This window comes from Miniopterus schreibersii (assembly GCF_964146895.1).
Source record: "Miniopterus schreibersii genome assembly, chromosome: X".
Classification (NCBI taxonomy): domain Eukaryota; kingdom Metazoa; phylum Chordata; class Mammalia; order Chiroptera; family Miniopteridae; genus Miniopterus; species Miniopterus schreibersii.
In genome coordinates this window covers 41,123,692-41,267,870 of record NC_138104.1, presented here as the reverse complement: position 1 = coordinate 41,267,870, position 144,179 = coordinate 41,123,692, and the positions used below count along the sequence as shown (strand labels likewise).

The 144,179-nt window shown below is 35.3% G+C and overlaps 1 protein-coding gene and 1 pseudogene across 2 annotated transcripts; one reads left to right on the top strand and one right to left on the bottom strand.

Moving 5' to 3' along the window:
• The first annotated feature begins 24,436 nt into the window (after positions 1–24,436).
• KLHL4 (kelch like family member 4) lies at positions 24,437–97,081 on the top strand. Its single transcript, XM_081125887.1, has 11 exons — positions 24,437–25,047; positions 54,785–54,952; positions 55,339–55,475; positions 65,467–65,663; positions 72,471–72,683; positions 75,543–75,729; positions 82,875–83,099; positions 84,568–84,730; positions 86,533–86,745; positions 93,985–94,156; positions 95,641–97,081. Exons 1-11 carry the CDS (start codon positions 24,626–24,628, stop codon positions 95,698–95,700), a joined length of 2,157 nt encoding a protein of 718 aa, XP_080982013.1. The 5' UTR covers positions 24,437–24,625; the 3' UTR covers positions 95,701–97,081.
• Positions 97,082–106,860: 9,779 nt separating this feature from the next.
• LOC308550937 (mitochondrial fission regulator 1 pseudogene) lies at positions 106,861–110,064 on the bottom strand (annotated as a pseudogene). The gene is made up of 3 exons: positions 109,909–110,064; positions 107,483–107,539; positions 106,861–107,378 (listed from the first exon to the last, which is right to left on the bottom strand). The product of its transcript is annotated as a mitochondrial fission regulator 1 pseudogene (transcript).
• Positions 110,065–144,179: the final 34,115 nt, after the last annotated feature.

Below are 144,179 nucleotides of genomic sequence, written 5' to 3'. Positions count from 1 at the left end.
GATTTTCCAACCGGTTTGGATCAGTGATTAGAGCTTCAGCCTGTGGACTGAAGGGACTCAGGTTCGATTCTGGCCAAAGGCATGTATATCGGTTGCAGGATCCATGGTCAGGACACATGCAACCAATCAATGTGTCTTTTTCACTTTGATGTTTCTCTCTCCCTTCCACTCTCTCTGAAAATCAACAAAAAATATATCCTTTGGTGAGGATTTAAAAAAAAAAAAAAAATGTTGCCGGGCTGGACATGGCTCAGTGATTGAGCATCAACCTATGGTCCAGGAGATCCTGGTTCGATTCCGGTCAGGGCACATGCTTTGGTTGCAGGCTCAATCCCCAGTGTGGGGCGTGCAAGAGGCAGCCAATCAACGACTCTCTCATCATTGATGTTTCTCTCTCTTTCCCTCTCCGTTCCTCTCTCTGAAATCAATAAAGATATATTAAAAGACAACAACACACAAATAAGTAGGATTTGAATAATCAGAGAGAAAAAAGTGGTCATTCTTAGCAGAAAGAACAATATGAACAAAGGCAAAGAGGTAATAACGAATAAACTTTTATTTCAACAAATTGGTTAGAAATACAGGGTTTCAGTTGGTAAGTTGTAAAAAATATGGATGGATAATTAAAGTTAGAGTATAGATGGCCTTATACACCAGGGGAGTGAGGTGACCAAAATGACTTCTACCTCTATTCATATAGGGTCTGCTCAAGTACTTCCCACACCAATTTTACTAGCACTATTTCTTCCCTCATTGATCAGTGTCATTTTGAAAGTACAGCTAGTGTCATAAACTTTAGGAACTGGAGAAGAACAATTTCAACTGGGTGCTGTTTTCATTTTTATTACAAATGAAGTTTCTTGACCACATTTTCAACTTAATTTAGGTTTAGCTTTTTAAGAGTAGGACCTGAGGCATTATGCTTCTGCCCATACTGTGCTACAAAAGACATGTGCAATAATAGACATGATATTCACATAAATTACACTTTCAGAAGCACAGCAAATTGCCCACAGCTTTTACTCATATCAGAATTTCTCTCTTGATTTACTCTATTTTGAATTGGTACTGGTGATTCACATTTTAGGGCGTTTGCAAATGTTGTCTGGGAGAAGTGAGAGCTATAAATAGACTAAGTCACTATAACATCTAGAAATTATAGTCATACCTATTACACTGCATCAAAAAATTATAGCAGAACTTGATCACAATTTTCTATGTGAATGGAGAGAAAAGGCACGGAGAAAACATAAAATAGATAATTTCTGAAATCACTATCGTTTTGTTTTGGGCTATGGTTAGATACAGATGCACATCTTCATGAATTCTCTCTCACCCTCTGCCACCAAACACACATGATGGGGGTGAGAGGATTTGATGACTTAGATGAGTTAGTCTATGAGTCACTTCTACTGCTCTTGAGGAATGCCCTTCCTTCCTTTGATTGCCTCCCTCTCAGCCTCAGATTTTCAGAGCATAAAGACCACATCACAGTACCCATTCTCCCTAAATCTCTAACTCTACCACAGACCACATAATTCCATCTGCCTACAGGACACCACATGTGTACCTTACAGATACCCCAAACTCAACTCATTTCTTCATCAAGTCCTCTCTTCCTCATGTGACCCCAAGTTGGTTGCTGAAAGCAGCCAAGTTAGCCAAGACAAGATCCTCTGTCAGGTTTAGGATCTCCTCTCCTTCATCTTTCATATAAATTAAAAGTCTTTCTGATGCGATCTCAGAGATGCACACACTGGTACACATATGTCCTCACTTTCCTTTTTGTACTCCCAAAATCTTAGTTCAGGTCCATGTCATTTCTTCTTAACATGGCTAATCTGTTTTCGGCCATTTTCGTCAGGTAAAAACCTTGTCATTTCTTAAGGCCTAATTCAAATCCTCTATTTTCCAAGATTGCTCTGTTTCTATTTTTATTTTCCTTGAAAGACTACAAAATTTTGTACTTATCATATTCTGTCTTATATTCTAGCTTGTGTACTTCTCTTTGCTTAAGCTACATCTAGATTATAGGATCCCCAAGGAGACAAGGAAAAAATCTTAAATATATGTTTGGGAAAATAAATTGAATTTTACTTATTTTTACACATATAAGTTTACAGTCTTGTACTATAGTGATTTCTACATGTGACTTGTCTTCCCAACTGCACTATAAATTATACAAGGTGATGAAAAGAGACTAGATTTCAGGTAGTGAGCACATAATAGAGTATACAGATGTTGTATTATGGAGTTGTGCACCTGAAATTTTCATAATGTCATTAACCAATGTCACATCAATAAATTTAATTTAAAAAATTATTCAAATAAGGTTGAAAAATACATCATGAACATTATGTAAGAAGTATGGACAGTAATGAAAAAGGTTGTGGACATTTATCACAGGTTTTGGAGGAGGACAATTGCATAATTTATTCTGTATTTTAGGAAGGTAGGTCTGATGGGAGGTTTAAGTGTGGAATGTAATAGTGAAAACTGGAAAATGAAAATTATTTGAAAGTCTGATATAGTAGTCAAGGTTAGAGGTGCAGTATAGATAGAGAAAAGAGATCACAATGCTATGATTTTTTTTTTTATTTGGGAAGAATTGGTAACCTTTTATATTAAAGAAAATTATTTTTAAGTTACATTCAATTTGTGTCCATGTGTTATGAAACCACATGCCATGTCCTTTAGATTAGTTGATTAGAAGAATAATTGGTAAGAAACACATTCATGTTTCCAATGGGCAATGAAGATAAATAAATGATACTAAATTCTAGCATGAGGGCTTAAATTAAGCTAAAATTACTACCTATTAATAGTATTAAATTCTAGATTATGTCAGCCTTTGAATTTTTTAAATAATACTGGAATGTTCTTTAAAGATAAATTTCTTCTATATTGCGATGGGTTAGTTATAAGAGTAACCTTCCTTGTTAGAATATCTATCTGTGTGAAATTTTAATGGTGCCTTGAAGGCCCTCCTCACATATGCACATGCACATACATATACATCTTCCCAAATGACCCTCGTTTAATCATTAATTTTATTTCAATATTCATCTTTTATCCAGATGCAAATACTCTTGGGAGTAGTAACACTTACCTGAGGACAAATTAATACAGAAAGTGAAGAAAAAAAAGTAAGTTCTGAGTATAGTGCATAGTGTATGTTAAGGCAAGCTTTTTTGTTAATGACAGTGAATATACATTCATATGTCAACTAGTCTTCACAATTCAGAATTTATGGATCACTTCCTAATATCTGATAACATATGTATTAGTTTTTCTTTCTCTTAATCTTTTAATGTGCTGACCAATAGTATTTTCAACTCTATTTTTCTGTTGTTTGCTTACATCTGTATTATTGGTATTTTCAATATGCCTTTTTTTTTTTTTTTTTTTGCAGAAAAACATACACGGGCACACAGAGACAGTTTACATTATTCACAATTATTATATTCCACAAAGTCACATTGAATACTAAGTTAGCAAATACTGAAACATGGCCTCTTTGTAAAATTTAGGGCTAGGCTCTGTTGAGTCTCTGGCAAACTTTTTATCAACTTATCAATATATAATCTTGTTTTATGTGTGTTTCTGCTTAAAGACACCTATTATTGATTCATGAGTACTCGTGCCTTAAATAAGTTTATCCAATATGCTCATATTTTTCTTAATGCACACCACAGCTTTCTTTTGCTTGTCAAAACCAGACAACAATTCAGCTGTTGCTTAAGGGCCATTTTAAACAGTGAAATCACCAATAAAAAGCAGAGAAATGCAAGAAACATGGCACTAAATAGACTGCAAAAGGGAGACTCATTTGCAGTATGATAGCCAAAACAAGAAGTCAGAATTTGCCTCTGTGACCTCAGCTGGAAATATGCATGAACACCAAGTGACTCAAATCTTTGCTGCTCTGTACATGTTTGCAAAAAAACACAAAGACATTGTGAGTATTGATTTGGGGGTTATAAATACATTTTACCAAGTAGGTTAATACAGAATTCATAAAAAAAGACCAACAGTATATATATAAAATTATATATTGAGATAGTGATACTTATTATATACATACATATATATAAAGCTATATATAATTTTATATATTCTGTAATTTGCATACATACATATATGCATATACACACAACCCTATATATATAATATCTATACAATGCTATATATATATTGCATTTTATATTATTTTATGTGTTTATGAACATATTTTCATCACACAAGGTAATGACATGCTGTAATAATGTTACAGAAATATCATATAAAAGTGCCTAGATACTGTCAATGTTTTCTGGTCTTATTTGTATAAAATGCAAAAAATTTTTAAAAATCAATTTCTGGTATGAAACAAATTCATTTTCTCAAAAGCATCTTTTTCCCTGTTGAATATGTAGCTCAATTTCTAATATGTTTACTCTTTCTCTTAATTTAAATTAAATTATTTTTATTAATATTTAATATTCCTTCTGTATATTAGTCTGTTTGAAAAAGCCACTGAAGTCCAAGAATCTTTCTGTAAATAAAGGGGCTCTATTGTACTTTTCACACATACAAGCATTCCAGCTCTACACAGTCTTTATGACACTGAGAATCAATTTACATTTGCAGTGTCAGATATGAAGGTGAAAATTCTGTGTTACTACAGTCTCTGGGGAGGAAGAAGCAGAGGGAAAATGATGGATAGAAAGGTAGAAAAAGACTTTGTTAACTTGTTAACTTGTGAAAATCTGGGAGAAAGTAGCATGTTAGCATGTGGATGCATTCGGAAGAGACGCTATAATTATAAGAATTCTGAAGAGAGGATAAGTGGACCTAAGCTTAAGAGACTATAGTTAAAATCTACCAAGGAAACACAGGATAGCTCAAAGGGCTGAGGTGGAGAGCACATAAGTTGACTTAGTGTGAGAGAAAGATGGATCACAACAACCCAGTTCAGATCACAATTCTAAAACTGCAATTTCTCCAAGAGTAAAAGAATCCACAAAGGCTGGAAATGTTTGATATTTAGGTGTTTCCCACAGTTGAATTTTTACTTCACCTGCAATTGTTTTTGACTGTCATAATTTTGGTTTGGTTTTAGAAAAACATTTTAATATTGTGATTATGAAGAAGTAGGCTTTGAAAAGAACAAAAAACAGCAACAAAAAGCTCTGATGTGACTTTTAGTTTTAACAAACTTATCACCAAGAACTGCAAGTGACTTTTGCCATAATTAAATTAATCTTAATGAAATTTAATTGAAAGTAGGCTTTCTTTCTGGTGTTCGGAAATTTAAATGAATATACAAAGTTTACAAGTTGCTTAGATTAATAATGTTTAAATTTTTGTATCCAACAACCAGAAGGTGATGATTCACTTGAATATATATTTTTATATATTTTTCTTATTAGCATTTATAATTTTAGAAGTTTATATATGCCTCATTTAATCAATTATTCAATCAATTTCCACATGTCAAGTCCCATAATGCTTTTACATGTTTATTTAGTCCCTTTAAATTTTATTTTTTTTGAGAAGTTTAATTTTAATTTAATTTAATTTAATTTTTTAAAGTATATCTTTATTGATTTCAGAGGGATAAAGGGAGACAGAGAGATAGAAACATCAATGATGAGAGAGCCATTGATCGGCTGTCTCCTGCACATCCTCCACTGGGGACCGAACCCTCAACCTGGGCATGTGCCCTGACCAGGAATTGAACTGCCATCTCCAGGATCATAGGTCAATGCTCAACCACTGAGACATGCTGGCTGGGCAACAAATTTTTTTAAATTACAGTTTAATTTTGATATTATTTTGAATTGTTCTCAGATGTGCAACATCGTGGTTAGACAATCATATACTTTACATTGTGTTCCCCCCCCCCCAATATTTCTAGTACCCAACTGGAACCTTATTTATTACAATATTATTGACTATATTTCCTAAACTTACTGTGACAATTTTGTAACTACCAATTTGTGCTTCTTTGTACTGTCACCTCTCTCACCCAGTCCCCCAACCCTCTTCGCCTCTGGTAACCACTAGTTTTCTCTCTGTGCCTCTGAGTCTTTCAATTTTGCTTGTTCAATTATCTTGTTCCTTAGATTCCACATATAAGCGAAAACATCTGGTATTTGTCTTCAGTCAAATTTGATTTTAAAGAATTCCCTAGCAGCAGATAAGTGTAAGGGAAAGCACAGACTTTGGAGCCAGATATACCTGGTACTTTGTATCTCAGTTCCACCATTTAACTAAGTGAACTTTGAACGATTTAGTTAAGTATTGGTAATTGGGTTCCTCAATTATGAGAATGAACATAAGTATATGCCATTGAAAGATTATACTGAATATTCAATAATATATATAAATTACCTTGTACAGGTGATGTAGTCAGAAAGATCTAGTGCTCCCTTCTTTGTATGTCTTTTCCAATTTTTCCATCCCTGATTTTCACTTGAAGGGATATGGGGAACACCCACTGCCATTCTAGATTTTTTTAATATATGTATATCTTTATTGATTTCAGAGAGAGGAAAGGAGAAGGAGAGAGAGAGAGAGAGAGAGAGAGAGAGAGAGAGAGAGAGAGAGAGAGAGAGAGAGAGAGAGAAACATCAATGATGAGAGAGTCATTGATCGAGCCCGCAACCGGGCATGTGCCCTGACAGGGAATCGAACCCCGATCGCCTGGATCCCAGGTCGACACTCAACCGCTGAGCCACACCCGGCTGGGCCAATTCTGGATTTTTAAAGAAGTTACACAGACAGTGTACGCATGTCCGCCAGTCTGAAATAGTAGAACCCAAGCTACCAACAACAATTTTAGGAAATCTCAAGTAATTATATTAGTGATATTTCTTTGTTACCCTCCCCCAAAACATTGATCTCTTTTGAGCTTCCTAATTGTAGATAAAAGCCATTGTTTATTACCTTTTAGCTGATAATGTATTACAGAAATTTACAGAAAAGTAAATTAGTTAGATTTGGAATTTGCAACGAAAAAGTAACCTTGAGCACAAAACCTACTTTTGTCAAGTCTCTAACATACCTCATGAATCTCTGCAGATCAATTTGGACATTATGTAATCTTAACTGTATGACATCTCCTGATTCCCAAGTATGGGAGGTTTTCCCATTTATTTAGATCTTTAATTTCTTTCAACATTTTGTTGTACTTTTCAGAGTATAAACCACATACTTCATTTGTGATATTTATTCCTAAGTATTTTGCTATTTTAGGTGCAGTTGTAAATGGAATTGTTCTCTTTTTTCTTTCTTTTTAATCCTCACTCAAGGATATCTTTCCCATTGCTTTTCGGAGAGAGTGCAAGAGAGAGACCGAGAGAGAAATATTGATGTGAGAGAGATACATTGATTGGTTGCCTCCCACAGGGGCCCCAAACCTGGGCCTGGGATTAAGCCTGAAACCCAGGTATATAGGTGCCCTTGACCAGAATCAAACCTGAGACCCTTCAGTCGGTGGGCCAACACTTTAACCACTGAGCCAAACCAGCTATGTCTGGAATTGTTTTCTTAATTACATTTTTGGAATTCCCTTGTTTGTATACCATATAGAAATACAGTTGATATTTGTATACTTATTTTCTATTTTGTAATACTGAGTATTAATAGTTTTTTACTGTATTCTTTAGAATTTTCATATATGAATAGTGATAGTCTCTTTCTTACCTTTCTAATTTGTGTGCCTTATGTTTTTTCTCCTTCCTAATATTGGCTAGAAACCTGCCAGACATTCTAGGTCCTGGAAGAGTGATTTGTCAAATGTTATTTCTGACTCTATTGAGATAATCATGGGGATTCATTTTTTATTCCATTGATGTGGTGTATTAGTTTATCTTCAGATGTTATAACAAACTTGCATTGCTGAAATAAATTCAACTTGTTCATGATGCATAATACCTTTTAGATGTGCTGGATTAGATTTGCTACTATTTTGTAGAGGATTTTTACCCATATTCATAGGAAATATTTGTCAGTAGTTTTCTTTCCTTGAGATGATTTAATCAGGCTTAAGTATTGGGGAATACTGGCTTTTTAGAATGAGTGGCAAAGTGTTTTTTACTCTTTGGAAGAGATTATGAATAATTGGTATTAATTTTTCCTTGAATATCTTGAGAATTCGGTATTGCATTGCTGAAACCATCTTGTTTTGGGCTTTTCTTTGTGAGTAGTTTATTATTATTATTAACAATTTAGTCTCTGTACATGTTACAGGTATATTCACTTTATTTCTTTTGTCAGTTTCAGTAGTTACTGTCTTTCTAGGAGTTTGTCCATTTCATCTACATTATCTAATTGATTGGTATACAATTATTCATAGCATTCCTTTATAATACTTTTAAAAAAAATTTCTGTAAGGTCAGTAGTAATCTCCCCTACTTCATTTCTGATTTTGCAACTTGAGTCTTCCCTCTTTTTCTTTGTTAGTCTAGCTAAAGGATTTTTAAATGTGTTGGTAATTTCAAAGACCAACTTGTAGTTTTACTGATTTTCTGTTATTTTTCTATTCCCCTTTCATTAAATTATGCTCTAATTTGTTATTTTATCCTACTCTTGGCTTTTTTATTTAACTTTTTGACCCCTTAGACTTTATTTTTTATAACAATTTTAGGTTCACGGCAAAATTAGCAGAAGGTACAGAGATTTCCGATATACCTCTTGCTCCCACACAGTCATAGCCTCCCCATTATCAATATCTCCAGCCAGAGTGATACATTTGTTACAATGGATGAACCTACATTGACACATCATAATCATCCAAAGTCCATAGTGTACATTAGGACATTAGGGTTCACTCTTGGTGTTTCACACTCTACTGCTTTGGACAAATGTATAATGACATGTATCTAATATTATGGTGTCATACAGGTTACCTTTACTACCCTAAAAATCCTCTGAGTTCTATTTATTCCTCTCTCCAGCCTATCCCCTGGCAACCACTGATCTTTTTACTGTCTCCATAGTTTTGCTTTTCCAGTATAAAATATTTTATTTTTTTTTACTTTATTTATTTCTCCATCACCATTTATCGCCTCTATGCCCTCTTCCACCTCCACCCACCACCCTTCCCGACTGACCACAATAACCACACTGTTGTTCATGTCCATGAGTTCTCTATTTTTTTTTCCTATTTTGTTCATTTCCTCTGCACACCCCCCCCAACATCCCTCACCCAGAGATGTCTGCCTGCTCTTTTTCTATGAGTCTGTCTCTATTTTGCTTGGTAGTTTTTTGGATATTGTTTTTTCTTCTTTTTCCAGTGTATTTAGGTAGAAGTTTGGGTTATTGCATGAAGTCTGTTCTCCTTCTGAATATAAGCATTTACAGCTATAAATTGCCATTTATGCATTGCTTTAACTGCATTTCAAGTTTTTGTATGTTGTGTCCTTTTTTTCATTTATATCAATGTATTTTTAAATTCCTTTTTAGGATTTCTCTTGGTTAATTATTCATGTATTATTTCAACATATTTGGGAGTGACTCTTCTCCAGGCCTTCACCCCACTATTGTCTATCCATGGGCTATGCATATATGCATATAAGTTCATCTAATTGTATTTCATTTCATTGTCTTTGAAGGACATATTTACTATTATTTAAATTATTTTATTTTAATTATTATGTTTAATTAAATTTATTAGGTTGACATTGGTTAATAAGGTCATCTATGTTTCAAGTGTACATTTCTAAGATACATCTTCTGTATATTGCATTGTATGCCCACCACCCAAAGTCAAATCTTCTTCCATCGTCATACATATAACCCCTTTACCCTCTATTACCCTCCAACCTCCCTTGCCTCAAGTAACCACCATACTGTGGTCTGTGTCTATGAATTTTTGTTTGTCTTGTTTGTTTACTTGTTGCTATTTTAAATTTATTGAGGTTTTTATGACCTAATATATGTTTTAGCTGGAGAATATTCCACATATTGTTGAGAAGAATGTATATTGGTTTTTGAGTAGAATTTTCTGCAGATTTATCTTAGGTCTAGTTTGTTTACAGCGTTTTTTAATCCTCTTAGTTTCCATTGATCTTCTGCATAGGTGAACTGTCTCTTGAAAGTAGGTATTGCCCGGCCGGGCATGGCTCAGCAGTTGAGCATTGACCTAGGATCCAGGCGATTGGGGTTCGATTCCCGGTCAGAGCACATGCCCGGTTGCGGGCTTGATCAATGACTCTCTCATCATTGATGTTTCTGTCTCTCTCTCTCCCTCTCCTTTCCTCTCTCTGAAATCAATAAAGATATATTAAAAAAAAAAAAAGTAGGTATTGAAATCTCCAGTTATTAGCATCAAAATTGTCAGTTTCTCCCTTCATTTCTGTCATTTTTCACTTTTTGTATTTGGTGCCCTGTTATTAGGTGTACATATGCTTATATTTGTTATAACTTCCTGATGTATTGGCCCTTTATCATTATTAAATGTCTGTCTTTATCTCGAGTAAAACTTTTGTTTTATAGTTTCTTTTGTCCCATTTTGATATAGTCATACCAGTTTTCTTGTAGTTCTTGTTTGCATGGTATATATTTTCCATTCTTTTACTTTCCATCTATTTTTGCGTTTGAGTCTAAGATGTTCCAACAGCATATAATTGGATCTTGCTTTCTTTCTTTTTTTTAAAAAAATATATCTTTATTGATTTCAGAGAGGAAAGGAGACGGAGAGAGAGAGAGATAGAAACATCAATGATGAGAGAGAGTCATTGATCAAGGCCTCAACCCGGGCATGTGCCCTGACCGGGAATCGAATCCCGATCACCTGGATCCTAGGTCAATGTTTAACCACTGAGCCACGCCCGGCCAGGCTGGATCTTGCTTTCTTAATCTATCTGATAATCTCTACATTTTGATTTTATTATTTAATCCATTCAGATGTAATGTTTTATTGATATATTTGGATTTATTTTCTGCCATCATACATTTTGCTTCCTATTTGTCTCATGTCAATTTCTCAATTTCTCCTTTACTTTTTTGTGTTAGGTGAATATTTTCTACTATAGCACTTAAATTTCTTTAATAATTTTTTACTATATTTTTTAGTAATTTTTTCAGTGTTTAGTCTAAGGCTTACCATGTACATTAAACTCATCAGAATTAGCCTCTATATATACTAACTTTATTCCAATGAGCTGTAGAAACATTACTCCCATATAGTTCTATTTTTTAACATTTTTGGTACAATTGTCGTACATATAGTATCTATAAAAGTTATAAACCCAACAATACATACTTATAATTATTACTTTATGTAATATATGTCTTTGGAAAAATCTGAGCTATGAAAAAAAGCAAGTGTATATTTATAGTTTTTGTTATATTAACCTTCTTATTTCTTTTTCTTTTTTTAATATATCTTTATTGATTTCAGAGAGAGGAAAGGAGAGGGAGAGAGAGATAGATAGAAACATCAATGATGAGAGAGTCATTGATCGATCCCACAATTCCTGGGCATGTGCCCAGACCCGGAATCGAACCCCAATCGCCTGTATCCCAGGTCGACGCTCAACTGCTGAGCCACGCCCAGCCGGGCACCTTCTTATTTCTTGTTCTTTGCATTTGTTCTTATGGATTTTAGTTGATATTTAGATTCCTTTTTTTAGCCCAATACATCTTTGTTTCCAATGTCCTCTTTGTGTTGTTATTGGCAAATATTCCTATATTTTACAGGCTTGAGATGCATTGTGTATATATAGATATTATTATACGTATATATTTTAAATAAGTTTAGAGAACAACGGAGAATATATACATTTACACTATTTTTATAATTACATAATTAGTTTCATAATTATAATTTGTAAATGAAATGATGCCTTTTAATTTTCATGTGGATTAGAATCAGTCTTTGATACATTGTTCTCATAAAATGCTACCTATCTCTCCATAAGCACAAACAAGCAGGCACAAACACACACACACATGCACACACACACACAAACACACAAAGTTTCCTGTATAGGAAATTGGCACATTTTTAAACTGGTTTATAAGTTTACAAAAATATATTAAGTTTAGCCAAAAAAAAAAAGACAGGGGGGCAATGGGAGCAATGTATGTGACTAGACCATAAAAAAAGAAAAGAAATACAGACTGTCCAATAAAAATGCAAACAAGCCCTAGCTTGTTTGGCTCAGTGGTTAGAGTGATTGAAGGGTCCCGGGTTCCATTTCAGCTACGGGCATGTACCTCAGTTGCAGGCTCGGTCCCTGGTACTGGTCAATGTGCTTGGGGAAGGCAATCAATCAACGTGTCTCTCTCACAGTGATCTCTCTCTCTCTCTCTCTCTCTCTTTCTCTCTCTCTCTCTCTTTCACTCTCTCTGAAGAGCAATGGAAAAAATATCTTCAGGTGAGGATTAAAAAATATATACATAAAAAAATTAAAATGAAAAAAAATACACAGAATCATGAGTGCTCATAAAAATACTAATAAAAACAAATTAAAATAATAATTTATATCCATCAAATTAGCACAAATTAAAAGATATTAACATATCAAAAATTGGATAGGATGTGAGGTTATGTAACAGGAGTTACATTTAAATACTTAGTAAAATCATTTTGTCAACATTTAATAAAGTTGAAGATGCACATACCCAATACCCCAGGGGTTCCACTTCCAAACATGTGACCAACTGAAACTGTCACGCATGTCCATGAGAAGACATGTTCCAAAATATTCCTTACAAAGTTGTTTGCAATATAACAAAATTAGAACAAAACCAAATTTTTATTGATGCAACAGAAAAATATGTTTTATATAGTTATGCAATAAAATAGTACTCAAAAAGAAAGCTAAACAAAGTGATAAAAAATAAATATAGAGATAAATTTAAAATTATAATACAAGTAGAATAATGTGCTTATTCATAATAAAGTGTGTACAGATTTAAGCATTGGGAAGAATTTGCCTTTATGACAGTACAATGTCTGTGGTACAGAAGGAATTTTGAGAGTCAGAGAGAAAGAACAAGGTTGTACAGTAAGATGTGAAATTAAAATTTATTAAGACTTACTACACAGCTGTATAAAGCAGGAAAGATTTATACAGGTTTAGTGAAATTCTCATCAACTCTAGAGAAGATTTTTGTTAACATAAATATATTTCTTCTAAAATTTATAAGGAAAGTCACATCCCCTATAATAGCTACTATGAACTGAATGTTTATGTCTCCCTGAAATCATGTATTGACTCCCTAACCCCCCATGTGATTATATTGAGAGGTGAGTTATTTGGAAAGTAATTAAATTTAGGTCTGGTCATGAGGAATTAGTACCCTAGAAGAGGAAGAAGTACCAGTGCACTTTTTTTTTTTTAATTTTATTTTTGTTTAAAATATTACAGATGTCCCTTTTTCTCCCCAATGACCCGTTCCACCCCGTCCCTTCCCCCTCCCCAGTCCCTTTCCCCACCACTGTCCATGTCCTTGGGTTGTGCATAGATGCATATAAATTCTTTGGTTACTCTCCCCCCCCCAACCCACCTGCCCTCCTCCATCCCTCCGACATTCGTCAGTCAGTGCACTCTCTTTCTCCACAATGGGAAGAGACAGTGAGGAGATGTTTTGCACGCCAGGAAAAGTGCTGATACCAAAACCTGACCATGATGGCAACCTGATCTTGGAATCCTGGACCTCCTAAACGCTGAGAAATAAATGTCTGTTATTTAAAACACTAAGTTTGGGGTATTTTGTTATAGCAGCCGACACAGATTAACAGTCAAATAGTCTTGAAGAAGAATCACACTACACAATACCCAACAGTAGAAACTTTCTATATAGCTATAGCAATCAAGATTTTGTGTCATTGGCAGAGAAAGCCACACACAAATCACTGAAACAAAATAGATTACATAGATGTAGACACACTAAACCATGCCCAGCTGATTTTTCACTAAGTTGAACAAGCAAATAAATGAGGAAAAGATAATCTTTTCTTTCTCTTAGTGTATTTTTTATTTTTCTATTATAAATGTAAGGCATTCACCTTTTTTAAAAATTTATCTTTACTGGTGAAAGTATTACAGATGTTCTCCTTTTCCCCCTATTGATCCCCACCACCCTGCATCCACCCCACCCCCAGGCCTTCCCCACACCAATGCCTGTGTCCATAGGTTATGCATAGCATATAAGCATATAACTTCTTTGATTAATCTCAGCCCACTCACTGCCCACCTCAGCCTTCCCTCTGAGATCTCACAGTCTGTTCCATGCTTCTATGTATCTGAATCTATTTTGTTCATCATATTTTACATATGAGTGAGATCATGTGGTACTTGTATTTCTCTGACTGGCTTATTTTCCTTAGCATAATACTCTCCAGTTTCATCCATGCTGTTCCAAAGGGAAAGAGATCCTTCTTTTGTATAGCTGCATAGTATTCCATGGTGTAAATGTAATTTGTTGATGGTAGCCATTCTGACAGGTCTGAAGTGATACTTCATTGTGTTTTTAGTTTGCATCTCTCTGATGTTTAGTGACTTTAAGCATTTTTTCATATGTCTCTTATCCATCTGTATGCCCTCTTTGGAGAAGTGTCTATTTAAGTCTTTTGCCCATTTTTTTAATTGAATTTTTTTTGTCTTCCTTTTGTTAAGTTGTTTGAGTTCCTTAAATATTTTGGATATTAACCCTTTATCAGATGTGTCATTGGCAAATATGTTCTCCCATACAGTGGGTTCCCTTTTTGTTTTGTTGATGGGTGTGGTTTTTTTGCTGTGCAGAAGCTTTTTATTTTGATGTAGTCCCATTTGTTTATTTTCTCCTTTGTTTCTCTTATCTAAGGAGACATATTGGCAAACATATTGCTCCTAAAGATATCTGAGATTTTGCTACCTACTTTTTCTTCTAGGATTTTTATGGTTTCACATCTTACATTTAAGTCTTTCAACCATTTTGAGTTTATTTTTGTATGTGGTGTAAATTGGGGATCTAGTTTCATTTTTTTTGCATGCACCGGTCCAATTTTCCCAACACCATTTGTTGAAGAGACTGTCTTTACTCCATTTTATGTTCTTGCCTCCTTTGTCAAATAGTAATAGACCATAATGGCATGGGTAGATTTCTGGGTTCTCTGTTCTGTTCCACTGAACTATATGTCCTTTCTTGTGCCAGTACAAGGCTGTTTTTGATAACAGTGGCTTTGTAGTATAACTTGATATCGGGTATTGTGATCCCCCCAACTTTGTTCTTCTTTCACAATATTGCTATGGCTATTTGAGGAATTTATTGATTCCATTTAAATTTTTGAAGTGTTTGTTCTAGTTCCGTGAAATATGCTGTTGGTATTGTAATAGGTATTGCATTAAATTTATACATTAATTTGAGCAGTATGGACATTTTAATGATGTTAATTATTCCAACCCATGAACATGGTATATTCTTTGTCTTGCTTATATCTTCCTCTAACTCTTTTTTCAGCATCCTGTAGTTTTCAGAGTACAGGTCATTTTCCCGCTTGGTTAACTTTATTCTTTAGTATCTTAATTTTTTTGTTGAAATGGTAAATGGAATTGTTTTTAGTTTCTCTTTCTGAGAGTACAATATTGGTGTATAAAAATGCCTTTGAGCCCAGCTGGGCTTGGCTCAGCTGTTGAGCATCGACCTAGGATCCAGGAGATTGGGGTTCAATTCTCAGTCAGGGCACATGCCCGGATTGCTGGCTAGGCAGCCGATCAATGACTCTCTCATCATTGATGTTTTTCTTTCTCCCCCCACCCTTTCCTTTCTCTGAAATCAACAAAGATACGTTTAAAAAAAAAAAAAGAAAAAAACTCCATTGATTTCTGGGTGTTAAATTTGTATCTTGCTACATTACCGAATTCATTTATTATATCTAACAGTTTTTTGGTTGAGTCTTAAATATGAAAATAATGACACTTTTACTTCCTCCTTTCCAATTTGGATGCCTTTTATGTTTTCTTCTTGTCTGATGGCTGTGGCTAGGACTTCCAGTACTATGTTGAATAAGAGTGGTGAAAGTGGACACCCATGTCTTGTTCCTCTTCTTAGGGGAAAAGGTTTTAGTTTTGCCCATTGAGTATGATGTTGGCTGTAGGCTTGTCATATATGGCCTTTATTGTGTTGAGGCACGATCCCTCTATTCCCACTTTGCTGAGAGTTTTTATCAAAAATGGGTGTTGGATTTTATTGAATGCTTTTTCAGCATGTATTGATATGATCATATGATTTTTGTCTTTCAATTTGTTTATGTGATGTATCACATTTATTGATTTGTGAATATTGTACCAGACTTGCATCCCTAGAATAAATCCCACTTGGTCATGGTGTATGATGTTTTTAATATATTGCTGGATCCAATTTGCTGATTTGTTGAGAATCTTAGCATCTATGTTCATCAGGGATATTGGCCTCCAATTCTGTTTGTTTTTAGTGTCTTTATCTGGTTTTTGAGTTAGGATAATACTGGTCTCATAAAAAAAGCATGGAAGTGTTCCTTCCTCTTAGATATTTTAGACTAGTTTGAGGAGGATAGATGATAGTTCTTTGACTGGTGAAACTCCCCATGTGAAGCCAACTGGACCAGGGCTTTTTTGTGCTGTGAGTTTTTTAATTACTGCTTGAACTTCATCAGCACTTATTGGCCTATTCAGGTTTTCTGTATGTTCCTGATTGAGTTTTGGCAGGTTGTATTTTTCTAGGAATTTGTCCATTTCATCCAAGTTGTCCATCTTGGTAGAATATAGTTAGTTGTTCATAGTATTTTCCTAAATTCCTTTGTATTTCTGTTGGGTCAGTTGTTATTTCACCTCTTTCATTTCTGATTTTATTTATATGAGTCCTCTTTCTTTGTTTCTTTATGAGTCTGGCTAAAGGTTCATCAATGTTGTTTATCTTTTCAAAGAACCGACTCTTGGTTTCATTGATATTTTGTATTGATTTTTTTTAAAACTCTATGTCATTTATTTCTGCTCTGATCATTACTATTTCCTTCCTTCTACTTACTCTGGGCTTTTCTTGTTGTTCTCTTTCTTAGTCTTTAATTTGTTGGGTTAGAGAATCTATTGGAAATTTTTCTTGTTTTTTTGAGGTAGGCCTGTAGTGTTATGAACTTCCCCTCTCAAGACTGCTTTCATTGTGTCCCATAGATTTGGGGTTGTTGTGAGTTCATTTTCATTTATCTACAGGAGATATTTGATATCTTTCTTGATCTCTTTGGTAACCATTCATTGTTTAAGAGCATGCTATTTAGCATCCATGTTTTTGGATGTTTTTTAGTGTTTTTATTGTAGTTGATTTCTAATTTCATGCCATTGTTGTCTTAGAAGATGCTTGATATGATTTCAATCTTCTTGAACTTGTAGAGACTTGTTTTGTGTCCTAACATGTGGTTTATCTTTGAGAATGTCCCGTGTGCACTTGAGAAGGATGTATATTCTCCTTTGGGGTGGAATGTTTTGTAAATGTCAATTAAATGCATCTGATCTAGTGTGTCATTAAGGGTCACTGTTTCCTTGTTGATTTTTTGTCTGGAAGACCTATCCAGTGAAGTCAGTGGAGTGTTAATATCCTTTAGTATGACTGTATTGCTGTCAATCTCTCCCTTAAAGTCCTCTAGAAGTTTTTTTATAAACTTAGTTGTTCCTATATTAGGTCCATATATGTTTATCAGTATTATATCCTCTTGTTGGATCCGTCTCTGTGGTATTATGCAGTAAACTTTCTTGTCTCTCTTTATGTACTTCGCTTTGAAGTCTGTTTTGTCAGACATGAGTATTTCTACCCCAGCTTTTTTTTTTTTTTTTTAAATTTCCATTTGCATGGTTAAATTTTTGCGATCCCTTCACTCTTACCCTTTGTGAGTCTTTTATTCTGAGGTGGGTATCTTGTAGACATCACATATATGGGTCATGTTTCCTTATTCATTCAACAGCCCTATGTCTTTTTATTGGAGTGTTTAATCTATTTACATTTAAGGTTACTATTGATAGATACTTATCTATTGTCATTTTAATTCTTTATGCTTATATTTCTCTCTCTCTCTATTTCTACTTTTCTACTTCTAATTACAGCAGTTCTTTAACATTTTCTCCAGTGCTGGTTTTGTTGTGATAAACTCCTTTACCTGTTTCTTTTGTTGTTGTTGTTGTTGTTTGGGTTTTTTGGTCTGGGAAGTTCTTTATTTCTCCATCTATTTTGAATGATAGTCTTGCTGAATAGAGTAGTGTTGGTTTCAAATACTTGTATTGCATTACCTTGAATACTTCATGCCATTTCCTTCTGGCCTGTAGAGTTTTTGATGAGAAGTCAGCAAACAACTTTATGAGAGCTTCTTTGTATGTAGCAGATTGCTTTTCTCTTGCTTCCTTTAACAGTCTCTCTTTGACTTGAATTTTCAGCATTTTAATTATGATGTGTCTGGGCATGGGTTTCTTTGGGTCCCTCTTGCTTGGGACTCTCTGTGCCTCCTGAACTTCTGTGACATTTTCCTTCACCAGGTTAGGGAAGTTTCTGCCATTATTCTTTCAAACAGGTTTTCTAACACTTGCTTACTTTCAACCTCTTCTGGCACTCTTATGATGCACATATTCTTACACTTCATGTTGTGCCACAGTTCCCTTAGACTGTCCTCCTGTTTTTCAATTGGTTTTTCTTTTTGGATATGCAATTGAGTGATATTTTCTACCCTGTGTTCTAATTCTCTGATCCAATCCTCAGCTTCCTCTAATCTGCTGTTTATTCCTTCCAATGTATTCTTTATTTCTGCTATGCCATTCCTCATTTCTGACTGGTCATTTTTCATAGTTTCCATATCTGTTTTCATCCTGTTGAGCATTGTTACAATCAGTATTCTGAACTCTATTTCTGATAGATTGCTTATCTTCATTTCCTTTAGCTCTTTTTCTGGAGACTTCTTTTGTTCTTTCACTTGGGGGTTGTTTTTTTGTCTCCCCACTTTGGCTTCCTATTTGGGTTTGTTTCTATGTATTAAGTAGATATCCTAGGACTCTCAGTCTCTTTGGAGTGTCTCTGGTGCAAACCAATGTCAGACATTGTTTGTGACTGGCCTTGAGTACCTTGTTTGGAGCTATCAACAACCCATGGTTTAAGGTCCTCTCTTTTGGTGCTAGGTGCATTTGGACAGGACCAAGATGCACACCAAGGTCTTCTTTTCCAAGGCTCGAGTCCAGAAACAAATCAATACAAAGATAATCTTTTCAACAAATAATGCCAGAGCAACTGGACATCCATAGATTAGAAAAATAAACCTGGATTTAAATCTCACATCTTATACACAAAATAATATAAATCATGGATTTAAATATATAATGTGGAACTATAGAAGTTTTAAGGGGGAAAAATGGAAGAAATCTCACGATCTCTTGTTAGATAAAGAGTTTGTAGATTTGACTCCAAAAGTTTGATTCATAAAAGGAAATTTTGATGAACTAGACTTGGTAAAAATTACAAACTTTTGTTGTGAAAGAAACTTTTAAGAAGATAAAAGGACAAGTTACAGAGAAAATATTTAAAATCACATATCTGACAACAGGTTAGAACCTAGGATAAATAAAATACTCAACGATATAAGAACAAAAATCAGTTAAAAGTGGACAAAAACAACAACATACATTTCAGAAGTCAGAAAACTTACCAGGCAAAATAGAGACAGACTCATAGACGGCGGGTAGAGTGCTCTGGGCAGGGGGAATGGGGTTGAGGTGGGGTGGGGGTTTGGAGGAGTGGAAAGATTGAACAAAATAGAAAGAAAAAGAGAGAACTTATGGACATGAACAACAGTTTTGTGATTGAGGGGGCTATGGGATGAGGTAGGGAGTGGGGGGAGGTGGAGGGGAGCATAGAGGGGATAATTGGAGATGGAAAAATAATAATAAAATAAAGAAAACTTAGTGGAGTTATAAGTCAATGTGAATGTTTTTCAATATTCTTTTTGTTGTCGTGATTTGGGGTGCAGTTACTTAGGATAAGGGTTGGTTTAACGTCTTCTGTTTAGTTGTCAAAAATCTCTAAATAGGACACGGGCATACCTGGTTGTATTTTGCTTTGCTTTATTGGCTTCACAGATATTGTGGATTTCAGAAATTGAAGGTTTGTGGCAACCCTGCATTGAGCAAGTCTGCTTGCAGCAATTTTCCAACAGCTTTTGCTCACTTTGTGCCTCTATGTCACATTTTGGTAATTCTCCCAACTTTTGAACTTTTTGATTATTATTATACTTATGGTGATCTGTGATCAGTGATCTTTGATGTTACTATTGCATTTGTTTCTGGCACCAAGAACAATGCTCATATAACAGTGGACTTAACTAGTAAATGCTATGTGTTCCGACTATTCCACTGAGGGCCCATTCCCCCATCTTTCTCTCTCTCCTGGGCCATTAGTCAAGTTGATAACCCTACAATGACCTCTAAATATTCAATTGAAAGGAAGAGTAGCATGTCTCTGAATTTAAATCAAAAGCTAGAAATGATTTAGTGAAGAAGGCATGTCAAAAATTGATAGGCCAAAAGCTAGGTTTCTTGTGCCAGTTAGCCAAGTTGTGAATGCAAAAGAAAGTTTTTGAAGGAAATGAAAAGTGCTACACCAGTGAACACACAAATGATAAGAAAGTGAAACAGACATTGCTGATATGGAGAAAGGTTTAGTGGCCTGGATAGATCAAACTCGCCACAACATTACCATAAACCAATGCATAATCCAGAGCCAACCTTAAATCTCTTCAGTTCTGTGAAGGCTGAGAACCGTAAGGAAGCTGCAGAAGAAAAGTCTGAAGCTAGCAGAGGTTGGTTTATAAGGTTTTAGGAAAGAATCCATCTTTATAACATAATAAAAGTGCAACGTGAAGCACCAAGTGCTGTTATAGAGGCTGCAGCAAGTTATTGAGACTAACCAAATCTACGATCTCTCTGAGGTATGTCTGTATAGCTTTTTTTTAAAAAAAATCATTTTAGTTCTGTCCATGTGGCTTGTGCCAAGTGAACAGTTCCACCACAGCACTATAATAAGTTGTTGATGTGCAGCTTTTAATACATAGATGTTTATGACTGTGCTATTTTTCTTTAAGTCATGTAATCAGATAATTATAGGGAAAAAAGTATTCCTAGTACATTTGAATAATGTTAAATTCTGAGGTGTCCAAGTAGCTAATTAATTCAATTTTCTGGTCAGCATTTTACTCAGAATACATCAATAGAACATCCAGCTGTTAAGTTACCAGGATATTTCAACTGTTTTACAGGTTTGTTTCCCAACTGTATAATCATTAGTTATTTAGAAGGGTATTTTAGCCCATAACCATTTTGTAGTTTCGTTTTAAAACAGAAAAAGACTCATAGATACAGAGAACAAACTAATGGTTACCAAAGTATAAGGGGATGGTAAGATAGGTGTAAAAGGTAAAGGAGAATAAGAGGTACAAACTTTCAGTTATAAAATAACAGGATGCAATGTAAAGCATATGAAAAATAGTCAATAATATCATAATAACTTTGTATGGTGACAGATGGTTGGTTACTAGACTTACTGTGGTTATAATAAAGTAAGTTATATAAATGTCAAATTATTATGCCATAAACTTGAAAGTAATATAATTTCATATGTCCACTATACTTTAATAAAAAAATAAATGTAAAAAAATTCTAGCACATATTAAGACAACAAATGTATATGACAATAAATTCATTTAGAATTTTTTATTCATTAATTCTACATATATTAGCTACTTGATTTCAAGTAGATAATAAGGTAATGGGAAAGAAAAAATAAATAAGATATTGTTCCTATCCTCACAGACGTCTTCTTTATTTCTGTTTGAATATGTTTGAATATTTCTTTTATAGACAGAAATTTACAGAAAAATCATCATGCTTCATAAAATACTATTCTCTTCAATAATTTTCTAGATCTATATACTTTCTTAGTCATTCTACAATTCTGTGTCCAAGATACAGAAAAATGTCCATGATCTGCATACTTTTAAAAAGTACTTTTAAAAAGTACATTCTCTGTAGAATGATACAGATTATTGTTCTATCAATGTTTAGATTTTGACAAATATCAGTTACCATTCATCTTACTGTAAAAGGCACACAGGGAAATACACAGTTATATCTGAATAATTATAAGCTCAGGGAAATGTATTAGAAAAATAATGGAGACCCTTGGTGGCCCAGAAGGTATTATTTTGAGCTACTTAGATGGCCCATTTAGTTATTCTTCTTGTGCCTAGGAAATATTATTTGCACCTCTATTATAACTTTGTATTTATTCTGACTGCTATCTACAGTTTGCTTACTCAATGTCCAACATTGTTGTGTTTTGGGAACAGTGTGGAACACAAAGGTCTAAAACACAGATAGTGACTTCAAGGAGTTTACTTGGAATGTTCCCTACCCAGATAATAGAAAGGCAATCGATGTTTTGTTACTAGTACTCACTGATATGCCTGGGGCTCATCGGAAGAACTATTTGAGATCCTCCCTAATTATTTAAGTGCTAAATACTAGGAATGAAAAACACACTCCTCAAGAAGAGATGATAATAGATGCTAACACTGAGACTTAAGAAACATGTTGGGAAATAGGTTGAAAAGTTGGATATGGAAGTAAATTGTTTGCAACTTGTATAAAAATAACTATATATTTATCAGTATGTATTTATTAAACTTTTAGTACTAGGAAAAAACCTACTGTATCAGCCAGGGTTCTCCAGAGGAACAGAAACAATAGGATGTGTGTGTAGTGTTGAGAGAGAGAGAGAGAGAGAGAGAAGAGAGAGACTGTTTTATTATAAAGAATTGGATCACATAATTATGGAGTCTGACAAGTCTCAAGATCTGCTGTCAGCAAGATGGAGACCTAGATGAGCTGATAAGTATAGTTCCAGTCCAAAGGCCAGCAGGATTGAGACCCATGAAGAGCCAATATTTTAATTTGAGTATGAGGTCAGGGAAAAGAAAAAAAAAAGATGATGTCCCCGATTGAAGGCAGTCAGGCAGGAGGACTTCCCTCTAATTTAGAGAAGGGTCAACCTTCTGTTTATTTAGGCTTTCAATTGCTTGGATAAGGCTTACCCACACTAGGGAGGACTATCTACTTTACTCAGTCTACTTATTGAAATGTTAAACTCATCTAAAAACACTATCACAGAATCACCCAAAATAACGTTTGACCAACTATCTGGGCATCCCATAGCCCAGTTATGTTGGTGGTCACATTAATTTTCCATTACACCTACAAAACAAGAGGGGTATAAGAAAAAGGTATAATTAAATTTATAGAAACCTGCACGTAAAACACTTGCCAAAACAGAAAAAGATATTAATTTCATTCTTTATTTCCAAGTTTTTAAAATGCATTGCAGTTGAAACTCTGGAAATCTGTGTCAGGAAGGAACTGTGATGCCAAGAAGTAAGTCACCCATTTAAGGTCATACATCTCATTAACTCTAAAGCCAGAATTAAAACCAAAACCTTACAGTTTCAATATTCTTTGAAGGATACACTGATATAATTGTCCCCTTATCACCTGCCTACATGACAATGGAATCTGGATAAAATTCAAACTAAATTTCAAGATGGCATTGGTAGATTCATTCCTGAAATATGACTGTTATAGGACCAACTAGTTGCCTCCTTGCTACTAGTGATTCTGATTCAGATCTCAAAGTACCTTGTGCACAGCTATTATTGAGGTATGTGTCCATTTGGAGTTCATTCAAAACATGTAGTTTCCATTCTCTCATAAGAACTTTAAAAAAAATAGACGTTTAACACTTCCTGTGAAAATGAAGAGCATGATAAGGAGATGTTTATACAGGCATGGAACCAAAATGGACTATTCCTTTTCAAGCTTTGGTCACTGAGAGAAGACATCTCTTCTGAGCTAATGAGATTAGAAAACACTTTCTTATATTTCTAAAACTGTTCAGTTTTTCAAACAAATATTTATATAAAGACATTCGCATTTTCAGATGTTTTGTAAAAAATAACTCAAACTTGAATGAGGGGACTGATGGCAAGATGTTTTTCCTTAATAAATCACCTTCAAAATTTCCTTAAGATCCCCAAAATAGATCATAATGAATTCGATGTTACAAATTCTCCCAGGACAAAGTGGCACAGTTTTAGATGTGAGCTACTGGGAAAAGAATCTGGCAGGGGGTGGGGTGAGTGAAAGGAGTCTAGAAGGAAGTGAGTTTAAACACTTTGCTTTTCCTTGCATGCCTGGTTTTAAGCCTCAGGCACTGGACCTGGGGAAAGAAGAAGCCGGGTTAGATATTTTCAAGTCCAGGAGGGAAGGCTGCGAGCACGCACATCTAGCAGCTGGAGCGTGTTGTGGTAGCTGCTTTCCTTTGCTAAGCTGATTTACTTGTTTAAGGTCTGACCTCATCATCCTGTCAGTGTGGGTTCCCACCTACACTGTTAGCTGCAGCGTTTGCAGCTAGAAAGCCAGAAGCTTTCACTGTGTAGCACAGGCAGCAGGCGGCGGGGGAGGGGGCAAACAAGAAAGGCTGCTCTAGGCACTTGTGCTTTTGTTAGTTCAACAGAAGAGGCAGAGAAACAAGAGATAACAAAGGCTCCGTTTCCTTTCTGTGAGAGAAGGCTTTTGTCTTTCCTCCTGCAACAATGTCAATGTCTGGCAAGAAAGAGTTTGATGTGAAACAGATCCTACGGCTACGCTGGAGGTGGTTTAGTCATCCTTCTCAAGGTTCTCCCAACACTGGAAACTGCCTTCAGCAGGAAGGATATGAGCATAGAGGGACCCCGGTTCAGGGCAGGTTGAAGAACCACTCTCGGGAGAGAAACGGACTGAAGAAAAGCAACAGTCCTGGCCACCACAACATTTTGCCACCAGTGCCAGGACCGGCCCCTGCCCATCAAAGAGCGCTTCAGAATTGGCACCCACAAAATCTGCTAGAACATCTTCGAGCAAATGAAGATACTCCTAAAGCAGTTGAAGAGGAGAATTTGTTTAAAAGAGCTTGTGAAAAACAGTCACAAGATTTGGAGATGATGGCTGATGACAGTACAGGAGACTCTACAGCGAGGTAGGAGGTTTCCTTCGAATAACTGAATGTCCTAGCCTAGGTGAACTTATCCTCTAAAACTTTCATTTAGTGTTTCAATAAAAGTGATGTAATAATTTCTGAATTTGTATGTTGTCGGTTAGGAGCTCCAAGAAACGCCTTCCTCCAAGTCTAGAAGGAAAACAGTAATAACACGTTATCATAATTAATGGGGAATATGTTTTAGGGCTGTTATTTTAATTCTCCTACTTCATCTGATTCCATTAAGAATTCTGTTTCAGTTCTAAGAGATGTTTATTATAAATACTATTTTTTGAAAATATCCTCTGTAGCTTGGATGTTCAAATAGTTGTGACTTTTTACAAAAGTGTGATGAGTCACATAGAACTCATTTTACTTTGTGAGTTAACCCAACTCTGACAAAATAAAAGCTCTGAGTGCTCAGCACATTCTTATCGGCTTCTTAGTACATAGTTGCTATATTGACGATTTATAAATGTTATCTATGTGAGAACACAGAACAGCTTCCTTTGACATTTGAGATTTATCTCAAGTTGTATTAGTTTCTTAGCTAGTTTGTAATCATAAAAAAACATTTTACATAAAGCAGGTAATAAAATGCTGCTTACAGCAGAGAGATCTTAAAGTAGGAAATAGAATGTGTCAGCTATTCCAGGACACTGAATGGAACAAGAAATCATTTTTAAAAGTATGATTTCAGGATAGTTTACAAAATATTTGACTTTGCCTTTATTGTTCGAGTGGGATAGATTTATGTTCCCTCCTCTAATGTTGTCCAATATAACTTAACCTAGTATATCTTTATTTTTTAATTTTTTTATTGTAACATTTTATTTCCTCAGCATGTTATAGACCCAATTGATGATCTTGGCAACATAATGAAATTGTAAAAGAGCTTTGGAAAAATAAGTATTTTTGGTATGTTTTAAAATGTATAACAGTTTGGCATGAAGCTCTATTTATTTGGAAATCTGGATATTTGATAACTGTGTCTCTACATAAGTATAAAGGAGAAGGACTGGCATATTTGCTTCTAGATATAAAATTTTCCAATATATCTGCTTAACAGTTCCTTTTTTCCATAAATTCAAAACATAATACCAATTTTAAAAAAGCAACATTACAACATTCTGGCAAATGTAAAATCAACAGTGCAAAATGATGCCTTTATAGGAACTCAGTCTTGTTGAAATGTAAACATGCAAAAGACTGAAATGACAATGTGTGTGAATAAATTTTTCTAAATATTTTTGTGATTACTCCTAGAAATGCTATGTAATTGTCGGGATTCCAGGTTGTATTTAGTACAACTCTCAAAGTAATATATAATCCACATGTTTAGATTTAACAGGTTTTCAAATTATCTCTCCTCACTATGAACATCAATTTTAAAAACTGCTGAATTTGGAGGCTAATATTAAACACATTTTACTCTTTTGCAGAGAAATTTAAGTTACCCACTCTGACCTCGTACCAAAACTTTTTGAGTATCCCTGATTTCATTTTCCAGCATGAGAATATATTTATAATAAATTAGTGACTAAAATTATATGCTGGGCAAAATGTCAAATAATATTTTAAAAGTTATTTCTCTTTTTATGTTATTTTTGATGGGTTTTCATGCTCTTAAGAAATGTCCTGTTAATTATCCTATGGTTAAAGTGGAAAGTTAATATTTTCTTAAAATAAACAGGAAGTGGTTTCACAGATGTGCCAAGGATATTTTAAGCAGAAGAGAAGGGGTGGATTGAGGATCTTATTAATTAAAATATGATGGCTTATTAATTTATCATTGGCCGTTCCGAATTATGTCTTGGTTATGGAGAGTTTGCGAAGGAGCTTTATGTCCAGCTTCTCTAATGCCTTTCTTCTTTAACTAGATACAGGAGCGGGGGGCGGGGGGGCGGGGGGAAGGATCCTGATAAATTGGCAGCAGCCTTTCATTCCCTCAATAGAACTCTTGTAGTTAAAAACAAACAAAAATGGCAGTCAGCGTGAATTACCACGCTGGTACAAGATGGGCTCTGACACTCAAGGCAAAGTTGGCGATCTTTAAGACATCCTGCTTTCTACAAATATTGCATGGAATAAATAGAGAATGGACTAAATTACCAGCATGCAGTATAACTGAGTAATCTGCGGTTATTACTAAACAGATATTAAAGTCAAGTTATTACAATTATGTTAATATACTAGTTTGGGGATTTAAAAACCCAAATACATTCTTATGTAATTGAATTAAAAGTCTATGTACTTCATTTAAGATCATCTCTGTATCCCATGAACATCATGATCCCATACTTTGAGTCTTCATGTATCAGTATGCCTGTCATCAGACACTTGGGCTCAATTGTCATTTTTTGTGTGTCTTTTTCATCTACTAACTGCATTTTTGCTTCCCCTAAACTATCTTGCTCAGTGTCTTTTCTTCTTTTCTTTTCTTTTCTTTTCTTTTCTTTTCTTTTCTTTTCTTTTCTTTTCTTTTCTTTTCTTTTCTTTTCTTTTCTTTTCTTTTCTTTTCTTTTCTCTTTTCTTTTCTTTTCTTTTCTTTTCTTTTTTTTCTTTTCTTTTCTTTTATCCTTTCTTTTCTCATATGCATGCTTTATTAATGTACTTAACTCAGCACTTTTTTTTGTATTGTTGACAGTATTACAGATGTCTCCCATTTTCTCCCTTTTTGCCCCCCTCCACAGAACCTCTGCCCCACCCCATGCTTTCTCGACCTTATTGTCTATGTCCATGGGTAATCCATATATGTATATATGTTCATTGGCTAATCGCTTCCTGTTCCTTCCCACTCCCATCCCCACTGAAATCTGTTACTCTGTTCCATGTATCTATACCATGGTCTTATTTAACTCAATACTTTTTAAAGACCATCCCTTATTAATTATGTGTGTGTGTGTGTGTGTGTGTGTGTGTGTACATTTTATTTTTAGCATTCCAAATAAGTCCCTCAATTTTCCATCCATTAATTTTGTTTATAAAAGAGAAAGTCTAAATTTTATAAAGTAAAATTCAACAATTCTCACTTTAATTTTATTTTTTGCAAAAATATCAATTTTATACAGTTAATGGTACAGAAGCTGCACTATGCATAACAGTAGAACATACTGTGCTGCCCTCCCTTAACCTGGATATGCCCATTTCAGTCCTCCAAAGGATGGAATAAACAGGACCCCTGTCTGGCAAGACCCGACTTATTGACAGGCCCTTCCCTGGGTGGGGCCAAGCCCTTAGAAGTCAAGACCAGGAGTGAAGGGCACCAATGCTTTCAGGGACCTACTCTTACTACAACTAAGTATGTGTGTATGGAGAATGGGGGAAAAACCCACTATAGATAATTTCTAAATAAGACTCTAGAGCCTGTAATTTGGGAATTTAGTTTAAGAAATAATTCCTCACTAGTACATCAGAAAGATACCTTGCTATATTATATGCTACTAATTTTTAGTATTGTCTTTTTCATTCAGGACTTTATTCTCTTGTGAATAAACCTTTGTTTTTTTCATTTAAAAATGGTTTAGATATTTGTAATTATTTATTATACCACTTAATATAAAAATAAGTTTATTAATTTTCTCCAAAAATCCACCTGAAATTTCATTAGAAATTTACTGAATTTATAGAATAATTTAAACATACATGTTTTTATAATAATAACTCCTCCCATAAACTCCAATTAATCAAAAATACTTTTGTAATTTTAATAGTTTCTAGGATTTCTCTGTAGGAATTATTGTATATTCTTTCTTTTGCTAATGTTTAGCTATTTTATAGATTTTGTTGCCATTATAAATGGTGTCATTTTATTTTATTTATTTGTTTCTTATATGAAAAATAATTGGCTCAGTTGGTTGGGCTTTGTCCTGTACATCAAAAGGTTGTTGGTTTGATTCCCAGTCAGGGCACATGCAGGGTTTCTGGCTCTATCCCCTGTGTGAGGTGTGCAGGAGGCAGTCAATTGATGTTCCACTGTCACAACGATGTCTCTCTCTCTCTCTCCCTCTCCTTCCCATGGTTGAAAGCAGTATGGAGTTACCTCAAAAAATTAAAAATGGCCCTGGCCAGATAGCTCAGTTGGTTAAAACATCATCTTCATACACCAAGATTGTGGGTTCGATCCCCATTCAGAGCACATATAAGGACCAACCAATGAATGCATAAATGAGTAGGATGACAAATAGATGTCTCTCTCTCTCTTTCCTTCTTCTTTCTCTCTAAAAATCAATAAATAAAAACATTTTAAAAAGAAATGTTACTTAAAAACATCAAAACTGGAGCTGCCTTATGACCTAGCAATTCCACTTCTGGGAATATATCCGAAGAAAACCGAAACACTAATTCAGTAGAATATATACACCCTTATATTTATTGCAGCATTATTTACAGTAGCCAAGATTTGGAAGCAGCCCAAGTGTGCATCAGTAAATGAGTGGATAAAAAATCTGTGGTACATTTACACAGTGAATACTACTCTGCTGTAAAAAGGGAGGAAATCTTATCCTTTGCAATAGCATGGATGCACCTAGAGAGCATTATTGCTAAGTGAAATAAGCCAGTCAGAGAAAGGCAAGTACCATATGATTTCTCTCATATATGGAATCTAATGAACAAAATAAACTAACACAAAATAGAAACAGACTCATAGATAAAGAGAACAGACAAGTTCTCACAGGGAAGGGTGTTTGGGGCACTGGTGAAAATGGTGAAGGGATTAAGAGAAAAAAAACCTCATAGACACAGAAAACAGTATAATGATTACCAAAGGGAAAAGGGGTGAAAGGAGTTAGAAAAGGCTATAGGGGTATAAATGGTGATAGAAGGAGACTTGACTTGGAGTGGTGAACACTCAATACAGTATACAAATGATGTGCTGTAGAATTGTACGACTGAAAGCTATATAATTTTATTAACCAATGCCACCCCAATAAATTCAATAAAAAATAAAAAAAAGTACATACATCTAAAAGTGTAACCCAAAACTAAAAAAATAGTTTATTGGCATTTTTAAGCAAGATAAGAAGTGAGATGAAGAGTTACACATCTCTCTATAAATTATGAATCTGATTATGATATTTAAATAATTACTTTTCAGGATAATTCTGCTGATCGTAATAAGTTGGTTTGCTTAATGAAACAAGTTTGATAGCAATTAACATATATCTCGCAACTGATCAAGATGATTTTTATTTCTCTATAAGACATTGTACATACTCTTGAACTTGTAACAGGTGATTAGAGCAATACTTATATGCTATAATTATTTTTGTATGTGCTATATACTTGAAGAAAAAAGAAATTTTAGCTCAGAATTTTTTTCATTCTTTTTACTTTGAACTGTGTCTTAAGATTTTAGTTAGAAATTACTTTTAAATAACTGCACAGGTGTGGAATGTGAAGCTTAAAACATAGAATGACCACAGCTAATTAGTGTGAAAACTGGAAGTATGAATCAAATTTTCTAACTCCTATACTTTCAACACACTAACCTCCCAACGGCATATTCAACTCCTTCCTTCTGATAAAATTGATTGTCCAATCATCATTGCAGCTGATGTTAAAAGGGCTTAGATTAAGCTGACTACAAATTAAATATTTGAAATAATCTTGAAATATTAAGTTGGTTAAATGCCATGTCAGAGATATAAATTAGGGCATTTCATAAACTGTTGAGACATAGAAATAGTTAAGTCATATTGTTCATTCCACTCTTTTCAGAAAATATCTAAAACATTCAGTCAATTCAGGAGTAGATGTTATTCTGTGTAAATTGTCTAACACCACACTGGGGCTTCTGCATACACTCAGGAGTTTAAGAACAAGGCAAAAGGGATGCCTGGTCAAGGAATTATTTATACTTTTGGCCTTCACCCATTAGTAGTATGTACAACCAGCAACTGAATGAATTCATGTTTTTGTTGTTATACTTGAGTAGATCAAGTTTACAACTTTATTCAAGAAATGAGGAGGTAATGCAGATACAATTGACGGTTTATCTGAAAGCTAACCAAAAGACACACTAAAATAATTTAGGCACTATTTTCTTCTCAGCAATATAAAACTGATGATAAATATATCTATGTAAAACTTTATAGTTTTAAAGTTATCCTGCAATTTTCTCTTTTTTAAGCTTAATTTCTAAAATTGACATAAGAATTTAACCCTTTTGATAATTTAGTTTTCTGTTGACAGCTAGTAAGGGCCTATCACAGATTTTTTTACATTTGTGTTGAAAGTGACTTGCAAAAATAAATTAATAAAAATTTCTGGTTTTTCCCTGGCCAGTGTGGCTCAGTTGGTTGAAACGTTTTCTCATGCACCAAAGGGTCATGGGTTAGATTCCTGGTCAAGGCACCAACCCAGGTTGTGGGTTGAGTCCCCTGTCGGGGAGCATACAGGAGGCAACTAATCGATGTTTCTCTCTCACATCAATGTTTCTCTGTCTGTCCGTCTCCTTTCTTCTCTCTCTAATACCAATTTAAAAAAACACACAAACCACCATATCCTAGTGTGAGGATCAAAAAAATTGCTGGTTTTACTCAGAGTTCTATGCCATTAAAATGAGAAGAAAATACTGTCAAAAACATAAAAATTCATGAAACATCTGGTACTGCTTCCACTCAAGGTCAAATAATGGACATTTCCTCTTGCATAAAATTATTTATTTCTATCTTTTCAGCATAACAAAAGTTTTTACAAGTGCATGAGAATTTTATTCATTATTTAGCTAAAACCAAAAATGAAAATGGCCCAGGTGGGTGACATACTTTACAAAATTTATACATAGCATTGCATTGTCTTTTCATTTTGAATGAACAAAATATAATACGTCTTCCTAAGGGCATATTAAGACAATATTGTATTGATAGTTGATTAATTCATTCTTAAATAGCTTGGCCATCAAATACTTTGTTTTTATATTCATCTTTAGTTCTTTAATATTGGAGATGAAAATATTTTATTCCCTTTTTTAAATTAAATTATTGGGGTCGCACTGGTTAATAAGATCATAGAAGTTTCAAGTATACAATTCTATGATAATACATGATCTGTATATTGCATTGTGTGCTCACCACTCAAAATCAAATCATCTTCCATCATGGTATATTTGGCATCCTATACCCATTACTATCCCCGACCCCCTTCCCTCTGGTAACCACCATACTGTTGTCTGTGTCTGTTAATTTTAAAACATAATATATGGGTGTTTGTAGAAGTTAGAATTTAAACATGTACGTCTACTTTTTTAAACATTACACTAAATCAAAATATTAATTAGTAAATAAAAAGATTAGAATTGCTGTTGTTTGTTGAATGATAACTGCTTAATTCTGAAAGTGTATCTAAGAAACATTTGTAAACTAATGGACTGTTAGGTATTTTAATGATTAAACCATTTTCATTGCTAGTATTTTTAAAGCTTTCCTTATTTTTTTGTGATGCATGCAGTACTATTAATGAAATACTGCATTCTGTTGGCTCTAAAGCACAGAATACATAAAATGGTTTATTAATAGCAGCGAGAATGAATAAATTATAACACCTGGACACACTCTATTTGTTTAATTAAAACCTGTTATTTAATTTATTTGATCTGTAAAATATATTTATGTTAAAAACCATCTTAAACACTCATGTTGTTACCACTATATTATAGTGTTATTTCCTAGGAAGCATGCTTTGACACTTGTGTGTGATCGAAAAAACCAAAACAATATAATCAAGTGAACATATGGGTAAAAGAATAAACTGAAGGAAGATACCTAGATATTTTCCCAACCTTTCTGCTTTAGTTGATATGTGAGTACCAAGAAATCATTGACTTAAAACAAATTGTTCTTTAAAAAACTTCTCTATTTGACTATATCAAGGATATATAAGACACAAGCTGATTTTTGCTTATAATATTATTTTGGATTCCAAATAATTTTTTATTCAAATAATTTTATTTTTATATTTTACATGATTTTTTTAGCTTTTCAATTAAAATGGAAATTAGAGTTATGACTCTATGACTTTCATTTTAAAGGTCCCATAATGCTATATAGCTGCAAACACACACACACACACACACACCCTCCTTAGAAAAGGTTAAGCTTTCAAAAATCATGTCCTTTAAACTAAATATGATTTGTTATACTGATGAATAACTTAAAGAAAACTAAACTAACTTGAATATCATCATGCCCTTCAGATTTCACTTATTTTTTTAAATTGTTCAATATTTATTTAATTATTTTTGTCAGTAACTATAATACCTTGTCATTTAAGGAAAACTAATAGCACATCCCAAAAAAAGGGTCATTGGGGAACCCTCATACTGATTTGGTTATGGTAATTAATGTCAGGTATTCTAATAATTGAATAGGAGACTACCCCACATCAGTTATTTGATATTTCATTAAGAAATGTTTATTGAGGAACACACTTAACTGCAGGTGAGTCTGATGTGCTGGAAAGTCACACTCCTATACTTAACACTAAATAATAATGTAAGAAATAAAAGGTTCAGAGTCCCCCTACAGTTCTCCATTCTATGTCAGGTATAGACAACATCTCAATTCCTGTGATTTTCTAATGTCTGAGTTTTTCTTCCTTTTCTGTTTTTTTTTTTTTTCCTTTCATTACTATTTTGATCCTCTCCCTAAGAGAGGATGAACAGGAGAGAAATAGATGTAGGGAGAGGAATATTTGCTGTATTTTGTTTCAAAGAAGTGACTCCAAGTGTTACAAAAGGCAGCATGAATTCAAATAACATTTTAATATCAGCCCAAAACATGTTCTGGTTGACTATAAGGTCAAATTTGCATCAGGAACCAACTATGTCATAAAGATCATGCCTACATAACTGGATATGAACTATGAGAACCGCTAGTATTTATTTCTGGAAATACTATATTTATCACACTAACTTTGCTGTGGTGATTTAATTAGAAAAATCTTAAGCTAAGATGACAGTTGGCCTTGACAAAAATGGCAACTGCACAGTAGATACAAGAATTTGTTATTTTAATGATATTAACATATTAAAAAACAAAAATATACAGAACTATATAGACATTAAAATATACAGAATATATATGTGTAAAATATACAGAATATATACTATATATGTATATTAGATACATATATTTATATATATTCTTAATAATAGTAATAGTTTGAGTTATTTTAGTCATTTTTAATTTACACTGTTTTTGTACTGGTTTCTGTCAAATCTACTCCTGAGGGCTTCCCATCATTGTCCAGTATCTGCCACATTTAATGGAGTATAGTAAGGAGGACATAAAAATTCAAACTTTTTGTCATTTTTCAAAAAATGTAAATGTGCATTTTTCCCCCTAGAGCCTCCAGTTCTTTTTTTGTCTCCTATCTAGAAAGTAGCTTGATATCTTCTGTTAAAATGTTATATTCATGGCAATTTCTTTATCTTTGTCTTGATGGATGTATATGATTTTTACACTCATTTTTTGAGCTTCAGTAATATTCTAGATGCTCTGATTTTAGCAGTTTTTCATAATTGAGCATTTCTGTATAAAACATCTAAAACAACATGACATTATGAAAATATTCTTAGTTGATGTTTAGAGTAAGCTGTGACCGAAACGCAGCAAAGGAAGTTTGACAATATTAATTTCCCGAGTCAATATTTATGAATTTTAAACACGTATCACTGAAAAGTCAGACCCGAGCTTGTACATAACAGTACTCTCGTGCTGCTCTACCAAATGCAAACCGGTTTTCCTCCAGTCCCTTGATCTACTCTATGCTGCTGGCTGCAAACATAGAGAATGATTTATAATTGTTATGGACAGCAAACAAAGCGTGAGTGTAGTTTGTCTTTTTTTCCCTAGAAAATCATTATTTTCAGTCTTCCTCAGTTTGTATTCAGTTTTCTTAAAATATCAGGCATCGTGTGTTTTATAAAACTATTGTGAATGAAAAAGTGCCTTGACAAATGGCTAATAATGCTTAAGAAAAAATAATTCATGAATATGAGCAGTATAATTTATCTTCCAGTCATGCTAACCAACCTAAAATGCCCAGTATGTTTGGGACAGGGGAGGGAGGGGCAGAGCTACTTATGGCTCCTCAGCCAACTCAAGTAAAGTGTGTTTGTGTCCTGGGCATTTTTCTACCACAGCCTATATAAAAAGACACAAGAAGGTGCACTCTGGAGTCAGATGATCAGAATTAAAGGCCAGTTATACCACTTATTTGTGTTACGACCTCAAGTGGGTTATTTCACCTCCCTGGCCTTACTTCCTTTTTAGTTAAATAATTAACTTTTGGTTAAGGTGACATTGGTTAATAATATTTTATGAATTTCTGGTGTAGAACATTGTAATTCAATGTCTGTATACTCTATTATATTTTCCCACCAAAAGTCTAATTTCCATGTATTACCATATATGTGACTCCCTGTACCCATTTCACCTTCCTGCCACACCCCTTCCCCTGTGGTCACCACCATTCTGTTGTCTGTATCTGAGTTGGTTTTTGTTGTTTCATCATTTTTTTGTTTGTTTTATATTCCACATATGAGTGAAATCAGTTTTTTTCCTTTTTCATCTTATTTCACTCAGCATAATAGCCTCAATATGCATACATGTTGTTGCAAATGGTAGTATTTCATCTTTTATATGGCTGAGTAGTATTCCATTGTGTGTGTGTGTGTGTGTGTGTGCGTGTGTGTGTGTACACACCACATATTCTTTGTCCATTTATCAATTAATGGGCACTTAAATTATTTCCATATTTCCACGTATTCGTGAGTTTTTTCCAACCTTCTTTTTGTAGTTGATTTCTAGTTTCATACTATTGTGATAGGAAAAACTGCTTGATGAAATTTCAATCTTGTTAAAATTTTTGAGATGTGTTTTGTGTCCCAACACATGGCCTATCCTTGAGAATGCTCCATGTGCACTTGACAATGATGTGTATTCTGTCTCTTTTGGATGACAGTCTCTACAAATATCTATTAAGTTCATCTGGTCTAATGTGTCACTTGAGGCCAATGTTTTCTTTCTGATTTTCTATCTGGATGTTCTACCCATTTATTTAAGTGGGGTGCTAAAGTCTCTTACCATTACTGTTTTATTTTCTATTTCTACCTTTAAGTTTGTTAATTGCTTTGCATATTTTGGTGCTCTTAAATTGGGTGCATATATATTCATCAATGTTATGTCTTCTTGATGGATGATCTCCTTTATAATCATAAAATGTCCTCCTTTGTCTTTTGTTGCCTTTTTTGTCTTGAAGTCTAATTTGTTTGATATAAATATGGCTACACACACTTTTATCTGTATACATTTGCTTGTATCATCTTCCATTCCTTCACACTGTCTTTGGAGCTGAGATGAATCTCCTGAAGTCAATGTATACTAGGTCTTGTTTTTTAATCCATCCAGCAACACTGTGCTTTTTGTTTGGGGAATTAAGTTCATTTACATACAGAATAATTATAATTTAGTACTTTGCTACTGCCATTTTCTCTTTTGTTTTCTGATTGCTCTGTATCTCCAATGTTTATTTTCATTTGTTTTTCTGTATGATATTTTAATGTAGTGTAGAATATGTCTCATGGACAAAATAGTCTTTTTTACTTCTGATAGCATCATTTACTATACAAATGCTATCTTTTTCTTCCTTCCCTTTTATGATTTTTGTCATGTTATTTCTTTTTATGTTGTGCATTCATTACAAAATTGAAGTTGCAGTAGTTATTTTAATGCTTATTTCCCTTTAATCTTTATGCTATAATACTATTCAGAAATAGTTTCATTTTCTGATTCTCTCTGTCTGTTTGTCATCTTACTCAGAGTTTTGCATACTTTTTTCTTTTTGTTTCAGGTAGAAGAGTTCCTTTAATTATTTTTTGTGATAGGGGTCTTGTGATGATAAACTCCCTCAGATTTTATTTGTCTGGGAAAACACTTATTTCTCCTTAACATCTGAAAGGATGGCTTTTCTAGATACATTATTCTTGGTTGGTAGTTTCAGTCTTTCTATATATTAAATACATATCATTACAGTCTCTCCTGGCTAGTAGAGACTCTATAAGAAATCTGATGATAACCTGATGGAGTTTTCTTTGTAAGTTACTATTTTTTTTTCCATCTGCCTTGTGAATTCTTTATTTTTATTGGGGTGACATTGTATAACAAAACCATACAAGTTTCAAGTGTACAACTAGACAAAACATCATCTGCATACTGCATCATGTGCCCATCACCCAAAGTAAAGTCTTTTTTCATCCTCTGCCCTCTTCCACTCCCCCCCACCCTCCTTCTGCCTCTGGCTATCACCATACTGTTCACTTTTGACAGTGCTAATATAATGTGTCTTTTAGTGTTGAGATAATTACATGTTCTCATAGCTTCTTCTACTTGAATGTCTAGTTCCTTCCCTAAGTTTGGAAAGTTCTCATCAATTATTTATTTGAATAATCTCTCCGTTCCTTTTTCCCTTCTTCTCTTTCTAGGATACCCACTATCCTTATATAGCTCTTTCTAATTGAGTCAGATGATAGTTCTCATCGTGTTCTTTTATTTATTTTTTTAATATTTTTTTCTGTTCTTTCACCTGAATCATTTCTAGATTTCTATTTCCAAGCTCATTAATTCTCTCTTCCATGTGGTCTGGTCTATATGCAATGGTTTCTAATGCATTTATCATCTCATTTATTGAGTTCTTCAGCTCCAAAATGTCTGTGTTGTGTGTTTTTTTTAGTATAATTTCAATATCTTAGGTAAAGTACTCTTTCTGTTCATTAGTTTTATTCTTGAGTTTATTGAACTGCCTTTCAGAGTTTTCTTGAATCTCATTGAATTTATTCATAATTTCTACTTTGCATTCTCTATCACTTAGATCACAATATTCTTTGAGTTTGATTTTAAAAGAATTGATATTTTCTTATGAGTTTCCATGTTACCTTGGTCGTTCATGATGCTGGACTGGTTATTTCTCTTCTGGCGATTGGAAGTACACCTTTTTTATTATGGTATCATTTTCATTTAACATTTCAGCAGGTTGATAAATAGGGAGATTTATTTTGTTTTCTGTTATATGGTGCTTAGCACAAGTTTTTGTTTTCCCTTACCTTCAACACTTGTCTCCAGGATCATGGGGGGCATCACTATGGTTGTTCAAGGTGTCACCTGGATGACTGGGATGATGAGTGCTCCATCTTTGTCTGAGTCACCTGGGTTGGGGCATAGCCACCATGGTGAGGGGATGTGATAGTTGGGGAAGAGATATGTTTGCAAGCCTGCAGAACTGACTGCTACCTGGTTTTCTGTGGCTTCCCTGGGAAGCCATAGTTATGTCTCTGTTGTTGATATCAGGCTTCACAGCAATTGGAGGAGAAAGTCAGATTTTGGGGTGCCAATACTGCTTCTGTCCCTGTTATCCTTCACCTGCCATTATGTGGGGGCTGCACTCTAAGTCCTCCATTGTTAATGCATTTTTGGGGCCGCAGGTTCAGCCACAGTGGCTGAGGAACTATGTCTGGGTGCACTGTCTCTGTTCTTCACCTTATCATGCCTTCTCTATGTGTTTTAACATACTCACCTTCATTGATGAGCATTGATGTTTGGATCTCCCAGGACCCTACGGTGTTGAGCTGAGAAATCTTTTTGGGTTATAGATATCCAATTAGTTGTAGATCCATGAGGCGATACAAAGGAACCATTTCCCTCTACCTTTATGGTCAGTAGGTCTTTTCCTCTGGTTTTTAAAATGAGGAAAGTATGTGCATCTATCACATATGGCTTTGTGGAAGATTAACTGAAGCAATAAATATAAAGTCACTTGGACAGTGTTTCACATGTAAGTGTTCAGTAAATATTAACATTTATGAACAATTTTTTGTCATAACTTATTCATCATATGGAATAAGTATACTAGAGTTTCTTATAAGTAGATGATAAAAAGTGCCTTCTAATTAGCCATTGCTTAATCATTCAGTTAATTATTTTATAATAAGTATAAGTCATTGTTATTTTTACCAATTCATTTATTTAATTTCTCATTTGAGGATATTTCCACATATATTCATAATCTAGTCAGTTACAAAAATCCTTCTTACATTTGCTAAAGTGGATATCTAAAATGATAATGTTTAGTAGATAACATTTTCTAGTAACCCAAGCAGGGAATTGAATATGAGGAATTTAAGGACCCATTTTAATATATCATTGTGTTATTTGGATTATGATGAAATCAAACTAATAAAATATATCATCTAATATAATACAAAATTTTAAGTCCTTGTTGGATGTTCTACAAGCACATTGTGGGATATGAATGCAATGAATGTTTTAAAATGAATAGGTTTATTTTTTCTTTACAGGAACAGAGAGTAAATATTTGAGGCTTTTCAGGCCATACAGTTTCTGTAGCAACTACTCTGATTTCAGTGTAAAAACAGCCATATATAATATATAAATGAATGAGTGTTACATTTTCCAATAAGACCATATTTATGGACATTGATTTTTAGAATTTCAGATAATTTTAATTTCTCTTTTTTTTATTTTGTTAGCCATTTAAAAATTTAAAGTCCATTTTTAGCTCACAAACCATACAAAACAGATGACTGGCTGGATTTGGCCCATGGACCATAGTTTGTCAAACCTTGTCCTAGAAGCACTTTGTGAAACATAAAAGGAATATTTTCTCCAACAGACAACCATAAAAATTCTGTCATGTTGACAGCTTTAGCTGATATACTTTGAGCTCTCGGCCTTCCCAATAGCTGAGGAGTCTTGCTCATTTTTCAGAGGTGCTTTGATTTGACATTCTATTTAAAATCAATTTTGCATGTCAAAGTGCTCTCAATACTTTTAAAGAAACTAAAATAATTCTGACTGCATGTGTTTTACACTGATACAAAATAGTAAATGAAAGTTAAGAAAATGTATTACTGTAGATTTTTCTCATGCCTGGAAAACAAAAATCACACGAAACCCCTCCCACCGAAAAAAACCCCTTCTACTTTATTCATATGTTGAAAAAATATTTAGAATGCATAATATACCCATAGTAGCTTTACAGAGAGAATGATGTATAAAACAACTGCTTTCCAGTTGCTTACATTGTAGTATAGGAAGTAAAATATGTATGTAAGTAACTATAATGCAAGATGGAATGTAATAAGTGGTATAATAGTAGTATATTGAATAAACTGTAATGCCATTAATATTTTGTGAATTAGAGAAAAAAAATTGTTGAACTTCTGGTAAAGATGGTGGCGTAAGTTAACGTGATACCTGCTTCCTTACACTACCACGTCTAAATTACAACTAAACATCCCTGACCGGTTTGGCTCAGTGGTTAGAGAGTCATCTTGTGGGCTGAAGGTTCTCCGGTTCGATTCCAGCCAAGGGCACATACTTTGGTTTCAGGCTTGATCCCTGGCCCCAGGCAGGGTGCATTTGGGAGGCAGCCAAGCAATGTGTCTCTTTCACATCTATATTTCTCTCTCTCTCTCTGTCTCTCCCTTCCACTCTCTCTGAAAAACAATGGAAAAAATATGCTCAGTGAGGATTAAAAAAAAAATTACAACTAAGCTTCAGAACAACCATCATTCAAAACAGCTTGAAATAGAACTGAATGGAAGTCCTACAACTAAGTAATGAAAGAAGCAGCCACATCAAGACTTGTGGGAGGGCTGATCCCATACTCACATGTGTTGGATAAAAATCATGAAGGACATATAGGCTGTGGAAGTCTTCCCTGAGGCACGAGGGTTCCCAGTCCCACACCAGCACCCCCACTCAGGGTCCCAGTGCCAGGAAAAGTCTCCATAGCTTCTGGCTGTAAAAACCAGTGTGGATTGAGGCTGAGGGAAGCTGAGGCTGCTGGAATTCCAGACATTTCTTTTTAAAGGGCCCAGGCACGGACTTACTTGGACTCACTCCCTCTGAGCTCTAGCACAGAAGCAGCAGCTTGAAAGGCATGAGTGATATATGGGGAGAAATTGAATTGTTTGGCATCAGGGAGAGAGTTGGGGGTCAGCTTTCTCCCAGAAAGCAGTTCTGGCAGAAGCCGTTGTTCTTTGATGAGCCCTTCCTCCACAGAGTCAGCATTAAGGCACCATATCTGAGACTCCATCAACCTGGATCACACTGTTTGCCCTACCCCGGTGATTCCAAGACCCTGCCCCACCTAACTTTCAGGCCCACCTAAGCTGTTTCCAGTGACTTTACCATAAGAATGGCCTGTCTTGGCTCATGCTTCAGATTTTCCTATAATCCCTCAAATAAGCAGCATCTGGCCTCAGCTAGCCCCATACCTCTAGCTAAGCAGCTCCAGACCCAACACTAACAACAGACAGGCTTGGTTCACAGCTTGGCCTCGCCTGAGCACCTCCAAACCCAGCACAAGAAGCAGCCATCCTCAGATCGCTTTGTAACTTATGCCTGGTGGCCCCAGACAGAACACAAACAGTGGCTGACTTTGGCCTGCACCTTCCAGGAGGCCCCAGAGCCAGCTCACCCAATGGATAGCTTCAGACCACATTGAAGTACCACCACCCAACCACCTCCACAAGTGACACACTCAAGGGGTGAATTCAGTGGATAACAGAGCACTGCTGAAGTAAGTCTTGTTCTGTGTGGTGAGGCCCTGCACAGCTGATCCTCCAAGTTGGTTGGAGGTTAGTGGTCAGTGGTCACAGTCAGTCCTTTAAGTTGATCAGTTTGAATAAATCCCTCCCATTGATATGCCAGCAACAATCAAGACTCAACTACAACAGAAGGATATACAGCTCACATGGGGTGCACACTTTGAGTGCCCAGTTGGGGCGATCAGGGAGGCTGTGTGACTGGACCCTACAGGACACCTACTACATTGGGCCATGCTACCAAGCCTAGGAGATGTAGCAGCTCTACCTAATACATAGAAACTAACACAGGAATGTAGCCAAAATGAGGAGACAAAGAAAGGTGGCCCAAATGAAAGAACAGAACAAAACTCCAGAAAAAGAACAAAACAAAATGGAGACAAGCAATCAAGTAGATGCAGAGTTCAAAACACTGGTTATAAGGATGCTCAAGGAACTTAGTGAGGACCTCAACATCATAAAAAAGAACCAGTCAGAAATGAAGGATACACTAACTGAAATAAAGAATAATTTACAGGGAACCAACAGTAGAGTAGGTGAAGCCAAGAATCAAATCATTGATAGGGAATATAAGGAAGAAAAATCACCCAATCAGAAGAGCAAAAAGAAAGACGAATCCAAAAAAAATGAGGATAGTGTAAAGAGCCTCTGGGAGAGCTTAAAGTGTACCAATATTTACATCAAGGGGGAGCAGGAATTGGAAGCCTATTTGAAAACAATGAATTACAGAAAACTTTCCTAACTTGGTGAAGGAAGCAGATATAGAAGTCCAGGAAGCACAGAGTCCCAAACAAGAGGAACCCAAAGAGGTACACACCAGGACACATTATAATTAAAATACAAAAGCTTACAAACAGAGAATGTTAAAAGCAGCAAGAGAAAAGCAATTAGTCACCCACAAGGGAGCTCCCATAAGACTGTCTATTGATTTCTCAAAAGAAACTTTGCAGGCTAGAGGGAGTAGCAAGAAATATTCAAAGTGATGAAAAGCAAGGGCCTACAACCAAGATTACTCTACCCAGCAAAGATCATTTAGAATCCAGGAACATATAAAGAGCTTACCAGACCAAAAAAAAAAAACCCAAAAAACCCCAAAAAACTAGAGTTCATCACCACCAAACCAGTATTATATGACATGTTAAAGGGCCTTCTATAAGAAGATCAAAATATGAACAATAAAATGGCAGTAGATCCATATCTTATAAACAATGGAATCTACAAACAAAATAAACAAGCAGAACAGAGAGAACATTTTGTTGGTTGCCAGATTTGGGGGAGGGTTGAAGGAATGGGTGAAAAAGGTGAAAGGATTAAGATGTACAAATTGGTTGTTACAGAATAGTCATGGGGATGTAAAGACCAGCATAGGGAATATAGTCAATAATATTCTAATAACTAGGCATGGTGCTGGATGGGTGTGGGATTTATTGGGGGTGATCATTTATTAAGTCATGTGATGTTTGGTCACTGAGGTGTACACCTGAAACTAATATAATGATGTATGTCAAATGGAATTGAAAATTTTAAAATTATTAAAAAATAAAAATAAAAAGAATGTTTACAAAAATTGTCCCCTTAGTATTAAAAAAAACACCAGTACTCTTTGTCCCAGTATGTCTACTACTGATATATGTATTTGTGTGAGTGAGACATGTTTATTCCTTTGGGTAATAATTGTGTGCCTCCTGCTTTCATAAAAAGCTAGCTATTTCTCTATGCCAGGGCATTATTTATGTTAAGGTAAGGTCCAGATACCTAAAGGGAGTGTTGCTGATCAGCATTTGCTTTTAGAGCCCAGTGACAATATTCTTTCATTCTTGTTTCTGGACTTCTCATAGTAGCCCTTAAGGTAAAAAAAAGTGTAATTTGAAGAATACTAAAAATCACCTCATGGCCCAAATATTTTAGCCTTATCCATCTAGCTAATTTTCACATTTATATTTGGAAATTGCTTCATTGCCCTCTGTTAAATTGTAAGTAGCCTTAGATTCTAGATTATTGGTTTTAGTTAGGATGTTTATTTGCAGGTCTCTGATTCTGTTTTGTATATGTTGTTATGTTAATTTTACCATAATGCAAATAAGATTATGATGTTTCAGAATAGATTCTTAAATTTATCACATTCCATCTACTGCTTAAATTACTAGAATATGCTTTCAAATTTATTTAGTTGTAATTTATGGACAATCAAATTACACAGATGATACATATATTCATAGAATTATTCTAACAGGAAGTTTTTCATAGTCACATCATCAAAGTAAGACCAATTGGGTTTTTGATCAAAGCCCATGTAAATTTTATATAATACTACTGTTAATGTAGTGTTCATTTGTTCAAAAGGAAGCCTTTATTTATATTGAAAAGTACAGGGCAAAAATCACCATGTGAAAAGACAACCTAAGTAATGGGAAAATGTTTGCAAACCATATATCTAATGAGCAGTTAATATAAAAAATATATAAATTGCCCAGCCAGGTGTGGTTCAGTGGTTGAGCGTCGACCTAGGATCCAGGCAATCGGGGCTCTATTCCTGGTCAGGGCACATGCCCAGGTTGTGGGCTCAATCAATGACTTTCTCATCATTGATGTTTCTATCTCTCTCCCTCTTCTTTTCTCTCTCTGAAATCAATAAAGATATAAAAATATAAAGATATAAATAATACAACACAATAGCAAAGTAATAATAATCTGAATAAAAACTGGGTAGAAGATTTAGACATTTTTCTAAAGAAGACATGCAAATGGCCAACAGATACATGAAAAGATGCTCAACATCACTAATCAGGGAAATGAAAACAACATCGTGATGAGATATGACCTCACACTTATTAGAATGGCTATTATACAAAATACAAGAGCTATCTAGTGTTGACAAGGGTGTTGAGAAATGGGAACCCTTCTGCACTGCTGGTGGGAATGTAAAATTGTTCAACTGCTATGGAGTTCATAATAGATGTGCTCAATAAAATATTATATTTTATTTTTAATTTTAAAATTTTATTTTTGTTTAAAATATTACAGATGTCTCTTCTCCCCAATGACCCGTTCCACCCCACCCCATCCCCCTCCCCAGTTTCTCTCCCCACCATTGTCCGTGTCCTTGGTTGTGCATATGTGCATATAAATTCTTTGGTTACTCTCTCCCTCTTCACCCACCTGCCCTCCATCCCTATTGTTTCCCTTAGTGGCTGTACTAGTTTATATTCCCACCAGTAATGAATGAAAGGTTCCTTTTTCTCCACAACCTCTCCAACACTTATTATTAATTGTTTTGTTGATAATAGCCATTGTAAAAGGTGTGAGGTGGCATCTCATTGTAGTTTTGATTAGAATTTCCCTAATAGCAAGTGAACTTGAGTATCTTTTCATATATCTTTTAGACATTTGTATGTCATTTTGGGAGAAGTGTTTGTTCAGGTCCTTGCCTATTTTTTAACTGGATTCTTTGTTTGATGTTGAGTTGTATGAGTTTTTTATACATTTTGGATATTAACCCCTTGTCAGAGCTGTTGTCTGCAAATATTTTTTTCCCTTAGACAGTTTCTTTTGTTGTGCTTACTTTGATATAGTACCATTCATTTATTTTTACCTTCACTTCCCTTATATTTGGGGTCAAATTCATAAGATCTTCTTTAATACCAAGGTCTAAAAGATTAGTACCTATGTTTTATTCTACGTAATTTATGGTTTCAGCTCTTAATATTTAGGTCTTTGATCTATTTTGAATTAATTTTGTCCATGAGGACAAGCTATAGTCCAGTTTCATTTCTTTTTTAAGTTCACACTTCTGCTTCTCTGTTTATGTTTATTTATTTTATTTTTCCATCACTATTTGTACCCTCTATGACCTCTTCCACCTCCACCCACCTCCTTCCATCATATGACTTTTCAAATTTTCCCAACACCATTTATTGAAGAAGCTTTCTTTTCTTCATTGCAAATTTTAGGCTTCTTTTTCAAAAATTAGTTGCCTATATATATGTGGATTATTTTCTGGGCTCTCAATTCTTTTGCATTGCTCTTTGTGTCTGTTTTTATGCCAATATCATGCTTTTTGGTTTTTGTTGCTCTGTAGTATAATTTGAAGTCAGGTAGTGTGATATCTCACAGCTTTGTTTCTCTGTCTCGAACACTGATTGCCAGACAACCATGGCCACAACTCTGTGCTTTGTCCCTGCCCAGGTCACTGGACTCAGCTGCAGCTTGTACTTGCCACTCCTGCCGGAATGTTTACTAAATCTCTTTGCTTTTCCTGGCTGAAGATAGTCCCGGCCATAGCCCCATTTCTCCACTTTTTGGGCTGAGCTCTACATTGAGCTCTGGGTTGCAGGGCTGAGTTCATGGTTCCTTTGAGCTCTTCTCTCTTCTCACCTCCCCAGTTTTCATTCCAACTTGCCCAAGTTTAGATGTTTCACTGTGCAGATCTCTCAGACATGTTTGTGCATTGAACAGGGAATCCTTTGTTGAATTATAGCTGTTCAAATTGTTGAAACATCAAGAGGAGAGCACAAGAGGATATTATTCTAAATATTAATAGCAGTTATACTTTCATAGATGTTAATATGCTTTGGACTTAATGAAAACATTGTATGCTCTTGCTTTATATTATTCATATATATTTCCTTTCAAGTAACTATTTTGGTTTTTTAAATAGCATAACATCTAAAAATTGAATCACATGTGATATATTATAATACTTATTTCACACAATGGGCTGCATCATTTCTTTAGAGTAAATTGTCCATTTATTATAGGTTTAGAATAATGGCTTAATTTGTGTCACTCAGAATCATAATAATATCTGTATGAATACAAATTTTTAAATATGTAATACAGCTATCATAGAAAAAGAAAACTTTAAGCTTATGATTTGTTTTTGAGATTTATTTCATATTTCCAAGATTCCAAATGTAATAAAGATTAAACTGTAATAATATTAAATTATGTGCATAAATTAATACATTCATCAGACATTTACTGAATGCCTCTATTTGCCAGGAAAAGCATATGGATCAAGCTTAAACAGCTCTCCAAAAGAGAGTCAAGTATAAAAATTTTATTTAAGCAATAAAGTTGTCCCCTAGATTTCAGAAAGCAAATTTTATACAGTCAAGCAAAAATATATAGAAATTAATTTTTTTGTGCAGCTTTACATTCCCTCAATAATAATACTGTATAATCTTTTCTATAATGAGTTTTGGGAACTTAAGCAGCACCATTAAAAGAATCTAAGGTTTTTATTTAATCTTTCATGGCTCACTTGAAAAATGGAATAGATGTCTGACAAAAAAAAAAAACCCAAAAATATTATGAAGTTACTTGAGAACAGAAATGCCTGAATAGTGATTTATGCACACCTGGTTCTGGGCCTTTACAACATTTGAACTTTGGGCAAAGGCACACCCTGTAATATAACTGTATTCAGATTTTCAACTTCAAATTTGGAGACATTTTTGAGGATCCGCAAGAATATGTTTACAGAGTATGTATATTTAAATTTATATTGCCAAATAACCTTTTAAAAAGTCTGTTAGAATTAACAATCTCACCAATTTATTAAGATAATGCCTTCTATTCTTTCACAAAGTAAAATTGTTACAGAATAGTTTTGTAGCAAAAGCAATCACAAAGCTTTCTTTTTCTGATGTCTATTTTACTGCTACTCAGAAAAACACAAGAATCTCAAATATTTTCTTTAAAATTAAATAAATTCAGACAGCAGTATTTTCTGTGATGTCAGCACAGGGGTGGGTTAAGAAGCTCCAGACCCTCATTCTTCCATGGAAACATCAAGTAAACAACTACATACTGATTAAAATAGCGTTGTGGGAGCTCTGGAAACAAGCCACAGATATACAACAACCAAGCAAATGCCCAACCAAGAAAAAGACACATTCAAATCTGTAAGAAATTTCATAATATTTGTTTGCTCTTGTACCATCCCCTTCCCAGGGTAGCATGGCATATTTGTAGAAAAGCAACTTATCTTTTTTATTTTCTCTTCAAGACACAAGGGAAAAGGCATAACTTGTTTGAAATATTTTCTGGTCTCATTGTGGGTTAGTCAAGAAACTGATTTCAGTACAGTAGCCCTCCTTATCAGTAGTTTTGCTTTCTATGGTTTCAGTCACCTGCAGTCAACTGCAGTCCAAAAATACTAAATGGAAAAATTCCCAAAATTAAATAGTTTTAAATTGCACACTATTTTGAGTAGTGTTTTGAAATACCATGTCATTCCACTCCAGAACATGAATTGTCCCTTTGTCTTGTGAATCCACACTGTATATACTGCCTGCCCATTAGTCACTTAGTAGCCATTTCAGTTATCAGGTTGACTTTGTGGTATTGCAGTGCTTGTGACCAAGATACCCTTATTTTACTTAATAATGGCCTCAAAGCAAGAGTAATGTTGTTGGTAATTCAGATATGCCAAAGAGAAACCACATAGTGCTTTCTTTAAGTAAGAATGTGAAAATTCTCAACTTAATGAGGAAAGAACAAATGGTATGATAAGGTTGCTAAGATCTATGATAAGAACAAATCTTCTATCAATGAAGTTGTTTAAAAAGAATAAGGTCCTGTTAGTTTGCTATTGCATCTCAAACAGCAAAAGTTAAGGCCACAGACAGTACATGATAACTACTAAGTTAAGATGGAAAATGCATTAAATTTGTGGGTTGAAGACATGAACAGAAAATGTGTTCCTATCATGGCAGGAAGCATTGATGCTATACAAAGAATTCAGCAAAAGACCCCCTGAAACAAGTGATAACAAGCCATTTACTGTAAGTAAGGAATGGTTATGCAGATTGATGAATAAATTTGACATTTTATCATCTCACATAATCACAAGAAAAAGAAGAAGAATGAGTACAGTACAATAAGATATTTTGAGAGAGAGAGAGTCCACATTCACATAACTTTTATTGCAGTTTACTGTTATAATTTACTATTATATTTTGTTTATCTCTTACTATGCCATATTTATAAATTAAATTTATTATAGGCATGCCTGTATAGGAAAAATAGTATATATAGGTTTTGGTACTATTCACAGTTTCTGGCATCCACTGTGGGTATTGGAATGTATCCCCTGACAATAAGGAAGGGGTGCCATTGTTTTACCTAACTTAGAGCTCAGATGAGAAAGACAGTATAATTTGTATCTCAGGTTGGAAGCCACAGAATTCAGTAGAAGGCACAAAAGCACATGAAAATTGCAAAGGAAATGCAGACCTATGAACACCTGGAGGCAAGAGATTATGGGTAAAAGAATACAATAGACTGTCTATGGTCCACAGAAGAAGTAGAAGTGAGATTTAAAGAAATCAAGGCAGCCATGTATATGAGAGGGGGGGAAGCATACATGTAAGCCCACAGAAGATGCATTCTCAGAAAAGGCCCAAGAAGACCTCACATCTTTCTGCTGAGCTTTTTATTCAAAGACTTTCTCCACACAGAACCATTATGGAGAAATTTTAAAAGGTGACTGTTTTTGTAACTGCCCAATTTTAACAAAAGATCAAGAAGCATACAAAGAAACTTGGAAATATGACTCTTTCAAAAGAAACAAATATCCAGAAACTGACCATAATGAATCATAAGATTCAGATGTTCTAGACAAAAATTGAAACAATTTTCTTTAATATCCTCAAACAACTAAAGGAGAAGACAGTAAAAGAACTAAATGAAATCAGAAAAGCAATATACAAACAAAATAAAATATCAACAGAGATAAAAATCATTTAAAATATTCTAGAGATGAAAAATACAATATTTAATTGAAAAATTCACTAGAAGTCTTCATCAGCAGACTCTAACTGGGAGAAGAAGAAATTCTGTGAACCTGAAGATAAGTTATGTGAAATCATCAAATCTGGGAAAATGAAAGAAAAAATAATGAAAAACAACAAATGGAGACTCAGAAACTTATAGGACATCATCAAACTGACCATTACATGCATAACTGAAATCCCAGAAGGAGAAAAGAGAAAAGGGATAGAGAACTTCTTTGAAAAAATAATGGTAGATAGCTCCCCAAATTTGAGGAACAATATAGGTTTGATATACAAGTATCTAAGTTGATGCCAAGAACTATAAACTCAAAGAGACCCACAGAAGACATACTGTCATTAAACTGTAGAAAGTAAAAGAAAGAGTATCTTAAAAACAGCAAGAAAAAAGTGACATCACATACAAAATAAAATCAGTAAGATTATCAGTGAAATCTTGCAGAACAGAAAGCAGAGGGATGATATATTTAAAGTATTAAAAGAGAAAAAAAACAACAAAAACTATCCATTGAGAATTCTACATTTGGCAAAACTGTCTTTCAAAAAAGAGAAATAAATTAAGATATTCCCAGATAAACAAATACTGAGGTAGTTTATTGCCACTAAACCTGTTCAACAAGAAAAGTTAAAGGGAGCCCTTCAAGTTGAAATGAAAGGATGTTAGAGAGCAACTTTAAGCTAAACAAAAATATAAATTTCTCATATAAAAGAAGATGCAGAAAAAATATTAAAAACAGTATATTATAATATTGGTTCATAACTCTACAATTTATTATTTTACAGGATTTAAAATTCAGCACCACAAAAATGATTATAAATCTATGGACAATGTGTTTATAATACATAAAACCATAATTTGAGATCTCAGTAACAAAAAGGGAGTGACATAGCTGTAAAAGAATACAGATTTTCTCTGTGGTTATAGTTATGTTGGTATCAGATTACAATAGGTTATGTTTTAGGATGTTATATGTAATCTTCATGGTAACCACAAAGAAAATGTCTATAGAATGTTTACAAATAGAAATGATTGGGGGATCAAAACATAAATAAAACTATGAACAAACCAGGATGTAAGACAATAATTGAGTAAATGAGGGACAAACAAAAACCTATTATGAGTCATGCAGAAAACAAAGAACATAATGGCAAATTTAAGTCCATCCCTGTCCTTAATCGCTTTAAATATAAATGGGATAAACTCCCTAATCAAATGGCATGGATTGGCATAATAGATGTTTTTTTAAAGTTCAGACTATATGCTGTGTAGAAAAAACTCACTTCAGATTAGGAACATTCAAGGATGGAAAAAGACATTTCATGTAAATAGCAACCAAAAGAAAGCAAGGGTAGTTATATTGTATAAAAGATAATAGACTTTAAGTCAAAAACTGTTACAAAAGACAAAGGAAGTTATAGTGACAAAAAGGGTCAATCCAGCAATATGGTATTATAATAATAAAGATAGAAACCACAAACACCAGGCCTCCTAAATATATAAAGAAAACACTGACAGAATTTAAGGGAGAATGAGGCAGATCTGCAATAGCATGAAGAGATGTCAATACCCTTATATCAATAATCCATAGAACAACAAGACATAACTTCAATAAGGAAATAGAGGATTTTAACAACACTATAGAATAATTAGACCTAATAGACATATACAGAACAGTCCACCAAGCAACAGGAAAATATATGTTTTCTCAAGTGCATGTGGAATATTCTTAAGGATAGACTACAAAACATCTTAATAAATTTTAATGTTTGAAATCATACAAAGTTATCTTGTGTGATCGCAATGGCATAAAAACAAAAATCAATAACAGACAGAATATTAGAAAATTCACAAACATGTGGAAATTACAGTACACTCTTAAATAACCAATAGGGCAAAGATGAAATCACAAGAGTAATTAGAAAATATCTCGAGCCAATGAAAAAATCTCAACAAACCAAAAATCATTTGATGCAACAAAATAGTGCTAAGAAGCTAATTGATAGCTGTGTTTACAATTAAAAAAAAAAGATATCAAATAAAAAACTAACTTCATTTCTTAAGTAACAAGCAAAAGAAGAACAAACTAATATAATTAGAAGGAAGAGAATAATAAACATTAACAGAGATAAATAAAATAGAGTAAAAAACAATAGAGAAAATCAATGAAACCAAGAGCTGGTTCTTCAAAAACATCAACAAAATTGGCAAACATATAGCTGCATTGACTAAGAAGAAAAGAGAGAAGACTCAAATAACTAAAAATCAGAAAATAAAAAATAAGACATTAGTATTGATTTACAGAAAAAAACACACACAATTTACTTGCTATGAACAATCATATGTCAACTTTTTAAGTGGTCAAAGTTTTAGAAACACACAACCTGACAAGAATAAATCATGAAGGGCTATAACACAAGGAAAGGCCTTAACTGGACAGATACATGCAAAAAAATAAAATAAAATTAGACCACATTTTTATACCATATACAAGAATAAATACAAAATGGATTAAAAACTTAAATGTAAGACCCAAAACCACAACTCCTAGAAGAAATCATAGGCAGTAAATGCTCTGGCATTGCTCTAAGTATATATATATTTTTCTGATATATCTCCTCTGGCAAGAGAAACAAAAGAAAAAATAAACAAATGGGACTACATCAAAATTAAAATTTCTTGCACAGCAAAGAAAATCAATAAAACAGAAAGACTGCCTACTGAATGGGAGAACATATTCACAGATGATATATATGATAAAGGGTTAATATCCAAAATTTATAAAGAGCTCATACAACTCAATACCAAAAAAACTCAATCCAATTAAAAAATTGGCAAAAGATCTGGATAGACACTTCCCCAGAGGATATACTAATAGCCAACAGACATATGAAAAGATGGCAATGTCACTAAACAGAGAAATGCAAACTAAAAACACAATGAGATATCACCTTACACCTGTCAGAATGGCTATCATCAATATATCAACAAATATCAAGTGTTGGGGAGGATGTGGAGAAAAGGGAAACCTCCTGCACTGTTGATGGAATTGCACATTGGTCCAGCTACTATGGAAAACAGTATGGAGATTATTCAAAAAATTAAAAATAAAACCTGTATTGCTATGAATTCCCCCTTATGACTGCTTTCTCTGTGTCCTATAGATTTTGTGTCTTTGTATTTTCATTTCTAATATCCTATTTCTTGATGAGACATAAGAGAGAGCTGCCTTAATTTCTGAAATCTAACATAATTATGTGTGGTTCATATTGATTTCAATCTTGATTATGTAAACTACTGCAGATTTCTAATAAATTTACTATGCTCAGATGAACACTTACTGAACTACCCAGTAATTTAAGACACTTTTTTGGTTGGAACTTCCCAAAATATCTATCTTTTGAATATGACCCTCTGCAATACATGATGGAATATATATGAGGATAGCTAAGATAATTAGACATTGAATGTTTGATTGACTCAATAGGAGTCAAACTATTACTTGAGCAGAAGAAAGCTTAAGAAGTGAATCATGTGAAACCTGAACATTTTCAAGTATATGATTGCAAGGAATTGTTCCATTCCAAAACAAATAAATAGGTGCATTTTGTAGCAAGCAATTTTTAAGAAAATTCATACCATGATACCATGATTATCCAAATAATATTGTGACTAAATATCCCAGAGTTTTTAAGGTTAAGGAGATTCAGAAATTAATTTTTTATTTGAATTAAAAAGACAAAAAGAATAATGTCACCCTGGATCAATTGTCTTAAAAAAAACAAACAGGAGGAGTTGTTGATGAAGGAACCCAAAACTAATCCTAACTGGTGCTTGGAAAACGATGCCTGGATTCAAGAAAGGTGACAAGCATAGGATTTAAACACGTTCACTCAACCATCAAATATGTAAGCTTTCACTCATTGTAATTCTCTATGTGCTTATGTTAATATTTAAATCCACTATTGGGTGATGTTGAAAGGAAAAATATACATATTTCAATATTGTAAACTCAACAGTCATGTTGGTCTAAATAGTCAAAGGGTACAAACTTCCAGTTAGAAGATGAATAATTTAATTTCTTGAGTAGCCAATATACAGCACAGTGACTAGTAAAGAATACTGTATTGTATACTTGAAAATTGCTATGAGAGTGGAACTTATATTTTTTTACCACAGGTACACCAAATGGTAACCATGTGAGGTTGTGGGTATTTTAAGTAATCTCATTGTGGTAATCATGTCACACTATATAGGTATATGAAATCATGTTGTATACCGGAAACTTAAGCAATGTTGCTCGACCACAGAGGCTCAGTTGGTTGAGCTTCGTGCTGTGCACCAAAAGGTTGCCAGTTCTATTCCCGGTCAGGGCACAATACCTGGGTTGTGGATTTGATCCAGGTCAAGGCATGTACAGAAGGCAACTGATGGATGTTTCTCTCTCTTTCTCTCTCTCCTTCTCCCCCCCTTTCCCCCTCTCTCTTTCTTCCTTCTTCTTTCTAAGCATGTCCTTGGGCAAAAATAAAATAAAAAAATCATTCAGAATATTATGTGTTAATTATATATCACTAAAACTGTGAAAAGAATATAAAAGGTGGAAATGTGCATATTTTCTTAATGGGTTTGACATATTGTCAATAATGTTATGGATCTCTAAAGGCTTAAGATTTTTAAAAAAATACTTCTGTTGGCCCGGCGGGGCGTGGCTCAGCAGTTAAGCGTCGACCTGGGATCCAGGCGATCGGGGTTCAGTTCCCGGTCAGGGCACATGCCCAGGTTGTGGGCTCGATCAATGACTCTCATCATTGATGTTTCATTCTCTCTCTCCCTCTCCCTTCCTCTCTCTGAAATCAATAAAGATATATTTAAAAAAGAAAAACAAAAGAAAGAAATACTTCTGTTGTTTAATGAGTACAGCATGGAGAAGCATCAGGTCCTAATCAAATCTGAAACATTGTGAGTCCTGCCTACAGAATCATGCTTAATGTCATAATTATGATACCAATAAATATTAAAGATAAATGCTGGCATTTTGAAGTTTATGTTTGTGCATATCACAATTAATCTTAACCCTGCAGCTGAACCATACATATAATGGTTCCATTCCAGATATAAATACTAACCTTGACATTTTACTTTAATGGAAGGTTAAGCAGCAATCATAGTGAAATATTGAAAATCAAAGTGAAAAGTTTAGTTTACTTTAATCCAATATATTTCTTTTAGGAGTTGGTGTGCCTAAATTTCCACTGCACATTAGTACACTGACTAGGAGAATGAACTATATTCTCACTCTCATCTCCCTTTCAGATTGCATACTCAACATCCTGAAGAAATGAATCTCAGCATATCTGACGAGCAGTTCTATTCTGTAAATCATGCAGAGCAAACTCTCCATAAAATGGAGAACTACCTGAAAGAGAAACAGCTGTGTGATGTGCTACTCATTGCTGGACACCTCCGAATCCCAGCTCATCGGCAAGTATCCTTATGCAGACAGAATATTTGGTGACTATAGCAAATATAAATGAGAAAAAATCAGTCCATTTATTACAAATTTGAACATTGAGGAAAATAGATTTTTATGATCCTATATTTAAAAACATTACCATATGTGATTCACTTCCCTGTGGGATATTTGGAAGACCCAAACTTTTGAGAAATTGATGAAGAAAAACAGCACAAATCCTCCAAAGAATATCAACTTATTATTTGCCTTTATAATTTCACTGCACTTTACTGAACTGTGAAAGCTTTATACAAGAAACAGTCTCACCAGTGTTAAAACTTACTGACTCCACTTCATGCTTTTCAATAAGATTATGGACTGACTTAAGTTCCTATGAAACATTATTTTTTTCCAGGTTGGTTCTCAGTGCAGTGTCTGATTATTTTGCTGCAATGTTTACTAATGATGTGCTTGAAGCCAAACAAGAGGAGGTCAAGATGGAAGGAGTTGATCCTAATGCACTTAATTCCTTGGTGCAGTATGCTTACACAGGTAAGTGCTTCGCATACATTAACTCATTTAATCCTTATAATAATTCTATATTATATAACCCACATTATTATTGTTATTATTATTCTACAAGAAAAAAAATTAAGAATAGACCAGTTAAGTAACTTTCTTAAAGTAATATGGAGCAGAATCAGTATTTAAATTCAATACACTATAAAGAGCAAGAGGTAAGAAATATGCTATAAAAATGATGACCACAAGAAAACAGAGCTATTTGAACACAAATATATAAGAACACCTCTCTCTTCTTGAATAATATAGATACATTCTCATTTGTAAAAATGAGACTAGAAGTGGGATATTTTACCTCTACATTAAAGATTTAGCCAGTCTCTTCCTTTGATATATTTAAGTTATGTTTACTCAATTTATAAAACAAAGATAACAGGATGAGTTTTGGGGCCAAGTAGTATGTATGTATGTATATATGTGTGTGTGTTTATGTATGTATGCATATATGTATTCATTCATTCTAACTTTATTGAGGAATAATTGACAAATATAATTGTATGTATTTAAATTATACATGACCAGCTGGTGTTGCTCAGTGGTTGAGTGCCAACCCATGAACCTGGAGGTCACGGTTCCATTCCTGATCAGGGAACATGCCTGGATTGTGGGCTTGATCCCTTGAAGGGGGTGTGCAGGAGACAGCAGATTGATAATTCTCTCTCATCATTGATGTTTCTATCTCTCTGTCCCTCTCCCTTCCTCTCTGAAAATCAGTAAAAAAAACCCAGTATACAATCCTGTATTAACTGCAGTCACCATGCTGTCCATTAGATCCCAGAACTTCTTATAACTGAAAGTTTGTATCATTTAACCTACATTTACCATTTTCAACTCCCACCCCTTTGTACCCACCAATTTACTTGTTTTTTTTATGAAAGCCTCATTTTTATTTTTTATTCCTCATACAAGTGATACTATACTTTCTGTGTCTGGCTTATTTCACTTAGCATAATGCCCTCCAGGTTCACTCATGTCACAAATGGCAATACTTCCATCTTTCTCATGGCTGAATAATATTTAATTGTATATAGCCCCATTTACAAATATACACATTTTCTTTATCAGTTCATCTGTCAAGAGATAGATAGGTTGTTTCCATATCTTGGCTCTTGTAAATAATGTTGCAATAAGCATCATAGTGTAGATAACTCTTCAACATCGTGTTTTAATTCTCTTAGATATTTACCCAGGACTGGGGTTTCTGGATCATGCAATTCTATTTTTAAAAATATTTTAAGAATCTTCTTATGTTTTCCATAATGACTGTATCAATTTACATTCCCACCAAGAGTGCACAGTGGTTCCCATTTTTCCAAAGCCTCACCAGTGTTGGTTGTACCCTCTGTTTTTAATATTAGCCATCCTAATAGATGTGAGGTGATACCTCATTGTAGTTTTGATTTACATTGCTCTGATGACTAGCGCTGTTGAGCACTTTTTCATGTTCCTATTGGCCATTTGTGTCTCTTCTTTGGGAAAATGTCAATTCATGCTCTTTGCCCATTTTCTAAATGGATTATTTTTGTGTTATAAAAATGTATAAGTATTTATATATTTTGGATATTAACCCTTTATCATGTATATGTTTTGAAAATAGTTTACGTCATTCTATCGGTTGCTTTTTCAGTTTATTTTTTGTTTTCTTTGCTGTGCAGAAGCTCTTTAGTTTAATGTAGCCCCCCTTGTTTATTTTAGCTTTTCTTGCTTGTGCTTTGGTGTCTTACCCAAGGAATTATTGCCAATACCAATGTCAAAGAGCTTTTTTGTTATATTTTCTTCTAGGAATTTCATTTATTTTGAAATTAATATTTTTCTTAATAACCAGGTCAAAATTTAATGTCTATAGCAAGTGAATCTTTAGGTCTGGATATGATACTAGTTCATTCTTCTATGGGTCTTATGAGATATATAGACAGGGCTCTTCCTTCAAAATCCAGGACAAGAAACAACACAGGAAAGTCTGCTGATGCACTGGACCCCTTTACAACATATTTTAGAGAGTAAACCAAATATAAAGCATCTCACATATGTATTACTCTTTTATTTACTGTTTTGTAATATATAGAATCCATATTAAGGTATTTTACAAGGCCAGATTGTATAATTTATAGAATCCATAAGAAATACCATTCTTTATAATTTACCTGTAGCTTGGTTTAAATAAAAAAGTGACAATATAACATCAAAATAACATAACATTTGTAATAATTCATCAGCAATATTTGCTCCAAAATAATACAGATATATCAATATAAAAGAAAGAGTTTAATTACTCTGATTTCATTTTCTTAAATTCTTTGCAGATGTTTTTTAAACAGAGTCTATTATTATACCTAACAAAATAATCATATAAGCAATTTTGTATTTAAGGACTGTTGGCAACATTTGCTAACTTTTGAGACAATGTCAGGTATCAACTCCAGGCATAATATAGGATGCTCCCAAAAATGTATACACACATTTTAAATAATTATAAAGACAGGGTTTATTAAAATACATTTCATTTTCAAAATTGAGCTATCAGCTGTTTAAGTGTTTATATATTTTTTCAGACACACCGTATTTGGGCAAAGTTATCCTGCTCAGCAAATAAATACAGATGACAAAATGGTATATAAGCTCAATGTCCTCTTGTACTAAGATGTTTTTCTTTTTTTAAAAAATTTACCTTTATTGTTGAAAGTATTACAGAAGTCCCCTTTTCTTTCCCATTGATTACCTCCAGCCAGCACCCACCCTCTTCCAGACCTCCATAGTATTGTTTGTGTCCAAGGGTTATGCATAAATGTATATAAGCTCTTTGGTTAATCTCTCTCCCATTTTCCCATCTCCCTCCCTTCTGAGAACTATCAGTCCATTCCATGCATCTATGCCTCTGGACCTATATTGTTCATCAGTTTATTTTATTCATTAGATTCCACATATGAGTGAGATCATGTGATACTTGTCTTTCTCTGACTGGCTTATTTTGCTTAGCATACTTTCCAGGTCCATCCATGCTGTCCCATAGGGTAAGAGATCCTTCTTCTTTACAACTGCATAGTATTCCATAGTGTAAATGTATCTCAGTTTTATTATCCACTCATCTACTGATGGACACTTGGGCTGTTTCCAGATCTTAGCTACTGTAAATAGCGCTGCAATGAACATGGGGGTGCCTAAGTTCTTTCTGAATGGTGTTTGGGATTTCTTAGGATATATTCTTAGTAGTGGGATCACTGGGTCAAATGGTAGTTCCATATTTAATTTTTTGAGGAACCTCCATATTGTTTTCCATAGTGGTCACGCCAAGTGTGCATTCCCAACAACAGTGTAGTAGGGTTTCCTTTTCTCCATGTCCTTGCCAGCACTTGTCATTTGATGATTTGTTGATGGTAACCATTTTGTAAGGTGTGAGGTGATAATATCTCATTGTTATTTTAATTTGTATCTCTCTGATGATTAGTGACTTTGAGCATTTTTTCATATGTCTCTTGGCCATCTGCATGTCCGCTTTGGAGAAGTGTCTATTTAGACCCATTGCTCATTTTTTAATTGGATTGTTTGTCTTCCTTTTGTTGAGTTGTATGAGTTCCTTATATATTTTGGATATTAACCCCTTATCTGATGTATCATTGGCAAAAATGTTCTCCCATAGAATGGGCTCCCTTTTCATTTTGTTGATGGTTTCTTTTCCTGTGCAGAAGATTGTTAGTTTGATGTAGTCTCATCTGTTTATTTTCTCCTTTGTTTCCTTTTCTTTAGGAGAAAAATCACCAAACATACTACTATGAGAGATGTCTGAGATTTTGCTGCCTACCTTTCTTCTAGGATTTTTATGGTTTCACGACTTACATTTAAGTCTTTTAATCATTTTGAATTTATTCTTGTGTATGGTGTGAGTTGGTGGTCTAGTTTCATTTTTTTGCATGTACCTGTCCAATTTTCCCAACACCATTTATTGAAGAGACTTTCTTTATGCCATTGTATTCTCTTACCTCCTTTGTCAAATATTAATTGACCATAATGGCATGTGTCAATTTCTGGGTTCTCTGTTGTGTTTCTTTGATCTATATGTCTGTTCTTGTGCCAGTACCAGGCTGTTTTGATTACAGTGGCTTTGTAATATTACTTGATATCTGGTATTGTGATCCCTCTAATTTTGTTCTTTCTCAAAATTGCTGCAACTATTCTGGATTATTTTTGGTTCCATATAAATTTTGGAGTATTTGTTCTAGATCTGTGAAATATGCCATTGGTATTTTAATAGGAATTGCATTGAATCTATAGATTGCTTTGGGTAGTATGGACATTTTAATGGTGTTAATTCTACCAATCCATGAACATGGTATATTCTTCCACTTGTTTGTTTCATCCTCTATTTCTTTTTTCAATGTCCTGTAGTTTTCCGCATACAGGTCTTTTACCTCCTTTAAGTTTATTCCAAAGTATCTTATTTTTTTGTTGTTGCAATGGTAAATTGGATTGTTTTTTAGTTTTTCTTTATGAGAGTTCATTGTTGGTGTATAAAAATGCAATTGACTTTTGGTTGCTATTTTTATATCTTGCTACTTTGTCAAATTTATTTATTAAATCTAGTAGTTTTTTGGTGGAGTCTTTAGGGATTTCTATATACAATACCATGTCATCTGTGAATAATGACAATTTTACTTCCTCTTTTTCAATTTGAATGCCTTTTTATTTTCTTCTTCTCTGACTCCTGTCACTAGGACTTCCAATATTATGTTGAATAAGAGTGGTGAAAGTTGACATCCCTGTCTTGTTCCTGACTTTAGGAGAAATTGTTTTAGTTTTGTCCATTGAGTATGATGTTGGCTGTAGGTTTTTCATACATGGCCTTTATTATATTGAAGTATGATCACTCTATTCCCACTTTGCTGAAAGTTTTTATCAAAAATGTGTGTGGCCTTTTCTCAAATGGTTTTCTGCATCTATTGATAGGATCATGTGACTTTTGTCTTTCAATCTGTTCATGTGATGTATCACATTTTTTGATATGAGAATATTGTATCAGCCTTGAATCCCTGGAATAAACCCTACTTGGTCATGAAGTACAGTGGTACCTCAGTTTTCGAATGTAATCCATTCTGGAAGACCATTCGAGTTCTGAAACATTCGAGATCAACAGCCAACAGCTAGGCCTCAGAATCTTGCACTCAGTGGAAGCCCAGTAGCATGTTTGACTTTTGAGGCATGTTCAAAAACCGAAGCATTTGCTTCCAAGGTTATGGCTTTCGTAAACTGAAATGTTCATCAATGGAGACGTTCAAAAACCGAGGTACTACTGAGTGATTTTTTTAATACATTGCTGAATCCAGTATACTAATCTTTTGTTAAGGATTTTAGCATCTATGTTCTTCAGGGATATTGGCCAGTAATTTTCTTTCTTTGTACTGTCTTTACCTGCTTTTGGAATTCAGATAATGCTGGCCTCTTAAAAAGAGCTTGGAAGAGTTCCTTCCTCTTGTATTTTTTTGAATAGTTTGAGAAGAATAAGTGTAAAACTTGCTTGTAAATCCATCTGTTCCAGGAATTTTGTTTCCTGGGAGTTTCGTCTTTTCTGCTTCATCTTCATCAGCAGTGATTTGCCCATTCAGATTCTCTGATTCTTCAACACTCAGCTTTGGAAGATTGTATTTTTCTAGGAATTTGGCCATTTTGTCCACATTGTCTGGTTTGTTGGCATAGAGTTGTTCATAGTGTTTTCTTACAATCCTCTTTGTGTTTCTTTTGGATCAGATGTTTCCTCGCCTCTCATTTCTGATTTTATTTATATGAGTCCTCTTTCTTTGTTTCTGTATGAGTCTGGCTAAAGGTTCATCAATCTTGTTTATCTTTTCAAAGAACCTGCTCTTGATTTCATTGATCTTTTGTATTTTTTTATCCCTATATCATTTATTTCTGCTCTAATGTTTATTATTTCCTTCCTTCTATTTACTCTGGGATTTTTTTTACTGTTCTCTTTCTAGTCCTTTAAGTAGTTGGGTGAGATAATTTATTAGCAATTTTTCTTGTTTTTTGACGTAGGCCTGAAGTAGAATGAACTTCCCTCTCGGGACTGCTTTCATTGTATCCCATAAATTTTGGGTTATTGTGTGTTCATTTTCATTTGTTTCCAGGATGTTTTTGATTTCTTCATTGATCTCTTTGGTAACCCTTTCAATGTTTAATAACATGCTACTTAGATCCCATGTGTTTGAATTTTTTTTTAGTGTTTTCCCTGTTGATTTCTAATTTTATGCCATCATGATCCAAAAAGATGCTTGATATGATTTCAATCTTCTTGAACTTGTAGAGACTTATTTTGTGTCCTAGCATGTGGTCTATCTGAGAATGTCCCAAGAGCACTTGAGAAGACTGTATATTGTGCAGCTTGGGGGTGAAATGTTCTGTAAATGTCAATAAAATCCATCTGATATAGAATGTCTCATTTACTGTCACTTTTTCCCTGATTTTTTTTTCTGGAATGTTTATCCAGTGGTCACTGGGGTGTTGCATTCCCATACTATGACTGTATTGTAGTCGATCTCTCCCTTAATGTCCTCTAGATTTATATATATATGTATATTTAGGTGCCCCCTATATTGGCATATATGTTTACCAAGGCTATTTCTTCTTATTGAATCAACCCCTTTAGTATCATATAGTGATCTTTATTGTCTTTTGTTATGGCCTTCGTTTTGAAGTCTATTTTGTCCGACATGAGTATTGCTACACCAGCTTTTTTTTTCATTTCAATTTGAATGGAAAAAGTTTTTTCCATCCCTACACTCTTATCCTGTATGATTCTTTTGTTCTGAGGTGGATCTTTTGTAGACAGCATATATTTGGGTCATGTTTTCTTATCCATTCAGCCACCCTATGTCTTTTCATTGGAACATTTAATCCATTTACATTTAACATTATTATTGAAAGGTACTTATCTATTGCCATTTTAATTCTTTATGCTTATGTTTCTCTCTCTTGATTTTTACATCTTGAATTACAGCAGTTCCTTTAACATTTCTTGCAATGCTGGCTTGGTGGTGATAAAGCCTTTAACCTTTTTTCATCTGGGAAGCTCTGTATTTCACCATCTATTGTGAATGATAGCCTGGCTGGATACAATAGTCTTGGTTTCAGATCATTGTTTTGCTTTACCCGGATAGAGTATACTTGGTTTCAGGTCCTTGTTTTTCATTCTGTTAAATACTTCATGCCATTCACTTCTGGCCTGTAGAGCTTCTGATGAGAAATCAGCTGACAGCCTTATGGGGGCTCTTTTTAGGTAACAAATTGCTTTTCTCTTACTGCCTTTAAGAGTCTCTCTTTGCCCGGCCAGGCGTGGCTCAGTGGTTGAGCATCGACCTAGGATCCAGACGATCAGGGTTCTATTCACTGTCAGGGCACATGCCCGGGTTGTGGGCCCCATCCCCAGTTGGGGGCGTGCAGAAGGCAGCCAACCAATGACTCACTTATCATTGATGTCTCTCTCTCTCTCCCTCTCTCTCTCCTTTCCTCTCTCTGAAATCAATAAAGATATATTAAAAAAAAAAAAAGGTCCTCTCTTTGTCTTGAATTTTTGGCATTTTAATTATGATGTGTCTGGGCATGGGCATCTTTGGGTTCTTGCTTGGGACTCTCTGTGACTCCTGAAATTGTGTGACTTTTTCCTTCACCAGGTTAGGGAAGTTTTCTGCCATTGTTTCTTCAAACCAGTTCTATAACCCTGCTTACTTTCTATATTTTCTGGTACTCCTATGATGCAAATATTGTTATGTTTCATGTTGTCCCACAGTTCTCTTAAACGGTCCTCCTGTTTTATTATTTTTTCTTTTTGGCTCTCTGAGTGTTTTTTTCTACCCTGTCTTCTAATTTGTTGACCTGATCCTCAGCTTCACCTAATCTACTGTTTATTTCTTCCAATGCATTTTTTGTTTCTATGTAATCATTCTTATTTTCCTTCATAGTTTCTTTTTCTTTTCTCATGCTGTTGAGCATCCTTACGATCAGTATTCTGAACTCTATAACTGATAGATTTCTTATCTCCATTTCATTTATCCTTTCATCTGGAGAATTCTCTTGTTTTTTCATTTGTGCTTTTTTTTGTCTCCCCATTTTGTCTGCCTATTTGGGTTTGTTTCTATGTATTAAGTAAATCTGCTAGGACTTTCAGTCTTTTTGGAGGATCACTGGTCAAGGTCAGTGTCAGACACTGTTTTTGACTGGTCTTGAGTAACCTGTTTTGAGCTATCAAGGATCCACAGCTGGTGGTTCCTTTTGTTGAGGCTAGGTGCATTTGTAAAGGACCAAGATGTGCACCAAGGTGTGCTTTTCCAAGCTTTAGGTCCAGAAGCAGATCAGGCAAATACACAAAGCACCCAGTGATCAGCCCTGCCTGCAGGTTTATTTCTATCCTGAGTCTCTTAATGACCCTCAGACTACAGACCACAGCAGAGTGTAAACTCCACAAGGTGGGTCGAGATGTTTTCCATCCAGGTAGGGCAATTGTTTCCTACTCAGGGAACAGCTGCCTGGATTGTAAAGGTCTGTCTGAGAATTTTGTCCTCTGCAGTGTAGGAGAATGACTCAGCCCAGGAATCCAGAAGGCTGTCCTCTGAGATTTATTGCCAGAGGCAACATCCCTGGATTCTTCTCTCATAGCTCTAGACCATTCTCCCTTCCTTCTTCCAGAGTCCATGGTGAATGGCTACATATGAAATTTTGTGCATTAGCCCTTTAACAGGGTTCCTACATTTCCAGCTGTCTCTCCCTGGCAGACAGAAACCGCACTGCTTTTCAAAACCTGATGTTATGTTAGCACCTTTCTCAGTTCTGATGCTCTGGGCTGAGGAGCTCAGCTTGAGATTTAGACCCCAGAGTTCTCAATGGGAACACCCCATGGCTGAGATCTCTCTCTGTGCTTTCAGCTGCTCCCTGTGGGAGCCTGGCCAGCCCTCCATTGTCTCTGCAGTTCCTTACGGTCTCTATGCTGTCTCTAATTTATGTCCTTGGTTATGAGGGTGCTCTCCAGCTAGTCTTAAGTAGGTTATTCAGGATTGTTTTTCTATATTTTAGTTGTAATTCCAATTTGGTATTGGGAGAGTGTCAGTGTAGCTTCCATGTAATCCGCCCCTATCTTTACATTTTTAATTGACAAGCTATACATAGCTCCTTTGCTGAAATCACACTGAAATGACAAAGGGTGGTTCAATACTGCAAAAGTAAAATGCCCCAGGGCCCAGTGCAGAAGCAGCCGATGGAAAAGCTGCAAAATATTTTCCCATACAAATGATAGATACCTGTATGGCAAATTTTATTACCCTTATATAGTATTGCATAATGCCCCTTGAACCTTAATATGAACAGTTTTTCACTTAAGATTTAGATGCATGTCTAATATGATAAAACCATAACAAGTGGTTTTTCTTTGCAATGAGGGTATTCAGTGTTCATTTGTTAGAGTGGTTTTTGATTATCTGGTCTGGCCTCCAACAGCCATCTTATTAGAGTTTATACAGACTGTCGTATATATCTTGGGTTTAAACATTTGTTACTGTACTCTTGAAAATATAACCTCACTATTCTCAGAGGAAAGACTCAAAGCACCCAGTGATCAGCCCTGCCTGCAGGTTTATTTCTATTCTGAGTCTCCTAATAATCTTCAGACTAGATCACAGCAGGACATAGGGAAGAGATTAGCAAAGAACATGTATGAAGATATGCATAACTCATGAACACAGACAATAGTGGTATGAAAGCCTGAGGAAGGAGTGAGAACAGGGAAAAAAGAGGACATCTGTAATACTTGGAACAATAAAGATAAATTAAATATATAAACAAACACACACACACACACACACACACACACATATATATATATCCTTGCTATTGAAAGAAAGTCAAAATTTCAACTAGCTAATATGTTTGTGTCCTACTTTATGAGACATATAATCATTGTTTACTTTTCCAAAACATCTAGGTGTCCTGCAATTGAAAGAAGATACTATTGAAAATTTGCTGTCTGCAGCTTGTCTCCTGCAGCTGACTCAAGTCATTGAAGTCTGCTCCAATTTTCTCATAAAGCAGCTCCATCCTTCAAACTGTTTAGGGATTCGATCATTTGGAGATGCCCAGGGTTGTACAGAGCTCCTGAATGTGGCACATAAGTACACAATGGTAAAATCAATTGATTCAAATTAATTTGTAGTAATAATGTATTAACCCATTATCTAACTTTTGGATTTTTTACAGCTATATTTATGTATGTGTATATATAAATATATACACATTTGTGTACAAAACTGTTCAAGTCAATATTTTAGTTTTGGGATAAAATTAAAAGGCAATTTAAGCTCATATAATTTATAAATTACATGCAAATAATTGAAATTAGATTAAAATATTTGTCTGGTTGAGCTGTACTCAAGCAAGTTTCTCATTTTTAAAACTAAAAAGGTTTACTGGAGTCCCAAAGCCTGGAGAAATGAAAATATTGCTCCCAATTAAATTGTACAAGTACCTATTTCAAGTCAAACCCACACTGTTAACAAAATACAATTTTCTTAATATATTTGCACTATTTGAACTTAAGTTTGTAAATTTGTACAAATTATGATTTATAATGAAAATATTCAGTGAAGAAAATATTAATGGATTAATACTGACTGGAATGCTTAAGAACTATCAAAATTAATAAATCAGACAATTCTATTCAATGGACTTTTTATGTCTTAATGAAAACATAATTTGCTTAAAAGCAATTTGTAGTCCAATCTTGTAAGTTAAGTAATTTAAACTACCTCTCAATTATATTAGTAATTATAATAAATTAAATAAGCAGGTTCATATGTTAATTATTTGAAATTTGCATGGAATAAGAGTATGTTTATTCACACAAGTAAGAGTGACATGAAAGATCGCTCATCTTTAAGGAGGCAAAAAAAGGTAGACATGTGGTAAACATACCCTTACCATTATCAGGACACTAACTGCCTGATGCAAAGAAGAAAATCAACTTTTTAACCTCTGAAGCAGGAAAGAACACAAGAGATGGATCTTTCTGTGAACCCAATAAAAAGATAAATATTTTAAGTTAAGAAAGTGGCTACAATTATTTAAGATTCAATACTAAAATACAAGTACATAAAAGTGAGTTGTGGAGAAAAACATGCCTAAAAATGACATAAAATTAACATTAAAATTTTAGGATTGTGATACATATAAATAAAGATTATTTTTCTAGAGTTTTATACAGATCTTAATATTTCCAAAGTTCTAGTATTTGAATTCTCTGAAAATTTATTATAAAACTTTCCCCCTCTTCTTTCCATCCTTGGTCAATGTTGAAAATTTCAAGTTCAAACATATTCTTTAAACAATGCCATTGTGTGGAGAACCATATTATACTTAATTGATATTTTAACATATGTCATTCAGTTATGCTACTTATATTACTATATCTTAAACACAGATGCCATATAATTTATAAGAACAGCAGTTATATAGATTAAATGTTAATACTACCATGAAAGCCAAACATGGAAAACTTCAAGTTAAATTACTTAAATTCTTGAACTAAATATTAACAGTTTCCTGTCTCATATCTTACTTTTGCAGACAAAACACATGCTGATACACAGCTTGAATTATTTTTGTTTCTCAAAACCAACTTCTCTTCCTTTTCCTATTATGTGACTGAAACTGAGTTTTAAAGCAGGATGTGCATAAAAACACAATATTGTTGTCTTTTTTAATCCTTCTTTTTCAGTTATTTTAGTATTTATTATAAATGGAATTAAATAGGTAAAAGTCTTGTTATAATAATGCTTTTGTAATACTGTATTTATAGTATAAAAATGCTAGTAATTTAAATGATTCTATTACAGTTTGAGTCACAGACTATATAAAACAGATTACTCTCACTAATGTGTTTGGGTGTCACTCAGAAACACCCTCATAGACACTTACAGATTTACAGAATAGTACTGTCCAAAAGTCTAGACATTCCATAGTTCAGTTTAGATTATATATAAAATTAACCACCGTAATCATATAAACAGTTGTCTATATTGATGAAACATTCAGCAAGTATGCTACAGTTATTTAATAAGTTTTACAACAATGTAAATGTAGATTTAAAAAAATGAATACCTGATCTACTTCTGGACATGGAGCTTGGAAACGTAAACCTTGGTGCACATCGTGACCCTTTCCAAACACACCCAGCCCCAGCAGAGGGAACTGCTGAAAGTTTCAAACAGGGTACTCAAGGACATTCACAAACAGCATCTGACATTGGCTTGTACCAGAGACCATCCAAAAGATTGGGAGTCCTAGCAGATCTACCTAATAAATAGAAACAAATACAAATAGGGAGCCAAAATGGGGAGACACAAAAACAAACCTCAAATGAAAGAACAAAATAATTCTCTAGAGAAGAGCTAAATAAAATGGAGATAAGCAAATTATCCGATATAGAGTTCAGAATACTGATCAGAAGGATGCTCAACACATGAGAAAAGAAAAAGAAATTATGAAGGAAATTAAGAATAACATAGTAGAAATAAAATTAAAAAAAAAAAAACATTGGAAGGAATAAACAGCAGATCAGCAGATTAGGGGAAGCTGAGGATCAGATCAACAAATTAGAAGACAGGGTAGAAAAAAACACTCAATCAGAGAACCAAAAAGAAAAAATAATTATAAAACAGGAGGACCATTTAAGGGAACTGTGGGACAACATGAAACATAACAATATTTGCTGGTACTCATAGGACTACCAGAAAATATAGAAAGTAAGCTGGGTTATAGAGCTGGTTGAAAAAACAATGGCAGAAAACTTCCCTAACCTGGTGAAGGAAAAAGTCACACAATTTCAGGAGTCACAGAGAGTCCCAAGCAAGAACCCAAAGATGCCCATGCCCAGACACATCATAATTAAAATGCCAAAAATTTAAGACAGGGAATCTTAAAGGCAGCAAGAGAAAAACAATCTGTTACCTACAAAGGAGCTCCCATAAGGCTGTCAGCTGATTTCTCATCAGAAACTCTACAGGCCAGAAACGAATGGCATGAAGTATTCAACCGAATGAAAAACAAGGATTTGAAACCAAGAATACTCTATCCGGCCAGGCTGTCATTCAACATAGTTGGTGAAATAAAGAGCTTCCCAGACAAAAAAAAGGCTAAAGGACATTATCACCACTAAACCAGCATTGCAAAAAATGTTAAAGGAACTACTGTAATAAGAAGTTGAAATAGAATGAGAAACATAGGCATAAAAAATTAAAATAGCAATAGATAAGCATCAATAATAACCACAAATCTAAATCGATTAAAGGCTCCAATGAAAAGACATAGAGTAACTGAATGGATAAGAAAACAAGACCCAAGTATGTGCTGCCTGTAAAAGACCCACCTCAGAAAAAAAGACTCACACAGGCTGAGAAAAACAAAACAAAACAGCAAAAACTTCTTGAGGGCTTTAGGGGAATGATCTGCAGCAATAGTCATAGTAGGGGACTTTAACACCCCACTGACTTTACTGGATAGATTCCCAGACAAACAATCAACAAGGAAACAGTGACTCTAATTGACACACTAACTCAGATGGATTTAATTGACATTTACAGTTCACTCCAAAGCTGCAGAATAGACATTGTCCTCATGTGCCCATGGGACATTCTCAAAGATATACCACTTATTAGGACACAAAACAAGTCTACAAGTTCAAGATGATTGAAATTATATCAAACATCTTCTCAGACATTTATACCATGGAATACTATGCAGCTGTAAAAACAAAGGATCCCTTACCTTTTGAGACAGCATGGTGGAACCTGGAGAGTATTATGCTAAGTGAAATAAGCCAGTAAGAGAAAGACAAGTACCACATGATCTCTCTACTATGTGGGATCTAATGAACATAATAAACTGATGAACAAAATCGATCCTAGATAGAAGCATGGAACAGGCTGATGAATCTCAGAACGAAGGCAGGGGTGGGTCGCTAGGTGTGAAGAGGTTAACCTAAGACCTTATATGGATATTTGCATAACCTATGGACACAGACAATACTGTGATGAAGGCCTAGGTGGGTTCAGGGTAAAAGGGATCAATGGTGGGACAAAGGAGACATTTGTAACACTTTCAACAATAAAGACAAGTTAAAACATAAAGAAAATGAATACCAAACCAAATGTACAAAAAATACTTTTGGGAAGGTGCATAGAAGAAAGTGTTTACCTTGAAATTAAGAGAGAATAATTCCAAAATAAAACAATTTAAAACAATTTAAACAATTTAAAATTAATCTTTATGCCATATCTAGATAATTTAAACCAGTACATTTATTTTTTTCTCTAATTATATTGCCAGGCTATTTTCAATAATCTCATTAGGCAGCCACTCTGAAGCCATAACAAGATCTATCCAAAAATCCAACTTCTGGCTGTATTTAAATATAGCCATCATATAAAACACTTCAATAATTTCTTAACTTTCTCAAATGCATAATTCAATTTGATTGACTGTATATGACCCACATTGGCCATTGAATATGTTTCATGCACTGGGATGATTCATGAGAAGTCAAAATATCAAATTAAGTGTTTGGAAAAATTTTATTCCAACCCTCATGGAATAACTTTGAGAGGTTCAAGACTTCGTTGGAGGAAATAACTGAGAAAGTAGTGGAAATAGCAAGAAAACTAGAATTAGAAGTGGATTGTGAAGTGTGATTGAATTACTGAAATCTTATGATAAGATTTTAAAGGATGAGGAGTTGCTTCTTTTGGATGAGCAAAAATAAGTGTTTTTTGAGATGAAATCTGCTCCTGGTGAAGATGCTGTGAAGATTGTTGAAATGACAACAAATGATTTAAAATATTACATAAATTTAGTGAATAAAGCAGAAACAGGGTTTGAGAGGATAGATTCCAAAGGAAGTTCTACTGTGGTTAAAATGCTATCAAATAACATTGTATGCTACAGAGAAATTATTTGTAAAAGAGTCCATTAATGCATTAAACTTCATTGTTTTCTTATTTTAAGAAATTTCCATAGCCACTTAATTACTTACTTTAAGAAATTTTCATAGCAGCTACCACCCTGATCAATCAGCAGCCATCAACATCTAGGCAAGACCCTCTACCAGCAAACATACTATGTCTCATTGAAAGCTCAGATGATAATTTGCATTTTTTAGCAATAAAGTATTTAAATTAAGGTATGTACTTTATTTTTATAGACATAACTTCATTGCATAATTAATAGACTACAGTGTGGTTTAACATAAATTTTATATGCACTGAGAAACCATGGTTTATGGTTTAACATAAATTTTATATGCACTGACTCACTTTATTGTGATATTCAGTTCATTGTGGTGGTCTGGAATTGAACCTGCAATATCTCCAAGATAGGCCTATACTTTGCCATTTACTGCACAGGAGACCAAACAATCACATAGCTTGTTTTCCTATCAGAATAATTCCACCTTCCACAAGACTGCATTGGTGATGACAATATTTTTTAAAGAAATCTGATAAGTGTGAAACTCTGTACATGTGTTATGTAGTATTAGTTGTAAGACTAGCTCCATTATTTTGCTGTAGGCTAGAGGCTTTTCAACCAAGGTAATCTGCTACCAATAAGACACTCAGTTCTTTCTCAATTGCTTGCCTTAGTCACAAGAGGGTAGTTTGTCTAAATAAGTAAGTTAACTTGCAATTTATGGTACCAGAGATTCCTTATGGCTCTATCAAACTTGATGATTTTTGTATGGCTACGTTTGCTGTTCGACTCAGTTCCATAATTATTAAACTCAGAGTGGAGCTCAGGAAGTGATATGATTTACCCAGATTCCCCAGTTACTCAGAAGCTGTCTTAAACTGCTTTCAGAATATCTATTTATTGTAAAATGTAAATTACCAACTAGACATGTTTATCGTCTTTTCAGAAGTATTTTTTGTTACATTTGAAATTTGAGATCTTTATTATAAAAAATGTTGGAAATGATTATTGTGTTGTCAAAGAAAAATATATAACATTATAAATTGAAAAAAACATAGTGGTGTTTCAATAAAATAAAGTTGAAACACAGCTGCCTGAAATTTGATGGTTGACAAAACACCCTGACAGAGGGAAAATTGAGGTATAATATATAAAAATTGAAAGATAATCCCATACCCCTTAATAAAACCCATGGGAAACTCTTAAATGATTCTGAATCTATAGATTGTTAACCATTGCAAAAGATACCTTTGCCTTGATTAATAGATGACCATGCTTTTCCATAAGAGAAAAGGGTTTTGTGTGTGTGTGTGTGTGTGTGTGTTTTGTTTTGTTTTTAAATATATTCCATTGATTTCAGAGAGAAGAAGGGAGAGGGAGAGAGAGAGAAACATCAATGATGAGAGAGTCATTGATCAGCTGCCTCTTGAACGTCACCTGCTGGGGATCAAGGGAAAAGGGTTTTTCATCAATCTTTTTTTTTTCTTTTCATTTCAACATCTCAAAGAAATTCAGTAGGTTGTTCTCTGTGTTTACAGCCAGAGCTAGCTCTCTCTCCCAGACATTCAAGAAAACCTCCAACCTGAAAATTTTCAGCCTTCTCTTAAGGCTTTTGGCTAAAGACCAATATGACATTAGTCATTTCTGTAGTTATAAGCTGTTGCCACCTACAACAGCTGAGAGAGAAAAGCACTTGTATCAAATTGTACACTATCCTTATGAACTCTGAAACAGTTATGGTCTTTCCTTGTGTTTTTAAATAATTTCCAGTAGAAGCATTTGGCTCCTCAGCTTCAGAAGACTTCCCCATGCTTCTTGCTATAGGCAGCAATAGCACCTATTTATTATAAATGCATATATATGTATCTCTGGCCTTTTGTGAATTTTAACAAAGTGAAATTCTTTGACATGCTTATTTTGTTAAGAAATGTCTAAAGTACAAAGTTTCAGTAGATAATCTTTCTTTTCTAGGAACACTTCATTGAGGTAATAAAGAATCAAGAATTCCTCCTGCTTCCAGCTAATGAAATCTCCAAACTTCTGTGCAGTGATGATATTAACGTGCCTGATGAAGAAACCATTTTCCACGCTCTGATGCATTGGGTGGGACATGATGTACAGGCTAGGCAACAAGAGCTAGCCAGGCTGCTTTCTTATATCAGACTGCCATTACTTCCAGCACAGGTATGGAAATGTACCAATAATGTAATTATAGTTCAGACTACCACTAGGCATTAATCCATTCCTGGTTTTTCTCATTTTATTTTATTCAGAGGATTTTTGGTTTGAAGTGTACAGGGTTTATTTGGCAGAAGGACATACCCAACCTTCAATTAGCAATATTAGTGATGAAAAGAGAGGAAATAAAGATTTTTAAAAACCTACAGATAATCCCCAAACTTCAGCATACTCATTTGTTGCAGTTTTCTCTCACCAAACAGCACTTGTAACAAACAGGAAAAAGGACAGCTAACTTTTTCTTTCCCAGCTGACTTCTAGGCAAGGAGATAATTTTCAGTAGAAGAGCATCCCAGAGGGGACTGTAGAAAGGAGTTAGATTCTGGATAATACCTACTAACATGGATAATTAGCTACTATGATTGAAAGTGTACTATAGTAGTTTCAGATACACTTAAGCAATATTATAATGACATCCAAGTCATGCATACTGAAAGCCTATAGTAAAAATGATTCTAAAAACCCTTGGATAAGATTTAAGATTGACCCAACTCATACTGAATATTAGTATGTGAAATTTAGTGAAGTTAGAGTGAAGTCTCTACATAATTCTACCATTGGTGATAACCACAATTATTTCTCTGTAGCAAACTGACCAATAGTGGATATAATTTACATATTATATATTCATGAATATGTTCCACATATGCACACTTCATATACTATGCAGCTTGTGACTAAAATCCTCAGACATCATCCACTTTGGAAGGAGGGACCTTATCTGTACTTAGTGGGGCAGAAGTTTCATAAACATTAAAATAAATTGATTTTCAAAAACTTAATAATTAAATGTTAAAGTTGAACTGCTAGTTTCTCTAGTTTGTTAACTTTCCATTGGTAATTAAATCCCATGGAAGTACATATTTATTCTTAAGTATCTATCCATATTTAATGAAAGAACATTGGCTGCTCTCCTAAGTATAGCAAATTTATCCAAAAGGTAAGGCAATAGTAACATCAAAAAGAGGAACATTAAAATATATATGTTATTTTAGACCCAAGGTTAAGAAACTATAGAAATTTTATGTGTTCATATGAATGTGTATACACTTGTGTGTTATTCTCATGAGATGATCTATTCAACTTATTAGATTCTTTAAGGCTGTGCTGCTCAAAATGTCCCTGGACCAGCAACATAGCATTGCCTGGGAGCTTGTCAGAAACTCAATCTCTCAGGCCCCTACTGCAGAACTACCAAAATAATTTCTGGGGGTGATGCCAAAGAATCTGTGTTTTAACAAGTTCTCCAGATGATTTTAAGATATGGAAAATTTTTAGATGCTCTGGTATAAGGATCAGAAACCTTTAACTTTACAATGCATTAAATCTATATGGAATTCTTTCAGCAAAATGCTTAGTTTGAACTCTTTATTGCAGTGAGGGGAAATTTTTAGCCCAAAGACACAACCAGTGATTCCTTGGCCTCCCACCCTTGAGTAGGCCTTATGCTTAAAATGTGGACAGTGGGAACATTTCCTGGTGGCTGACTAATGGCATACAGAATATAAATTTCCAAAACAATTTTAAAAGTAACTGTAAACAAATATCCAATAAATTATATATATATATGTATATATACATATATATATATATTAATATATCTTTATTGATTTCAGAGAGAGGAAAGGAGAGGGAGAGAGAGAGATAAAAACATGAATGATGAGAGAGTCATTGATCGGCTGCAGCCCACAACCCAGGCATGTGCCCCTACCGGGAATCGAACCCCGATCGCCCGGATCCCAGGTCGACGCTCAACCACTGAGCCATGCCTGGCAGGGCTAAACATATTTTTAAATGGTCATAAATCTCTGAAGAATATTAAAAAAACAAATCAGAAAACTGTATAGCCCAGTTTTCAAACTTACTTTCAGAAGTGTTTGAATTAAGGAAATGCCTGGGTCTCACTAGTCAAGTCAAAACAGTGATTAATCAGAGATGACAGGTTGGAGTGAGAACAGAGCTGGAGTTAACCAGTACTGAACAGGAAACTTCTGTGAAGTTTTATGGAGTGAGATTAGCACCTCCATTCCAATAATCTGCTTGTTGCTATTCCTCCCCATGACACAGTGGACCCCAAACTCAAAGAAATTAATCTAAATAACTCTTGACAAAATTCTAAAACAGAGCTAAACTTCTTAACTCATCTCAGGAAAAATACTTTACCTAGCTCATCCCATTCAATAAGCATCTTATTGACTGCCTGGGAGTAATGGTTAGAAGGATTACTCACCTATCAGTGCTGATGCATTGGCACTGCTAACACAGGTACCGTACTGATGTACACATATACGTATAAAGGTAAAAAAGCCCTACTTTCAGAATACATTACAGAAATAATTTAATGATAAAGGTGCAGCTTCCTGGGGGTGATATTATTTTATTTTAACTGGGCATGTTTGTACCACCTCCCCTAAATCCGCCAAAAACATGACTGCTTCTCTAGCTCCATGCCACAGATTGGAAGATGCTTGCTTTGTGCATACAAAGCCATTTTCTTTTACTGCCTTCAGGAACACATTTTATGAGTGCTCTTTCACTTTCACTCTTCGAGATTATCGGCATATATATTTAAAAGATGGATATGTCAAATAAATCTTCATAGATCATTAGCTAACACCATGAGACTTTTAACCATTTTAAGTCATAAGTGAACATAAACTATGTGACTAAATGAGTTAAAATATTAAATAATAACAGTTCTACATTTGAATTAGCTTGAGTTTTCTCCAAAGTTATGTAAATAAAAATATGTCCTTTCTAATTGTGGGCTCTTCACTTTATGTACCACGTATCATTACTTTTCAGTTACTGGCAGATCTTGAAAATAGTTCCATGTTTACTGGTGATCTTGAATGTCAGAAACTCCTGATAGAAGCTATGAAGTATCATCTCTTACCTGAAAGAAGGCCCATGATGCAAAGCCCTCGGACAAAGCCTAGAAAATCAACCGTGGGCGCACTTTATGCTGTGGGAGGCATGGATGCTATGAAAGGTAATAGGAACAAATTAATTGATTTAGAAAGTATCATTCAAAAAGTAAGGTATATTCAGAACACCCGCCGAATTATAAGGGTAGTATTAAAGTCATATTTAAATGTGTATGCATCTAAAGCTAATTTTCATAAATAGGGTACTTTATATAATTTTGTAACCTGTTATTTTTTGTACCTTATGGGATATAACCCTTTAATTAGTGTTGGCTAAACTCTTAATAGAAACTTTTATGGCAGAAAATTTTTAATTTGAATATTCACTTTGCAATATATGATATTTTCAAGGAAAACTTGTTTAGGTGTATTATAAAAGGAAGGGTCTAGGTCCTCCAAAGTTGCTTTCTGACAGAAATAGAAGATTGGCCCCTAACTCCTTGCTGTCAGTGTCCTGTTAGATGCTCAAGGACCAATTAAAAAGAACCTCAACATATTGATAACAAGATCAGAAATTCAAACCTGGAATAAAGGAATGGTTTCACATAAGAATTTTATCAAACAGAATAGGGAATAGCTTCTGAAGCCAACATATCTGCCTTGAACCCTTCTTAAAACCAATTTTTTTATAGCTCTACCTCTTTACACTTGATTTCTCAGTCTGTAGCCCCATGTTGCCAATGAGGCAACAATGAGGCAAATATTTTGTGATTAAGGGTTGCCTTTGTAGGAAATAAAACAAATCCACTTAAAATTTGGCAAATCACACATATAAATGTCATTTGATACCTGTAGAAAATGATGCAAGAATCAAAGTTCTGTGTTACTGAAACTGATTTTCTTTATCTACAACTGGAAGATTATATAAGAGATACACCAATTAATCATAAAACTATAAAACAAGAGCTTGCAAATGCAACTATTTCTAAAGTAAGTAGTAGGGTATCTTCATAGAACTAATGTGCTTCAGAAAATAACTAATACAATGAGATCCTATAATTAATTTCAAGTCTGGCAACTTGATATTTTATTGCATTTTGTTGAATAGAATAATAACCACCTTTTGCTTTTAGTATTAAGGTATTTATTTATTTATTTATTTATTTATTTATTTATTTATTTTAAATTTATCTTTATTGTTGTAAGTATTACAGATGTCCCCCTTTTTTCCCCATTGACCCCTTCTACCTCACACCTACCCCCGTCCCCAGGCCTTCACTGCACTATTGTCTATATCTATAAGTTATGCATATATGCATATAAGTTCTTTGGTTAACTGCCTTTTAAAATGTGTCTTGTTTAGCCCTAGCTGGTTTGTTTCAGTGGTTAGAGCATCAACCTGCGGACTGAAGGATCCCAGGTTTGATTCCAGCCAAGGGCAAGTACCTCAGTTGGAGGTTCAGTCCCCGACCTGGGTCAGAGCATGTGCGTAACCAATGTGTCTCTTTCACACTGATGTCTCTCTCTCTCTCTCTCTCTCTCTCTCTCTCTCTTTCTCTCTCTCTCCTCCCCCCTTCCATTCCCGCTGAAAAAAACAATGAAAAAAATATCCTCTGGTGAGGATTAAAAAAAATGTTTTGTTTCATATTTAAATTAATAGAGTGCTAAATACAAAAATGTTAGCATAGTTATTCTTAATTTCAGATTAAAAAAAAAAATACTAACCTGCACAATGAGAAATGGAAAATTTTGTGTTCATTTGTTTAATTTTTATATTTATTTTCTAATTTCATTAATTTTTCAAGCTCCTGTTTAAGTTAATATTGCATAAGTGCATGTTACAAAACAAAAACAGACTCATAGAAACAGAGACCAAAGGTATGGTTAGCAGAAAGGAGGGAGTGGGGTGATAGGTAAAGAAGATGAAGGGGGAATGTAGTCAATAATATTGTAATAAGTTTATAGGGTGACAGATGATTACTAGAATTAGTGGAGTGCTCACACTTTAAGGTATAAAAATGTCAAATCACTATATCTATATTGTACACCTGAAACTAATATAACTAATGTAATATTGTATATCAACTGTACTTAAATTAAAAAATAAAATAAATAGTAGTAAGTATCTATAACTCCTTATCAGTTTCTAAAAATAGGTGAAATGCGCCCTGGCCAGGTAGCTCAATTGGTTAGACAGTCATCATCCTGATACACGAAGGTTGCAGGTTAGATCCCCAGTCAGGGCACATGCAAGATTCAACCAATGAAGCATAAATAAGTGGAACAACAAATATCTCTCTCTCTCTCAAATGATGTATGCCTATAATCCCATTACTCCATTACCACAGTTCGATATGTAAGGAAGTAAGGCCATCATTTTGAGATTCTCTGAGTACCTGGTGTATGGAAACATAATAGGTTTTATGGAAAGTTGCAGACAACTACAATAATAATAAAAACTACTATTTTTGAGTACGAGTACCTGATCCTTGATTGAGATTTTGCAAACATCCTTTCTAATCCCCACAATAATGCTACAAGATAGATTTTATTACCCCAATTTTACAGATGAAAAAATTAAGGCTCTTTAAGGCTAAACAACCAACTCAAGGACAAATACATAGAAATACTGGAAATGGAATTCTTACTCAAATTCTATGTCATTATTTGCTATACTGCCACTATCTTAGATGAAAGAGGAATGACAACAACAAAATTGACCCCTCTCTTTGCAGGCTTTAGCATCTATTGAAAAACCAGGGTGAGCATTTAAGAACAAAAAAACAAAAAAGAAAAGCAAAGAGGGAAAAAAACTAAGTATAGCAAAAACATTAAGGGGATAGCATTTGTCTATATAAATCAGTATTACATCTAAAAATGTAACTATTCACATTATTTCACAAAATTATAAAATTAATTTTTATATTATGTCTTTTCTTACAATGTCTTGTTTCCTTTATCTTTTTTTAAAGATACTTTTTGAACTTTCACCTTTTGATGTTTAGGAAATACAATACTTCCTCAGTCTTTAATTTCCTCTCTGACTCACACAATTGACTTGGAATTAGTTGTTAAAAATAGATATCACACCAAGTGCCTCGGGTTAACTATAATTCTTACCATGTATATTAAAAGAGTCATCGGAAAGTTGTATGAGCACAGAGTAAAAATTTTAAAATTGTCAAACAATAAACTTTGGGCTTTTGTATTCAGGAACATTTTGTTGATTGAAAACAATGAATTCTGAAAGACAGTATAACAAGGAACACATTAAAGGCTACTATAGTCATTTTTAGATTATTTTAAAAATAGATGGAGGAAATTACTAAATCAGATATATTCACAACTACAGGAACTATCCTGTTCCCAACAATACTACAAAATTTGGTTGCTTTTGTTACTTCTTTAATGAATCATAAATGAGGGTTGAGTAGGAGCTTAGAAATGAATTGAGAAACAATATTTGCAATACTTCAGAGCAGAAGCTCAATTTACACAGAAAAACTATAAAGTGGGTCCTTAGGATAGAGATCAGTAAAACAATCTGAATATTCTCATTAAATATAAAGCTGCCATACTAAGCTAGCTAGAGGATTTACAGTTTGAATAGTTGGAGCAATAGTGGAGGTGGGCAAATTGGCTGAAGAAATCTTCAGAATTCAAAATACAGAACTACCAGTCATATATGTTCACAGATCTAAATAAGAGATGTGGGATAAATATAAATGCTATATTTAATCCAATACCAAGAAAAAATTATCCTGGCATAAAGCAGACTTCTGTACCTTTCATTTTAAATATTTTGACTAAATACAGCTGACTAATATAGCTTGTACAATGTCCTAATTGCTTCACTATTAATATCATATCTATAATCTTAATAATTAGTGCAGCCTAGCTTTCATTTCCTAATTTAAATTGGCTCTTTGGCAAATTCTACTGATGAAGACCTTGAAATAAAGCTAAAATAGGAAGGAGAGGATAGGAAGACAGATTTAAGAAGATTGGAATGGGAAATGGAAACATAAAAATACTCAGAGAAAATTAGTGAAAGCAGTTGTGAGTTTGTACAAATTCCCATTTTAACAGTATAATCCAGTGATATTTAATGTAAAAAGGTACTTTGCTAAGTGGTGCTATTTGACTTCTCAGCATTCTATGTAGACAATAAAGCAATTGCTGATCTCTAAGCCAGCATTTAGCCAAATATATATTTTCTTCTTTGTAAATTTATCTTTATTGTTACAAGTATTACAGATGCCCCCCCCCCCCCAAGCCAACTGATCCTTCCAGTCCTAATCCACCTCCCCAGGCCTTCCCCATACTATTGTCTGTGTCCTTGAGTTATGCATATATGCATACACATTCTTTGATTAACCTCTCCCCACCCACCCTCCCACTTACACACCCCATCCTTCCCTCTGAGATCCCTCAGTATGTTCCATGCTTTTATGTCTCTGGATCTATTTTGTTCATCAGTTTGTTCTGTTCATTAGATTCCACATATCAGTGAGAACACATGATACTTGTTTTTCTCTGACTGGCTTACTTCACTTAGCATATTTTACAGGTCTATCCATGCTTTCCCAAAGGGTAAGAGATTTTTCTTTTTTACAGCTGCATAGTATCCCATGGTGTAAATGTCCCACAGCTTTTTTATCCACTCATCTACTGATGGGCACTTGGGCTGTTTCCACATCTTAGCTATTGTAAACTGTGCTGCTGTGAACCTAGGGGTGCATAAGTTCTTTCTGATTAGTGTTTCAGGTTTCTTAGGATATATTCCTAGAAGTGGGATCACTGGGTCAAGTGGCAGTTCCATTTTGAATTTTTTGAGGAACCTCCATACTGTTTTCCACAGTGGCTGCACCAGTCTGCATTCCCACCAGCAGGGTACTAGGGCTCCCCTTTCTCCACTTCCTCCCCAGCACCTCATTTGTTGACTTGTTGATGGTAGCCATTCTGACAGGTGTGAGGTGATACCTCATTGTGGTTTTAATTTGCATCTCTCTGATGATTAGCAACATTGAGCATTTTTTCATATATCAATTGGCTATTTCTATGTCCTCTTTGGAGAAGTGTCCTTTGCTGATTTTTTAATTGGGTTGCTTGTCATGTTGGTGTTGAGTTGTGTAAGTTTTTTATATATTTTGGAAATTAACCCTCATGGGATGTATCATTGGGGAATATGTTCTCCCATACAGTGGGATCTTTTTCATTTTGTTGATGGTTTCTTTTGCTGTGCAGAAGCTTTTTAGCTTGATGTAGTCTCATTTGTTTATCTTTTCCTGAGTTTCCTTTGCCTTCTGAGACATGTTGGCAAAATTATTGCTGCAAGAGATGTCTGAAATTATGCTGCATATATTTTCTTCTAGGATTTTTGTGGCTTCACGACTTACATTTAAGTCTTTTATCCATTTTGAGTTTATTCTTGTGTGTGGTGTGAGTTGGTGGTTTAGTTTCATTTTTTTGCATGTACCTGTCTAATTTCCCCAACACCATTTATTGAAGAGACTGTCTTTACTCCAGTGTATACTCTTGCCTCCTTTTCAAATATTAATTGACCAAAAAGGTGTGGGTTGATTTCTAAGCTCTCTGTTGTGTTCCTTTGTTCTAAATGCCTGTTCTTATGCCTGTACCAGGCTGTTTTCATTACAATGGCCTTGGAGTAGAGTTTGATATCTGGTATTGTAATATCTCCAACTTTGTTCTTCTTTCTCAAGATTGCTGAGGCTATTCGGGTCTTTTTTGGTTCCATATAAGTTTTAGAATATATTTTTTTAGATCTGTGAGATATGCCATTGGTATTTTAATAAGGATTGCATTTAATCTACCGATTGCATTGAATCTATAGATTGCTTTGGTAATATGGACATTTTAACGTTGTTAATTCTTCCAATTCATGAACTTGGTATATGCTCCCACTTATTTTTATCTTCCTTAACTTATTTTTCATTGTCAACAATGTATGTGTATATATTTTATTATTATTATTTGTTGTTGTTGACAGTATTACAGATATCCTCCAATTTCCTCCCCTTTTTCCCCCTTTTCTCATCCCCTGGCCCACCCCAGGCCTTCACCACACTACTGTCTGTGTCCATTGGTTTTTCATATGTGTATTTAAGTTCTTTGGTTAATCTTTTCCCATCTCTCTCTCCTCCTATCTGAGATATGTCAGTGTGTCCCATGCCTCTATGCCTCTGGATCTATTTTGTTCGTCAGTTTATTATGTTCATTAAATTTCACTTATAAGTGAGATCATGTGATCTTTTTCTTTCTCTGATTGGCTTATTTCACTCAGAATAATATTCCTAAATTTCTTTCTTCAATGTCATATAATTCCCTGAGTTCAGGTCTTTTTCTTCCTTGGATAAATGTATCCCTAGGTACCTTATTTTTGTTGTTGCAATAGTAAATGAGGTTTATTTTTCAGTTTCTCTTTCTGAGAGTTCACTATTGGTGTGTAAAACTGCCATCGATTTTTGGGTGTTAATTTTGTATCCTGCTACCTAGCCAAATTCATTTATTAAATCTAGTAGTTTTTTGTTGGAATCTTTAAGATTTTCTATGTACAATGTCATGTCATCTGCAAATAATGACAGTTTTACTTCCTTCTTTCCAATTTGGATGCCTTTTATTCTTTCTTCTTGTCTGATCACTGTGGCTAGAACTTGTAGTACTATGTTGAATAAGAGTGGTGAAAGTGGACACCTTTGTCTTGTTCCTGTTCTTAGGGGAAATGGTTTTAGTTTTTGCCCATTGAGTATGATGTTGGCTATAGGTTTGTCATATATGGCCTTTATTATGTTGAGGTAAGATCTCTCTATTCCCACTTTGCTGAGAGTTTTTATCATAAATGGGTTCTGGATTTTATCGAATGCTTTTTCTGCATCAATTGATATGATCATGAAATTTTTATATTTCATTTTGTTTATGTCCTATATCACGTTTATTGATTTGAGAATACTGTACCAACCTTTTGTCCTCAGAATAAATTCCACTTGATCGTGATGTATGATTTCTTTAAATGTATTGCTGGATCTGATTTGCTAGTATTTTGTTGATGGTTTTAGCATCTATGTTCCTCAAGGACATTGGCCTCTAATTCTGTTTTTTTGTAGTGTCTTTATCTGGTTTTGGTATTAAGATAATGTTGGCCTTTTAAAAAGAGCTTGGAAGTGTACCTTCTTGAATTTTTTGGAATAGTTTGAGGAAAATAGGTGTTTATACAATTGTTTTTTACCCTTGTTCAATATCCCCCTAACAGGTACCACTACAATTGAAAAATATGACCTCAGGACCAATAGCTGGCTACATATTGGCACAATGAATGGCCGTAGGCTTCAGTTTGGAGTTTCAGTAATTGATAATAAGCTCTATGTTGTGGGAGGAAGAGATGGTTTAAAAACTTTGAATACTGTGGAATGTTTTAACCCAATTGGCAAAATCTGGACTGTGATGCCTCCTATGTCAACACATAGACACGGCTTAGGTAAGAGCTTAATGTTATGTGTTTTCTAAAGAATGTATAGTTAGCAAGGCTAATTAAAAATTAAATTCAGCTGCATATTATTGGGATGTAGCAAATCTCTTAGTCAAAATGTCTCCAAAATGCTGAAAAGCTTAAGCAAATGGTAAAAACCTTCAAAACTTTTTTCTTGTTTCAGATATCACACTTGTTATGAAGGATAAAAACTTTTAGAAGAATACATTATTGAGGAACACAAAACTGCAGTAGAGTTTTCTTGTAAGCTCAATTTAGAGAAAAGAGCACTTAATAATGGAGAAACATTGTTTCTAGTTAGATGAATCATGTTCCTTCTTTGAATAAACAAATCTATATTTCAGCAAAAAGCCTGTGATGCAGATCCAATGCAAGGATATTTAGAAAAACCACTTTGGTTGAGAGTGGCTGTAAGTTATGTGTAAGCCAGAGGTTATAAAAAAGTTTAAGAAAGATGGAGTAGAGACTTCTAGAACAGTGGAGAACTTTGGTTCTCCTGAATATATGTCAGGGTACATTTTTGTTCATGCTAGTTTTCATACATTTTCAACTTCATATACTTTGTTTTAAAAAACAACAGAATAATTTCCTTGTGTTTTGTTTTGTTTTTTTCTTTTCTTTTTAAGAACAAAGTTTTACACAACTAAAATGTGGTACATCCAAGTCTGGTATCATTTGCCCCAAATTATCTGGTAAAGAGTCTATGTCAAATGGTAAATGATAGACTATATTAATTATATTCAGCTCAGTTGTGTCAGTGATTCCTAGACATAGCTTAGAAAATATATCTTACAAAAAATCAGAGAAAGTTTTTAAATCTATTGATGTTATTAAAAAGATAGAGATGATAAGGATATACCCGAGAGGCTCACTGAGATGGGGAAGAAGGTGGGGGGGAAAAACAGTTGTGTGTATTGCCAGAGCAGTTAATAAGCAGTTAGAAAAGGGGCATTTATAGTATCTGATATAAAAAAGTTCTAATTACTCCTCAAAAACCCTGTCTATTTCATTATCTGATGAGAAACTTTTTTGTCCCTATAATAAAGAGCAGAGATTAGAAAGACCTACCACAGTTAGCCTATAATTCTAAGATTTATATAGGATTTAGTATCATACCTCATCTACTTCTTACATTCAAAAAATGGCATCTAAATTATGCCAGAAAAAATTCAGCTTCCCTTATCTATCACATCCTCAGAAATGGTGTGTTCCACTACCTCTTTTGACTTCAGTATGGAAACAGTGATACTCTTTCATGATAATGGTACCTATGCCTGAAATTTTTCTAGGGTTAAAAGACATTATTTAGTTTCATATCAAGATTAGTAAATCATTCATGTGTGCACATACTCTTTTAAGAAACAAAGTTCTAACCAGTTGGTTGCTTGCACAATGAAACAACATCCATTTTCTGTGTTATACCTAGATGAGCGCTCATGCTATTTTTGTTCTTTAGGTGTGGCCACACTTGAAGGACCAATGTATGCTGTTGGTGGTCATGATGGATGGAGTTATTTAAATACTGTAGAAAGATGGGATCCTGAGGGACGTCAGTGGAATTATGTGGCCAGTATGTCAACTCCTAGAAGCACAGTTGGTGTTGTGGCACTAAACAACAAGTGAGTAAACCAAAACATACATGGTCTTTGTTCCTAGGTCATGTGATGTGATCTATCAATCAATAAGCATTCCCAATGACAAGAATATCATAGTTACTATGATAAAAGGCCTTTGTTGGAACACTCCCTTCATTAAGATGGAAATATTTGTCTGAAATGGACATTTAATTAAATATTCTGTAGTCTCTTGCTGCTCAAGTCTGGTCCTGGGACTAAGAGCGTCAACATTACCTGAGATCTATTTAGAAATTCTGAATCTTAGCCCCACCCTAGACCTTCTGAATCAGAATCGGCATTTTCACAAGACCCTCAAGTGACTTTTGTGCACATTAAATTTGAGAAGCACTTCTGCATTCAAACCAGTCCCAGTTTTACCCTCAAGAAGCTTCCACTTATTACATAATAACTTATTCTTGACTTATCAAAATTTTGACCTGTCTTTGTAATAAGGCAAGTTTTGCTTTTTGTTCTGTACCACATATTCTCCTGAGTATTTAGGGTTCCCAACTCTATAGAGTTACATGTGGTCTCATCTTTCTAAATCTTTCCCACTTCCTAATCATTTGCCTATAAGAATAAGCTAATATATTAAAACCCAATGATGTTAAAGTTTGCTAAGAGCTTGAATTTATTATTTATTTCAACTAATTATGTGTGCTTTCTGACAAGGGACCTTTGGAGACAATGACCAGCATATAGGAGTAATGTGAATAACGAGAAATTCAGACATCAGAATGGATTAGAGCCAAGAGACAGCCTTGTGTGTCTGTACTGACTATGCATCAAGTCAATACCTCATCACATAAATGGGCTCAGTAGACATTTCAGCACAGATGGATGTTAGCACCTGATGCAAAAAAAAGTAGGAAATGTCTATAGTTAAAGGGATACCTAGCCTTACAATGTCTTAGAGCTAAAAATACTCTGAAAAATGGTTATCCTGGCCTGACCTGAATGATTATCAGGTGATTCAGTAACAATCTCCAACATATTACAACCTATCACAACTGAACATGAATGGCAGTTATAGGCATGTCTTAGTAAAGTTTATGGGAGAAGTGCCATAGCCAATATATCTTCTTAAGAAAAAATATTTTGTCTAGATTCTATTCTGTTCTCTTAGTCATTTATCAAGTTAACATATTCCTAGTGACATTATTTACTAAATAAAGTAGTTTATAAAAACAACATATATGCATAACCCATGGACACAGACAATAGTGTGGTGAAGGCTTAAGGGGAGGAGCGGGTGCAGAGTAGAAGGGATCAATGGGGGGAAAAGGGCACATCTGTAATACTTTCAACAATAAATATAAATTAAAAACAAAACAGGGATTATAATGCTAGACAACTGAACCTAGGTAAAATTGCAAGGTTGCTTTTAATGAGGTATAATTGGCAAATATTGCCAATGTTTTCAATATCTTCCTTCTTTCTCTGTACATAATTTCCCCTGGGATTTTTTAATCTATTATGTAAAAGTACCTTTCACAGTTTGCAATAGGGTAGATTTTAACAAGTGCCTTCCATTCACAAACTCAGGCTGTCTGTTATAAAATGCTAAGGTAGTAGGATATACAGAATGGAGCAAAAATAGGTTTACAGTTGTGAGTACAGAAAAACAAAGTTTATTCTTGTATAATTATTTATTATTGTGTTATTTTCCCTACAAACAACTGTAAATCTACTTTTGCCTCGCCCTGTACTGTCAGAAACTTAAAATACTTTGTTCAAGGTTCTTTCACTTTCATTCTATGTACAAACTGGAAAAACACACACTTCTGTTTTTATTTTTTTTCTAGGCTATATGCTATTGGTGGACGTGATGGAAGTTCTTGCCTCAAATCAATGGAATACTTTGATCCACATACTAACAAGTGGAGTCTGTGTGCTCCAATGTCTAAAAGACGTGGAGGTGTGGGAGTTGCAACATACAATGGATTCTTATATGTTGTTGGGGGTCATGATGCCCCTGCTTCTAACCATTGCTCCAGGCTTTCTGACTGTGTGGAACGGTAAAATATTTTTATTTATTTATGTATGTATTTATTTGGTTATTTTTTCAGAAATGAGAAATATTTTTTAAGCCTCCAGAAAGTAGTTTTCCAAATAAATGTTAATCCTTTCAAAGGTTGAGTCCCTTGTAAAACTGCACACTTACTTTTAAGCTAAAAATATTTTGAATATGCCTTATTATGTGTTTTAAATCCATCAAAAGAAATATATAAAGAGAATATTATGTTTTATTGTTTGATAGTCACCCTATAAAATAATGAGACAAAAGGGATGTAAGATTAAAAACATTTTATGCCAAGCTATATCACTCAATCTGTTCACCAGCCCAAATCAAAATAACTTTATTGTTTTAAAAATCAGCCCTAGCCTGGCCGTCATAGCTGAGTGGTTGATCCAGGTTCAATTCCCGGTCAGAGCACATTATCCAGGTTGTGGACTCGATCCCCAGCAGGGGGCATGGAAGAGGCAAGAGATCAATGACTCATCATTGATGCTGCTGTCTTTCTCCCTTTCCCTTCCTCTCTCTGAAATCAATAAAGATATATTTAATAAATAAATATATAAAAATAAATAAAAATAAAAATTATCCCAGTGATTGGCAGAACTGCTATCCTCATCCTAAAGACATACTCCCTTGTTTTTGCTTTCTGAATCCTAAATCAGTTAAGAAACAAAAATTAACTAATTTTTTAATATTTGTCCATGCATTTATCCTTACAAGAGAAATTTATATATTTGTATGACTTTGAGTTACTATCTAGTATTTGTATATTACAACTTAAAGGGCTCCTTTTAGAATATCTTTTAGGAGAGATCTACTAGTAATGAACTCCTTTACCTAATGTTTACCTGGGAATGCCTTAATTTTTCCTTCCTTTTTGAAGGATAGTTTTGGTGGTTATAGAATTCTCAGTTGATAGGATTTTTCTTTCAGCAATTTAAATAGAGTATATGATCCCACCGCCTTCTGTCCTCTGCTGAGAAATTTGTTCATAATCTTATTGAGTATCTCTTGTATGCCACAAATTGCTCTTCTCTTGCTAATTTTAAAATGGTCTCTTTGTCTTTGATGTTCAACAGTTTAATTATACTGTCTCAGTGGGGGTTTTCTTTAGGTTTGTCCTACTTGAAGTTCACTGAGATTCTTGGATTTATAAATTCATGTTTTCTTCAAATGAGAAGTTTTCATCTATGATTTCTTCAAATATTATTTCTTCCCTTTTCTCTATTTCTCTTTTTCTTTTGGACTCCCAGAATGCATATATTAATCCACCTATTTTGTCTCATAAGTCATTTAAATTGTTCGCTTTTCTTTATTCTATTTGATTGCAAAAGACTTGTATTCAAGTTTACTTGTTTTCTTCTGCCTGAGTATCCTACTAAATCTCTCTAATGAGTTTTTCAATTCAAACATTTTATTTTTCAACCCCAGAATTTCTGCTAGTTCTTCTTTAGAATTTATTTTCCTTTGTTGACATTCTAATTTTCTTCATTTATCATTTTCCTGATTTCCTTAAGTTCTTCGTTTTCCTTTTAGCTCTTTCAGCATATGTAAGACAGTTGTTTCAATGTATTTATCTTGCAAGTCAGGTGTCTGTATTTCTATATTGATCTTTTCTTGATACTGTATTTACTTTGTTTCTTTTGAATGAAACTTGCTTTCCTGTTTACTTATAAGCTTTGTGATCTTCTGTCAAAAATTGAGCATTTGAAACAAAAGGGACATCTCCCAGTCTTTGCAGACTGGCTCTAAGGATGGGGAGACCATGGATAGTTAACATGTCATGTTCTGTGCCTGGGATCAGCCTAGCATGAAGACTTGAGGTCTTCTCAGGACTTTTCTGGACTTGTGTGTTTCCTGGGGTTGTGCTTGTTTCAATTCTGTGTATACATATCTGCTTTTAAATGTCTCAATTTCCTTAAGAGTCTCTCAGCTCTGCTGCTTCTCAGGGTCTTTGCTTTTCTTCAGTAGTCTCCAATCAGAAATCTCTTGCCCCAGGGGTCCATGCATCTGTAATTTCCCCACAGCTTTGATGAGCTATGTGTACTATATCCATGGCTTTCCCTTGAAATCTGTGAGCTCTGTCACTTTTGACTGTCTGAGTTGTGATTTAGGTAACACAGAATAATCCCATAGGCAGCACCCAGACAGGTTAGATTGTTGCATATTAAATCTGCTCTTTTCTCTCTGGTTCAAGGAAAGGAACTGGGGTTTGGATAGTGATTTCTCCAATCCATACCATGACTTGCCAGGAGGAGGTGGGGCAAGAACAAATAAAAAGTCACACAATTTCTTACTGACTTGAATATAGCTTATTTTTCACTGAGCATTTATTTTGCCACTGTGGATCTTTGACTGATTTTTAAGAACCCCTAGAAAGTTATTTTAGCCAGTATTTATTTGTTTATTTAATGTTTCTTTGAGATAATGATGTGCTAGAGCTTTCTAGCCTACCATCTTGAAGACATCACTTCCCAGTGATGTGACATTGAAAACAAGACAATAACCACATGAAAATCCCATCGAGTTGCCTGTATATTTAAAATTTAAAGCTGAACCCACTTTTCTTTTTATCGTCCAGAAGCACAATAATGAAATTAAATGTAATTACAAATGGAAAATACTTTGAAAGTCTAGTACATCCCTATTCACCTTACAGAAGTGGGAGTTGAAACACTCTCTGTTTAAATAACAAACAAATAGTGGCAAAATTATTATTTTTTCATAAAAGTGGAGTTTTTAAAAGTTTGGAAACTAATTATATTGAACTTTCCATTTCAGTACAAAACCAAAAGTTCACTGATATTACACTCAGGACAATTGATAATTAAACCTCAAGCCAATAACCTTTCTTTTGATTAATACAGAATTGCATCATGCATTTCTAATTTTAAACATTTATTCTGTGTGTGTGTGTAACTCAGAAGAATCTTTTTTCTCTTTTAGAACAAACAAAAGAATACAATATACTCAACATTTGTTAAAAATTCACTGTAAGAAGGTGTGAAAAGAATAGATTCTATTGAAATTTTGAATTGACTAGACAATTTATTGATGCTTTCTTTAGACCACAAAAAATTATAGATGTCACACAATACACAAAAGGTTAGGTACAAGCCCACCTGTTAGAAAATGTATACATATACTCAGAAAACCCATACTTGTATTCAAAAATGGTAAAAATAGTTTTCATTTTAAGTAATGGTGGTTAGGCATTTAATTTAATTTCTAAGCTTGTAAAAATATTTATGTTCTTCTACCTAAGAATAACTATAGCTTTCTCTTTATAAAACTGTTGTTAGTGGATAAGACTAAATCACCTCCTCTAAGCTAAACAGACAATATAAGAAATTACTACATTTGGGAAAACTTGATTTGATCAAAGGTACAAACAAATCCATGTAAAAGTAAGTATGCTATCTTAAGTTTTTATTAACACTAAAAACTATATTGTAGTGATAAATTCATGGGAGAGAAAGCTCACAAAGTGATATTTATATAGAGAATTCATATTGTTCTTTAAGGAAATATTAAAAGTTGTCTAAAATAATTTTATATAAAATAACACAATATTGTACAAAATTATATATAGTAAATAAGAACTCAAATGTTTGTTACTATGAAAATCAAACCTGACTTTACAAAAACTTTATCTGAATTTAAAGTTAAATTGCATACACATATAAACAAAGAAATAGATACTTTAAACCCTATTTATAATAGCAATTTTTTGGTAATAAATCTAAATTAGTAAGAGATTTTCTCTATATACACTACAGTCTATGCCTTTTTCCCATTGTAGTTTTGGAGGCTTCTTGTTGAATCTTAGTGGTATAACTTGTGTTGCATTTGCTAAGTTCTTTGTATCTAAATGTGTGGGACTGTGAAATGAGGTTTGGTCCAAAAAGTGTACATTTCATAAGAAAAAAATCTAGAATAAATAAAATATTTTATTTAAACCACCATCATCTCTCCAATTATTATGCCAGCATTTTCCTGGCTTTACTTCATGAACTCCTAAAATTGTAGAATTATATGATAGGATCTGAAAGAGAGGAATTGGGCTGCATTTTACCACTGTATAGTGTTCACAGTAAAATTAGCCTCCCAATGGCTTGACGTGTCTATACCAATTTAAATAGACATTTACACATACAGCTAGAAAAATAAAAAATCAGTTCATATTTTTATATACAAAAGTTCATAATGAAGACTACAAAATTAAATATTTACACACATGTCCTAATAATTAAATGTTTAACCTTATTTACTGACATAACTATATTTCCATATACACTGTTTTTTTAAAAATTCAAATACACTTAAAAAATTTTTAATGGAAAAGAAGAGCACTTTATACATTCCAAAAAATGTATAGTATAGTAGTTCAAAGCACTTGATTTAGAGTCAGATATATCTGAATTCAAATCCCAGGTCTACTGTTTACAAGTTATGTGACCTTGACCTAGTAACTTTATACCCAAACATCAGTTTCCTCATGTGAAAAGTGAGAATAATTGTAGTATCAACCCCATGGGTACAATATAATAAATGTTAATGCACTTAACACATTTCCTAGAACTTATTAAGTACTGATTAGAAGTTAGTTGCTGGTATTGTTTTTGTTTGTATCTTTCTGCAGTCAGTATTAAGTTATTACTATCATTATCTCTTTATTATCATTTTCTGTGAAAATACTTTGAGAAAATGGATAGTACTAAAGTAAAATTTTTAAAAATTACAAATATGACCTTAATACAAACATAAAATTAATGTGTCAAAGATTTTATGTGATTCATTAATTAATGAGGTAACACATAAGATGTTAATACTGCTTAACAGAATCTTGGAGGAAAGAACATATAGACAATTAGGAATGCTGAAAAAATTGTTAACGGATGCAAAGGTAGTTAACATCCTATAGGGAATATCATGTAATCCTTAAAGGAAATTATTTGTACATGGTAGAAATTAATTCTATCTCTATAAGGGAAAATCATTTGCATTGCTATATACAAGAATCTCAAGAAAACTCAGTTTTCTACAGTGTAACTTCTATACCTATAGAGATGCAAAATAGGCTTGTCAGTAGAAAGTGAAGCAAAGGCATACACTGTGGAATCAGATATTGTTGGCCTCCCCAGTACCTTAGGCATGTCACTCAATTAAGATAATCATTCAAATGAAATGTTTCTTAAACCATCACATAAACCTATGTTGATTGGGTCAAGGATTATTATTTCTATAATGTGGATGAAAAAAGTGAAGCAAAGAAGTCAAGAGAATTATCCTTAATTTCTCTTAGTGGAGGAATAAGTTTATAACTACTTCTCTTCTCTTCAGGCTTTATTTTATATATATATATTCAAAGTACGGAGAGATGGAAAAGCAAAAGAGAAACAAAAGGGAGAAACACCATACTATTTTAATTTGAAAGAAATGTAGTGACTTTTTCCTTAATAATGTCTCCTGTGTGTCTTTGCAGATAGTAACCATATTACAAATTTTTTTTTCTTTAAAAGATTCTACATTCCCCACCCTTCTTTTTAACTAAACGGTATCCAGATAATATTAACATAAGCCATATTTTTAGTATTAACTGTTATGCACATGCAGGACATTCTTGGGGTTTGGTTGAAAATCTCTAAGGAAGTATTTTCATGAGCCCTGGTTCACCATTCATAGGAGTGTGTGCTCTTATGATGACTTCAGCCTCAGAGTACAACAATAGCAATTGTGTTGAAGATTCAGCTTAACTAAAGCATACAGCTATGGATTTGTTGGTTCTGTGTTTATAACATTAGAATTTAAGGTGATATGCTACATGACACTCAATGATATACACTGGATGTTGAGGTTATCTTAATTATTGATGATTTCAGACACTATGAAAAATATGACTAGACAGGGCACATGCCTGGTTGCAAGCTCGATCCCCTGTAGGGGACATACAGGAGGCAGCCGATCAACAACTCTTTCATCATTAATGTTTCTATCTCTCTCTCCCTCTCTCTTCCTTTCTGAAATCAATAAAAAATATATATATATATGTGACTGGATATGAGGCCAGATCAAATTGAAGCTGGGATCATATTATTTAGAATATGATTAACGAGATTAAAAATATAAATAAGAGGGGTAATAGAAATATAAGGAAGCCCGGCTGGCGTGGCTCAGTGGTTGAGCATCAACCTATGAGCCTGAAGGTCATGATTCAATTCCCAGTCAGAGCACATGCCTGGGGTGCAGGCTCAATCCCTAGTCAGGGGTGTGTAGGAAGCGGCCGATCAATGACTCTCTCTCATCATTCATGTTTCTATCTCTCTCTCTCTTCCTCTCTCTGAAATCAATAAAAAACATACATTTTTAAAAAAGAAAAAATATATAAGGAAATTAGTAGAGGCTAATAATGTCTCTTTTGTAAAACAAATCTTTATCATTAAATTTTACAAATAGGCCAATATAACATCAGAGCATTGCCATGTATATTTATATGAGTTTTCTTTTATTGTTTACCTCTTTTAGATGTCAGGATTATGTATATTTTAAAAATAGGCTTCAAATTTTAGGAGATAATTTCTGATGAAGATTTTAATTAATATTACTTACTGAATTATCTTTCATTTTGCTCAGAGAAAAGTTTAGGGATAAAGAGTTAACTCCAGATTAAAATGGAAAAAATACTAAGCTCCTGTGAAGATAAATAGGAACTCTCATAGGGGAAAAATATAAGATAAGGCTATGGTCACTCTAACCACAAATAGTATTAAAACCAGGGCATGACATTACATAAAACTAAAAAGCAATTATATTCAGATTTACTTAAAATGCGAACTCTCATATAAGCAGGATCAGGCATTTCATATATAACTTTGATATACAGAGAATAAGAGAAAAACTAAAGCTCTCCAACCAGCATAATAAATGAGAGAGGGGGCATTTTTCACACAATGTTAAGACACTAATAAGTGGAATTTCCTCGCAGAGACTCTGAGTACTTGCCAAAGAAATTCATAGTCTTTTTGGAAATACATTTTTTATATGCTTTGAGTGTCCTCTGGTGGCTGAAGAGAGTTTTGTCATGTACTTAATCTTTCACATTTATCAGTCAGACTACATTTGAAACTTATAAGGTATTTTAATTCCTTAGATAAGTATACATTTTATTAAAGACTATTATTTTTAATTTTAACACTATTGTACTTCCCCTCTCAATTGTATTCTTAAATGTCTTAAGGTATGATCCCAAAAATGATTCGTGGTCAACGGTGGCGCCTCTGAGTGTTCCTCGAGATGCTGTTGCTGTGTGTGCTCTGGGAGACAAACTCTTCGTGGTTGGAGGATATGATGGACATTCTTATTTGAATACTGTGGAGTCATATGATGCACAGAAAGATGAGTGGAAACAGGTACTCATATTAAAAGTGTTCAAATTGGTGTGTTTCAGGTTTTAATGAAAATTATTTAAAAATATGTTTGGAATTAGTTCCATTCTCTTCCTCTTAGGGTCTAACCAGATTATTTTAGTGAAATTTGTAGTATGTACTGTATCTATGCTATAGGAAATTACTAGATGATCTAATTGAACATTAGCCAGATCCATCAGTACTTACACAAAAGGGGACAGAGCAATCGTTTGACTTTATAGAATCATTTATTTCACTTTGTAGTGAATTAAATTCAATAATTCAAGAGCTTTACTATCTGGACAACTTCCTATGTTTGTATTATGACTTGAGAACCAAAGAACAATGTCCTCGCCCATAAATATCTGCCCCTTCTTATCTGCTTGTGCCCAAGGAGAAAAATCTTTCAATCCCCTTCTTATGGAGATTGTATAAACTACAATAGTAGTAATTTTTAATCAGTCATTCAGGGAATTTAGTGCACAGTAAAAGACTGGAATTAAATCCTCTCAAAAGTGCTCGGCATCTAACAGAAGAAATTATAAGGACAGTATAAACTGAGGCACTGAACGGAAATCCGAGGATGCTAAAGGCAAACTTGATGGTTTTGACAGTTTTTCCAGTGATAGCTCTAGATTTATTCCAAAATATCTCATGGTGTTTTGTTAGTTAAATAATGGGTTAATAAAAATGAAATATGATTAACTCTTCAACATTTTCACAAACAGACAAACCTTGTATTTGGTATGTAACTTCACCTTCCCTTACGATGACTTCATGCGGCTCTGTATTCTACATAGTGAACTGGTTACTGTTCTAAAATATGTGTTAATGTAATGACAGCTGATAATGGGTTTCAATTCCTTTGTTTCAGCAATTTGATTCAATAAGACCCTTGGAATCATTTAAATTCTTCCATATTGGTAGTAGCAATGCTTAGGACCAGCTAGAAATGGAACATACATTTTAGCAAACAAGGAGTTAGGTCAAATACAATAATTAAACTAATTGTCTACGCTGGTGGAATTTACTTTTCTGAAAATTGCAGACCAGTACCTAAGAAACTTAGATCTATTCCTGGCTTTTTGCTGTTTCATTGTGTGGTGTTGGCAAGAGTGAAAAAGAACTAATAGATAATGGAATTATAATACTATCTGCCAAATAATTTTCAATTATTTTCTCACTTAACTCTAACAGAAACCTTGAAGGATAAGTATTAGCTGTAATTTTTCAAGTGAGGAAAGTACCAGCGAGGTGAAACTTACTCAATATCACCTGCTCCTCAATCTCAGATCTAGATCTTTTTAAATACTACATTTTTTCTACCACACTGGACTATTATCTGGACTACATTTTCCCTTGTCTTTATGCAAAGTGAAGGTTAGACCAGAACAGCTAAGGACTTTATCAACTCCAATATGCTATATTATTCTAAACACAGAATTCATTTAAACATCATTTCTTTTTCTGTTTTTGTTTTGTGTTAGGAAGTTCCTGTTAACATTGGAAGAGCTGGTGCATGTGTTGTGCTGGTGAAGCTACCATAAAGCTATCTCATCAAACGGAGGAAAACTGAATAATTTTAAAAACAGAGTAGGGAGAAGAGAGGAGGAAGAAAAATGTTCTTTCCTTCAATTAGTAATCAAACATGAAAATTCTTTAGTTATTTTAATATGTAGTTATGATTGCTTTCATTTGTGAAGCCAAAGCAAGTTTTAAACATGAATTACATATAGGTGTTTAGTGTGTGTGTTGTTACAGCTGATTATACACATGGAAATCTCCTCTAGGTTTAGCCTCATTACTTTAAAATGTTTAAAGGAAATTGATAGTGACCAAGGTATGAAAAGTTTTAAAAGCATTGCTAATTTTTAAGTTAAGAGTCTGAGAAATCAAAAATATTTTCTGTTTCAAAGGTACTCTATTATCTAGACTATAACTAGTATAAAAGAGAACTTCTAAAGTTAAAATATAGTCAGATTTTAAGTAAGACATCATTCTCTTATTCAAACAATATCCCAAATAGCTAAATAATACCTCACATGTATTAATGGAAAGCTTTCGCTGTGTTGACAAGGAATAATGAAAAACTCATTGGCATAATTTGTTATGATGATCACAGTATATTAAAAATTTTACAAACTTATTCTTTTACAGTATCATCTTCCAAAGCACACATATAAATTTGGTATTCCTTAACATGTCTTGTTGGATTTGCTACCAGTAAAATATTACTGTAATTTCATATACACAATCTATACAACAAAATAGTGAATATTTATCATTATGATACAAACTGTGACCTCTGCCCTAAAGTGTCAGGGCCTCACTTGTATAGAAAGTAATATTCTCCTCAAACATTTCTATGAGCTCTGTCAACACCTACCATTAGGTTTAACAAGTTTTCAAAAACAATTTTTGAAGTACAGTAAAATTGAGAAGATGTTTTACAGTATTAACACATGGAAATACCAAAATGTTTGATATCCACGGTAAGTTCTGTATCTTTTATGTAGCAATACATACCTTTCTTTTAATGTTATATTCATCCAGTAGAAAATGTTAAGGATATGCACACTACAATAAACATTTTTAAATTAGAAAACAAACAAAAAGGTTAGTTGGGCAGTACTTTACCTTTAAGTTTTTATTTGCATTTATCCCATTATAGAAAATATTTAAGATAAAATGTTGAAAAAATTTCTTGATAAAAATAACTTTTCAAATAAATGTACAATTTTAGAATTTCTGCAATATGATTTTTTTAAATAGGCTTTGCATTGTAGTATGTGAAACCAACAAATAAAATCCAGACAGATGCTTATAAAATGTACTGCTACTTTTTAAATTTTAAAAAAGAGCAATGTAAGTTTTACAAAGATATCTGTACTTTGACAGATTGAATTTAAATAAAATCTATTTCCTCTGGTTATAAAGAGTGTGGCTTTAAATGGTCAAATACAGCTTGAATTGACTTTTTTTAAAATATGTTTTTATTGATTTCAGAGAGAGAAAGGGAGAGGGAGAAAGAGAAACATCAATGATGAGAGAGAATCATCAATTGGCTGCCTCCTGCACACCCCCTAGTGAGGATTAAGCCTGTAATCTGGGCATGCGCCCTGACCAGGAATGGAACTGTGACCTCCTGCTTCATGGGGCGACGCTCAACCACTGAGCCACACTGGCTGGGCTTGAAATGACTCTTTAATATTTATTGCCCCAATTTTTAAAATACTGTATTTAAATACAAAAATGTAATTTCCCTCCTTTGTTTTTTATCCCTGCCACTGTCTTTAATTTTAAATAAAAGTTATAGACATCTTGAGTTCTAAGGGTAGAGATGGAGATATAGAGATGCCGTAAAAAATAAACACATGTTCTCAGCCAGCGTAGCTCAGTGGTTGAGCGTTGACCCATGAATCAAGAAGTCACTGGGTAGATTCCTGGTCAGGGCACGTGCCCAGGTTGCAGGCTCGATCCCCAGTAGGGAGTGTGCAAGAGGCAGCCAATAGATGTTTTTCTCTCATTTATGTTTCTATCTTTCTATCCTTCTCCCTTCCTCTCTCTCTCTAAAAATAAAAATAAACACTTGTGCACACACACACAGAGTTCTAATGGGTGTTTAAATTTATGCCTTATCCAAACCAGTGTTGAAGTAGAGTTACATAAACCTTTGTCCCCAGAGCTTAGCTTGGCATGTAAAGTTAAATTGAAGTGTGAGCCAGTGGGAAAAGAAAGATCAAAGGACCTATCACAGCAGAGCCTGCCAATGCTCCAGTCACAGCTAGATGTCATCGATAGGGAGATCATATCCAGAGTAATACCTGGTCAGGCAAGCAGAGATTGAATACCATCTTCTTGATGGTCCGGTTGGGCTTGCTTCATTTTTATCAGGTACTATTAGGAGAGATATGTGTGCTATCCAGAGAGAGACCCAGAGCTACCACTGCATAGCTGCATTTGAACTGTGCTCGGGCTATCACCTGGCTGAACTGCCAACATCTGAGCAGATCTGAAGAGTCAGAATGGAGCGCTGCAGAGGCTTAGGGCACTGTCCCATTTTGATAGAGAGGTAACACTGACAAAGAATCCTCCTAGAAGGGATATAACTAAAACTCCTCTGATTTTAGATTTTTTTCCTTTTCTTAAGCTCTCTAACAGGACTCTTACCCTGACACTCTGGTCCAGGAAAAGATAAAAAGACCATAAAACATGTTTCCTCAGTTGTCATCATTCTGTCCTCTTATTACAGTCATACGAAATAGAGGGACAGGTTTTCCAGTTACTTTCCTCTTTGTGTTGGACTTGCTTTATATCATGTATGCTGTTGCTGGAGACGCTAAGCCACAACTTGAGTGATGAACAAATGATCTCCCTAGTCTATGGACCATACTACATAAACTTCCTATTTTACCAACCTGGCTCACCATGTGTCAAAGAAAACATTTTAAAAAGTGTTGATGGCTTTTTTTACTCTCTTGACAATACTTGTTTTTCAAGATTATTGCCTGCTACAGACTAGAAAAAACAATCCTTTTATACATGTTAAAAGTTTTTGGCACTTATTTTTTTTTGCATTCCTGTTCTAATCCTGATCCTGCCCTTACACACAAAGATGCACGCACACACACAGAGGGCATACACAATGAGAGAAATGGGCACATCTAGCAAAATATGGGAAATCTCACATGAATTCATGTTAAAGGATACAAGCACAGTAATATTCTTCAAAAGATATATCTGTCATAAACATTTATTAAGGATCTGTGTCTTAGGCCCTAGTGGCATACATAAATAAAGGCTAAGTTTATGAGATCTCTTTCAAATTCAGGCCTACATAATTAAGACAATATTCCAAGTGATAGAGAATCAGAATTTGATGGCCTCTTCTCTACAAAGTCCAATGGAATTTGCTAAATTCACATTTTATCTAAGGTCATAGAATCCCTCATACAAAGAGCCTGGTTTCAATATACTAAGGTCAGTATCTATTTGAGTTGTTGAATACTATTATCTGGATCATAACTAATTAGAACTGACCAAAACTGGGTCACATAGAGGTTCTGGCCATCAGAGAACAAGTAGTTTTATTTTAAAATAGGCCTGAAGGGACAATATCAGAAAGAAGGAGATTTTTAGGACAATAATATCAGCAAAATGGCAACACAGAAATGTATATTGCTTGCTCCCCTATGCCCCCTTCCACCATCAATTTGAAAAACTATACATGCACAAAAATACCTTAACAAAAGTGAAGATTCCAGGCGAGGGATCACATCACCTGGGTGAAGCACACAAATAAGAAAGGACAAATGAAGGAGGGTATGAAAGATAGTCACACTACTTCATTACCTTTCCACCAAACCCAAACAGCCCAACTTCAAAGAAGACACTGTTTGGGAGGAGAGTAAAGTGAGTGCTCAACTTCACCACAGACCCCAAAGTGACCCATCCCAGCACTAGGAGGCTCCTGCAGTTCTAGATGGCTCTCTTCTGGCTCCTGCAAACCCAGCACCGCCCTCCTCCCCAGCCATTCACCCTGGCACTTGTTGACTACAGGGACGTTAGGCAGCTCTAGCAGCCCTAAACAGAGTCCTTGGCATCAGATCCAGCGGGTTTCCATGAACCCAAATCCCCATTCACCTTGTGCCTGCCTACTCCAACCTGAGGCAATTCTCATAGCCCCAATCATCTTACAAACTGAGGCTTCTGGCCCACCAGACAGCTGGCCAGTTCCTGCAGTTCCACATGACCAGTGGCCACGGGATTCTATGGTTCCAAGATCCTAGAGTACTCCCATGAATCAAGGCCCCCACTCCACTCTGGCACTTTCTGATTCTCATGGTTCCAGGGGGCTCCAGTGGCCCCAGCATCCCTGCCCACCACAGAGCTAGCTGATGCCTCTGGCACCAGGTTCCTGATGGGTTCTCATGAATGCAGTTTCCAAGCTTACCCCAGTACCATTCAGGTCTAATGGCTTGGGGCTGTTCCCGTGGCAACAGGCTTCCATTGGGATCTGGCAGGTTCCCAGCATATGTCAGCACTGGCTAGCTCCTGTGGCCCTGGGTGGCTCCTGTAGTCTCAGGCTCCCATTCAGTGCCTGCGACCCAGGCTCCAGGGGGGCACATGTGAACCGTAGGACCCAGGAGGGCCCAGTGCTAAGCTAACTAACCTGTTTCAGGCTTTCAACCCACCCCAGCACAAGGACACCCAAGGACTTCAGCAAGAAGAGAGGAACGCTCCCAAACTCATTTTATGAGTGCAGCATTACCCTGATACCAAAGCCAGATAAGAACACTGCAAGAAAAGAAAACTACAGGCCAATATACCTGATAAATATAGATTCAAAAAACATCAGAGATCCAAAATATACAAAGTAAACACTGATTGAAGGGATAAATATACAGTTTTATACTAATATTAAAATACTTTAATACCTAACTTTCAATAATGGATGCAAATGGAAAAAGTGAAACTGGATCCTTATTTTACATCATATAGAAAAATTAACTCTAACTGGATCAAAGATTTAAAATGAAGAGGTAAAACATTAAAACTCTTAGTAGAAAGAATATGAAGTATTTCATGATACTGGATTTGGCAATGATTTCTCACCAAAAGCACAGGCAACAAAAGAAAGAGAGATAATTTGGATTTCATTAAACTAAAAACTTGTTCATCAGAGGATCATATCTAGAGAATTAATCAATAATCCACAGAATCGGATAAATATTTGTAATTCATATATCTGATAAGGGATTCATATTCAAGATGCATTTTTAAAACTCCTCTTATAGTTCAACAATGAAAAAAAACATGAACATCCCTATTCAAAACTGGGCAAAAGGCTTAACTAGACACTTCTTCCAAAAAAATATACAAACAGCCAATAAGTACATGAAAATATACTGAATATTCCTAATCATTAAAGAAATGAAAGTCAAAACTATAATGAGATATCACTTTACACCCATCATGATGGTTATTAAAAAAACAAAAGTAACAGACTTGGCAAGGATGTGGAGACAAAGGAACACTTGGGCATTATTGGTGGGAAAGTAAAATGATGCAATCACTGTGAAAATGAGTATATTGTTTCCTTCAAAAAATAAAAAATAAAATTACTCTATGATCCAGCAATTCCAATTCTAGGTCTATATCTAAACAATTTAAAGCTGGAAATTTAACAGGCATTTATACACCAATGTTTATAGTAACATTATTCACAGTAGACGAAAAGTAGAAACAACCCAAATATCCAATAATGGATGAATGGATAAACAAAATGTGATATATCTCACATTATTGATATATATACATATATATATAATTTTCAACCTTAAAAAGCAAATAAATTCTGACACATGCTACAACATGGATGACATTTGAGTGATGCTAAATAAAATAAATCAGTCACAAAAACGTAAGTACTGTATGATTTCACTTATATGAAGTATGTATAATCAAATTCATAAAGGCAGAAAGTAGAAAAGTAGATACCAAGGCTTTGGGACAGGGGGTAATAAGAAGTTAATGTTTAATGGGTATAGCAGGGAATCAGTTTGGGCTGATAAAAAGTTCTAGAAAATGGATAGTAGTGATGGTTGCACAACAAAGTGAATATATTTAATTCCATTAAATTGTTCACTTAAGGCCTGGCCTGCATGGCTCAGCTGTTGAGCATTGGCCTGTGATCCAGGTGATCATGGTTCAATTCCCTGTCAGGGCACATGCCCGGGTTGCGGGCTTGATCCCCAGTCACTCTCTCACATCACTGATGTTTCTATCTCTCTCTCTCCTTCCCCCTTCCTCTCTCTGAAATCAATAAAGATATATTTTTTAAAAATTGTTCACTTAAGATATTTAAAATGTTAAATTTTGTGTGATATATATTTTACTGCAATAAAAATAAAAATAAATGGATTATAGACCTAAATGTAAGAAATTACATTATAACTCTCTTAGATTAAAATATAGAAGTTGATCTATATGACCTCTAGTAGGCAATGCTTTCTTAGAAATGACTCCAAAAGCACAGTGACAAAAGGAAAAAAAAATATACCTCATCAAAATTACAAAAATATGGTACTGCAAAGTACACTATGAAGAAAAAGAAAGTGCACCCTGCAGACTGTAAATCTGATATCTCATAAGTGGCTTGTATCCGAAATATTTTTTTTAAATATAACTCATTGGTAAAATGAGAAATGATTCAATTTAAAAATGAGCAAAAGATTTGAATAGATATTTCTCCAAACAACATATGCAAATGTCAATGGGCACAAGAAAATAAGCTCAAGATAATTAGCCAGTGGAAAAATGAAAACAAAACCATAAAATAATAGTTCACACTGATAGGATGGCTAAAACAAACACACAGGGTATAACCGGCTTGGCAAGTATTTGGAGAAACAGAAAATATCATACATTGATGGTGAGAATGTAATATTATGCAATATCTTTAGAAATAACTAGGTGGCTCCTTAAAATGTTAAACAGAGAGTTACCATATGACCCAGAAATACAATTCCTAGGTAAACCTCCAAGAAAAATCAAAACATTTGTTCACACACACAAAAAATGTGTGCGTAAGTGTTGTTGTTTTTTAATAACTGATACTTAAATATTTATTATGTGTTGAACACTGTGCTAAATTCTTTAAATGCATTATTTAATATAACTTTCAGAACTTCTGCACTTTTTAAAAATTTTGGTATGATTAACATACAAAGAGTTATAGATATTTAAAACTGTTTAGACGTAAGTATATGCCCATGAAACAATTAAAATCAAAGCCATCAACTTATCCATCACCTCTAAAAGTTTTCTCTTGCTCCCTTTGTTTTTGTTATGTTTTTTTCCTTTTGTGGTAAAAGTACATAGTCTAAGATCTACTTTCTTAGAAAAAATTTAAGTACACAATACAATATTGTTAATCATAGACCCTATGTTTTACAGGAGATCTTCAAGACACATTTATTGTGCATAACTGAAAATGCATTCTTTGAACAACACCCTCCCAGCTCCTCTGTCCTCCAACCCCCAGAAACCACCATTATAATCTCTGCTTCTATGTGTTTGACTATTTGAGATTCCATACAGAAATGAGATCATGCAGCATTTGTCTTTCTTTGTCTGGCTTATTTCTCTTACTATAATATCCTCCAGGTTCATCTATGTTGTTGCAAATGGCAGAATCTCCTTCTTTTTGAAGGCTGAATAATATTCCATTATATGTATATACTATATTTTCTTTACTCATTCATCCATACATGGATATCTAGATTGTTTCTATATATTGGCTATTGTGAATAATGCTGCAATGAAATGGAAATCAAGATATCTATTTGAGATCCAGATTTCACTTACTTTGAATATATACCCAGAGTGGGATTGTTGGATCAATTTGAAATTCTATTTTTAATTTTTTCAGTAACCTCCATATTGTTTTTGGTAGTAGTTGCACTGATTCACATTCTTACCGATAATTTATGTGAGTATTTTCTTTTCTCCACGTTTTTGCAAACACTTGTCCTTTTCGCCTGATGATATCTCATTGTGGTGTCCATTTGCCTTTCCCTGGTGATTAATGATATTGAGCACCTTTACATATACCTGTTGGCTGTTTGTCTTTGGGGAAATGCTTATTCAGGTACTTTGCCCATTTTTAATCAGGTTTTTTGTTGTTGATCTTGCTATTTAGTTGGAGGAGTCCCTTAAATATTTTGGATATTAACCCTTCATAAGATAAATTGCAAATACTTTCTCCTCTTATCCATGTTACTTTTGCATTTTTGATAATTTCTTTTGTTGTGCAAAGCCTTTCAGTTTGATGTAGCCCTACTTGTTTTGTTTTTGTTCCTTGTGTATAGGTGTTGTCTTAAAAATTATTGTCAAGATCATTGTCAAGGAATTGTTTCCCTATGTTATCCTCTAAGACATTTATAGTTTCAGGCTTTATGTTTAAGTCTTTAACTCATTTAGAGGTGATTGTGCATGCGTCTGTGTGTGTGTGCGTGTGTGTGTGTGTGTGTGTGTGTGTGTGTGTGTGTGTGTATAATGTAAGTTAGTAGTTTAGGGTCATTCTTTTATATGTGAATATTACATTTTCCCAGGACCATTTATTGAAGAGACTGTTTTTCTTCCATTGAGTATTCTAGGCTTCCTTGTCAAATATTAGTTTACCATATATGCCTAAGTTTATTTCTGAACTGTTGATTCTGTTCCAATTGTCTATGTTTCTGTTTTAATGAAATTTGCTGAGTCTTGTAAAGGTACCCTTGTACATGAATTGTTATTTTTTTCTTGCAACTTTAAATTTTTTCTCTTTGTCTTTCACTTTTGACAGTTTGATTATAATGCACTCAGTGTGAATATTTTTTGATTCTTCTTATTTGAGATCTTCTGGGTTTCATTAATCTGGATATACATTTCAGATCTTAGATTTGTGGAACTTTCAGACATTATTTATTCAAATAATCTTTCTGCCCTTTCTGACTCTCTCTCTCTCTCACATCCTTCTAGGAAATCCATTTTATCTATCTATCTATCTATCTATCTATCTATCTATCTATCTATCTATCTATCATCTATCTATCATCATCATCTATCATCTATCTATCTATCATCTATCTATCATCTATATCTATCTATCTATCTATCTATCTATCTATCTATCTATCTATCATCTATCTATCTATCTATCTATCTATATCTATCTATCTATCTATCTATATCTATCTATCTATCATCTATCTATCTATCATCTATCTATATCTATCTATCATCATCTATCTATCTATCTATATCTATATAGTGGTTATTTGATGATGTCCAAAGAGGCTGATAGACTTTCTTTACTATTTTCATTCTTTTTTCCTTTTTTTCCTCTAATGGACATTTTCAAATAAATTTTTCTGGGTTTATTTATTCTTTATTATATATGATAAAGTCTGTTGTTGAAGCTCTTTATTGAAAATTTCAGATTAGTTGTTGCAATATTCAGCTTGAAGATTTCTATTTGGTTCTTTTTTATGGTTTCTACTTCTTTATTGAACTTTTTAGTTTGTTTATATGTTGTTTTCCTGATTGTGTTTACTTGTCTGTGTTATATTGTAGTTCATTAAGCTTCTTTAAGGCAATTATTTTGAATTCTTTTTAAAACAGTTTATGAATCTCCATTTCTTTAGAGCCAGTTAATGGAGCTGTATTAGCTTCCTTTGGTGGTATCATGTTTGCCTGGTTCTTTGAGATCCTTATAGCCTTGTGTTTGTGTCTGTGCATTTGAAAAAGCAGTCTTCTAGTTATTTGATTTTAACATGCTGGCTTTGGCAGGTGAATACTTTCACCTTCAGCCTGTCCAGAGATTCTGGAATTGTCAGCTGACAGGATATGTGAATGATCCTGTTGGTATTTTCCATGGGTAGGCCTACTGCCAGGATCCTCCGGTAGGGACATCAGGTTATAGGTGGGTGGGCCTGGAACCATGTCTATCAGCAGGTTTGGAGCAAGGTCCATGAGTGGACAGGGTTCCTTCCAAGACTGCATGCAAAGCAGTAATGAAAACAGGTCTAAAGGCAGTGAGAGTGCTTCTGGGTCCACAGTCAGCAGGCTTGCTGTCAGAGTCATAAGTAAGCATGGCTCCTGCCTGGTACCTAGCAGATGGGACTTCCATGAGTCTTATCCTAGTGGGGATAAAGTCAGATCACAGGCTTGATTTCAGTTCCATAGTCAGGTATAAGGTCAGATTGCCTCTCTCTGGGACTGCAATCAAGTGGGTTGGCTCTGGGCCATAGGGCTGCTTCTGAGTCTACTGTCAGGTCTGTAATCAGCAGGTATATCACAGGGATGTGAGTGAATGTGGTTCCTACTGGGTCCCAAGGCATATAGTACTTCCTCTGTCACCTTGGGCATGTAAAGCTGCAGCCAAATCCACCTAGGTATTGTGCTGCTTCCAGGTCTGCATTTGGATCTGTGATTGGTGGGTCTTCTTGCCGGAGCACAGGCCTACCTTTTCAAAGTAGCTCTCCTTGGCTGCAGGCTCCATTGAGGTGTCATAAATTCTTACCTGAATCCTGAAACTCCCACAAAAATTATTTTGCCCAGTAGGTAGTTGCCAAATGGTGTTTCTGTGGGGAGATGAGGGTCAGTAACATCTATAGGTTTGGGCTTTATGTCTTGTTCTGACGTTCTTACTGACCGAAGTTTTACACTGTTCATCTCTTTAAGGATATATAGCATATTTAACACATGAAGTTTTGGGGGGGCTGTTCTAACTGAAAATATTTACAGCACAGAGCTTTTTTTCTCTTGGCTCTTTGATCAGATCAATAGCAGATATACTTTCGTGGAGTGCTGATGAAGGGAGAGGTGGCAGAAATAGAGTAGGTGGGACAGAAGGTGGCACTAGGTTAACAGAGGTGGTAGAATTTAAATCAACTGCAGTGAACTTTAAACCTATATAATTTTTTAAAATTTATTTATTGATTTTAGAAAGAAAGGAGGAAAAGAGGGGAAAGAGAGAGATAGAAACATGGATTTGTTGTCCCACTTATTTATGCATTTATTGGTTGATTCTTGTATGTGTCCTGACCCCAGATCGAACCCACAGCCTTGGTATATGAGGAGGACACTCTAATCACCTGAGTACCTGGCCAGGGTGGAACCTATATGATCTGATTAACCAATCATACCCTAATAAATTTAATTTAAAAATTAAAAAATATATCAACTGCAGTGAGATATTGTTGTTCTTGCAGTGTTAAAATTTTAGTAATCTGAGCTCTGAAATTAGCAAGTTCATTTGTAAGAGCACAGATCTTCTGCAGGGCTTCCTCATTTCCCAGTGGTGTCTTCAGTTGAGGCTCTTCTGGAGATAGGTTTGATAAGAAAAACTGCCTGCCTGAGGGCTTCTCAAAAAAAAAGAAAGGTCATCCTAAAAGGGTTGCCTTGACCTGACTTCTGTCCTCCATCTTATTGAGAACTCTCCTTCTTTGACTACCCATCCAACAACAGCAAAAGATGTTACTATATCTTCTCTTGACTGACTGGAATTCCATTCTGTTTTTGCGCTGGTAAGCTGAAACTGAACTCTTGGACACTAGGTCAGAGATTAATTAATACCAATTTTCTTTAGGATACTTTGAGGTGAACCATATGGTTACCCAGAACAAATTACCGATTGCATGCTTACTCCAGCCAGTTGTACAACCATTTTAATTAGGAGCTTAATTCAGCCAAACATTGAGATGGCAAAGTTTCTCCAAATTTGCATTTCCGCATTTCCGGTATTTCAGGCATACATAGCAGCCCATGGTCCTTTAAGCATACCAAGCCGCATGGCAGCAAGGAATCTTCCTCAGCTACTCCAGCTTCCAGCTTCCTCCTCTAAGCATTTACAATTTGAGAATCCCAATATCAGAAAAAAATTTCAATCTGTATCTGTTTTGTTCCTTGCCACCTCTTTCTCTTAAGGCAGTGAAAGCCAAGTTGTTTCCATGTATTAAGAGAAGAGAAGAAGGGAAATAGAATGAGAAAGAATAGGTTAATAACTCAAAATCTTAACAAGTCACATTAATAGCTCTCTTCATTTGGGAATAGTAGAAGAGCCTGTTGTGATTACATCATGGCACTTTTAGCTGATACATGTGGGTCTAGGCATACTTAATATAGAAGAAACAACTTACCTAAATTACATGAAGACCTATAACACTCAACTGGTAGATAACATATGTTTTGTAGCTGGGAGTGGGAGAGATTTTTCTCTTGGGTGGTGGGGGGTGGAGCATTGGCTGGACTGTAAAGAAGAGAGTGGATGGGTTGAAAAAGTGAGTATTCCAAACTCAGCATTTCAAATGATTCTGTGTTCTAAATGCTTCTGTTTCCTTTAAATTTATGTATTGAAATCCTAATGCCCAATGCGATGGTATTATTATGTAGGGCTTTTTGAAGGCTAGTAGGTCATGAGAGCAGAGCCCTCATAAATGAGATTAATAACTTTCTAAGAGAAAACTCAGAGAACTCACTTGCCCCACTTTACCATGTGAAAACACAACAAGAAGTCTATGATCTGGAAGGGAACCCTCACCTAACCATGCTGTCATCCTGATCTTGGACTTCCTAGCCTTCAAAACAGTGAAAAATAAATTTTTATTCCTTAGAATCTGCTCAATTTGTTAATTTGTTCTAACAATATGAGTGGAGCTGCCCCATAAGATAGATGAGGTCCAACTCACTATGGTTAAAAGGATGCACATCAAAAGCTTATCAAAGAAATAAAATAATAAAATAAAATAAAATATAAAATAAAAATGTTGGGATACTTTGGGTATAAACAGAGCTGCTTTGCAATCCATAGATAAGGGATTTCTCAGATTTGCTGGCAGGGCTTAGGGGTAAAGGAGCTATTTAGCCTGACACTGCTGTAGCAAGAGAAAATTAAGAATTTTAAGAAATCTATTCTTGGCACAGAATGACAGAAATGTGCAACAGTGAGGTTCAAAGTAGCAACTAGAGGAGAAGAATCTGTGTAAAGAGGACTACCTTGTGCTGTCTTTACCAAGGATATTGATTTGAGGCACATGTGAGATCCTCTTTGAGGATTCAGAAATAAATTGATACAGGGGAAAAAAGAAGTTGATAGTGTTATGTAGTTTGAGAATTAAAAGTTAATATGGGAGCCCAGCCAGGCGTGGCTCAGCGGTTGAGCGTCGACCTGGGACCCAGGTGATTGGGGTTCGATTCCTGGTCAGGGCACATGCCCGGGTTGTGGCTCAATCAATGACTCTCTCATCATTGACATTTCTATCTCTCTCTCTCCCTTTACTTTCCTCTCTCTGAAATCAATAAAGATATATTAAAAAAAAAAAAAAAGTTAATATGGGGAGATTGACATCAGCAAGATAGCAGACTAAGAAGCTCCAGGCTTTATTTATCCATTGGAATTGCCAAGTAAACAACAGCATATGGACAAAGTGGGATCTCTAGAAACCATTTAAGAAGCTCCAGGGAGAGAGAAGATGGAGGCACTCTGACAAGAAGCAGAGTGCCCTTGCTTTGACCAAAGAGTGGATTTGCAGCTAAAATACTACATGGCTATCTTGGGAAAGCAAGAGAGACTTGCCTGGGTGGACATATTTTGAGTAAGGAGTACTGAAGAAACACCATAGAGCCTGATAAGAAAGGGGGGGATAGAAAAGGAGAGTCCTCCCTGAAGCCAGTTCTCAGGTATGAGGCCTGAACTTTAGAGGCTACAAAACTCCCTCACCTGGGGAGTATGGACTGGCATCCAAAAGCTAGGATCTCAAACCCAGAGCAGTGAAGAAGGGAAGGAGAGCCAGTGTAGGGTGAGCAGAGGAAGCCAGGGGGAAACAGTGCCTGGGAGGAGGGGGCCGTGCCTTCTCAGTGAAACAACATGCTTAATTGTGGCAGCTGGAACAGGAGAGTTTCACCCTAGGTGCTGAAATCATGAAGGGCTATCCCACAGGGAAGGGCTTCTGAATGGGAAGAGACACTCAGCGGCCACCTATAGGGACCCTCTGATTTCCTGTAAGGCATTGTGTAAAACCCCAGAAAGCATTTGAACTGTGTGGCATGGGGAAGGGGAAGAGAGCCTTCCAAACACCAGAGAGGGACTGAGCCACCAGTGAGGTGGATCAGGACTCTAGATGCCTGGGGTGACAGTGAGGGCAAATTAGAGAATTTTTACCTGCTCTGAGGAGAGCCACTATAGCTTACAGAAGCTGCCCCAGCTTTACTGAAATCAGCTGTGCAGGAGACTTGGGTGAGGCCGACTTTGTAACCCTTCGTGCACGGTTCTCAGGTGAGAGGGTGTCGGGACCTTGTAGGGCGGATTCTCTGTTGCTTTGTGAGTTTATGATTGCTGAACAAGCATCCACCTTCCTGGCTTGCATTGGGGAGACAGACCAGTGAAAGCTGGGATTTTTGTGTGCACTGTAGAGAGTTTGAACTGAGCTCACTGTGAGATCAGCCAAGCAGAGCTGGGAAAGGAGAGGCGGAGCACACCTACCTCTCCCACAGGTTAAGAACCTTCAACAGGAAAGAGGTTGGTTCAGTTCACTGAAACCCCAGATATCCTCTGCAGGGCACAGTCCTGAGGGGGAAGGGAGAACAGTACACAGACAACAATACAAGAGTAATAATCTCAGGGACTATTGTTTGGGGACTGTAGGAAAACCTTAAAACCCCTTCTGGGGGCTGGGCAGACAACATGCTCACCAGAATATTTTTTTAATCAAACCCACTGAGCCCCGGCTGCTGAAACTACCCATACAGAAAGGGCAACAGACTGAATTCGATCTGAACCTACAGCAGTCCATTGTACGGGGAACTAGAATTGGAGGATAGGGTAGAGACTGAGGAGTTGGCTTTGAAGCAGAGACTAACTTCCCCACAGTGAGTGCCTGACAACAAAACCTCTAAATAAAGAGAAAAATAGCCCAAGCTACACTAGTTGATCTGCACCATAGAGACTCTCTTCAGAAGATACTGGAGTAAGACCAGGCAACCACAAAGGGGAGGCAAAATAGCCAACAGTTGGAGGTGGTCCACAGAGAGTCTCAGAACAGCCAACTACCTAAGGACACCAGAGCAAAACCCAAACAGCTCTTGATATTGGTTGACACACAAGTACCTCCCAGGAGAACAAAAAACAGCATACAGAACAATAAACCTCAGATAACATAAACTGCCCAAATGAAACTAACCTGGTTGACTTTTTTCTTTTTCTTTTTTTTTTTTATACAAGAAGGTGATAAACATCACTTTTTAAATATATATATATATCTTTATTAATTTCAGAGAGAGGAAAGGAGAGGGAGAGAGAGATAGAAACACCAATGATGAGAGAGTCATTGATCGGCTGCCTCCTGCACACCCCTGACTGGGAATCAAGTCTTGGCATGTGCCCTGATGAGGAATTGAACCCTGATAGCCTGGATCTTAGGTCGACGCTCAACTGCTGAGCCACAACCGGCTGGGCCTCTTTTTTCTTTTTTTTGAAAAGAGAGGAAAAAGATTTTTTTGAAATTTTAAAATTGTTTTTAATTTTTTAATTAATATTTTAGGATTTGTTTTGTCTTGCTTTGCTTGTGTTTTCTTTATTGTTGTTGTTGTTCTATTATCAAGATTTTCTTGATATTCACTGCTTTATTACTGGGATATTTTCATTATAACCAAGAAGTTTATTGCTTGTCTTTATGGTTTCTTCCATACTATTTATTGGCCACCTTCCTTGCCCTTGCTTTACCTCAATCTCTCTTCGTGTCCCATTGGCATAACTTACTTTTTTTGTTTGTTTTGTTTTTGCTTTTAAATATATCTTTATTGATTTCCGAGAAAGGAAAGGAGAGAGAGAGAGAGAGAGATAGAGAGAGAGAGAGAGAGAGAGAGAGAGAGAGAGACATCAATGATGAGAGAGTCATTGCTCGGCTGCTTCTTGCACGCCCACGACTGGGGATCAAGCCCGAAACCCGGGCATGTGCCCTGACCAGGAATCAAACCCTGATTGCCTAGATCCTAGGTCAATGCTCAACTGCTGAGCCACTCCTGGCCGTGCAAACATAACTTTCTTTTTTCTTATTTTTTTCTCTTTCTTTTTCTCCACTTTTATTCTCTGTCTTCCTGTCTTTTTGTTTGTTTGTCTTTTTATTTTATTTTTTAACCATTTTCAAATTCCTACTCTCTACCCTTAGTTTTTTGTTCATGCAGCTACCTTTCAGAACTTTTCTCTGCCCTTTTTATATCCCAGTAACCTCTCTATTTATTACTTTTATGATTATGATTATTTTACTATTAAGAATAATATCCTTTTCTCTCTTTTCTTTTAACATTTGTGTTCTCACCTCCCTCTCCCAATTCTTCTTTCTCTTGAATTATTTTCATTGTGATTGTCAAGATATTTTTAAGTTACTGTTTGTTTCCTGGCACTTTGGTTGTGTTTTGTTTTGCCTTGTCAGTACACAATGTGGTTGTAGCTGAGCCTCACAGTTAGCCAACCTGAGTGGAGGGTCTTCCCATGAATACGTCAACAACAATCTAGACCCAATCACAAAAAAAGATCCCAAAGAATCCAGAAAAGGGACACCCACAAAAGGGACACACCTAGAGCAAATAACTCACAAATATAAGGAAAATACAGCTCTTGGTCTCACTGGACATACACTACAAAATCCCACCCCACAAGACTGAGAAAGAGCAAATATATCTAATATACAGATACAAACACTAAGGGTCACTAAAATGGGAGGAAAAAGAAACAACCCCCAAACTAAAGAAAAAATCACCAAAAAAAGACCTTGATGAAATGATGGTAAGCACATTATCAGAAATAGAGTTCAGAATAATGGTTACAAAAATACTCAAGGAAATTAATGAGAACCACAAGACAAATAATGCAGAGGTCCAGGAACTTAGTGAAAGCTTCATCAGCATGAAAAAGATATGAATATAATAAATAAGAACCAGGCAGAAATGAAGAATGTTGTATCTGATATCAAGAATACACTGGAAGGCATTAAAAACAGGCTCAAGGACACAGAGGATAGAATAAGTGGATTAGAAAATAAGGTAGAAAAAAGCACTCAATCAGAGTGAGAAAAAGAAAAAACACTTAAAAAGCATGAGAGGAGTTTAAGGGAACTTTGGGACAACATGAAGCAAAATAACATTTGCATCACAGGGGTGCTAGAGGGGGAAGAAAATCAGCAAGGGATATAGAACATGGTGGAGGAAATAATGACAGAAAACTTTCCAAACTGGTGAAGGAGAAAGTCACACAAGTTCAGGAAGCACAGAGGGTTCTAAAGAAGAGGAATCCAAAGATACCCACTCCAAGACATATCATAATTAAAATGGCAAATGTTAAGGATAAAGAGAGAATATTAAGGGCTTCAAAAGAGATACAAGCAGTGACCTACAAGGGAGCCCCCATAAGGCTCACAGAAGTTTTCTCAACAGAAACCCTTAAGACCAGAAGGGAATGGCATGAATATCTCAAAGTAATGAAAACCAAGAACCTATAACCAAGGTTGCTTAATCCAGAAAGGCTAAAATTTAAAATTGAAGGTGAAATAAAGACCTTCGCAGACAAAAAAAAAAAAAAAAGGCTAAAGAAATTTAGTACTACCAAACAAGCATTATTAAAAAATGCTAAAATTACAGCTTTAAGAAGAAGAAGAAATATTGAGAGAAAAGCATATCAGCATACAGGGGGAAAAATGGCATTAGATAAGTATATAGCAATGATAACCTTAAATGTAAATGGATTAAATGTTCTAATCAGACATAAGTTAGCTGAATGGATAAGAAAACGTGACCCATATATATGCTGTCTACAAGAGACCCACCTGAGAGCAAAAGATTCACACAGTCTGAAAGTGAAAAGATGAAAAATAAATATTCCATGTGAATGGAAAGGAAAAAAAAGCTGGAACAGCAATACTTATTTCTGACAAAATAGACTTCAAAATAAAGACCAGAACAAGATACAAAGATGGTCATATATAATGTTAAAGGGATCAATCCAACAGGATGAAATGACCCTTATAAATATACATGCACCCAATATAGGAACACCCAAATATATAAAACATTTATGGTGAACTTTAAGAGATGTACAGCAACACAATAATAGTGGGAGACTTTAACACCCCACTGTCATAACTGGATAGATCATCAAGACAAAAAATCAACAGGGAAACGCAGACCTTAAATGATACACTAGATCTAATGGATTTTTTTAAAAATATATCTTTATTGATTTCAGAGCGAGGAAAGGAGAGGGAGAGAGAGAGAGATAGAAACATCAATGATGAGAGAGTCATTGATAGAGCCCGCAACCCGGGCATGTACCCTGACCAGGAATCGCCTGGATCCTAGGTCGACGCTCAACTGCTGAGCCATGCCCGGCCAGGCTAGATCTAATGGATTTAATTGACATTGACAGAACATTTCATCCCAAAGCAGCAGAATACATATTCTCATATGCACATGGAATATTCTCAAAAATAGACCACATGTTATGGGACAAAACAAGTCTCTATAAGTTCAAGATGACTGAAATCATATTCAGCATCTTCTCAGATCACAATGGCATGAAAGTAGAAATCAACCATTATAAAAAAGCTCAAAAATATTCAAACACATGGAGGTTAAATAGCATGTTATTAAACAATTCATGGCTTACCAATGAGATCAAGGAAGAAATCAAACACTTCCTGGAAAAAAAGAAACAAAAATGAACAGACAACAATCCAAAATCTATGGGACATAGCAAAAGCAGTCCTGAGAAGAAAGTAAATAGCATTACAGGCATATTTCAAGATACAAGAAAAAATTTTTACAAAACCATCTACCACAACAAGTAAAAGAATTAGAAGGAGAACAACAGCAAGAAAAACTAGAAGTAGAAGAAGGAAATAATAAATATCACAGCAGAAATTAATTACACAAAGATTAAAAATCAATACAAAAATCAATGGAACCAAGAGCCAGTTCTTTGAAAAGATAAATGAGATTGATGCACCTTTACCCAGACTCATCAAGAAACAAAGAGAGAGGACCCAAATAAATAAGATCATAAATGAAAGAGGTGATATAACAGCAGATCCTACAGAAATACAAAGGATCATAAGAAAACACTACGAGCAACTATATGCCAACAAACTGGACAACCTGGGTGAAATGGACAAATTCCTAGAAACATACAATCTTCCAAAGATGAATCAGGATAAATCAGAAAACCTGATCAGGCTGATAAAAAATTATGAAATTGAAGCAGTAATCAAAAAACCCCCAGTAAACAAAATTTCAGGGCCAGATGGATATACATACAAGTTTTATCCAACATTCAAAGAAGAATTAACACCTGTTCTCCTCAAACTATTCTAGAAAATTTAAGAGGAATGAAAAATCCGAAGCAATTTTGATGAGGCCAGCATCATTCTAATTCCAAAACCATATAAAGACACTACAAAGAAAGAAAATTACAGGCCAATATCCCTGATGAACATAGATGCTAAAATTCTCAACAAAATACTAACAAACTGTATCCAGCAATGCATTAAAAAGATCATACACCATGACCAAGTGGAATTTATTCCAGGGATGCAGGGCTGGTATTATATTTTCAAATCAATAAATATGACACATCTCAAAAGCAAAATGAAAGACAAAAATTGTATGATCATATCAGTAGATTCGGAAATAGGGTTCAATGTAATTCAGCACCCATTTTTGATAAAAATTCTCAGAAAAGTGGGAATAGAGGGAACATACCTCAACTTAATAAAGGCCATATAGGACCAACTTACCACCAACATCATATTCAATGGTGAAAAACTAAAACCATTTCCCTTAAAAACAGGTCCAAGACAAGGTTTTCTGCTCTCACCACTCTTGTTCAATATAGTACTGGAAGTCCTTGTCACAGTCATCGGACAGGAAGAAAACATAAAAGGCATCCAAATTTGAAAGGAGGAAGTAAAACTGTCATTATTTGCAGATGACATGATATTGTACATAGAAAAACCTAAAGACTCCATCAAAGTACTACGACATTTGATAAATGAATTTGGCAAAGTAGCTAGTAACAAAATTAACATCCCAAAATTGACGGCATTTTTATACACCAACAATGAACTCTCAGAAAGAGAAACTCAAAAAACAATCCCATTTACAATTGCAACTAAAAAAATAAGATACCTAAAAAAACAAACAAAAAAAAACAAGGATGTAAAAGATCTGTACTTGGAAGGCTAAAAGACACTGAAAAAAAAAAGAAAAAGAAAAGAAATAGAGGAAGATATAAACAAGTGAAAGGATATACCATGTTAATAAAGTGGAAGAATTAACATGATTAAAATGTTCATACCACCTGAAGCAATCTATAGATTCATTCCACTTTCTATTAAAATACCAACAGCAGATTTCACAGAGCTAGAACAAAAATTTGAAAAATTCATATGGGACCAAAAATGACTCCGAATAGCTGCAGCCATCTTGAGAAAGAGCAGAGTGGGAGAGATCACTTTAGCAGATATCAAACTATGCTTCAAAGGCATTGTAATCAAAATAGTCTGGTATTGATACAAAAACAGACAGATAGATCAATAAAACAGAACAGAGACTCCAGAAATAGACCCACACCATTATTGTCAGTTGAAAGAGGCAAGAGCATACAATGGAATAGAGACAGTCTCTTTAATAAATGGTGTTGGAGCCTGACTGGGTGTGGCTCAGTGGTTGAGTATTGACCTAGGATCCAGGTGATTGATGTTCTATTCTCAGTCAGGGCACATGCCCGGTTTGCGAGCTCAATCCCCAGTTGGGGGCATGCAGGAGGCAGCTGATCAATGACTCTCTTATCATTGATGTTTCTATCTCTTTCTCTTCCTCTCCTTTCCTCTCTCTAAAATCAATAAAGTTATATTTTAAATAAATAAATAATAAATAAATAAATAAATAATGTTGTAAAAATTGGGCAAGCATACACGAAAAATGAAACTAGTCCAACTTACTCCATATACAAGAATAAAGTCAAAATGGATAAAAGACTTAAATGGAAGTCACAAAATTATAAAAATCCTGGAAAAAAACATAGGCAGTAAAGTCACAGGCATCTTATGTACTGTAATTTTCACCGATACATCTAGGATAAGAGAAACAAAGGAAAAATATACAAATGGGACTACATCAAACTATAAAGCTTCTGTACAGGAAAAAAAAATCAACCTCAAAATACAAAGGAACCCCATGGTATGGAAGAACATATTTGCCAAGGATACATCTGATAAGGCACTAATTTCCAAAGTGTAAAAAGAACTTATACAACTCAACAAGAGGAAGACAATCTAATTAAAAAATGGGCAAAGACCTCAATAGACACTTCTCTAAAGTGGACATACACATGGCCAAGAGACATATGAAAAAATGCTCAATGTCGCTATTCATCAGAGAGATGCAAATTAAAATCCCAATGACGTATCCCTTCACACCTGTCAGAATGGCTACCATCAACAAATCAACAAATGACATGTGTTGGCCAGGATGCAGAGAAAGAGGAACCTTGGTACATTACTGGTGGGAATGCAGACTGTTGCAGCCACTATGGAAAACAGTATGGAGGTTCCTCAAAAATTTAAAAATGGAACTGCCTTTTGATCCATTGATCCCACTTCTAGGAATATATCATAAGAATCCTGAAACACTAATCAGAAAGAATATATGCACCCTTATGTTCAAAGCAGTAGAATTTACAATAGGTAAGACCTGGAAATAGCCCAAGTGTCCATCAGTAGATGAGTGGATAAAAAAGCTGTGGGGCATTTACACCATGCAACTGTAAAGAAGGATCTCTACCCTTTGGGACAGTATGAATGGACCTGGATAATATTATGCCATGCAAAATAAACCAGGCAGAGAAAGACAACTATCACATGATCTCACTTATAATGTAGAATCTAAAGAATATAATAAATGGATGAACATGATAGGTTCAGTGAAATAGAAGCATGTAATGGACTGAAAAATTTCAGAGGAAAGGTGGGCGTGGGGGGGTGGGTGGGGAGAGATTAACCAAATAATTTACATGTATATATGCATAACCCATGGTTACAGACAATAGTGTGGTGAAGGCCTGGGTCATGTAGTGGATGTGAGGTGGAAGAGATCAATGGGGAAAAAAGGGGGACATCTGTAATATTTTGAACAATTAAAAAACCATAAATAATAAATAAAAAATTAAAACAATGAATGATTAGAAGAGTAACTTTTATGCTATATAAATTTTAGCATAATTTTTAAAAAAGCTAATGTGAGTACTCTTTTGGTTCTCCAATAGTTTTATCATAGACATTTCTGTTTGTGATTGTGGTTTTCTTGTCCCAGGAAGATGCCCAATTCTCTCTCTAGCTGGATTCCCAAAGTCTTCCACATACTTGCATGTCCATTCCACTAATTACTGGCAACAAAGCAAAAGTGTTTAAAATATGAAATCTGGAATTAGACTCCCTTGAGTTCTGGCTCTGAAACCAAACACAATGGGTCCAGGCTACCTGTCAATACTTTAGCCAATTAATCAGAGACAAAATTGAATCATATATCAGCATTTATTCCATTAACGTTGGAAGTATGGTAGACCAGCAGGACCCATCCACATAAAATCTGTTCTATGCATCCTTCCCCATAAGTCAGTTGCTTATATTGGGTAAAAGGCCAAAGATTACCTGGAGAAGTGGGCAAAAGAAATAAGAATGGGTATAATAGTTTACAGGTTACAGGAAAAGTGGTCTAGGGGTCAAAAAAGGTGAGGCCCCTCAGGGACTCCATTGTTTAGGAAACAAGGTTGTTATCTTTCCATGGTCAAAGGAGAATGGGCCACACTCCAAGACCAACTCCCATATCTGGGGGCATACAACTTCCAGCTAGGTTAGAAATTGCTTTTTCTAATCAGAACAGGACAATTACGGTTAACTCAGCATGATTATTATTTCTTATAGCGAAAATTGGTACCTGAATTTCTTATTGGGTTTGCATTCATTGTCTTGTGAAGTGGAAAAATGAGTTTCATGGACATGAAGGTAAGCAAAAACAAAGTTTTATTGAGTACAGAAAAGCTCCCTACAACAGAGAGAGGTCCCAAACGGATTGCTGCTGAAGCTGCGTTGTCTAGGGGTTTATATTTTCCTAGCTAACTTTCTATTAGTAACATCTAAAAACTCTGCCTTAGCAACATCCAATCCCTTCAAATTCTGTTTCCTGCTCTCCTTTCCTGCCATCCGGGTTCATCAGTGGGGCAAGCTGGTTTTTTTCTTTGTGTGTTCATGGATTACTGTACATATTCACATTCTTGCCCCTAATCCAAGTCCTGTTAGTGCAAGGCAGTCTTATCTGTACAGACATTCCATCCCTCAAAGCTTCCTTCTTCCTTTAGGTCTCCTTAACCCTAAACTGCCTGGGTCATTTTTGACTCTCACAATCATGATTAAAAGAGCATGATTAATATTTCTGCCCCTAATAGTTCTACCATCTAAGCATGTATCCCTATGTAACCGTATGCTTGTTTCAACTGAAAAAAAAAAAGAAAAACATGCCAGATAAATTGAGTATAGAGCAAATCCCACATATAGATATAACAAAGTAAATGTATAAAAATATATTCTATAAATCTTGAACTTCCTCAGCCACCTTGAGAATAAAAAAATAAGATTATAGTTGAAGAATACTGTTAAAGAAATTTATTTGAAAAACAGGGAAAGTTGACTTTAAGAGAACTTTGAGATATGTTTTCTACAACTAGGAAACAACTAGAGGCTGACCCACACCTGAGAAAGAAAAACTAACCTGTGTCAGCAAAATAAAGGTGGCTGCATTGCTTTAGGCCTGCATGCCTCCTACCCATACAGATGTTAAATCCTCTAGTCATCTGAAGTTAAAATATTCGAATTAAATGTCCGGATGCCTATTCTTATGCTAAAACCACTCCATTTTGATTACTGTAGCTTTTAGTCTTTAAATCAGGATGATTGAGGACTTAAAATTTATTCTTTTTTTCAAGATTGTTTTGGTTATTTGGGGTTTGTTGTGTTTCTGTTGTAAAGAAGTGGACAGTAAATAAAATTTAAAAATAAAAAATTTTAAAAAATAAAAAAATAAATAAAAAAGAAGTGGACAGGGATTTTCATAGCAATTGTATTGAATCTATAGATTAATTTGAAGAGAATTGGCATCTTAACACTATTAAATTTTTTGATTCATATATACAGACACCTTTCCATTTATAAAGGTCTTTAATTTCTTTCAATTATATATTTTAGTGTACAAATCATTCCTTTACTATTAGAATCAAAATAATAATAAATACATTAGTATTTTATTACTTTCATGCTTTTGTAAAGGTAATTGTTTTCTTCAGTTTTTGATTTTAGATTGTTCATTGCTAGTGTCAATGTAAGAAACATTCAAACCTATAGAGAATTTTGTGAGTTTTGAAAGGTTAACTGTCAGTGGTGTGTGGGCAGGCTACATAGCCATCTCAGACTTGTGAATAAAGAAAAATTAAGTTAATTAAAAGGGGATGGGGATATCAAAAGGTAAGGATTACACAGCACTGAGTCAAAGGGATATTGGGTCGATGATGGCAGCAAAAATATACTTGGGACAGTAAAACAAGAAAAAGCATAAAAGAAGCAAGAGGAGAGCCTAGGCTCAGTTGCTTTAGCTCACTAAGAAGTCAAAATGAGGAGGGAGCCTTGGAGATGGGGTCAGAGACCTTAGAGACAAGTTCAGGGAGTAAGCCCCTGATGAACAGCTGTTGCCCATTGCTCCCCCTCTGCAAATCTCATGAGATCCCATTAGAGGGATGGAGATGATGCTGGCATGCTTCCCAGGGGTAGAGGGGTGATGGTGCAAGTGCTGGGTCCTTTGTCCTGAGCATATCTAGCTCTTTTCTGTAGGCAGGAATCTGAGGGGAGCTCTCAGGGGAGTGTCTCAACAGAATATTCATCAGTTTTCCAGGTGTGCTCTTTCAGAGTCTTGATCTCCACTGATTGGTCGGTGCCAGGGCGGGGTCATTAGTGAAAGTATTAGTCAGCCAGGGCACCACTTGTTTGGTTTTGCTGCTTTTCTGGGCCTGGAGCTGAAATCCAACTGAAGCCTAGATGTTAGCTTTAAGGAGGAATGCTCAGGAGGGTCTTAAACAGCATGACCAGTGATATGCTAGGGGAGGATAGATTACCCCGGAGACAAAGTTCTTGTTTTCCCAGTTTCACCCCTTGCTAGGCATCTGGGGCTTCCTTCCCTGGTGAGTTTCTATACCTGCCTTCTGTACCTGGCCCATCTAATAAGTTTATTTGAGCCAAACTGTGGACAATTGCCAGGATTGTCAATGCATTGAGAGAATGTTCCAGAGAATGGCAGTTTTGCTCTTTATTTTATGCATTATAATAAAAAGAGAAAATGCAAGTGGGTTACATAAAATCCATTGGTGCTAGATTAGGGAGGTGGGAGAAAGCAAAGTGGAACCCTTTGGGATTGGATGAAAAGTAAAATGATAGCCATATACTTCTTTTACATAAGAGAGTGTAGAATAGTTAACAGTCAACAATTAACATAACAATAACAATTCGAGGATTTATGGTTTCTGCCCTGGTGCGCTGATTGTGCCTTGAAGGGTCTAGAAAAAGGGGAGTTACCCTGACATTTCTAAGGAATGTTATGGTAGATGCAAAACATTATAGGTGTGCTCTTTCAGGGTGCTCTTTAAGGTAAAGATTGATTTTTGTCAGGGAAGATTCTAGCCTAGGACATGAGTACCTGTCATAAACTGCTTTTAGTTAAAAAGTTTTAATTTTATACCATCCTTTAGGTCTTTGAGTTTGCAAGGCTGCTACACAGGCTTTCCATGAGTTTGTCAGGTCAGTATATGGCCACTTTTCATCCACACACGTGTATACAAATAAAACACACTTTTGCATATTAATATTGCATCCTGCCCCTTTGCTGAGTTTGATTATTAGCTCTAGTAAGTTTTGATTCTTTATGATTTTCTATATATAAGATCATGTCTTCTGCAAATAGAGATATTTTTACTCATTTACAGTCTAGATGGCTTTGATTTTTTTTTTCTTTTTTAAAACCACCAGCACAATAATGGATAGAAATAGTGGGAACAAGCACCTTATCTTGTTCCAGATCTTAGGAAGAAATTTTCAGTCTTTCACCATTAAGTATGATTTTAGCAGTGGGTTTTTTGTAGATCCCCTTTATTAGGTTGAGGAATTTCTCTTAGAATCAGAGTTTGTTGAATGCTTTTGTGCTTTTTTTTTTTTTTTTTTTTTGTCAAGAAAGTGTGTTGGATTTTGTTACCATGCAATAGCTAGTAAAATTCCCCATAAGCATTTTATTTCTATAAAATGAGTAGTAATATCCCCTCATTTATAACAGATTTTAGTGATTTCAGCTTTTTCCCTGTTTTTCTGGATCAGTTGAGCAAAGGATTTGTCAACCTTGTCAATTTTTTTAAAAGACCATGCTTTTTGCTTGTTGATTTTTTTTTCTCTCTTCCTACTTTCTATTTTATTTGTATTTGCTCTAACCTTTATTACTTTTCTTCTTCTGCTTGCTTTGATTTTAGTTTGCACTTCTCTTCTAGTTTCTTAAAATGAAAAGATAGGTTATAGATGCATTTTGTTATATTTTCATGACATTGTTTCATTTTTGTATGTCACATCTCTTTTTTGTTTCTCTCTTTTATTGCCTTCATTTGTACTAAGTGGATATTTTTACATTTAACATTTTAATTCCTTTCAAGGTTTTTTAAATAACATTTTGAGATAGTCTCTCAGTGGTTGTTTACATCTTATAAAAACAACTTTTTAATTTTTATTTCTATATTTTCCTTCCTGTTGAACTTATTGGACTGTCACTAGTTAACAAAATTATACAGGTTGCATTATGCTAAGTGAAACAAGCCAGTCAGAGAAAGACAAATTAGATTTAACTCATATGTGGAATCTAATGAACAAAATGAACTAACAAGCAAAATGGAGACAGACTCATAGATAGAAAGCAAGCTGATAGGTGGGGTAGGAGGTGTTGGGTGGAGGGAAGTGGAGGGATTGAGGAAAAAAGAAAAAACATCTTAACTTATAAAAATTTACTTCAGATCATCCTACCTTAATTCCAGCAAAATACAGAAGTTGTACTCTTATATATGTTTATTCCTTCATACTCTTTTTGTGTGATTATTGTTTTACACGGTACATCTGCAAATTTTAAAAATCCAACAATACATTGTTAAAATTATTAATTTAGATAATCTGATGTTTTTCAAGAAATTTTAAGAAGTTATGTGATAATATTTCACATCCAAAGATATGTTGACTTTGTCTTTTTATATTGAAAAAGAACCAGTACATTTGTTTGTTTATAAGAGAAAATTGCCAGTTTAAAAACTGAATTTAAATATTTACAAATTGAATATATTTAATATTGACTGGTTAATGTGAGGGGATGCCTATATATGTACACATTTATAACAGCCTTGAGACATAATTCACACACTATAATGCTCATCCTTTTTTGTTTGTTTGTTGATCCTCACCAGAGGATATTTTTTCCATTGACTTTTCTAGAGTGAGTAAAAGGGAGGAAAGGGGGGAGAGAGGGGGAAAGAAAGAGAGAGAGAAACATCCGTGTGAGAGAGACACATTTATTGGTTGCCTCCTTCACATGACCTGAATGGGAACAAGGATCAAACCTACAACCCAGGTATGTGCCCTTGACTGGGAATCAAACCCATGACCTTTCAGTGCAGGAGCTGGTGCTCTAACCCATGAGCCTCACCCACCAGGGCTATAATGTTCATCCTTTTAAAATATACAGTTTAGTTGTTTTGTACATTCCAACTTACATCATACACAAGAATAAACTCAAAATGGGTAAAAGACTTAAAATTAAGTTGTGAAACCATAAATATCCTAGAAGAAACCAAAATAGGCAGCAAAATCTCAGATATTTCTCATAGCAGTAATGTTTACTGATACATTTCCTAGGGTGAGGGAAACAAAGGAGAAAATAAATAAATGGAACTACATCAAAATAAAAAGCTGCACAGCAAAAGAACCCATCAACAAAATGAAAAGGGAGTCTACCATATGGGAGAACATATTTGCCAAGGATGAATCTGATAACGGGTTGATATCCAAATATAAAAAGAACTCATACAACTTAACAAAAAGAAGACAATCTCCCAACTAAAAAATGGGCCGAGGACCTAAATAGACACTTCTCCAAAGTGGACATACACATGGCCAATAGACATGAAAAAATGCTCAAAGTCACTAATCATTAGAGAGATGCAAATTAAAACTACAATGAGGTATTACTCAAACCTGCCAGAATGTCTACCATTAACAAATCAACAAATGACAAGTGCTGAGGAGGATGTGGAGAAAAGGGAACCTTAGTATACTGCTGGTGGGAATGCAGACTGGTGCAGCCACTGTGGAAAACAATATGGAGTTTCCTCAAAAATTAAAAATGGAACTGCCATTTGACCTAGCAATCTCACTTCTGGGAATATATCCTATGAATCCCCAAACACCAGTCAGAAAGCATATATGCACCCCTATGTTCATAGCAGCACTATTTACAATAGCTAAGATCTGGAGACAGCTCTCAAGTGCCCATCAGTGGATGAGTGGAAAATAAAAGCTATGGTACATTTATACCATGGAATATTATACAGTTGTAAAAAAGGATCTCTCACCCTTTGCAAAAGCATGGACAGACATGGAGAATACTATGCTAAGTGAAATAAACCAGTCAGAGAAAGACAAATATCACGTGATCTCACTTATATGTGGAGTCTAATGAACATAATAAACTAACGAATAAAATGGGTTCAGAAGCATGAATGAATGGAAGAGAATGATGGATCTCAGAGAGGAAGAGAGCAAGGAGATGGGAAGAGATTAACCAAAGAACTTATATGTACATATTCATAGGCCTGGACACAGACAATAGTGTGGTGAAGGCCTGGGGTGGAGCAGGAGCTGGGTGGAAGGGGGCACAGGGAGGCAAATGGAGGACGTCTGTAATACTGTCAACAATAAAAATATATATGTAAAAATATTAAAAAGTAAACAAATTAAACAAAGCCTAATTTACAAACAAATCAAAGACCTTAAGAGACACATCCTCCAAGAAGAAAATATATATGCCAAATAAACATATGAAAAAATGCTACAGATCATATGTCATCAGGGAATGCAAATTAAAACAATTATGAGATGCCATTACACATCTATTAGAATGGCCAAAATCTGGACCACTGACAACACCAAATGATGGTAAGGATATGGAGCAATATTTTCTGAGGATTAGGAATACAGTAGTGGATTTGTTGTGTGGTTCTGTATCAGAGTCGCTCATGAGGTTGCAGTCAATCTATAGGCTTGGGTTAAAATCATCTTAAAATTTGAAGTGTAAACCCATCCTGAAGTTTCACAGGATGCCCAAGAAATGGATAATGTATCAATGACTGTTGTGAAGTAAATTGACTTTTAAATATTGAAATCCTCTAGAAATTATCTTTGTTTCTTTGTAGTTCATATGCTTTATGTTAGATGTATATGATGTTTGGTATATTTTTCTAATTATAGTTCCTAATTTGACTCTCAATAAAAGAACCACCGCTGTACTTTAGATGAGTCTTGGGAAAGGGTTTGGTGTTGTTGAGTTACCATATCAACCCATTATTGTGTCTTTATGTAGTAGAAAGATTTAGAGTAGAAATGACTTGATTTCAAATCCAGATTCTGCACATACTAGCTGAATTATCTTAACTTCTTAGAACCTATTTCATCATCAGTACAATGGAAATAATAACGGTACTTACTTCATTTACAGAACTTTAGTGGGGATCAAATTAAGCAAAGGATAGATATACATATATGACAGATAAATATTATATACATGCACATTCACATGCATATATATGAATATATATGTATGTATATAAAAATCACTTAGTCTTACAAAGTATTCAATACATGCCAATAATTATTGTGATATTTTTATGTGCATGCATGTGTGCACATTGCCTGCCCAACAGCTAATCATTATAAAGCAAGCAAGGGTTTTGAGGTTAGAAAAAATTATATTTGTGTCTTGGTTGGCTACACCATTTAATAGCTGTGCAGTTGTCATAGTTTGTTCAGACTGCTGTAACAAAACACCACAGTCAGGGTGGCTTATAAACAAACAAGAACCATATGTATTTTTCACAGTTCTGGAGGCTGGAGTTCCTAGATCAGTATCCCAACATGGTCAGATGAGGGCTCACTTCAGGGTCACAGACTTCTTGTTTTGTCATTACATGGCAGAACTGGCTAAAGAGCTCTATTCGGGTCTTTTTTTTTATAAGAACACTAACCTCAGTCATGAAGGCTCCACTCTCATGATCTAAGGACCTCCCAAAGAGCCCACCTAGTTATACCACCACTTTGGCCACTAGGATTTTCAACATATGAATTTTGGAGTGACAAACATTTAGACCACAATAGTGATCTTTACAGGTTTTTTTTATAAATCTTCTCTAAGATTCATTGTCTTTTTCTGTAATTTGTGACTTTAATAATACTATCTACCTCAAAGGTGTCATATATCCTAACTCCCACCACATTGAAAAGAAAAGTTAGCAGAACCACTACTACTATTGCCCAAATAACTTTGCTGCTACTACCTTCTCTCACCTTTCCTAACCAGCTTCTTCTCTCCACTGCATGGCAGTCCTGAGACAGGAAGAAACACAGATGGGCACACACAAAGGTACACACATACAGAGACTTATAGTACTGTAACTGTACACTGGAAGCTGGAGAGAAAACTGCTGCAATTGATGATTCTTATAAGTAATTTCACAATGCACATATGTCTATTCTTCGCTTCAGACCATAATTCTATACTCCCCACCCAATAAAATCTGGCAAAATCAGCAGTAGACTATTAGGGGAATTCACCATATTTCCTTCTCTCACCCACATCACCAATCCCACTGTGCTCATCTAAATTACCTAACCCTGCCCCGTGGTTCCTGGCTTGACACAGGTACCAGGCTTCAGGCTCCTCACTTTCAGTTTGGGTCGTAGCAATCACCTTTTCTCCTGTAGACAATTGGTGCATAATGTTCTCTGTCACTGAAGCTCAACATGACTGGAGGGAAGCCTGAGGTCTCCTGATTCCAGCCAACACATCATTGCACTATTTCTCCACCAAGTCCATTGCTCAAGACACAACAATACTGACCCATGTGAATTAAATACATACAAGATGAGGAAATGTAAACAGGCATCTGTTCTTTGTCTTTCCCAGGTATGAGCTTTGTTTTAGATTGATATTTCTTAAAGAAGATTCAAGGATCACCTGCATCAGAATGACTTGGGCTCTTTGCTTGAAATACATATCCCTGGGCTGCACTTTAGGGCTGCACTCCAGACCTACTGAATCAAAACATATAAGAAGTGTGATCCAGAAATCTTTATTTCAAAAACTAGGAACTTAGGTGATGCTGATGCATACAAAAATTGAGGAAAACTAGTTTTGTCACATCTTCTGTAATTTCAGATTTTCTCAGTAGATGGTGTTATCTGACCAGTTTTCTCTGTTTCTGTCATCACATTAATAGTTTGCTATCTGTATAAAAAGAAGCTGCAAAGTCTGTCACTCCATACTCTTCTCACTGATGAATTTCCATTTTCTTAGTCTCACACCTGCTATTTTCTCAAGAGACACATACATCCAAAATATATAAAATGGAGATGTTGTCCAAAGTTAGGAGAACAGGTAGCTAGATCAGAGTTGGCAATCATTTTCTATCAAGGGACAGATGGCAAATATTTTAAGTTTAACTGGCCAAACTTTCCTTGTAGCAACTATACAACTCTGCTGTTGTGGCATGAAAGCTGCCATAGACAGTGTGTAAATGAATGTGTGTGGCTTTGTTTCAATAAAATTTTATTTATGGACACTGATATTTCAGTTTCAAGTAATTTTACATATCACAAAATTGTATTATTCTTTTTATTGTCTTTTAACCTCTTAAAAATGTAAAAAACATTCTTAGCTCATGGGATATGTAAAAAGAGAGTGGGCTGTATTTGGTCTGCTGCCTGTGGGCTGCAGTTTGCCAATCCCAGACCTAGATACTTGTATTTGTTCCAACCAAAAGCATGGTAGTGACAAGCTTGGATTCCAATGTCAAGCAGCCTGGGAGCAAATGCTGACTTGATTTTTTAACATTTCTAAGACTTAGTTTATTTATATACAAAATGGGAATAACAATAGTGAAGACCTCTTAACATTATTGTGAGGCCTGTAGGAACTGATTTGTGAAAAGAACTTAGAAGAGTGCTGAACAAAAAGAAAGCAGCTAGTAAGTGATAACAATTGTTATAGGCTAGGTCTTTTCCCAGGTATTTTCAAGACAATATCTCATTTCAATCTCATAGCAACCTTTGTATGTATGTATTATTATGCCTCCTTAAAGGATAAGGAAACTGAAGCTCTGAGAGGTGAATGCTTTGCAGCAAGGTTACATAGCTAGTAAGTGGTAGAACCTGGATTTGGAGTCAGGCTCAGGTTTGCCCGACTTCAGAGCTCATGATTTTGCCACTATGCTGATCTCTTCCTTCCATTCATTTTTGTAAAGCTCTGGATATAGGTTAGAAATCTATAAATTTATCTCACAGTAGCAAAATTTCTGTTATAAAAAATTAGTGAGATTCACAATCAATATATATTACGTGCGCTTATTCAAAATAGCTTGTGAAATTCAAAAACATATTATGGCATTATGATTAGTTTTATGTGTCAATTTAGCTAGGCTATGGTGCCTAATTATTCAAATACTAATCTGGGCATTACTGTGAAGGTACTTTACATATTGGGTTAACATCTTCAATTGTTTGGGCTTAAGTAAAGATTACCTTCACTGTGTGGGTGGGCACCATCTAATCATTTAAAAGGGTTTGAGAGAAAAACTGAGGTTTCCCTGAGAAAGAAGAAATTTTGCCTCAAGACTGCACCAGGTCCTGCCCGAGAGTTTCCAGTCTATTGGTCTGCCTTACAAACTTCAGACTTACCAGCCCCCATGATCACATAGGCCAGTTCCTTGACATAAACCTCTGCTGGTTCTTTTTCTCTGGAGATGCCTGACTAATACAGATGTCCTGTTTTGACATATATGAAAAAATCTAGGTATATGTTTGTATATGTAACCAGGGTTTTTCCTACTCCTCTCTCTTGGTGGGGGGGACTTAAATGACAGTAACATTCACAAACAAGATTTCCCTGACTTTGCTCTCTCCCTCTACAGCAGCATTTCTCAAATGGGACAAATTTTGCCTACACATGGGACATATGTGTTTGTCACAGCTGACAGGTACAACTAGCAGGTAGTAGGTAGAAATCAGGATGTTACTAAACATCCTACAATTAATTACACAGGATAGCCTCTGACAACAAAGGACTATACATCCCAAAATGTCATAGTGATAAAGTTAAGAAAACCTGCTGTACAGGAATACAGTCCCTTTTTGAAATCTTCTCAAATAGTTATTGGAGTCCCCAGGTGGGAGCAGAGAGGAGTGGTTTTCCACACTAAGTCCTCTATTTCTCCCTTCTCTCACTTTGACTTTCTTGTTGCTGCTGATGCTCAAAGTAGCACCTATACCATCATTTTCCAAGAATTGTTCGACACTGGCGCTGGGATTTTGCTAAAGGTAGAGGTGCTATTGTTAACGCCCATTGACATCTGGTACGAGGTGCCAGATGCCTAATATCTAGAGTCCTGGTGTCAGTATTGAGGACATCATCTCTCATCACCAAAACTGTTGGAACCTGTGCTGCTAATACCAGGGCTTTCTGGACTCTCAGCATTGCTATTCTTCTCAATTTTAGCTGCTGTTCATCACAACACTCTTCTCCTGAGACTTAGGAAGCAACCTGTGATACTCAACATGCAGTGCTCAGTCGTTCTACTTTGAACTGGCCCATTTTCCCAGAACCAGGTTAGGTTCCTCAACTACTTTGTCCTTAGGACGAAATCTCTCCCAATAGCATTTAAAATTCCTCATTCTAATCCATAATGGACACATACCATTAATTCTCAAAATATTGCTAAGATGTACCCCAACCTTAAGGTAAGCCACTTTTTGTTCACATGAGGATTCCCCACTCCATAGACAACTGATTACTTCATTCAACTCTTATATACATATGAATGGAACACAACTTATTCATTCAAAAAATCTATTTAACAATTAGCGTGTGCTAGGTAGTATTTTGAGACACGAGGATATAGTAGTGGTAAAACAAGGCAAGATCTTTGCCCACATGGTACTCACACTCTAGTTGGAAAATAAATGTTTTAAAGAAAACAAAGGAATTTCAGAAAGCAGTGATTACCCTGAAAAACAAAACAAAACAAAATAAGACATTAATGTGACTTGTAATAAAAAGAGTATTCTCTGGATTGGTGGGTCAAAGAAGGCCTTTCTGAGGAGGTAATATTAACCTGACACCTCAATGATATGAAATACCTAGACAAAACAAAATTTCAAGCAATGGATATAAGTACAACCACTCCCCACCCCTCCAAAAAAAACCAAAAAAAACAAAAAAACAAAAAAAGCCCTTATGACTGGAACATGGTAAGCAGAGGAGTGTGGTACAAAATAAAATCATAGTTTGGCAGGCTCTAGATCATGTAGATACTACTAACTTCCAAGCACAGTGCTATGTACTGGGATAGCTAGGTAAGCCAAATATATTATGAACCTCACAGCATAGTTTAAAAGGTATACATTAATCAAGATTAACATAAATAAATGTATAATTGCAAAATATATTAAGTGCAATAAAGGAAATCACCTAACGAGAGTGTATAAGCATGCAACCTGATCTGATTAAGGGAAGGCTACCCTGAAGATGATAAGGTGAAATCTCAAGGATAAACAAAAAATAAGGGAAAGATTGGCATTATGTAGATAAATTAACTTTTTTTTTTTTTTTTTTACTTTTAACAAGTAGTGAGGCAGAGAACAGATGCTTTTTTATTTTATTATTTATTTTTAGTTTTTAATGCTCACCTGAGGATATGGCCTTTATTGATTCTAGAGAGAGAGAAGGATGGAAAGAGAGAGAGAAAAAGAGAAAAACATTGATGTGAGAGAGAAACATCGATCAATTGCTTCCCATATGCGCTGTGCAAGCCTTGACCGAGAATTGAAGCTGCAACCATTTTGGTGTATGGGCCGATGCTTCAACCGACTGAGCCACCTGGCCGGGGCTAAGAACAGAGGCTCTTTTAAAGGGCTAAAGTTAGTTTTCTCCTTTCACTTGGATACACAAGATAAGAAAATTTAAATTAAGAAGAAACAACCAGTTTGAGAGTAAAAGTACATTTTGGTTAATGATGAAATCATTAAGCCTGAAAGGCCAAACTCCAGGTTTCTAGTGGCTATTGATTTCTCATTCTATTCAGCTGTTACAGCATGACTTGGAAGAGAAGGCAACACTTAGATCAGGTAAAGTGGAACCAATGTACATTGAGCAGCAAACTGCTGCTACAGTCTCCCAGGGGAAGGCCGTGGTCATTTGTTGGTGGATAGCCATTTTTGGAGAGGCACAGTGCTTTCACCTCTGGAAAATGTTCTCAGTAGTCTGTAGTCTGGCATCACGAAAATTTCCACTAATCAGCCTGTTCTACTAACTTGCAGTTAAGAAAATGTTTTTCATGAAGCAAACAGAAAAGAAACGTTAAATGATGAAAATTCATATATATGAACCAAAAGATCATTTTATAATACATTTATTTGTGTATATGTCGGTAAAATATCAGCTGCAAGTACCAAAATGATTAAGTGGTTTAAGCAGAAATTTTAAATGTATTGCATAAAAAGTAATCTAGAAATAGGTAACCTCTGAGGTGATCAAGGGGCAGAGTGACTGACATGATTGTGATAATCTTTGAAATATTTCTTATTCTGAACTTGTAAACACTTTCTGATATCCTGATATTAGTATTGATATTTACAAATGTGAAAGATATATGTCATTAACATCACCACCAGTACACTGTTGTTGCTGATATTTGTTTCAGAAATAAGACAAACACTAACCTGCAATCAGACAAACCTCAGATCTTGTGAGAAGTTAGGAAGAAGTTTGAAAAGCTAAAAGATATTTCTTTTAAGTTGACCTAAGAAGTACTTCTATAGTCAAAAGTAGATTTCTCTCAGGTGCAAATTAAAGTCAAAGCAGATAAACACTTTGAAAGCTATAAACAGTTTTATGATTTTGCTGATGCCATTTGATTCTCAAAAGCTAACATAGTTGACACTGAAAATTTTTTTTTAAAACTTTGATATTCTAAAATGAATACAGAACATTTTCTACCAGTAGCATGAAGACAATCAAAACAGATTACCATAACAACATATGCACTGGAATTTAAACAAATTCATTCTGGAAGGCCCAATTGAAATATGAGAAATATGACATATACAGATGTATTGTACAAAAATTCCATGTTTTATAGCTTAGGCTCAGAAACAGTCAAATTAAGACCACAAATACTAATTAGATGATTAAGGTGTTTATTGTAGCCATTTCAGAAAATATAGTGGGAAGGAGGTTATGCTACTTTTACTTTTCTATTGTTTTTGCAGCTGAAATGATTTATGAGACCTTAAATAGGTTCTTAGAACCTGGAACTTTTCCAAGGGTGAAAGCTGGAGAAGTAACAAGAACTCTCACTTTATCTTAGGAAATATGCATGTACCACTAACTGAGGAAAAAGTGTTGTGGCAGGCTTTACAGTAGTCCACTCAAAAAGGTCCATTCTGGTTTAGTTTTTTCTCAGATGTGTCATTTTAACAAAATATTATTATTAATGGGTATATTAAAATTAGCTTGGAGGTTCTATTAACCTTCATTTTGTACTTTCAGCTTTTGCCATTGTCCTGTTTAATAGTGTATGAGATGTGTGTAGTGAGCAGAGTCTCACTAACATTTGGGTAAATCTGAAAGACCTTTACCAAACACAACATTATTAGCATCTCCTTTTTGAAGACAACATGAAGAATTCTTAGTGATAAAAGAAAGTAAATTAGGACATAAGCATCTAAGGAGTGCTACTCCTTCTGGCCTTAAGGGGTGGTACTCAGGCCTGGCAGATGTACAAAGCCACCAAGCTACTAATAGTTGAGATTAGTTGGAAACATGAAAAATCAAACATTAAGTGGATATGAAATACATACCAGATCAGGTTGAACGCTGCACCATAGATCTAGTCTCTAAATTTTATTGTAACATTGCACTCTTACTGCAGTGGTTTTGCCATATGTTTTACAACAGTTTATTAACTCTATTGTTTGGCAGAACTTATTTTTGTAATAAGCACCTTCATGAATCATTAAACTTTAAAAAGTGTGTTCAATAAAAAATAAAATATAACTTTGTTTCTCAATAAATTGATGATAAATATGGAACTTGCACAAAATGTTTTGTTCATTTAGATCAAATAAGTTATTCTAAATTAATTTCTCATATTTAGTTCTAGCCTTTCACATGCATAAACAAAAAAATGAAGTGATAACTTAAGGAGCTGGTTCCATTAACAGAAGAACTTCACAGTTACAGGATGGCAATTTTAGATCAATGACATCAAATGCTTCAAATAGCAAATGTTATTTTTAACATTTAAAAATTTTTTCATTCAATTGATGGAATCAATGTAAAGCTTTTGGAAGTTTATTCTGTAAAGAGTGAAACATGAAATTATTGTGAAAGTTATTTTAAATTCAGTTTAAAGTTCAATCAGAAGATAAAATTATTTTTGTGATCATCATCCTATAAATCCAAATACTAGTGGAGCAAAATACCACAGTAAAAATTTGCTTGTTAAATTAAGAAACCTCTGTGAGATCCAACATGGCAGCGGGGAGGACCAGAGTAAGGGTGATAAACTGCGTGGGTGTGAGTGTTGGAGGGCGGCTGTCTGTGGGAGTGGAGCTCCAGGGAAGTTAGGGAGCTCCTAGCAGAGGAGCTACTGGGCACTGCATGCTGTTCGGCTGGAGGCTCCTCTCTGACGTGCCCCATCTCCCCTAGGCCACAGTCTGACACACACCACCTCACAGCTAGAACCCAAAGGCCCAAGGACACAAAGGCCAGACATAGAAACTCAGGGCATCTGAACTTTGGGCCTTGGAAGACCTGCCTGTGGCTTTGTCGGGAGGTGTGTGGGGCCTGACATTCCATATTGTCTAGCTGGGTGCCTGGCTCGCCCAGCTCCCTCTGCAGCAGAGCCACCGCCTGCCTTGTAATATTGGTGAGCCGGGCGCTTGGATGCTGGTCTCACCCACACCAGAGCCCCTAGACTGCCCCACCCCCTCCTTGAACCACACTGAGCCTGGCCTGAACCTGCATAGGAGCAAAGGCAACCCTTCCCCCTCCGTGAGAGGAGCATCTGTGCTTCACGCCCCTTGGTCAAGCAGCGCTTGCAGTCTGCCCAGCACTCACCACCAGTGCTGGGCCCTCCACCAGCACCAGGACTTCCACCAGCTGAACTGACGACCCTCCCTGCCCCCTCCAGCAATGGGGCCCCAAGACCGGCCTAGCCACTTCAGCAGTAGAGACCCAGACTTGGCTCAGTGCCATCTGGCAGTGGAACCCCAGGCCAGGGCAGCTGGCCCAGCCCCTCCAGCAAGGGAGACCCTGGGGACCTGCAGCCCCAACCCAGCATGCCCTCCCTGTGCCCCTGGACAACTGGCCTCCCTGCCTAGATGTGGAGCTCAAGGCCCTACCATCAAGACTCAATGCTCCCAGAAGCCACCATGACACAATGTGTTTGACCCAGCTTGCAGCCTGACAACTGTCCAGTATCTGTGACCTCACCACCTTCCCCTCCCACACACATATACCGACCTGCCTCCACAACACAGGGGACCTGACCCCTTGCCCATGAAAGCCGGACTCACTGCAACCCAACCCCCTGGACATAAGAACCTGCCACAGCTCCCCTCTGGCCTAACCCAGTGCAACCAGAAACTCAGACCCTCTGCTGTGACCTAGCTCAGACTTAACTAACCAGTCACCTCTGGACACACAAGACTGACACCACGACCCTACCCACCTCACCTGGCACCCCAGACTAGTGGAGTGCTAAAATGGGCAAAGAAACAACCTTCCAATGAAAGAAAAGGAGGGATCACCTAAAGGGAACTAAATGAAATGGAGACAAGCAATTTGTCAGATGATTAATTCAAAGTAATTGTTATAAGGGTGCTCAAACAACTTAGAAGGACAAGCAACTTAATGAGCTTAATAAAACTACACCACCACGAAAAAAGAGGTTGAAACATTAAATAACAATCAATCAGAAATGAAAAATGGCATAGCAGAAATGAAGAATACCCTGGAAGGATTCAACAGTAGACCAGATGAAGCTGAAGACCAAATCCGTGAATAAAAAGACAAGGTAGAAAAAGACACCCATTCAGAGCAGCAACTGGGAGGAAAAAAAGCAGCAGGAGTGTAAGGGAGCTTTGGGACAACATGAAACATAACAACATTTACATCATAGGGGTTCCAGAAAGAGAGGAAGCTGAGTGAAGAATAGAGAACCTGTTTGAAAAAACAATGACAGAAAACTTCCCCGACCTAGTGAAGAAAAAATTCACACCAGCCAAGGAAGCACAGAGAGTCCCAATCAAGATGAATACCAAGGACCCACACCAAGACACATCATAATTAAAATGGCAAAAGTTAAAGACAAAGAAAGAATATTGAAGGTTGCATCAGAGAAGCAGAAAGTTACCTACGAGAGAACTCTCATTAGACTGTCAACTGATTTCTGCACAGAACACTTCAGGCCAGAAGGGAATGCCATGAAGTATACAAGGTAATGTAAAATGAGGGAATGAACCCAAGATTACTCTATCCAGAAAGGCTATCATGCAAATTTAAAGGTAAAATCAGGAGCTTTGCAGATATAAAAGGCTAAAGGAGTTCAGTACCCCCTAATCAGCACTGTAAGAAATGCTAAAGAGACTACTGTCAGAAGAAGAAAAAGAGAGGGAGGAACACAGACATAAAAAATAATAATGGCAGCAAATAATTTTCTATCAATAATAACCTTAAATGTAAATGGCTTAAATGTTCCAATCAAAATACATAAGGTAGCTGAATGGATAAGAAAATATGACCCACATATATGCTGTTTACAAGAGACCCAGCTCATAACAAAAGACTCACACAGGATGAAATCATATCAAGCATCTTCTCAGACTACAACGGCATGAACTAGAGATCAACTACAATAAAAACACCACGAAACATTCAAACATGTGGAGGCCAAATAGCATGTTATTAAACAATGAATGGGTTACCAATCAAATCAAGGAAGAAATAAAAAACTTCCTGGAAACTAATGAAAATGAACACACAACCACCCAAAATCTATGGGACACAGCAAAAGTAAACCTAAGAGGGAAGTTCATAACACTACAGGCCTACCTCAAAAAGCAAGAAAATTTTTTAATAAACCATCTAACCCTACAACTTAAAGAATTAGAAAGTTTCCCTGTGAAGCCATCCAGACCAGGGCTTTTGTTTGCTGGGAGTTTTTTAATTGCTGTTTCGATTTCTTCAGTTGTTTTTAGCCTATTCAGTTTTTCTGATTCTTCCTGATTCAGTTTTACATGATCTCACTCATATGTGGAATGTAATAAACAAAACAGACTGAGGAACAAAATAGATCCAGAGACATAGAAGCATGGAACAGACTGATGAATCTCAGTGGGAAGGCTGGGGTGGGGGAGTGAGTAGGGAGAGATTAATCAAAGAACTTATATGAATATATGCATGACTCATGGACACAGTCAATAGTGCGGTGAAGGCCTGGGGGTGGTGGTGGCTGCAGAGTGGAGTGCACCAATGGGGGAAAAAGGGGGGATATCTGTAATACTTTCAACAATAAAGATAAATTTTTAAAAATAATAAAATAAAAATAAATAAAAAGTTAATAAAAAGAAACAACTTCTTGATGAATTTTATTATGTAAAAAACATTGGTTGAAGAAATTTACTCTAAATAGATGCAAATAATATATTTAAGCTAAAGCAAATACACATTTTAATACGAAAAGTAGAATTGGAAATATACTCAATTTAGCAGTATTTCCTCTGAGTTTCCCAACTACTTCAGGATGGTCAGCATTTTCTCAAAACTATTATTGTCTGGAGAGAATAATCAATTGACAGTATAAAAAAATTCAAATTTATTGACCACAAAATTAAACTTTGAAAAACATTTCAGGGAAAAATTTTAAAGAGTAAGATAAATTTTTAAATATATTTTTTCCAAAAAAATAACAAATTACAAATATGGCTAAGAAAGTGATTAAAGTACATTAAGATATATCAAGAGGAATGTTCCGTATATGTTACTTTTCAATGTTCAAGTAAATTGTATAATTTTTTAAAATGTTGCTTTAATGTACATAGATATATTTTATTTTTGAGAATAGTTCTATATAAGTCAATACAGTGAAACCAGTTTGTCTTTTGACCATGTGCATCAAACTCACCTGGAGTGATTGTTAAAAATTACAGACATGGACGCATGAAACACTGACATATCTCAGAGGGTAGGCGGGAAAGAGGGTGGGAAAAGATTAACCGAAGAACCTATAAGCATATATGCACAGCTCATGGACACAGACAATAGAAAATACTCTCAAAAATAAAATAAATTTTTTAAAAATGCAGACTTTGAAATGAGACTCTTTCAAAGTGACCAGGAATCTGCATTTTTAACACCTCTGGTGATTATTAAACATACCAAGTTTTGAAAAGTGCTTTAAAATTAAGATCCTACTTCTTGTATATCTCAAAGAACCCATAAACCAAGAAAAGAAATAGAAGTTCTGTGGGGATAGAACCAGGGAAATGACCTAGCCCTTTGGCAGCTAGTGTACAAAAATAAGAAATATTACTCATTGTAATATAAGCATCTTTTTAATATAAAATAACTTCATTTTTATGTCTAATAAATGAATTCATTTTCATTATAGAAAATACAAACAAGCAAGAAGAAAATAAACACCCATATTACCTCCATCTGAGGTAACTGGAGGTAATATTGTTGAAACTTTGACTGAATATATTTTCAAAGCTTTTAACTTGGAAATTCCCCTAAATTATATTGTTCATTTAATTTTAATTTCAAAAATAATTGCTCATTTTTGTTTTGAGCACAATAAGTCTAGTATAGCTATGCAAAGAGGAAGGTGTGTGAATGTAGATGTGATAGCAGTTATCTTGCTGGTTGTATATTATAATGTCCAAGGGCTTGTGCTGTGGAGATAGACTGCCTGGATTCAAATTCTGGCTCTATCACTTCCCTGCTGAGTGATCTTAGAAAGTTACTTAAGTTCTCTCTGCCTCAGTTTGCTTAGTTGTGAGAGGATGTTTATAGTATCTACTTCATATTCTTGTTCCAAGTATTAAATAAGATAATATATAGAAAGCACCTGGCATACTGTCAGCACTCAGTAAATGTTAGCTGTTATTATTGTGGGCTCTGTGATTATGCAAATATCATCTAGCTTAGCTCTGTGAAGGGTAAAACTCAATCTTCTTTGAAGATGAACTTCTATATATCTTTCTCAGAAGACCTATGAGCTCTGAGTGCCAGCGGTGCATTTTTGCCAAATATTACATTTCTTCAATATAAGTAATTTTTATGTTTATTGTCATTTCTTTCTTTAACTTAAATTTCCTACCAACTTCCCAAGACCAGAGCTCATGTTGGCATTTAATGTCACAACCTCTAGCCCAGTTGGGTGTGGCTCAGTGGTTGAGCATCAGCTCAGGAACCAAGCAGTCACCCATTCAATTCCCGGTCAGGCACATGCCTGGGTAGTAGGCTCAATCCCCAGTGGGGGTGCGCAGGAGGCAGCCGAATAATGATGTTTCTCTTTTATTGATGTTTCTATCTCTCTATCCCTCTCCCTTCCTCTCTCTGTAAAAATCAATTAAAACATTTTTTTTTTTAAAAGAAAAAAATGTAACAACCTCAATTTGCAGGCCATCACCCTTACTTCCATTGCACTCCAGTTAATTTTCTGTTAATGGCCCACTACATAGGATTTTTTTTCTTCTTTTAGCACTCATTTGAGCAGTAATAAAAGGCTAAAAGGAGCAGAATAATAACTTGGTCTCATTTTTGTGGAAGTTTTCAGAATTGGATTGTTCTTGCACTAAAAAAATATTAAAAACTCATGAAATAAGTTCATCAGCAAATTAGTCTGTCTTCATCAGTTTACATGTCCTCAGTATTTTATTCTTCAAATTATATTTAGGCATACTGGAGAATCAAATTCCCCTGTCAGTCATGGGAGTGAAGTTCTTGCAATATCTTCAGAAAATGAATCTTCTAAGATTCCCACCGGAAGATGGGATGTAAGAAGGCTTCATTTGCATGATGTTACATTTCTCGGGTTCCAAAGTCCCCTGCCCCTTAAGCCAGTCCTGGAAAAGGTGCAGCTGGTAGTTCAGCAGAGCCAGAAATAAGGCCAGTGTCCAGAGCTTCCGTTCCATGTTGCAGCTGAGTGTAGTTCAGCATCCAAGCTAATTAAAGTCCATTAGTCCATGTGTGAAGTCCAACATGGTGAAGCACCATGTGGGCACAGCCTCATGACACAGGAAAGCCAGGAACCCAGAGTGCCAGAGGGAGAAGAGAGAGAGAGGAGAAAGGAACTTCCTTTGTTAAGAAGTTTAAATATTCAGGTTTCGAGTGCTTGCAGTGGCCATGACTCTTCTGGCCACTAACTCAATTTCAGGTGTTGAGTGAAAGGTATGCACCTTCCCATGTCACTCAGACCTTCCTGGGCATGCATCTATCTGTTCTTTGCTTTCCTCCTTTCCTGTTAAATAATAACCAGGTTATTACAACAGCATCACTAAGATACAATTAGGCATGAAGACAAAATTTTCTTTAAATCATGTGAAAGTGTGAATGTGTTTGTGTGTGTTACTATTTTATAAGATTGCCAATCTTACAGGTCACAAGCCCTCTTACTTTAATGAAAATTATAATCAGTTACTTTTAAATATTATGAGAGTTTGTTGTGGTTTTCTTTGAATACTTTATACATATATTTCTGACGTCCCTTCAAACATGTCTTTATTTCTGATATTACTTTTGACAAATAAGAAAATCCAGAAGTAGGTAAGGAAATACTTTATTCAAAAGGATTATTTCCATAAGGGGAAGGTGACTATTGCAATAGGGAGAATGTTCCAATCATGAGATCTGCAAGTCTCTCAAAGGAAAAGTTGAATTTTATTTTGTTGGAAGGAATAAACAAGGCTAAAAAAACCAGGGTACGGCTCATTGGGGTGAGTAGGTGTAGTGATTGACAGTTGAGCAGGAAAGATTTTAGTCAGCCAATTCTCTGGAGGAGCCATTCAGGAGGAGCTGCTCCACATTGCAAGGCTGGCCCAGGTTGAGGGTGTGTAGAAGTACAGGTACCTAAGAGTAGGAAAGAAAACTGGATAAATCTTGGTCAAACCAAATTAGTGGAATTTAGTCCAGATTGATCAGTGAGGAAAACAGTTCAACAAAGCATTTATGAGGCAAGGTTAGGAATTTTGAAGGTCATTTTCTAGTCCTGTCATAGATAAACAGAGGGTCATCCACCAGTCTTATTTAAATTATATGGGGAAGTGTAATTCTTTGCAGTTAGCTATTTTATTATTAACTGAATAGACAATTCTTATCATTAGATATATTTATTTACATTTTTATAACTTCAGGCTATTATTTGTTTAGTTTGTTCCCTTGCATAATTTTCCAGATGCTCTTAATTCTTTCTATATGCACCATCATATTATCTACCATAGCATCTGCTCCATTGAGTTTAATTTTCATGGATACTTCCCTTCAGAAGCCCTCCATCTCCTCTAATCTGGACAGATGTCTCTGCATGCTTGCCATAAATTTAATCCCCTAGGATTAATTTTCATAGCTCCCTTGAGTAAGACTCACTGGCACCAGAACCCAGAACTGACACTTAGCTGGTACACACCAGTACAGTAGAGTAGCCAGCCTCTATCTTTTTTTTATTTATCTTTATTGTTGAAAGTATTATAGGTGTCCCATTTTTCCCTCCAATTGACCCCCTCCACCTCACTCCCACCCGCGCCCCAGGCCTTCACCCCGTCATTGTCTGTGTCCATGGGTTGTGCGTATATGCACGTAACTTCTTTGGTTAATCTCTTCCCACCATCCACCCCCTTTCCCTCTGAAATATGATCATCTGTTACAAGCATTAATGTCTCTGGATCTATTTAGTTTGTCAGATTCTTTTGTTCATTAGCTTCTTCTTAAAGAAGACCCTTCAACATTTCCTGTAGTGCTGGTTTGGTGGTGATGAACTCCTTTAGCTTTTTCTTGTCTGAGAAGCTCTTTATCTGACCTTCAATTCTAAACGATAGCTTTGCTGGGTAGATCAATCTTCATTGTAGTTCCATGTTTTTCATCACTTTGAATATTTCTTGCCACTCCTTTCTGGCCTGCAAAGTTTCTGTTGAGAAATCAGCTGACAGTCGTATGGGTGCTCCCATGTAGGTAATTAACTGCTTTTCTCTTGCTGCTTTTAAGATTCTCTCTTTGTCTTTAACCTTTGGCATTTTAATTATGATGTGTCTTGCTGTGGGCCTCTTTGGGTTCCTCTTGTTTGGGACCCTCTGTGCTGCCTGGACTTGTAAGTCTATTTCTTTCCCCAGATAGGGGAAGTTTTCTGTAATTATTTTTTCAAATAAGTTTTCAATTTCTTGCTCTCTTTCCTCTCCTTCTGAATGTTGGGCTTTTTGAAGTTGTCCCAAAGGCTCCTTATGCTATCTTCATATATCTGGATTCTTTTTTCTTTTTGCTCTTCTGGTTGGGCGTTTTTTGTTTCTTCATGCTCCAAATTGCTGATTTGATTCTCAGCGTCCTCTACTCTACTATTGATTCCCTGTAAATTATTCTTCATTTCAGTTCCTGTAGCCTTCATTTCAAATTGGTACTTTATTATGTCATCGATTTTCTCAATTATTTTCATCATACTCTTACTAATATCCTTGATCATTCTTACAACCATTATTCTGAACTAAGTATCTGTTAGCTTGCTTGGTTCTATTTCATTTAGTTCCTCTTCTAGAGATTTCTTCTGTTCTTTCCTTTGTGAAATGTTTCTTTGCCTCCACATTTTGGCTGCTTCCAGGTGTTTGTTTCTTTGTATTAGGTAGAGCTGCTATGTCTCCTGAAATTTGTAGAGTGGCTTTGTGTAGTAGGTGTCCTGGAGGGTCCAGTGGCTCAGCCTCTCCAGTCACCTGAGCTGGGCCTTCTAGGTGCTCCCCTGTGCGGGCTGTGTGCACTGTCCTGTTGTAGTTGAGCCTTGGTTGCTGTTGGCGTCCCTGGGAGGAACTGACCCCCAGGCCAATCAGCTGTGAGGACCAGCTGCAACTACATCCAGAGAGTTGCTGTGCTGGAGACGCCCCTATGGAGCAGGATTTACTTCAGTGGAGCTTTGCTGTTCACCAAGTGCGCCCCTTGAGTGTCCCTCGTGGATGTGGTAGGGTTGTAATCCAGCATGGTCGAGTCTGACCACCAGGTGCACTGTCTCTGGGGCCTCCCGGGAGGTGCAAAGTCAGCCTCTGCCAGTGCCTTGCCCAGGGCCACCCAGCATGACCTACACAGCAAACCGTAGTGGCTGCTCCTTGTGCTGGGCTTGGCGGTGTCCAGGAGAGGCCAAGCTATGAGCCAGTGCAGGCTGCCCGTAGTGCCACTTATCAAGATGTGTGGGGCCCGATGCTGCTTGTTTGAGAGATTTTAGGAAATTTCTAAGCATAATGCTCAAGAGGCCACTTGCACAGAAAAGGCCCTGGAAATGGCCTGGATGAGCTGCAGGTGGGGAGGGGCGGGGCCTCCGGGAATCACGGGGCGGGGCCAAAGGTGTGAGTCAGGTGCTGGTGATTCAAATATGGCGCCTGCCTGCCGGCTGTGTGCGGGGAGGGCTCGCCAAACGAGCAATGGCCTCCGCCAGCCCTTCTGCCTGGGAGGAAGCCACCCCTCCGCCTCTCACCCGGATCTCAGGCAGGTTAGTTCCTCCCCGAGTTCCCAGGTCCTTTCAGGCTGCTGCCCGGCTCTGGGCTCAGAGGGAGCGCGTCGAAATGAGTCCTTGCACCGTGCGTGGGCCCTTTAAGAGGAGCTGCTGGGGCTCCCGCCGCCTCCGAGACCCTCAGGGACAGTCCCCGCTGGTTTCACAGCCCAGAGTTGTGGGGACGTCTCTTCCGGGCCCTGAAGCCCTGGGCTGGGGGCCTGCTGTGGGGCTGGGACCCCCTCTCTCCTCCGGGAAACCGCCACCGCCAAGATGTCCCTCCCGGGTTTAACCCACAGCCCCAGGTATGGGCCCTCGGCCATGTCTCAGAGATTCAGCCGCCATCCGCCCGCGTCCCCGCCCCTCCTGCTGCTCTCAGTGCTCCTTCAGCTCCCTGGCTGTGGGGCTTCTGTGCAGCCAGATCTCTGGAGGCTCTGAGCGATGGTGGTTCTGTATTTTAGTTGTAATTTTGATGTGGTTGCCGGAGGCGGCGGGTGCAGCTGTTACCTGCACTGCCCTCTTGTTTCACCCCCACCAGCCTCTGCCTTGATTGTTTGAGAATACATTCTCATTAGTCAGAGTCATGCAACATTATTAAATATTTTTGTATATATAAATTTTCATTGATATACATATATATAAATGAACTCAATATACTGTTCTTTCTTACTGTATATCACTATATTGATGGAAAACATGTTCTCATGATAGATTTTCTAAGGACATCCCTATTTTCAACCCTTCATCTCTACTATAAATGCTTCCTATGGGTCCTGAACTTTTCTGGAGTTCTGTGGGGACATAGCAGTCCTGTTTACTTTTTTTTTTTAAATATAATAATTTTTATTGTAACCTATTGTATGTTGATGTTCCTTCATCATTACCTTTGTCTTTATGTGGTTTGTACAATTTTTGTTCATTCAATTTTAATTATAATTATTAAAATCTGACTGTAATACAAAAAGTTATAAAGCATAATCATAATAATATTGACCTAAATTCAGAAAAAATTGTAAAAATTTTCCTGTATATTCTTACTTTAAAAAGTCTTTTGCCTTTATAGCTGATTTTTCCATTATGAATTTAAGTTAAAGAAATTACTAAAAATAATTTTTTTGCACCAAATTTTGTAGTCAAATTAACTCCTCTGCACAGAAATTCCTTGTTAAAGCATCAAATATTTTAACAGAATTGGAAATAACTTAGATTAAATCTTAGGTTAAAGCTATGTACGGATATTCTGGAAGGCATTATCTCTTATACAGACAGGAAATATTTGGGAAACATCATATCTCAATG

Coding starts and splice junctions, on each gene's coding strand:
- KLHL4 (XM_081125887.1), top strand. CDS start 24,626: ATGTCAATGTCTGGCAAGAAAGAGTTTGATGTGAAACAGATCCTACGG. Junction 25,048..54,784: donor ACAGGAGACTCTACAGCGAG/GTAGGAGGTTTC, acceptor TCTCCCTTTCAG/ATTGCATACTCAACATCCTG. Junction 86,746..93,984: donor CTTTCTGACTGTGTGGAACG/GTAAAATATTTT, acceptor AAATGTCTTAAG/GTATGATCCCAAAAATGATT.